General features: G+C 32.0%; 7 protein-coding genes and 3 non-coding genes across 12 annotated transcripts; 7 read left to right on the top strand and 3 right to left on the bottom strand.

The window, feature by feature from the left end:
• The first annotated feature begins 43575 nt into the window (after positions 1 to 43575).
• On the top strand, positions 43576 to 56388 carry LOC125825251 (phospholipase D delta-like). The gene is made up of 10 exons (XM_049504599.1): positions 43576 to 44535; positions 45436 to 45552; positions 46210 to 46404; positions 51545 to 51847; positions 51931 to 51999; positions 52137 to 52284; positions 52870 to 53018; positions 53527 to 53673; positions 55207 to 55407; positions 55806 to 56388. Exons 1-10 carry the CDS (start codon positions 43600 to 43602, stop codon positions 56100 to 56102), a joined length of 2562 nt encoding a protein of 853 aa, XP_049360556.1. The 5' UTR covers positions 43576 to 43599; the 3' UTR covers positions 56103 to 56388.
• Positions 56123 to 56223, top strand: LOC125825290 (U6 spliceosomal RNA). The gene has a single exon (XR_007442844.1). It is a non-coding gene; the product is annotated as a U6 spliceosomal RNA (small nuclear RNA).
• A 3029-nt stretch (positions 56389 to 59417) lies between the features above and the next one.
• Positions 59418 to 64369, top strand: LOC125825267 (serine/arginine-rich splicing factor SR45a-like). Its single transcript, XM_049504618.1, has 7 exons — positions 59418 to 59520; positions 59609 to 59628; positions 62200 to 62322; positions 62641 to 62740; positions 63011 to 63160; positions 63778 to 63847; positions 63934 to 64369. The coding sequence occupies exons 1-7, from the start codon at positions 59518 to 59520 to the stop codon at positions 64131 to 64133; spliced, it is 666 nt and encodes a 221-aa protein (XP_049360575.1). The 5' UTR covers positions 59418 to 59517; the 3' UTR covers positions 64134 to 64369.
• Positions 64370 to 65520: 1151 nt separating this feature from the next.
• LOC125825259 (ankyrin repeat domain-containing protein, chloroplastic) lies at positions 65521 to 70398 on the top strand. The gene is made up of 7 exons (XM_049504609.1): positions 65521 to 66351; positions 68387 to 68463; positions 68705 to 68803; positions 68980 to 69078; positions 69423 to 69521; positions 69627 to 69725; positions 69966 to 70398. Exons 1-7 carry the CDS (start codon positions 65583 to 65585, stop codon positions 70077 to 70079), a joined length of 1356 nt encoding a protein of 451 aa, XP_049360566.1. The 5' UTR covers positions 65521 to 65582; the 3' UTR covers positions 70080 to 70398.
• Positions 70399 to 82951: 12553 nt separating this feature from the next.
• LOC125825257 (serine/threonine-protein kinase STY17-like) lies at positions 82952 to 97452 on the top strand. Of its 3 annotated transcripts, none has more exons than XM_049504606.1 (15): positions 82952 to 83234; positions 84134 to 84248; positions 86668 to 86741; positions 86894 to 87013; positions 88187 to 88241; positions 89038 to 89148; positions 91293 to 91343; positions 92903 to 93069; positions 93138 to 93245; positions 94104 to 94177; positions 94838 to 95013; positions 95806 to 95901; positions 97016 to 97096; positions 97173 to 97226; positions 97312 to 97452. In XM_049504606.1, exons 1-15 carry the CDS (start codon positions 83038 to 83040, stop codon positions 97450 to 97452), a joined length of 1620 nt encoding a protein of 539 aa, XP_049360563.1. In that variant the 5' UTR covers positions 82952 to 83037. The 3 variants fall into 3 exon arrangements, 2 of the variants coding, with proteins under 2 accessions (XP_049360563.1, XP_049360564.1); XM_049504607.1 differs by having other exon boundaries at positions 83090 to 83234; positions 84102 to 84248; XR_007442840.1 differs by lacking the exon at positions 97312 to 97452 and having other exon boundaries at positions 82997 to 83234; positions 95806 to 95912; positions 97173 to 97199.
• Positions 97453 to 98844: 1392 nt separating this feature from the next.
• On the bottom strand, positions 98845 to 98998 carry LOC125825288 (U4 spliceosomal RNA). The gene has a single exon (XR_007442842.1). It is a non-coding gene; the product is annotated as a U4 spliceosomal RNA (small nuclear RNA).
• An 8521-nt stretch (positions 98999 to 107519) lies between these two features.
• On the top strand, positions 107520 to 118689 carry LOC125825262 (protein S-acyltransferase 10-like). The gene is made up of 11 exons (XM_049504611.1): positions 107520 to 107692; positions 107796 to 107910; positions 109185 to 109259; positions 109369 to 109440; positions 109581 to 109718; positions 110890 to 110923; positions 111839 to 111948; positions 113618 to 113704; positions 117411 to 117494; positions 118133 to 118198; positions 118375 to 118689. Exons 1-11 carry the CDS (start codon positions 107641 to 107643, stop codon positions 118547 to 118549), a joined length of 1008 nt encoding a protein of 335 aa, XP_049360568.1. The 5' UTR covers positions 107520 to 107640; the 3' UTR covers positions 118550 to 118689.
• On the bottom strand, positions 114218 to 114324 carry LOC125825292 (small nucleolar RNA Z103). Its single transcript, XR_007442846.1, has one exon. It is a non-coding gene; the product is annotated as a small nucleolar RNA Z103 (small nucleolar RNA).
• A 2310-nt stretch (positions 118690 to 120999) lies between the features above and the next one.
• On the bottom strand, positions 121000 to 124299 carry LOC125825269 (RNA polymerase II transcriptional coactivator KIWI-like). Its single transcript, XM_049504620.1, has 3 exons — positions 124150 to 124299; positions 123963 to 124068; positions 121000 to 121306 (listed from the first exon to the last, which is right to left on the bottom strand). Exons 1-3 carry the CDS (start codon positions 124270 to 124272, stop codon positions 121224 to 121226), a joined length of 312 nt encoding a protein of 103 aa, XP_049360577.1. The 5' UTR covers positions 124273 to 124299; the 3' UTR covers positions 121000 to 121223.
• A 12162-nt stretch (positions 124300 to 136461) lies between these two features.
• LOC125825265 (NAC domain-containing protein 6-like) lies at positions 136462 to 138267 on the top strand. Its single transcript, XM_049504615.1, has 3 exons — positions 136462 to 136628; positions 137027 to 137286; positions 137950 to 138267. The coding sequence occupies exons 1-3, from the start codon at positions 136469 to 136471 to the stop codon at positions 138265 to 138267; spliced, it is 738 nt and encodes a 245-aa protein (XP_049360572.1). The 5' UTR covers positions 136462 to 136468.
• Positions 138268 to 144179: the final 5912 nt, after the last annotated feature.

Raw genomic sequence — 144179 nt, 5'->3', positions numbered from 1 at the left:
TCTTCTCCTTTCTCCTCTTCTCCAAGACCTAGCATGAAATTCACTTTTCAAAAACTGACTAAAATCTGAATTTACACCAATTAAACTCCTAAAAATGAATTAGAATAATTAGGTAAGGAAAAGACTAAATTACCCTTCCAAAATCCGGATTAGACTTTCCTTAATCCAACAGCCTAACTTCCAAAGGGCATAACTTACTCATGCCAACTTGGAATCGCGCAAACTCGGCGGTGTTGGAAAGATCATTCCAAGAGCTTTCCAACCATATCTAGAAGTACACCTAACTCATCCTGAGAAAGGATTTATGGCAGTTTAAAGTTGACCAAAACTCATATTTTCCTAACTTAAATGAATTTCCAGATTTTCATTCTTTCCAAAAATGACTATTTCCAATTATTAGCTTCTTCCTAGTTATTTCAAATTGTGAGATGTTGCAATATCTTCCCCTTGGGAACATTCGTCCTCGAATGAGATTACTCTTACTAGGTTAAGGGTGGTAACATTAAGTTCAAACACCCAACAAGAAATGCAAACAAACAACATACTCACTCACAAGTTTAAGGAGTACTAAGAAGAGAATTTGTATCTTGGTCTGCATTTTCTCCGGACTTAAAGAGATGTGGATGTCTCTTCTTCATATCCTCTTCAGCTTCCCTCGTAGCTTCCTCAACAAACTGGTTCCTCCAAAGGACTTTGACTGATGTTACTTCTTTTGTCCTCAACTTGCGAACTTGGCCATCTAGAATCTGAACAGGAATCTCTTCATAAGATAAGTTATACTTGATCTTAATAACTTCAGTTAGTATAATCGATGAAGGATCGCCCATGCACTTTTTCAACATGGAGACATGAAATACCGGATGAACCGCTGCTAACTTTTGTGGTAGCTCCAATTCATAAACTACTTTGCCAATCCTCTTAGAAATTCTATAAGGGCCAACATACTGGGGACTAAGTTTCCCCTTCTTACGAAACTTCATAACAACCTTCATGGGTGAAACCTATTAAATACACTTAATCATCAACTTCAAACTCTAACTCTCTTCTCATAATATCAGTGTAGGATTTCTGACGACTCTGCGCCGTTTTCAACCTCTCTTGAATCACTTTCACCTTCTCTAAAGCTTGATGAACTAAATCTGGTCCTATCAACCCAGCTTCACCAACTTTAAACCATCCAATAGAAGATCTCCATCTTCTCCCATAAAGAGCTTCGTAAGGAGCCATCAGGATGCTAGAATTGTAACTATTGTTGTAAGCAAACTCAATGAGAGATAAGTGATCATCCCAATTACCTTTGAAATCAATCACACAATCTACCTTGATATCTCAAAACATCATCTCCCTCTTGTTCAAAAGCCATCACTTTTTGCTTTTGAACACTTGCCATTAATTCAAGCAATAAAGGATCTAGGTCTTGCTTTCCTTTTACTTCTGACACTAATGATGATTCAGTCTCATTCATCACCACCATTCGTCCTTCTGTGGAATCTATTAGTCAAACTCCTAGTCGTGCAAGTTTATGCACCTCTTGTGCTAACTCTTTCCTATCTTCCTCAAAATGGGCGGTACTACCCATAGACAACCTGCTCAAGGCATCACCAACAACATTAGCCTTACCTAGGTGATAAAGAATACTCATGTCATAATCCTTGAGTAATTCTAACCACCCCATATGTCTGAGATTAAGCTCTTTCTGAGTAAACACATACTGAAGACTCTTATGATCGGTGAACACACCCACATGCACACCATAAAGATAATGGCGCCTTATTTTCAAAGCAATTACTACGGCAGTCAATTCTAAATCATGGGTTAGGTGGTTCTTCTCATGAACTTTCAAATGTCTGGAGGCATAAGCCATTACTTTGCCATTCTGCATTAACACACAACCCAAGCCAGCTCTAGACGCATCACAATAGACAACAAAGCCTTGCGTACCTTCTGGTAAGGTCAATACTAGGGCAGTAGTTAACCTTTTTTTTTCAATTCCTGAAAGTTTTTCTTACAAACTTCAGACCATTGAAACTTCATTATTTTATGAGTTAACTTGGTCAAAGGAGACGAAATGGATGAGAACCCCTCTACAAATCTTCTATAATATCCAGTCAAACCCAAAAAACTCCTAATATCAGTTGGAGATGTGGGTCTAGGCCAATTCTGCACTGTCTCTATCTTCTGAGTATCAACTCTAATTCCATCACCGGAAACTATGTAGCCCAAGAACGCCACAGACTCAAGCTAAAACTCATATTTCGAGAACTTAGCATACAACTCCTTATCTTTCAAAGTCTGAAGAACTATTCTGAGATGGCTAGCATGATCTTCTTCATTCCTTGAATAGATCAGTATGTCATCAATGAAAACGATAACAAACATATATAAATAAGGTTTGAAAACTTTATTCATAAAGTCTATGAACGCTGCAGGTGCATTGGTTAAACCAAATGACATAACCAGAAACTCATAATGATCACAATGGGTCCTAAATGATGTCTTAGGAATATCACATTCCCTTACTTTCAACTGCTCTTTCAACTCTTTCAACTATGTTGGTGCCATGCTATATGGCGGAATAGATATAGAACGAGTATCTGGAAGAACATTTATACCAAAGTCTATCTCTCTCAGGAGGGACATCGGGTAGATCATCTGGAAAGACTTCTGGAAACTCTTTTACTATAGGAACTTACTGGATATGAGGTATCTCAACATTAGAGTCATTAACTCGGACTAAGTGATAGACACACCCCTTAGAAACTAACTTCCTTGCCTTAAGGTACGAAATGAAATGACCCTTAGGCACTGCTAAATTACTTTTCCACTCTAAGACTGACTCATTTAGAAACTGGAACTTGACAACTCGAGTTGTACAATCAACTGAGGCATAACAGGCATGAAGCCAGTCCATACCAAGAATGACATCAAAATCTACCATGTCTAACTCAATTAAATCAGCCATGGTACTCTTGTGATTGACGGAAACGGGACAATCACGATAGATTCTCTCTGCTAGAATAGACTCACCAACAGGTGTAGAAACACTAAATAGTTCACTAAGTTGCTCAGGAATAACACCAAAATTCATAACAACATATGGAGTTACAAAAAAATAAACTCGTTCCTGGGTCTAGCAAAGCATAAACAGTAAAGTCAAAGATTTGGATCATACTAGTGACAACATCTGGCGAATCCTCTTGCTCTTGATGACTAGTGATCGCATAGAGGTGGTTTGCTCCTCCGCCAGTACCAGAAGTAGCTCCTCTAGGTGCAGCTTTGTCAGGTGGAGCAACTGATGAAGATTGGGCTATATTGCCTCGATTTCCACTGCCTTGCCTTTTCTTACGGCACTCTTTCATAAAGTGACCCTCTTTCCCAAACTTGAAACAACATGTTTGGCCATCACGACACTTACCTGGGTAGATCCTACCACACTTAGCACAGGCATGAGGCTTACTACCCCCTTGCGCCACACTACCCTGAGAATAGGCTGGCTTGGCTCTGAAATCCTGACTATTGTACCCACTTTTGTTCTTGGGTACAGGTGCACTAGCAGATAATGAAGCAAGTCCTTTAAGCTTATAGCGGAAAGAAGACCGGTTCGCATTACCTTTTTGCTGCCCGAACTCATTTCCTGATGTCTTAGCTCTCTTATTCTTAAACTCTTCTCTATCCTTCAGTTTATCCTCCTTAACTTGTTGCACATGGATCATTAGCCTTGCTATGTCCATATCCCCTATCAGCATCGCTACCTTGCCTTCCTTGATTGACTGACGAAACAACCTAGCAACAAATAAACTAATCTTGATTCTCATGTCAGCAACCATCTCTGGAGCATAGCGTGAAAGTTGTGTGAACTTCAGACTGTACTCATGAACACTCATAGACTCTAGATTAAGGGTGAGAAACACTCATATCTTTGCCTCTCGCAACTCATGAGGGAAGAAACGCCCCATGAGAGCACTCTCAAACACAGCCCAACTCACTATTAGCGCATCATCAGCCCTATTATATTTCCATTGGTCGAACCAGATTCTAGCGACACCCTTTATTTGGTATGCAGCTAGTTCCACCCTCTCAGTATCAACAACATGCATAATCTCGAAAACTTTCTGAAGCTCTTCAACAAAGTACTCTGGATCTCCTGTGACACTTAAACATGTGAAGCTTGGTGGGATCATCCTTAAAAACTCACAGATCCCTGAAGTATCAGCCACTTCCTATCGATTATCTCTCTGTCCAACTTGATGGGTCACAACTTGACTTAACATCCGGATAGCTTCACGAGATCAGCCTTGGTGACCTCTCATTGGGGTTTCACTTCTGGTGCATTAGGTATCCCTTGTTCCTCGACCTTTCTCCTAGCAGGACGACCTCGGACAGCTCTTCGTGGAGGCATGATTATCTGAAAACACGCGCAAGCATGAATTAGAGGGAAACTTTTTAGAGATCAAACTCTAACGCACGAAATGAGTATGAAAGAAGTGAGAAATTTTCCTAAATGTTGAAGCCTCCTAATTATAGATGTCGCACGCTTCATATCGATAACTAGGACTCTACAGACACAGCTTCACAGACTCCCTAGGACTCTTGAACTCTAGGCTTTGATACCAAGTTTGTCACGCCCCGAGCCTACACCCTAGGCGGGACTGGCACTCGAGAACCATTGTTGTCCCCAAGCGAACCCTTGGTCAGGCTCATTTACTCAGTAGAAAACTTAGACATAAGAAAGAGAATCAAAATACAAGATAACTCAACATGTCTCAAACTAAACTCATAATGTTTTTAAAATAAACATTTAACTTAGGCAAAATGGCAACTCAAATATGAACATAAGCCAATAACAAAATGATGACGAATGAACTAACATCTGACTGACTATCTACAAAGCCTCTAAAACAACTGAGATAGATATCGGGACAGGCCCACGACATCCTAATGAACTAAAATGATAAAGTAATGGGAAAAAAAATCATCTGAAATACAAGGAGGCTCACCAAAAACTCTGAAGCTCAACTGGATCAACGATGCGCTGGATATTGATCCTGGTTACCTATGTCTGCATCATAACACAATGCAGGCCAACTGGCATCAGTACATTAAATGTACGAGTATGCGAGTTGGAATGCTAAACACAACTTAAGCTTGAAAAGAATCTGAAAGGAACTGAAGAACTTACCTGGCTCAACTCAACTCAATATAACTGAACTCACTTCAATATAAAGTAGTTTAAAAACAAGTACATTATAAGGAAAAGTTGTTTAAAACATGATGTCAACTCTCTGTATTTTGAAATACAATAATAACTCTGTATGTATGCAAAGATACAATATGAACTCTATTTGTATATAAAAATACCAAATGCTGTTGTGGAGTTTCTCTAACCGACAACCATCACTTAAGAGTTATAGTGATGATACAGCATTTTGCCCCACGCTGCCCAGGACCTTACTATACCTTTCCGAGGGTATAGAACCTAACTCACTAATTGGATCCACTAGTCTATGCTAAAAGTATCTTAAGAAATCATCCAAAAAGTATGATCCTTAACTACCCATAATGATTACATGGTTTATGGAGACGTAAGTTATCTGAACTCAAGCTCGTCCCCATATCGGTGCTCAATACTACTCCCAAAATATATTTTAGCTCATATGTTTGTAAAAACAAAACACTTTCTTTGGTTTGAGATAATTAGTCAAAACTTAGCTTAAAAGCTCTTTTGGAAATCTCAGTTTCATCTTTACTGAAAAACCAGCTCAAAGGCTCTTTTTGAAATTTCAGTTTCCTTTCTAGTTTAATTGTGAAAACATTTAATCTTTGAGAATACATAATCCCGATATACTCTTTTGAAGAATTGACTTCAATCTTTACTCTTTACTCAACTCAAAACTTAAGTCTTAAAACAAAGTTAAAACATTTGTAAAAGATTTTTGAAAACTTTACAAACTTTGTTTTGACTTGCTTCTTAACTTCTAGACTTGACTCTTAACTTCTCTTGACTTTGATCCTAACTTTCCTTGAATTAGATTATGGATTCAAGGTTCATGATCTCATGTTTATGAATGATTTCATGATGTTTAGATGTACCTTAGAGTGTTGGAATCAACTAGAAAATATAGGTACATTGTTAAAGAATAAGTACGAAAGATTGAGGAAGAAATGGGAAGAACTTGTAGCGCTCTGAGAAATGCGGGGATCCAGAGCACAAACTTCAGAGCTGAAGTTGTGGCGCTCTGGCTGGCGCGTCGCCCCAGAGCCCAAACTTCAAACTCTGAAGTGGGACTCTCTGAGAGGCGCGGCTCCCCAAGCCCTTGCCCAAAAAACTCTGACTTTTCTCCTTCGTTTTTCATCTCTAAACCCTCTAATTTCACTTAGTTCTTTCCCCAAACACTTAGAATCACTAATACCCTCAGTATACAATAGATTCAAACTGAAATTACACCCGGAAACAGGAATCAAATCACAAGAAAACTCCAACAACACAACCCACAAGAAATTCAACGAAACTTTCAACCATGTTCATCAAGAACTCAATTTCTAAACTTTCAAAGACTTAAATTCGCTATATTGAATCATGGTTGGCGCGTGGGTGAACTAACTCAATGCTATGTGATCTCACATACCTTTTTAGGGATCACCCCCGACGAAATCCACAAGCTATCTTTGACAAAATCGACGAATCTTGAACGTTCTTCTCTTTTCTCCTCTTTTCTCCTCTTCTCCAAGCCCTAGCATGAAATTCACTTTTCTAAATCTGACTTTACCCCAATTAAACTCCTAAAAACGAATTAGAATAATTAGGTAAGGAAAAGACTAAATTACCCTTCCAAAATCCGGATTAGACTTTCCTTAATCCAACAGCCCAACTACCAAAGAGCATAACTTACTCATACGAACTCGACATCACGCAAACTTGGAGGCATTGGAAAGATCATTCCAAAAGCTTTCCAGCCGTATCTGGAAGTACACCTAACTCATCCTGAGCTAGGATTTATGGCTGTTTGAAGTTGACCAAAGCTCATTTTTTCCTAACTTAAACAAATTTCCAGATTTTCATTCTTTCCAAAAATGACTATTTCCAATTATTAGCTTCTTCCTAGTTATTTCAAATTGCGAGATGTTACATAAGTCACCCGATTGCTACCAGATTTCCCTACACCTTACTGACTTCGATTTCGTCCAAATTTGGACTAGGTTGGTAAATTCCAAGTAACTAAGAAAAGGTTTTCTGGCCCAAAATTTTTCCCTGTTGGCTTTTCTATAATGACAGAACCCAGTCGTTACAATAGATACCAATTTACCCATCACTCGTCCCCGAGTGACAGACTTAGGAAAAAAAGGCTAAGGAAGGAATGAAGTAGTACCTGAATCGACGAACAATTGGGGATACTTATCTCGCATGTCCCTCTCGATTTCACAAGTAGCTTCCTCAACTGGATGATGCTTCCATTGAACTTTCACAGACTTAATCTCCTTGCTCCTCACATTGCACACATCACGATCAAGAATTGTAATCGGTTCCTCATCACATTGAAGGTATTTTTCTAACATAATTGAGTCCCACTTAATGATATAATTCCCGTCACCATGATACCTCTTCAACATGGACAGGTGAAATACCGAATGAACTCCCGATAAATTAGGAGGTAAAGTCAATCTATACGCTACCAGTCCTACACATTCAAGAACCTCAAAGGGATTAATGTATCGCGGACTTAGCTTACCTTTCTTGCCAAATCTCATCACCCTTTTCATGGGTGATACCTTAAGAAGAACATTCTCACTTGTTTGAAACACCATGTATCTTACCTTATGATCCGCATACTTCTTTTGTCTACTATGGGCTGCTAAAAGCTTAGCTTGAATACTCCTCATCTTATCTTGAGCATCCTTCACTAAATCAACCCCCAAAGGTTTCATATCTCCAGCCTCAAACCATCATATGAGTGATCTACATCCCCTCCCATATAATGCCTCAAATGGTGTCATATCTATGCTGGAGTGACAACTATTATTATAAGAGAATTCACACAAAGGTAAGAACTTATCCCAATGTCCTCCAAAATCAATCACACATGCCCTTTACATGTCTTCTAACACTTGAATAGTCCTCTCTGACTGCCCGTCTGTCTGTAGATGAAAAGTTATACTAAAAGTGAGTTGTGTGCCCAATTCATCATGCAATTTCCTCCAAAACTTGGATGTGAATTGGGTACCACGGTTTGAGATGATAGAGAGGGGCACCCCATGCAACCTCACTAACTTTTTCACATAAACTTTAGCCAATTATTCAGCATTATAATCTATTATTACCGGAATAAAATGGGCGGACTTAGTCAATCTATCAACCACTACCCAAATAGAATCAAACTTCCCTAAAGTCTTAGGAAGACCAACCACAAAATCCATGGCAATCTTTTCCCACTTCCATTCCAGAATTGGCATTCTTTGAAGCAAACATGCAGGCCTTTGGTGTTCACACATCACTTGTTGGCAATTTTGACACTTAGCCACAAACTCCGTTATATCCTTCTTCATGCCCGGCCACCAATAAATTCGCTTCACATCTCGATACATCTTTGTCACACCCGGATGAATAAAATATCACAAACCACGAGATTCCGCCAATAATTTCTGAATCAAGTCATCAACTCAAGGAATACAAATTCTTCCTTTAAAACTGAGCACACCATCCGCATCAAGAGTGGTCTCTTGTGCCTTACCAATCACAGTCTTCTTTCTAAGCTCCTCCAAATTCTCATCCTCAAATTGTTTGGCCTTGATCTCCTCAATGTATCTGGCATTTACTTCAATGTTAGCTAATACCCCACCTCTTTCTGAGATGCCCAACTGCATAAACTTAGACTCTAAGGTTTGAATTTCCTTAGCCAAGGGTTGCTTGGATACACTCAAGAAAGCTACCCATACTCGCCGCTTTCGACTCAAAGCGTCCGCCACAAAATTAGCTTTACCCGGATGGTATTGAATGGTCACATCATAATCTTTAAGTACCTCCATCCACCTTCGTTGTCTCAAATTCAGATCCTTTTGAGTGAACACATGCTGCAAACTACGATGATCAATAAATACTTTACACTTAACACCATAAAGGTAATGTCGCCAGATCTTAAGAGCAAATGCTACCGCTGCCAACTACAAATCATGGGTTGGGTGATTCCTCTCATGCACCTACAATTGACGTGATGCATATGTTATAACATTCTTATTCTGCATCAACACAGCACCCAAGCCAGAATGTGAAGCATTACAATAAACAATAAAATCTTTACCTTCTACCGGTAGTGCTAGAATAAGTGTGATGGTCAAAAGAGTCTTGAGCTTTTGAAAGCTCTCCTTACATTTTTCAGTCCATTCAAATGGTATCTCTTTTTTTGTCAAATTAGTCAACTGAGTGGCAATAGAAGCAAAGTTCTTCATAAATCGACGATAGTAGCTAGCGAGCCCCACAAAACTCCTAACTTCTGTCACAGAGCTTGGCCGAACCCAATTCTTAACCGCCTCAATCTTTTGAGGATCTACCATTACCCCTTCTTTTGAAGCTACATGTCCCAAAAATGCAACAAAAGTCAACCAGAATTCACACTTAGTAAATTTCGCATACAACCTTTGTTTCCCAAGAACACCCAGAACAATACGAAGATGGTCGGCATGCTCTTCCTCACTTTTTGAATAGACCAAAATGTCATCAATAAAGACTATAACAAACGAGTCAAGAACTGGCTTGAACACCCCATTCATCAAACTCATGAAAGTTGCAGACGCATTAGTCAAACTAAAAGACATAACTAGGAACTCATAGTCCTCATAGCGGGTTCTAAATGTTGTCTTGGGCACATCCTCAGGCCTAATTTTCAACTGATGGTAGCCAGACCTTAGATCAATCTTAGAGAAAACTGATGCAACTTGCAATTGGTCAAAAAGATAATCTATTCGAGGCAAAGGATACTTGTTTCGAATAGTGACCCTATTCAATTGCCGGTAATCTATACACATTCTCATGCTGCCATTCGTTTTCTTAACAAACAAAACTAGGGCACCACATGGGGAAGCACTAGGACGAATAAATCTCTTATCAAGAAGCTCTTGGATTTGAGCCTTAAGCTCTCTTAATTCTGCCGGAGCCATGTGATATGAAGGGATAGAAATGGGACGAGTACAAGGTTCAAAATCAATACAGAAGTCTATATCTCTATCCGGAGGCATACCAGGCAAGTCATTAGGAAACACTTCTCTAAATTCTGACACCACAGTCAATAGATGGAGTCAACTTCAATATCCATAATATGAGCCAAATAAGCCTAACAACCCTACCCTATCAATTTTCTTGCCCGAATGGAGGATATGATCTTAGCTTGCTTAGGCTTATATACCCCTTCTCACTCTAATCTTTCCCTTCCCGAAATTTCTAGAGTTAAAGACTTAGTATTATAATTAAGCACAGCATAATAGGGGGACAACCAAGTCATGCCTAAAATTATATCAAAATCAGTCATATCCAAAATCACCAAATCAGCTCGAGTCTGAAAACCCATAAACAAAATAGGGCAAGCACGATAGACATAGGTGACTATGACTGACTCTCCAACTGGGGAAGAAACATGGATGGGGCAATCAAGTATATCACAAATCATAGAAAATTCTGAGGCAAATCACACGAATACATATGAATAAGTAGAACCTGGATCAAATAACACATTAGCCATCCGGTCACCAACAAGAATAGTACATGTGATCACTGCGTCAGACGCCTCTGCCTCATTCTTGTCCGGAAAGGCGTAACACTGAGCCCTATCATCTAGACAAACCACTTCCCTTCCTGGTTGCACGTTACCGCTGCTTGCATTACATTTCCTCTACCTCTATGGCCTCGTTAATTACCTCATCACCCACCTTGTGGACGTCATATACCATTATTACAACTTTCCACAGGTACCACCGCTCTAGTCTGCTGTTGTGTGGAATCTAACAGTCGTGGGTGGGGACAATATCTCCTCATATGCCCAGGTTCACCACAGTTGTAACATGTACGATCAAAAGATGGCTTGTTGCCCACTGATGGTGCGACTCCCTGGCTATCCTGAATCAAATTATGAGATGGAGTTCCTGAGTAGTTACATGTAGAGGCGGGCATAACGGACTGAATTGGCTTGGTTGCAAGTGTTGGCCTTCCGGACCCTCTAGAGTAAGAACCTTGAAAGTTACCCGAGTTCTTATCCCTTTTTGCCAATGCCTTAGCCTGACCGTCTCGCCTCACCCCCTCCACTTTCTTACCATAGTTTGTCACCTCATTAAAGCTCCTCCCTACAGAGGTCATATGAACAGATAAAACCTGTAACTCAGAATTTAGTCCCATAATAAATAAACGGATCATCTCCTCCTCAGTATTCACCAATTGAGTAGCATATCTAGACAAAGCATAGATCTTGGCCTCATAAGCAGCCACGACATACCATTTTGCTCCAAAGCCATGAACTCATCCTTCTTGCGATCCTTCAAAGTCCTAGGCACATACTTCTCTAGAAACAGAGCATGAAATTGGGTCTAACTAAGTGGAGGTAAAGTTGAAGATCTACATTCCATATAAGATCTCCACAACTACTTAACTTACTTTGAAGTTGAAAGGACACAAACTTAACCCCATGCTGATGGACAATTCCCAATTTATGAAGCCTTTCATAGCAATCTAAGATAAACTCATAAGCATCCTCATTCTCAGAACTAAGAAACACACGAGGCTTTAGCTTCAAAAACTTAGTCAACATTTCATGCTCAGTTATAATAGAACCCAATAAAGGACAAAAGAAAGCATCATTACCTCCTATTCCACCCACCTTGGGCACAGTTCTAGCAACAGAGGGATTAGTATGAGCTTGATTTGCTTGAACGGAAGGAAGCACTCCAGGACCAACCAACCCTTTCAAGAATGACATGATCTGTCGAGCTAAGACTGGGTCTATGGGAGGAACATCGGTAGTCTCAACCTGCACCTTTTCCTCTTGTCCAACCTCCTCAACATTTTCAACCTTAATATCATCTTCTATCTCTTCATGATGCACAGGATAGGCCTCATTTCTGGAAGCATCTCCAACCGGTGCTCCATCCGGAATAGGTGTTGCCCTTCCTCGGCCTCTACCCCTTGTTCTTTTTCTACCCCTACCTCGACTGTGACCTCTCGCTACAGATTCCTCAGGTAGAGCATTAACAAGAGTTACGGGCCTAACGTCGTTGAATCTAGTTTTAACCATCTGCGGGCAAAAGAGTGAAGGAGGTTAGATATCAATTTGAATCGATAGATACCAATTGGAATCAAGTCATAGCACGAGAGGAGACAAGAGAAAACAAAGAGATTTCCTAAAGTCCTATAGCCTCTAGAAGAAAAGATAAGGCGTCCCCGTACCATTCCACAAGACTCTACTAGACTTGTTTTGGTACATCGAGATCAATGAACCTAGGCTCTGATACCAACTTTGTCACGACCCAGACCGTCATGATTAGCACCCACACTAACCCTCCGGTGGTAGAACCACTACTACAACTCAAACCAAGCAACTAAACCAAAAACTAAAGCATTTTAGGATATGAAAACAGGAATAATAGCTAAAACTGAAGTTCCCATAAACTTCAAACAAAAGATCTAACATCTAACAATGCGGAAAATACACCTAGAACCTGAAAGTCAATGTACCAAAATATCTAAAGTTCAACAAGTCTAAACAAGAAGGGATACAACCCTAAACTAATGATTAATAACTAACTAGAAAGTCTAAGTCTGAAATGGTGGACATAGACGAAAGAGAACCCATGGCAACCCGGAAGAATTGGCTCTCCCTTGAATTCGAACGATCACTGATCTTCTAAGCAATGTCTATCAATAGCCACTTGAAAATGTCATGTACTCAACAAAGAAAGTGCAGTATTAGTACACAACCTAAGTTTACTAGTAGGATCATGCAGCTATCCCACTAGGTGTAATATAAGCAAGTCAATACAACATTACAAATATGCAACATATCGAACATATACAATATAAATTATCACATGTTCAACAATATACATTTATAACAAGTCATTGGTCCTCTCATGGAACCCAAACCCAAACTGTTAGCATACCAAAACGTGGTACCCGATCCAATGTTTATGCCGAAACGTGGCAACCGATCCCAATTAGTATACCGGAATAAGGTATCTGATCCAATCAACACACCACAATCACAATCACAATCACAAGTACATTCTTAATAATCATACAATCAAGAAGTGATTCATGGCATATAGCTATTCATATATCTCATTTACAATAAATGTGATCAATAATGCAACATCAGCATACATGCATGTATCATAATGACGCAAGAACAAACATACATCACACAATCATAGAATCACAACCATCACCTACCTCAAAACAAGCTTGAAACCCTAAGAAACTTGATCCTTCCCTTTCCGGATTCTTTCCATTGGTTCTTGGTCTACAAACAATCATATAACACGGGAATCAATAAACAATCACTAATTACCAGAATCGCTAACAATTATATGAACCTTAGATCATACCCATGATCCCAAGTATCCAAAAATAGGGTTATTTCCACTATAGAATCTAGATCAAAAACCTCTTCCATCGATAATTACTCATTCTATTACTTTCTACGGATCGAAAAACAGATTCGGGGAGTGAAAAGCTTACATTTAGCCTCAAGAATGGTGGAAAACTGTCAAGAGTCGACTGGGGTTCATTCCTTAGCTCTAAAAATTGAAAAGTGCAGAATAAAGTCATTTTGGGGTTTATTTACGACTTTAAGTCGCGTCTGTCCCGCCACAACGGCCCTCACCCCGCTACAGCGGCCCAGCCAGAGCGACCAAAACCACTACCAAAGCGGCTTGCATGAAATAGTGAGCTATTTCAATAATTCTAAGACCCTCAATTAACAACAGACCTTTAACTTACGACGCTTAGAAAATACCGTTCATGCTAAGATCGATTCCGGGAGTTCTACTCACTCGAATTCAATTCTGTAAAATCGTACGGATTCCTTAACGACTTATCTAAATACTTATGTAATCAAATTCATAAATAAGTCACCCGATTGCTACCAGATTTCCATATATCTTAATGACTTCGATTTCGTCCAAATCTGAATTAGGTTGGGAATTCCAAGTTACTACGAAAAAGTTTTCCGGCCCAAATTTTTTCCCTGTTGACTTTTCTATAACGACGGAACCTAGTCGTTACAGCTCTACTTATGGGATATGAGTGGATACTCATTCTCATTTAAAAAGCATAATAGTTACACTCTTACTTTAGCTCACTTATTTCAACCAATACTTAAAATATTGTCATCAACCATTATATTCAAAAGCTTCATAAAATCATTATCTCCTTATCATATCATCCACATTAGATCATGACTAAAATACAAATCATATCTAAAACTCCTTCAAAATCTTACCAAAAGCACAATTGAAATCGATCAAATATGTACATGGAGAGCCAACCCTACAATTCACGTTTAAGGAGTTAGACGAGTTTGCTACTGAAGAGGGACTTCACCAAACTATTGTGATGACATTTTTCGTATGGTGCACTAGAAATCCAAGAGTTGCGAAGCATTACTCCAAAAAAAAATTGCTATCAAAGGTCAGTGTTTAATTGGGTTACTTATATTGATTCATTGTGACCAATATTAGGATTTCATATCAGTTTTATCGCATCAATCGGGTTATATTCACTTTGATGGTGAGCACTATGTTTATTGAACTTTTCCATGGTCTCTTTCTTTCAATGTGAAGTAAGAAACTTCAAGAGCATTAGCTTGGTTATCCCTGCCAAGTTTTCCTACCAGTTTGTGTGCTAGGAAATCTCTTTTATCAATTGCATCGACAGCTAGGGCGCCCAATTGCAATCGATAAAGCAACTCAAGTTCGATCAAGACCTAGCACAGCAAGAGTAAAAGTTGAACTTGATTTGTTGGACAAGCACCCTAAACGAATTAAACTCCAATATTTGGATGAGGAAACTATAAGGTTTTGGAATACTTTCAGGAGATTGTTTATGATAATCTTCCTCTATATTGTAAATTGCAATTGCAAGAATCAAGGTCATGCCGAAACAAATTGTCGCCTATCTTGAAAAAGAACATAATCCATGATCAAGAAGCGTGTGATATGAAAAATATAAGGGTGCTACAGGGAGAATTTTGAATGAGAAGAGGGGACTGGAAGAAGTTATTCAAATAGACGATGATAAAAATCTTAGTACGTTCACCAAAAACAATGTCTTGGCGATAAGCCGATAACTAAATCATCAAAATCTGATGATGTAATGCACAATAATTCCAGTCCTATGTTAGTTCTAAAAAATCCTCAAGCTCAAGCAGACTTGAATTATGATTTGTTGGTGGAAAAAATATCTGATAAAGATGGGTGTTGTTGAGGTCCAAAATAATCTAGTTACTATCAAAATAATTGTTGGTAAGTATTTACATCATATATAAAGTTAGACATAAACAAGGTAGTGTAACACCTCTTTATATTACATAAATAAATAGAGGTCTAATCCTGCCTATGTCCCTCCCTAATTAAATTATTGAGCCGTTTATTTGTGTTATGCTTTCAATAATTTGTCAGCACTCACTAATAACCATTTATTTTTCTTATAATCAATAGTAGAGTAGAAGAATTTTTTTGTTATATAATTTGGAAAGAAGAAGTGATCTTCCACTTTCAATTCCTTTACATATAATAAAGTAGTACTATATTATTCCTACATTTATATTTAATGGAGTAGGTATTTATTTTTTGATGGGATTGTTTCTGTTTCTATGTTAATGTTTTATCTGTGATATTGATTTGTTTTATTATTTTATTATGAGTTTTTGTGTTAAGTTTTTGTACTTCTGCGGGTTTTGGATTATTGTGTTCATTTTTTCTTTTTCTTTTTCTTTTTCTTTCCACCAAATATGAAAGACTTGTAAAAATTAATGGTATAAATATAAGAATTTAAAAGTTTGAGAGCTACGGCTCATTTAAATATATTTTGATTTTCTTTAATCTTTTCACAAAAAAAATGAGAATGAGAATGAGATGAGAAATAAATGCAGAAGAATATATCTCTAGCATTGTAATTCATACAGTCATACTATTAAGTTTTTTTTTAGTGCAAATTGTAAGTATATATGCATTCAGTTCAATATAGATGAATGAAATCTTAGCTTGATAACTTCTTCAATTATTCTTCATTTAAGTAATTTTTGTTCACTTAGAACCTGTTTGGCATTGCTCCTAAAAGTTACTTATTTTTAGAAACACTTTTGATAAGTAAATTGTGTTTGACTAACTTTTTTAAAAAAAAATGCTTTTGTGAGTCAAATTACGAAATGACAAGTAACAATGTATTTTTAATATCAAAATTATTTTATAGAGAGAAATTATTTTAAATATCTATTATAAAATTTTAATTAAACTAAAATATACATATTCAAATTTCAATCAAATATTATTTTTTTATTCTAATCCTGCAAAATAATATATAAATGTGAAATAAAATAAAATAAATTATTATATAAAGATAAAAAACAAATTCTTGAATCAAATTTAACCAAATTTATAAAATGTGTTGATTAATTAATAAGGGATAAGTATCACATAAGGTCATAACACATCTCTCCCACTTGAGTTATCTTAGCCCCAAGTCATGCTATTCAATAATATTGAAAAAATATTGATAAATATGTATATAAAGAAGATATATTTGGTCTTAAAAAAAAAAAAATCTGTTTTTGCTTCAGTTTTTGCTTCTACTTGTCTTAAGAAATAATTTTTTTTTAGATTCTTCCATTAGCAGAAGAACAGCGTCTGCTTTCATTTAAAGTTGTGTGTGCTTTCATTTACAAATTGTGTGCGCTTTCAATTAAAAGTAATTTTACTAATTTGTCAAACGCCTTAATCTTTTAAAATAAATTTTTTTTTTAAATAAGTATTTTTGTTCTGTCAACAATAATGTCAAACAGACTCTTAATCAGTCATACAAAGTTAAATATTTTTGTGTACGTAACATATGTAGAAAAAATTAAAATCATGAATAGGAGGTACAAGATGAGGTGATAGCATCTTACGTGTAAGCAAGATGAGATTGGCTAATTTTTTAAATTCGTGATCAATTTATTTCCTTTCGTATGTTAACCATGATTTTTCATCATTTAAGGTTAGAATTTAAAATATATGATATAGTTTAAATTAATACATAACAAGTAAAATTTTATGGAATAAAGGGTGTGTTTGGTACGAAGGAAAATGTTTTTCATGGAAAATGTTTTCCTAGAAAATGTTTTCCAGGAAAACAAGTTGATTTTTGACTTATTTTCTCATTTTGATTGGTGAGTAGAAAATATTTTCCGGAAAAGATTTTTAGTGTTTGATTTATGAATGAAAAATATTTTTGAGAAATATCTTTTATTTTTACTAAAGTAGAAAATAATTTTTGAAATTGAAAATATTTTATAAAAACAAACTTATTTTTTTTTTGCGGGGTGGGGGGTGGTAGGGGGTGGGTGAGGGGGGGTCGAGGGTAGGGGTGAAAAATTAAAATTTTGAAGTTGAAAATATTTTTTAAAAACAAACTTAAATTTTTGGGGGGTGGGGGGTGATTGGGGGTGGTTTGAGGGTAGGACAAAATAAATTGATTTTTTCAACAATAAAGTAATTGTAATTTGAAGTTGGAAGAGAGTTTTGGAAAATGTTTTCCTTAAGTTTTGAAGGGAAGTCATTTTCCTTAAATTTGAGGAAAATGAGTTGATTTGGAAAACATTTAACCCAACCAAACATGAGAAAATTGAAAAATGTTTTCCTTCATACCAAACACACCCAAAGTGTACTTCTAAAATTTCATTTGGCTTGATAGTTGCATTTGTTTTGGAAAGGGTATGGAAGAATTGTGTTTTTCCCTTCAAAATTAGTCTCTAATTATCGTTTCTCTTTTTTTCTATTTGTAATTGACAAGTTTTGAATAATTTAGCAAATCCAATAAAGTTTTATATATATAATCAATAAGTTTAATTTTCGTCTACACTAAAGTACCTTGTATTTTCGATAAACTTTTCATCTTCAAAGATGAACAATTAAAAAAAGTAAGTGATAGAAAATCATTGAAATCATATTAATAATTAATATATTTGGTTAAACTTTAAATTATTTAATAAGCAATTTAATATAAAAAATCTAATACGTGGAAAATGTGGATAGGTTCCCAAGTAACATAATATTGGTCGATTCATAAAGAAAGAAGGAAATCACTTTGGGAGAAATAGTCATAAATGGTACTTCGGACGGAGCTAAGTGGGGATTCGGACGAATTCAATAGCTTTTTCGTAGATTCTATATTTTTATTAGAAAATTAATAAATATGTATGTATATTAACTTGTCAACCCTCTAACAAAATTGATTAACGACTTAATGATAAAAAGACATTATGAAAATGCCTTCCATGCTAGAATGTGGGTGCAAATCCGACAATCAACAAAAGTTTCTCTCTCCTTTTTTATATGAAGAATGGTGTGCAATATTTGTATCTTCTATCCTCTATGTGCACCCCCCAATTGGATGTAAGTTTTTTAAGGAAAAACTACTCATCATTATTATTCCATGTTAATAAATCTAAGTGATTTTCTAAAAATACATTTTTTTAAATAGTTTATCAAAAAAGTGCTTTTGAAAAAAAAATTGTACGGTTAACTAATTCATTTAAAAAATGATTTTGATAAACAAATTGTGTTTGCTTAATTTTTTTTCAATATATTTTTTGAGAGTTAAATTACGAAAAATGACAAGTATCAATGTATTTAATATTATGATTATTTTATAGAGAGCAACTATGTTAAATATCTATTATAAAAATTTTAATTAAATTAAAATGTACATAATCAAATTTGTAATCAATATTATATATAGATAAATAAGAAAATAAATTAAATATTGATATAACATTAATATCATATTTTAAATATACTTAAAAATATCAAGCAAAATAAATTTAAAAATCATTGAACAAATCAAATCAGTATAAATGAAAAGTTCACCACAAAATAAATACTCATACATCATCAATTTTTCAATGATTTAAAATGTAATATAATAATATAAACACATAAAATCTATATCTATATATATATATATATATATAAAGCTGAATTTAAATAGGCTGATGTGGCACCCTCCAATGGCCAGCATTTACAATTATCTATTTTTACCTATTTATTTTTTATCTCCTTTTTTTGACATTTTTTATTTATTTTCTACTTTTAAATTTATACTTTAAAAAACTGAAAGTGTTTAAATGCATTACCCAATTAATCACATCCCTTTTAAACATTCCTCAAATTAATATACATTTAAGTAAATGGAAGATGAAGAGACCAAAAACTTTCATTTTCCACAACTGTTTATATTTAGCCTATAAAATAGAAACATTTGACCATTCATAAGCAACAACAATAGACTCCTTTGCCTCTTCTTCTTCACGTCAATCAATTTCTGAGTATCATGTTGTTTATAAAAGAAAGGTCATGCAACAAGTGTACCTCCTCAAAATAAAAGACTTTTTGAAATAATGTTGCACTATAATTTTTCCTACAAAAAGATATTTGTTGGAAAAACAATTCATTTGATTGAGAAATTCAAGCGTACCTCCTCAAAATACAAGACTTTTTGAAAGAATGTTTCACTGTAATTTTTCCTACAAAGAGATATTCGTTGGGGAAAAAATTCATTTGGTTGAGATTTTTATAATAGTGGAGAGTTTTCAAAGGGCAAGAAGCATATTCGGAAAAAGAATCAATCTATTTATGGAATTCATATCAAATTAAGAGGAGAATAAGGAAGAATTATTTGGAGAAATAATTAATATATTTATGGAATTCATATCAAATTAGGAGGAGGATAAGGAAAAATGTACGTTTGGAAAGAGCCAAAATTAGTGTTGACATTATTTCTTTCAACTTCTTTGTTCTACTAATTTCTTTCTTTTTTATTTTTTTTCTTAAAAGTATTTTCTATTTTATTTTTTCTTTTATGTATCTTTAGTTAAAATTAAAATATATGTACACGATTATATGGTGTCAATTCATGAACAAATATATATATATATATATATATATATATATATATATATATATATATGTGTGTGTGTGTGTGTGTGTGTGTGTGTTTTCTAATAGGTTATATTATGTATATATAGGTATTCTTTTCCTAATAGGATATATTATGATTACCCGCATGAAAAGGGTTTATTATGTAACATTAATTATTCAATATTTAGATTGATTATTAGGATGTTGTATAAACGTATTAGGGACAGGATATCATGCAAATATTAGTTACAAGAAAGAAATCTAAAATTTATATAATATATAATACCATGAAAAATGAACATGTGTGCATATATATATATATTTCTATTATATAGAAACGTGATAGGAGGACGACCACTGGCAATATCGTAATTATACTCATTTTTAAGGGTAAAATGTAATACAACTGTTTTTTAAGCAAATTAGAAGCACTCCTTTCTTTTCACTTTAGATATTTTGTCTTTTACTATGTAGAAAATATGTTGATTAGAACAACCAATATAAAAATGTAAATTTACACTAATAAATACACTCTCTGCATTACTCTAGAACCATCCCTCTTACTTGTAAACTTTCCAAAGAAACAATGCAGGAAGATAATTGAAAGAATTGAGTGAAAACTGTTTTTTGCCATCTATAGCTTCTTTCAATATTCTTCATCTTTATTTAATGAATATATTATTTGTAAACATTTGCAAGAGTCTCAATTTATGTGGCACCGTTTAAATTTTGAAAATAAAATAATTTAATTTTGATTGTAAATTTTCGGACATAAAATTTTTGGAATAAAAATTTCATATTTGAAAACTACGTAAAAGTATTATAAGTCACAATAATTGATACTTCAATATATTTAGAAAGTATATGAAAAAGTACGATAAAAAATAACTTATTTTAATCTCAAAATCCAAAAGGTATCACTTATTTTAGGAAGACCAAGGCCATTTTGATAACTTTCCACTTTATCCAATTTCTAGAATCATACGTGTTTGCTCGGCTAAGAAAATATAACACATACACGACAACATATGTCTAGAAACTTGCATACGTAAAAAAAGGTATGCAGGCTCAGTGAAACTTTTATCTATACTAAAGCAGATGGAAAAACGAATAAAGAATTTGGCAAAATATAGACTGAAGACTGAAATGTAACCAATGTGAAGATGAAGTGACTACTACAATAGAAGGTGAATATTTGTATTAAGAAGTTGGTATCTCTTTTCTCACATTGCCATTTATCTCTAAATTTTGTGGTAATGCTTCTCTTGAACCAAATGTTCCAACATATATTAGTTATATGCATAGTCACAGGTAAGAGTAGTGCCTATTGCTTTCATTCACTCCAATCTTATAGGTTCAATTGCAGTCGCTCATGTTCCAATAGGAAAATTATGTTTTTTCTTGAAGATGATTGTTTAGCCTGCCCTATTATAGTTTTCTTTGGATGGTTGAATTATTTTTGTGTATTACTCTAAATTATTCAAATTGTTAGTTTGAAGGTATTGATTATAAATTTACACACAAATTTAATACTCTCGTTTCTTTTTGTGGTACTCATGTAGAGATGGTATGTAAGTTTTAATTTTTATTGGTTCAATTTCTTTCCATTTTACTAATTCTTTCAGCTAAAAGTAAGTAGTTTCACGTTATTTACTCCAAATTTGTTCTCTTGTGAATTGAAAATTGGCACATTTTTCTTTGATGTCTGCAAAAAATTTCTTCGTCGCTCTTTTATTTATAATTTATTGGTTATTTTTGTGTGAAATTTCATTGGATATGTTATTGTTATTGTTGTTTATTGGTTTTTTTTGTGCCTTTGACTTCTCCAACAACAAATGAAATCTAGAGGACTTGTAAATATTGAGAGATAGTATAGACTACGTCTTTCCTTTCTTGTGTTAGTGAAAATTACAACTGTTTACCATCATAGAGCTAGATTGTTGAATATTCTAGCATAAGAATTTAGGAGAGACTATATAAAATTAAACCTTGTTTAATTATGTTTTTTATTTATTAAAAAGGAAAAAAAATTATCAATTAGAAAAAGATAGTACGATATGTGGACTTTTAATTTCTATCAATTCATTGCTTGGGTACAATATTTCATTCTATTGTAAAGCACTATAGTTGTTACATAGTTCTCATATATTTTTCTAAAGCACTTGGCTTACAATATACCACCGCTGGGATAATTGACGTACGATTTAGCATTTTGTGGTAGGTGTTTATTCCGATTTGATTATAGTTTGGAAATTGTGTTGATAAATGTTGTGGGCATACACGAATAGTCACCTGCAAATTATAAAATGGATACTCATGTTGAGGGTGTGAATAATTTCCTTTGTCCTAAAGATACAGTGGTTTTTTTTTTCTTTCAAAGGCATCTCAATGTTCATGTAATTCCATTATTGATATTTTCACTGTACTATTTCATTGGTTCACATATTAAATTATTGATGTTAGTGAAAGCGCAAGAGGGGGGTGAATTGCTATTTTTTTCGATTTTCTTCTTGTGAGTAGTTGACTTGAGAGGAACCTCGATCGACTACAAATTGCAGACAAGTATGAATGGAATCAAAAATGTGTAAAGTAAACTTGACACAATAATTTTTATACTGGTTGAGATCCAATGTGAATCTTACATCCAGTCCCCTTGGGTTACAAGGGTATTCTATTCTAGCCTTGGTAACTTTTGATGAGAGTACAAAGTTGAGTGTAACTTTACAGTTTACACTCTCTTTCTTTTCACTCTTCTATTTTTATACAATCCCTTACCAACAATTTTTATCTCTTCTCTCTTTTTTGTTTACACAGTAGAACTAATGCTTATCAAAAGTAGAGTAGGGAGCGGTGAGATGATTCAGACTCGTTGTACAATCTTTCCACTTGCAGTGTGATGTCTTTATATAGGGCCGAGACTTGAATCTGATCCTATGAAGAGATGGCAACCCAAGAGATTTAATCCTTGGAAAAAAGGCAAGATATCCTTATTTTCCAAGAATAAAAATTAAGGCGTATTCATTGATTTAGCCTTAATAGCTTGCAGACAACCGTTTGTGATCCATTCCTTATGTCTCTACTTCAGTAGCTTTCTTGATTGTATATAGCCGTTGGAGATCCCTTCCTTTCTTGTTTGATTCATTCTTGCAGCTTCCTTGAATTATATGTAGTCATTTGGAGATTCCTTCCTTTCTTGATTGATTCATTCTTGCAGCTTCCTTGATTTAATATGGCCATTGGAGATCTAATCAAGATCTTACACTTTTCTTATTTATTGACAGCTGGTTTGTGATCTTCCTTGATTTGCAATCTTCCATGATTTGTGCATTTCAGATTTCAGCCTCCTTGATTAATGATCTTCTAATTGATGATCTTCAATCTTGCTGTGAGAATCTTCTTCTTATTTGATTCTTTCCTTTTTGATTTGTCCTGAAATAGTTAAGTTGATTATCATCAAAACTTTTCACTAACAAGTTAGCTTATATGATTTAATTTTTGTTCTTTTTAAAGATATGTTCCTTCAAGTACTAAACCATTAAAAAGCCATGTTGCTGTCTTTTGCCTTATCAAATAGAAGTTCTCCCTATTTTAAGAGTTCTACTAATTACTGGAAAATAATATTAAATAGTTTTAGGAGAGTTGTAGTTGTTTTGTTCATGAGTCCGTTTTAGTAATGTTGGAATTTGAAGATATGTATTTGGTAGCTGCATCTGGTTCATTATTGTGTGTGATTTTTCTTTTTTTCTAACTATAGATGAATTCAATAATGTCGGTGATTTATTTTGCACTACGATTTTACCAAATATAAGCTTGTTGGTAGCTTTCCATGCTTGTGAAACTAATCAATTAAGACAACCAACCAGTTAAAAACAAATCAGTTTGTAAAAAGTTTAGCTAAGACAACATTTTCATTCTTTTTGATATATTAACTATTATAGAGTTTTTTTAATTATTTTTTCTTTTTTCTTATGTGTACTGATAAGCCTTGTCGACCTATGCTTTTATATCAGGATGATGTATGTGATTCATGTCAGCTGTTAATAAAAGGTGGTCTCAAGGATGAAAATATTATTGTCTTTCATATATGATGGCATTGCTTACAAGTTATCATTAATAATCCTGCTGGTGAGGATGTTTACAAAGGAGTTCCTAAGGCAGATGTTTTCCGTCATCGTTTAGTATATAACTAAACTGTATTCCTGTCTCTTGAGGCAGGATTACACTAGAGATGATGTTAATGTGGATAACTTTTTAGCTGTTCTATTTGGTAACCAAACTGCTCTTACTAGGTACCAGAAAGATGGGAATAGTGATCCAAATGATCATATTTACATGTTCTATAGTGATCATGGTGGCTCTGGGGTGCTTGGTAAGTAGCTTATTTTTGCCTCTTTTGATTGTTGCTTTGCTTTCTATATCTTGCGCTTTTATGCTAATTTCGTAATGAAAATTTTGAAGGCTTGAATCGATAATGTCACGTCTTTTGAATGTTAATGACTATTGTCTCAGTGCTTTCTACTATTTGATAAAAATATGATATCTATTCATTCTTTATCATATGTGAAAGATTTAGCAGAGGTAAATGTGAACTGAATATAATCCGAGGTTTAAATGGTATTATGTATTAATGAAGTTCAGATACGGAAGGTGGAGATGTGGTCCAGTTTGAATATTCAATGCGTACACAAGCATGTTAAGTCCACTTTCTTCCCTAACATATATACATTTTTCTTCTCATAAACTTGAACTAGGGATCACCTTTTATTGTGATGAATGTGTGTGTATGGTAAATATTAGGTAAGCATTAGTGTAAATAATAAAGGATTTACATAGCTGTATCAACTGACTAAACAAACATAAAAGCAATTCATGGTAAGTTCTTATTTATACCAGATGGATGGTGTCGTTGATTTTCCTAATTGCAATCCTATTCATGGTAAATTCTCATTTAACAAATTATATTAGCCCGTGCTCATCTTTCTCAATTGAGAAATTCAGAAATCTATATTTTTCATGAGAGTCACGTAAAAAAAATAGATGATTAGCATCAGTACTCACTTTTTGTTGGAAACAGTGCCACACGCCGCAAGCTAGAAGCTAGAAGAGTTTTCATTATTCAATATCTTCCTACACTTTAATCTAATATGTCCTCATGCATAATATATTCCTATGGAAATTCCACTAGAATATCACCAAATGAAGTAAAGACACTGGAAAAAAAGTTAGGCTTTATTTTCATAAGACCTCAAAGGCTATTGTGAGTACAGACAACTCATTGTACACGTTTTTTTTGAATTACATCAAAATTTAGGCTTCTGAAATACGTTAAACTATGGTGAGGGTGTGATTGTTGATTTGATAGACACTAGAATATACTCGAACATCCTTCATTTAAAGATAAACTAATGTATTCTCTACCTGCCGAATGGAAGGGAGGGTGGAAGTTTAATTTCATGACATGTAATAACAAGCTCATGGAGCATGAGACTTTTTTTGTGTTTGATTACTTCAAACATGACATTTTTTGTAGGCATTACAGTGTTGAGAAAATAATAAAATGTCAGCTTTTCTATGATACCTACAATTAGAAGAAAGAAGACGAATGAGGCTTCGAAATGAGTGTTTTACCTCCGTTAAGCTTTTAATGTTTACTTTGAATGATATAATGTGTTTTGAGTATATATTTGTACTACTAGGATAATAACTGTTGATATGAGAAGACTTAAGGTAAAGAAATATCTTGCAGTACATTGATACAGATTCATAGTTCTGACTATAAGCCAGAGAGAAAATAGTTGGAAGAAAGAGCTAAAAAAGCAAATGAGAAAACAAGTCATTCAGAAGCTCTTGCTTTGGGAATGGAGGTACTTCTATTTTTCTATTTTGAAGAGATTCTTGGATTTTTAGTTACTTCAAATTTTTCTATATATTTCTGTTATTTCTAAAAATATTATTATGCTTATACGAATAGGCCTCAAGTTGAGGTGTTAATTGTAGTACAAATGAAAAATTGAAATCATAATTTTATGAATATGTAAACTCCTCTATGAGTACATCCCTTTGAAGTTTGGGCTAAGCAAATACCAAATTGAACTACCACTGAAATCTCTGAGTCATTCTGAAAATGAATGTCATCTTATGACTGTTGAGTATGACTTCAATAATGTCTCTGGTTTGCAACAATAAAGTTCTATAATAAAGCTTATAACAATTTTAGATTTGCTGCTAGCTCTCTTGCAAGTGTTTGTCTATTAGGGAGCATCGTGAATTGAGCATGAGAGAAATTCTAATGATGTATTTATCGTAGTATTTGTACTTCTGGGACTTTTATGTATTTATAAAAATAGTTCAGCAATATTGTATCATGTTCTTTTATTTGTATAGCAACAATATTTGTTCATTATAATCAAACTATGATAGAGAAAAGTTGTAATTATTTTTTCAAAATCTTACCTGTTGGGCCCGTGCATAGCACGGGCATTTCAGATCTAGTATATATAATAAGCCATAATGCAAATATATATAAAGTATTTAGTTACATTGTAACTATCTTGTTAGCTTTCAACCAAAAGCTAACAAGATTTTTAGTTACATATTTATTATTTAGTTAAATAATAAATATGCCATTGTATGAGCTATTTATTACTCATTCCTTTTGAATTTGTTAATCTGATTTTGATATGACACATAATTTACGAAAGTAAATTAGATTTTGAGAAAAAACATTAAGTCATACTTGAAGTTGTCCCATATTTTAAAAAAGACACATTAACTTTGTGTGCATCCTATTACCCCACAAAACATTCAAAATCACAATAAATACACATTTTTTACACAATATTTCCACTTTGGACAAAAATATCATTCGAATGGGCAATTTCTTAAAAACAAAAAGTCGGACCCATTATTGATGTATTGAATGATGCTTTGGTCATTTCTTATGATGAATTCGTTTTGTTTGTTTCTTTTAAATTTATTTTACTATACTAAATAATTGTATAAAATATTATGAATCACGATAATTAATTACTTAAATATTTAAAGATGTACAAATATATAAAAGATCTGATTGACTCTTCAAATTTTACCGGTGACACATAAATTGGGACAAATGAAATAATATATATTATTTGAAAATTTCTTAGAAAGTACTATAAATTACAGTAATTAATAGCTAGAAATATTTCAAAGACAAAAAAAAATGATTGAATCTCAAAATATCTTTTAGTACTACATAAATTGAGAAAGAAGATACGACCTCTATTATTTGAAAATGGCGTAAAAATATTACAAATCATACAATAAGAATTAACGATTTAAAATGTTTAAAGATTTTAATGCTTTATACTTATTCTATTTCCACTTTGGACAAAAATATCCTCCCAATATGCATATTTTTTAAACAAAAAGTGGGACCCATTATTGATGTATTCAAGGATGCTTTGGTAATTTTCCTATGATGAATTCGTTTTGTTTGTTGTTTAATTATTTTTAAATAATTGTATAAAATATTATAAATCACAATAATTATTTACTTAAATATTCAAAAGATATAAAAATATGTAAAAGATCTTATTAACTCTTCAAATTTTATCGGCGACAAATAAATTGGACAAATGAAATAATATATATTATTTGAAAATTACTTAGAAAGTACAATAATTTACAGTAATTAACAATAGAATATTTTAAAGACAAAAAAATTGATTAAATCTCAAAATTTTATTAGTACCACATAAATTGAGAAAGAATAAATAACCTTTATTATTTCAAAATTGCGTAAAAGATATTACAAATCATACAACAATAATTAGCAATTTAGAATGTTAAAAGACATAAAAAAAAATTTACCATAGTTAACAATAATTAAACATTTAAACTATTTTAAATTAATATTAAAGTTTGATTAACTCTTTAATTTTGTCTTTGTCACATAAATTGAACCAAAAAATGATACATATTGGGCCCGTGCTAGCACGGGCTCCGATATCTAGTATATATATATATTGAGATCATGTTATTATACATGGCTACTAAAATAATTAAAAATCTTAAATAATTTAAATAAGTAATAAAACAAAGATAGAATTTAATATATAAAACGTTTTAAAAAGTAAACTCAAAAGTCAAATGTTAGAATTACATTCTATTTTTGTATTTATTTATTAACTAGTGAATTCATCCGTGCTTCGCGCGGTCATAAAAAAAACAAATAATTTATTAAATATTATTTACATAGAAGAGGTATTATATATATATATATATATATATATATATATATATATATATATATATATATATATAAATAAATAAATGTCTTCTTATGTATATTTAATATATTTGAATTTTAGTTGAAATTTTTAAATACTTTTTGAGAATTTCTTCTTACATAAAAATAATATAAAATAAAATAATTATATTATACCTTCCTATAAATGTATAGATGTATAATTTGGTTCCATAGGAAAAAATTATGAAAAAAAATTACATGTAATATCTTCTTTAGATGAAAGAACATTCTTATAATTTATAATGATTAAAAATAAACAACATAAATACACTATTTTTGTAAGTGAAAAAAAAACGATAGAAGAAGAAATAAATAATTATAGTTTTAAAGAATAGGTGATATGTATTGGATTTGGTAATTATAATTAATATACTTTTATTATAAATAAGTAACAGTTACAATTAAATAATGAGTAATGTTTTAATCGTGGAACTTCTACGTACCAATTAACTTTAATGTAGAATAATAATTTTTATAAAATGAAAAAAAATATAATTAGTGTTCTTGTTCTTAAAAAGTCAAGTCAATTAATTATTGTTATTATAATTTCAAAACATTATGAGCATGTAAGCCAAAATGAACTCAAACAATGATGACCCAAAATGCCCTCTTCTCATATTTATTCTATATTTAAGTTATTTATCCCGATACAATATATATTTGACTAAATATACATACATCATCTTCTTTTTGTAAATATTAGAGGTAAATCTAGCACTAATTTATAATACTAATTAGAACTAAAAGAAATTATAGATTTACAACAATAAGACGTTCGTACGAGAATTAAACATAAAAGTATCATAAAGATACACAAGAAAGAAAGAATGAAAGAAATAATACAATACATATATTATTGCGACTTTAATCATTAAAATAAAAAATAGAAGGGAAACCAAAATCAATACATATTGTCTAAGATCTTGTCATATCCACTTCACAAGCCTATCAATATTCAAGAGCTTTCTTCTTCTTTTTCAAGTCAAACAAAAGCAGAGAGACATTACTTTTGTTGATATCCACTTCACAAATCAATCACTATTCAAATGCTTTCTTCGTATAAAAATTAAATTTAAGAGTCATCATAGAGATATATATAAAAAAGAGAAAAAAAAAGTAAAAAGGAATAGTACAATACACATATCATTAAAAATAGAAGGAAAAAGAAATCAATACATAATTATCTAAGTTGTTGTCAATATCCACCTCACAAGCCTATCAATATTCAAGAGTTTTCTTCTTCTTCTTCGTTTTCAAGCCAAATAAAAGCATGAATATAATTCTATAGTAAAAATGAAGGATAACTTTGGATAAAATCTCATAAAACAAAAAATATGAATTTATATAGAAATAATAGAGGAATATCATAAGGTATCTTAACTTTCATATTTCATATTTAAGGGTTATGAATATGAAAAGTTGTAAATTATGAGAGTTATAACTATATGCATATTATGTCTAATAAAGAAGATATATTATGGTGGGAGAGAGTTATGAATATGAAAAGTTGAAAATTATGAGAGTTATAAATATATGCACATTATATCTAATAACGAAGATATATCATAGTGGGAGATGAAAAATTGAGTAATTGAATATAAAGACTTTATGAGTTATTAAAATAAAATAAATAATTAAATGAAGAAAAATGATTTAAAAAAAAAGGAGGAAAAAGATAAATATAAATGTAGGTCATAGAGAGGTGTCACATCACCTTGTCTATGTTCCTCTTTTATATAATTGAATATAAAGACTTTATGAGTTATTAAAATAAAATAGATAATTAAATGAAGAAAAATGGTAAAAAAAAAAGAGAAAAAAGATAAATATAAATGAAGGTCATAGAGAGGTGTCACATCACCTTGTATATGTTCCTCATTTATATAAATATATAGATTGATTGGATTTCACCTCAAAGGAATTGGTTTTTTGTGTGTTAGATATATGGGTAATTCCATTATTATTGAATTTATCAATGCTCTAATTATTCATATTAAAATTTTAAAAAGCAAGCAAAAAACTATTAACGATATTTTTAATTAGCTATTAAAAATATATATATATAGATACTATACTTACTGGTACAATATTTTAAACTATAAATAAAAAATAATAATTCTTTTCTGTAATTTTGTTCTTACCTCTTTCTTAATTTTAAAAATTGAAAATTTTACCTTACTATTTTATATTTAAGGTAATCATATTTTAATTCTTTTCACCATCAATGCTATTAAATCTCTTTTCCATTTCTCAATCTCATCATTAATACTTAAATCACTCATTTTTCTTTCTTTGTGGTGTTTTTAAAAGAATTTATTCAACTTGAGGAATTAGGTAGTATAACTTTATATGCATTGTATTTTACTTTTTTTTTACAGAATTTAATTTATCATTTTAATTTTATTTTAGATCATTTCTTTTGCTAAAAATCAATGTCTATATATAATACTAAAGTTAAATGATAAAAAAAAAAAAAAAAAGATAAGGTAGCATGTCTCATTGGACAGTATTATTATTTATCCTTTTCTCTCAGAATTTTGAACATTTTTTTAAAATTTTTTGATTAAGAAAAACTTGTAATTTTTTTATTTCTTTCCTCATTAATTATTGACACTTATTACATTTCTTCAAATCTATCCCTCTTCTTCTCTTTCTTTAATCTTCCTTAAACAAAAAATGAATATAATTTCCTCATTATTGTCATTTATTTTGTTTCCTTAAAATGCCTCTCTCTCTCTCTCTTTCTTCCATCTTCCTCCAAATAAAAAATGTAAATTTCCTCTTTTATTTCATTTCCTTAAATACCTCCCTTAAATTTATTACTATCATTTTCTCCTCTCTTTTTTTCGCTCTAAATAAATTTGTCTAACATACTCGACTATCAAAAAAATTTCTTATATAATTATGAGTCATAAATAAGGGAGAAAATCACGTAAAATATTCTCATATTTTTATTTAGAAATCAAATAAAATATCTTCACTTCATTTTCAACAATTAAAAGTTATTATATACAGTTATGACTGTTTTTCTATTAACATTATGACTGTTAAGTGCATTCAAATTATTATTTTATATTTTATCCTTTCAAATTCACTATCCGATGGTCAATTTATAATTATATATATTATTTATATTTTTTCCTTATTTAACACAAACATATATTTAACTAACAATTTATCTCTCTCTCTATATATATATATAAAGGAGAATGTTAGACTTGCTTATGTGGCATGCCTCTAAGGGCTAGATATCTATTTATCTTTTTTTGTCAATTTTTTGCATATTTTTCATAGTTTAAAATACAAAAAAATCACCTAAATATTAAAGATAACCACATTTAAATCTTCCTTTATCAATAGTCATATTTAATTTATTTTTATCATTAATATTGTCAGTTTCTTTTCCTTAATATTTCTCAATTTCTTCTTTTTAGCATTTTAATTTCCTCCCTAAATCCAATTATTACACTATTAACTCTTTTTTTTAATCCAAATATTTCTCAACTTTTACTCTTTTAATGCTATATTTTAATTTGTAAATATACGTTTACTCAAAACTCTTTTGCCTTTTCTTACATTTTATGTTCTGTTCTTTCTTATTTTAATTTCCTCCCTAAATCCAATTATTATTACACTATTAACTCTCTTTTTTAATCCAAATATTTCTCAATTTTTACTCTTCAAATGCTATATTTTATTTTTGGGATAAAGGTCTTAAAAATATCCCAACTTTGATCGGATTTGTTGTTGCGATACTAAACTTTCATGAGGACCTATTACCTCCCTAGACTATTTAATACCGTATTTTTTACCCTCTGAACTATTTAATAGTGTATTTTAAAGGTATATATGTGCCCACGTGGACACATTACTATTTATAATTTTGCATTATTTTTTATGTTCACGTGGGCAAATATTTATGTTTAAAATACGGTATTAAATAGTCTAGGGAGGTAATAGATCCTCATGAAAGTTTAGTATCACAACAGCAAATTCAACCAAAGTTAAGGTATTTTTCAGACCCTTATCCCTTTATTTTTAAATACACGTTTACTCAAACCTTTTCCCTTTTCTTACATGTTAAGTTCCAAACATTTTGCCTTTTCTTACATGTTATGTTCTGTTCTTTCCTGCAGGGAAAAGTGTAACAAATGGATTAAAAGAGATTTAATAGTACTAATGATTGCAATTAAAATAATTAAAAGTTGTGAAATGAAAACCACCTGTTACAAATAATGAAGAGGTGTGAGGCAAATGAAAAGTCACAAGGGTAACAAAGGATTACTATAAATTTATGAGAATTACAAAGATTCAACATGGTGTGACTACAAAGCTTTCTTCCCAGTTGAGGTATGTTGAGTGACCAGCAAATCTCTCTTTTTACTCTTTTCTTTCAACTTATTTTTGTGATATATCATAATTTTTATGTAGAAGCAAATAGTATTTTAATGATAAATATTTATATTGCGTTGAATAGTGATATGATTTGTTAACAATTTTTTTATTATTTTAATGATAAATATTTATATTGTGTTGAATAGTGATATGATTGTTAATGATTCTCTTACGTCTCTCCTCTATAGAATATTAAATTTAACTATATGAGATTTTATGACATGTTATAGAACAATTCTTTTACTATAATTGATTTGATGGAAACTTTTTTTTAAGTGTTCTACATATGCAGACGATTAATGGTACGGATGAGCATCTTATACTTGATCTTAGTGGCGGATCTAGGATTTTTAGTAAGGGGTTCAATATCTGAAGAATCAAACACACGAACTAATCGAAGGAGATTCGACATCTATTATATATACATTAAAAATAATTTTAACCATATATAAATAGTAAAATTTTCCGTCGAAGAGGGTTCGGATGAACCTCCTAACAGAAGGCTGGCTCCGCCCCTGCTTGACCTGCCATAATTCAGAAGGTATGATATTTCATATTAATTTATTATTTATGTAAAAGCTAAATTTTTATTTGTTTAAATTGAAATAGTTCATTGCCTTTCTGTTCTATTATTTTTGTCATTCTAAATACAAGAGGATTAACTCTCAAGAAACAATAATTGATTTTTAAATTATTGATGATTTATTCAAGAAATAATAATTGATGAACTTTGTAAAGTGGGATACGATAAGTTTTTCCCTCCTCCTTAAGTTTATGATGACAAGTGTTGTTTTATTGAGATGTTAATTTTTTCTTAGGGTAGTGGACAAAATACATATTTTATGCACGTCGAAAACTTATTTCTTTTTTCTTTTAAAGTTTCTAATCTTAATATTATCGAACTTTATTCATGACAAAAAATATGATGTACTTGACACTTTTCTTTTTATATTTCAGTGATTCAAGATTTCATATCACATTATTGTCTTCTTTTCTTAAGTTTTCCTATTTATTTGATTTTAAATTTGACTGTGGATTGCACATGTTTTTCACTTTTCAAGTAAATCCATATTATGTTGTTATCACAATTTCCTATATTTACTTCATATTATGGTACTCCATATAACTTGAAGCTTATAGTCGGAGTTTCAATGTGGGCTCCGGATATCGGGTGGGAAACCAAAAAAATAAAAAATTGTAATGTTTTTAAAAAAATTAAAGACATGCGAAAATTCAAGATTTACTCTTGGAACTGTAGAAAAGAATTGATAGTTTTTATGTTTGAATTCTATTTTTAAAAAGTTTTGATTTCATTTTAGGGAGGAAAAAAAAAGTGCAAGTGAATGCCGATATTTAAAACGAAGGTACTTCCTTTAACTCATTATTGTGCTATGCTTCAATTAATTGTATCAATTTATATATAATATATAAAGCTATGTAATTAAAAAAAAATGATGTGCCATCCATTTTTTACTAAGAATTTTTTTAATTTATTTTTTTATTATTGTACAAAGATAAATATGTCAATTATTAATGTTTTATTATTAATATTCCTTAATATAAAAATTAAATTATCTTTATTTTCATCAATCTCATGACTTTTAATAGTCATAACTCCAAAACTATATTAATACTAAATATACTAATGTTCATGATATCATTTGATATTCCCTATTATCAATCAATTATTTTATTTAATAATTAAAAAAATATTATATTTACTATATTAAATTGTATCTCCTCAGTTACAAAAAAAACTACATCTATTTGCATTCTTTACTAATCTTTTATCTCTGTTATAATTTTTTCCTTTATTCATTTATTTATTAACCAATCAATTATTTTATTTAATAATCATAAAAATAAATATATTTACTATATCAAATTATATCTCATGAGCTACAAACAATCTTTGCATCTCTCTACTTAAAATAACATGTATTCTCTATTTTCTTATATGTAATTTTCATAACCTAATCAATATAAATCAATCATCTAATAGAGTTATTGAATACTCATTTTCATTTTCTCTTCTTTTTTTTGGTTTTATCAATATATTTGTTCTCCTTTATTTATTCATATTTTTTTCCCCTCGACTTTTTATATCAATCATGTGGTTAATAGTCAAAAGAGATGTGACATAAAAAAATGATGTGATAATTTATGATCATCACTTTAATGAAGATTATAGATATATTATTTAGAACTTCTTGTGTCATAACAACCAAATACAAGTTTATCAAGATGAAGAATAAAGTTTAATGACAACGTAAAAATACATCAAAGTTAGATGGTCAAGTTCATCAAGATATGAAGAAGAAAGTTTAATGATGGTAACGAAGATTCATAAGAAGATATAGTTAAATTAGCTTGGTAAAGTTGAAGTTTAAATATTTACAAATATACATGTGCTCTTATTGTTTCTCTATGACCAATATTTCTATTTATCCTTTTTCTCAATTTTTTAAATTTTTTTCTTTATTTCTTGACATAATTATCTAAATACCTCTTATCCATTTATTTACCTACAATTAAAAAGGATAATAAAAAGTTTTACACAAAAGAAATTTGTATTATTGTACTAATAGAGAATGAAGAGTTGCAACAATTATCAAGAACTTATTGTAATTTGTAATCCATCAATTTAAGAAATATAAAAATAAATTTCCGATATACATAATTTTCTTTTTGCTCCTTTTCTGATGTTTTACTTTCTTAAAAATGTCTAAATATAATTCCCCCCCACCCCCACCCTCCACCCCCATGGATTTCAATTACAAATCATTTGTTATAACCTTTAAATAACATACTAATCTACATGATAATTTTTTTAAGTCCCTTGAATTGTCAATCATTATTATAATTTTAGCTTAGAGTTTAATTTACTTCTTTTTTTCAATTTTTCTTATTTCTCTATTTTTATTATAGAATAATAAATATGTCAATTAACCGTTTATCATATTCTTTAATAATGTAAAATTTGATGGTCCTTATTTTCATTACTCTCCATAATTCTTTATCATCATAACCCCTAAAATAATTAATAGTCGTGACATTATTTCAGTATTCATATTGTAGTAAACCTTTTAACTTATTATATTTTTGATACGCACTTCTTATATTTATGTTTTAGTTTGACTTGATTAATAAAATGAAGATTATTGAATGACGATCGACTTATGAAAATAAATGTTGACAAATGCTCAAAACATTGTGCATTAATTTATGTTTTTTTCTTTATTTTTTAATGATTAAGATTATTATAATTCTCTCTATAATTTTCTTTGTATTATATACAAATTTTTATTGTCACAAGTTTATAATTTATTTTGATTCAAAATGACAACTTATGAATTTGTTGGAAGTCATATAACTACTAACCAACCATTTTTCCTTAAAAATATCTTTTCTATCTATATTTTATTTTATTTAACCGCGCAAAGCGCAGATAAGTTCACTAGTATAATATAACAGATAATAACCATCTAAATAAGATGTAATATTTTAGAAAATACAACCAACCAACACATAAGTTCCAACAAATAAATACCAAAAAGAGACTTTAGAGAAGAAAAAAAGTGGGTTGCATCTCATATCTTTCAATTATCATATATTTTTTATTACTTATTTATTTATGTTATTTCTATAATCCGAAGTAAAATTGATTGTTTTTATTTAACATGGAATATTTTTTTCATATTCATTCTTTAAAAAAATAGGATGTTGAAAGAACTATAGAAAATTGCTTTGTTTTGTTAAGTTGCTTTCTTTTCTAAAAACTTGGTATGATAATAATTATCAATCTTATATTATCTTTTTCCTTTTCTTTTTTATTTGATTTTTTCTTCATTTTTGAAATTTTTTATTGCAATAAAAAAGGTGTAAAGAAAAATGAACTTTTACATTTGTTTAATTTGTTAATTAGTAGTCATAGCTCACAATATGAAAGACTTCATTTTATGCTTTCTATAATTAATTCTCAATTTTAAGAAATGATAGTAACTTATTGTGATATTAATTCTAATCTAATAAATTAGTCTAATATGTGGTTATGAGTTTGTCAATATTTGGCTAACTTTTTCATATTACACATTAATAAAATTAACACACCCTTTCATATTCCATTTTAATGGAGAATAACAGAATCCTTACCTTCTCCATTGTATTCGCCATTTTCTTTTATTCAAATACTAAAATATAATGAACTTGCATTATGTTCATGCATTACTACCCATTACAAGATAAACTTAGATGGGTCGGACATGAGTTTAATTTGTTTGAGTTAAGATAGTTAGATGTCAGACACAATTTAAGATTGGATGATCGATTATTTTCTTTTTAAAATGGGTAATTTCATTGGATTTAGAAATTTCTATCCAATTGAAGAATACGGATCGAAAGTTTGTAGATGATGGGTATGAATGACCAGATAGGATAACTGAGGATAAAATCAACTATTAAACAAAAATTTAGGGATATTTTTTACCCTTCTTCCTACAATTAAATCAAGAGATAATGATAAGGTCAAACAATATAATATAGTGAACATATGATTAATCGGAAAAAAATTTGATTCTAACAAATATATTTTAACACTCGCGCGAAGCGTGGCTACGTTCCCTAGTATCTATATAAAGCTGGATATCAAACATGCTGATGTGGCACTCTCTAAGACCAAGAATCTATTCATCTATTTTCTCTTCTTTTTTTAAAACATTTTTTTAATGTTTTTCCTATCAAATAAAGTAACTATTTTTACCATCTAATTGAAAGTAATTACCACATATTCATTGCTTAATTTAAAGCGGTACATCATAAGTTATAACAGCCTCTTGCCTTCTTCTTTGTAACAACCCAATAATAACATGTCTTTTGGCCTTTTCCCAAATCCAATTAAAATATTTACCTGCTTAATTGTCACCTTCTTCCGTTTTATTTTGTCTTGGACTAACACTGATTATTATATTAAATAGTAATATTTAATTGTCCATTTTTTTTAATTAAGAGTGAGTAGTATATATTTAATTGTGTATATATATATTTTGAAAATCAGAAATTTGCAAGGTCACTATTTAAAATTTAAATTCATAACAACATTCTACATGTTGCTAATTTTTTTAGATCTTTATTGTGCGAGCCAATCTCCAATCAAGGACGAATGATTTTTCTCGACAAAGAATGATTTTGATAAGTTTTTGACAAAAGAATGAATCGACTGATAGTTACGTTTAAAAGAGGAGAAGGGGCGAAGAAGCTCTTCAAAGATCAGAAATTCAACCAAAACTTCCACACATTTATTTTAGTTAAATAGGACTTGTGGATTATTTTCGTATTCTTTGAATTTTTTTCCAGAAACATGAAACAATGAATTTCACGTGGTTGAGATAATTTTGATTTTTTTTTTGTTTCAATTCAAGTACAAGTAATTTCAAGGTAGTTTTTGAAGTAGGTTATAGACAGAAATTTAATATGGATATTTACATGCCTAAATGTTTAGTCGTTATTCTCGTGATAGCTCTTTTCTCCTTTTCAATAAATTTATTGTATGTAGTTCTTATGCTCTTTTTTTTTCTTCCTAATTTTGGTACAAACGTAGTTCTTATGTTTAGTAGCATGTTAGTTAAACCTTTTGTTTAGATATATAAATTTCTGAAGCGAAGAAATCTATATACATTTTTTTTTTTAATCTTTACCTTTGTAATTAATGAATTGTTAGCTATGATTTGTTTTTCTCCTCCTTTTTTAGTTTTAATATGTTTCTTTGTACGTGTAAATTAGCTTTAATGTGTAAAGTTTTATGCTTGATTAGACTTTCTTATCGGTGCAAAGTTGGCAAATTTGGAGCTCACTCTCCTTTCTTATTTGACAATTGCTATAAATCATTTGTTACAAGAATAATGTAGATTATCTAAGATCAAAGTTGAAATTAGATTTATAGTTTGTTTATTTGAGATATAAATTTAGGTAGAATTATAATTTCGAAATAACTTTGTCCGCAAATCAAACAATTCTTCAAGGACTATGGTGGGAGAATGATATATTGATTCAATCTCCTTCTTTAAAGGGCATTTCGCAATACAAATTAGCTAATGTGTGGACATATATCTATAATTTCATGAACGAATATCTTTTGAATATCGAATAGTTTTTTTAAAAATGACTACAAGCACAAATTATTATTGTGATCACTAAATCTATATCTTATTTTCGTTAACACAACTTTGATTTAGTTGTTACATCAATTTTCGGACTTTTATTTTCTTTTTTATAGAATAGATCTCCATGTTATTAGTTTTTTATGAACAATTCTTCAAGGACTATGGTGGGAGCATTATATATTGATTCAATCTCCTTCTTTAAAAGGCATTTTGCAATACAAATTAGCTAATGCGTGGATAAATATCTATAATTTTATGAACGAATATCTTTTGAATATCGAATAGTTTTTTTTTAAAAATGACTACAAGCACAAATTATTATTGCGATCACTAAATCTATCTCTTATTTTCGTTAACACAACTTTGATTTAGCGTTATATCAATTTCCGGACTTTCATCTTCTCTTTTATAGTATAGATTTCTATGATATTAGTTTTTTATGATTTTATTTAAACATGACATGTAATTCTTTTCTTCCATTTCTAATATTCCCCTAATTGCTACTTTTGATTTTAAGATTGCCTTCTCTTGGACTAAAATAACTAAACTCTCTAAATTCTTTTGAGACCAAATGTGTCTCTTATTATGTAAAAATAAAAATTACGTCTAAATATATTAACTAAATAACGGTTATTAATTTTTAATAAGTAAATTATTTATGGATAAAACATACGTAACAAAGGACATACTACATGACTTGTATGTTACACATTCTTTTTTCCTATGAAAGAATTTTTCCTCGAGAACTATGTGACACTTTCATTTCTGTTTTTTATATGCATTTTTCTTATATGTTTATCAATTGATTTTTATATTTTACATATGCATATCTTAAATTTATATTTTATTTGCCATTTTTTATCAATTAAATAAATTTATAAATATACAGCTCTTTGATCGATAAATTCAATAAATGAATATCAATATAGTTAACAAACAAAAGAATATTAATATATTTATGAAGCTGAATAAAATCACGTTGATGTGGCATGCTTCCGTGATCATTATTACTATTTATCTATTTCTTAAAATTTTGAATTTTTTTCTCTCATTTTTTGTTCAATAACCTTTTAAAACAATTATTCACTTTCCTTATTATTAGCATTTACTACATTTAACTCTTCCTTCCAAAAGAAAATATGTAACAGCTAAATACATAATGGAGCAATTAATGGGCATTATCACGCATTTTTTCCTATTAAATCATTGCTTCAACCCACGTACTATCAGTTTTTTTGTACTAATCCTTAATCACCTATAATTAATTAGACAATTCATTCCCCTATTTATTCATACCTTCTTAGACCTTTTCCTTTGGGGTTTCATGTGAGTATTTTTTTCATATCTTCTTGTACCTTTTACGGGGGGTTTCATGTTGTGTTTTTTTTTCCTTCTCTTTCATCTTCTTTCTTTTATTTTATCCATCCTTGATTTTTATATTTAATGTATATATGTTAGCACCATTTTAAACAGGATAATTACTCTGAAGCTTTTTGTTATGAAGAGCAGAAGAGGAAAACCAAGAGTTGATTTTATCCATTTTTTATTTTATTTTTAACGTATGTATATATGTTACTATCCTTTGAAAAGGATATTACTATGAAGCTTTTGATCTAAGCCAATAGTTTTTTATTATTATTATTATTTTATCAATATCAATGTTATTTAAATTTTTTAAAGATTTTATTTTAGTTTTAGGAAGTTAAGTTCTAATTCTATACAATATGTCTCTCTCCCTAAATCTAAATATGTATAGTATAATATTAAAGTTTAAGTATACACAACTTAATATTAAAGTGATATGACATCTCTCTATGTTTATTAAATTTAATTATGTTTTTTATTTGAATTTTTTAAATATTTACTATTGTAATAAATTGTCAATGAAAAAGTGTACAGAAAACTGAACATTTACATCAATATATATATATCACTCCGGTGATGTGGCGCTCTCTAAGGCCACAATTCTTATTACAATAGTAAATATTTTGAAAAATTCAAATAAAGATAACGTGATGTTTAAATTTGTAAGTGGTAGTGTCTCATAAACAAATGATGGCTTGCGGTTGTCATGATTTTGATGTTTGATGTTTGATGAGGTTAAGTCTTAATTTGAACATGGTATAAAAATATGAATGATGAATTTATAGCTATGAAACTAGTCGTATCGTGTTTTTTTTTAAAAACTCAACACATATATACACACGTGTTTATTTTTTTTATTTTTTTTGTTTATGTTTTTCTCCTTTATTTGTTTTTAAAGTTTCACCTTCATGACTCATAAGTCATACCTATTAAACTTCTACTTTCAATAATATAATAAACTTCATGATATTTAATTATAAAATTTAAGATGCTTTATGATATTCCTCTATTTTGTCTTATATAAATTCACCATTTTTTGTTTCATAAGATATATTCCTACTCAAAGATAGTACTTTTATTTTATTGTTCCTGAAATAATAATTATTATTATTATTATATTATAGTATCAAAATTTTATGCATTGAATCTATAGTTTTATTTTCATCATCTTTTTTTTAAATATGATTAAGACCTTGAGAAAGATATGTATTCTCTTCATGTAACTGTTTTAGTTTGGATTTTTATGATTGTTTAATTATCGTAAGTCTGAATTTTTATTTAGATGCAATACAACAATGTCGGAAATATATCAACTACTAATGAAGGCTCAAACAATACTATTAATGATTTACAAGAAATATATACATTAAATGTTGAAATACATTCTTTTAATTGTATAACGAACTATTTATGTTTTCTTTAAAGATTCCTCTATTTTTGTCTACATAAATTCATAATTTATTGTTTCATGAGACCCCTACTCAAGATTATCCTTTTATTTCATATTTGAAGTTATATTTTTCTTATATTACTATTATATATAAATAATTTTGGTTATTAAACACATCATATAAGGAAAAATCTTCTAAAGAGCAAATACTCATAAATAATTCAAAATTGTAAAATTCATAATTTATTGTTTCATGAGACCCCTACTCAAGAATATACTTTTTATTTCATATTTGAAATTATATTTTTCTTATATTACTATTATATATAAATAATTTTGGTTATTAAACACATTATTTAAGGAAAAATCTTCCGAAGAACAAAGATCCATAAATAATTTAAAATTGTAAAAATCATAAAATTTGAGTAGGAATAATAAATTGAACTAAGCCGCTTAGTATAATTTTTTAGCACTCAATATTTCAAAATATATATTTTATAAATTAATGAGGTATTTCATAGGGAAAATTGTATATAATAGCAAACTATTAATTCAAATTAAATGCTATAAACATAGTTTGATTTAATTGTACCCCATAGCAAACTGTTGCTATTTCGCCTCTCTCCTGGTGAATCTCATTCTCGTTGGCAGTCTCTCTCGCCTCTCTCACTTTTATACAAACACAAATATATAAAATGCGTTTGTGTTTATATAAAGCGAGAGAAAATTGTATATATACATATATTTTCGTTCCTCTCTCTCCCCTCTCCCAGATCTCGCTCGCCACTCTCACTTGTCTCTCTCACTTTATACAAACACAAATGTATACATTGCGTTTGTGTTTGTATAAAGCGAGAGAAAATTGTATATACAAATATAAATGCATATATTTTCATCCTATACACTTATGATTATACAAATACGATCTTCCCCTGCCCAATTTTCTTTTGTCTTTCTCTCTTTCTCGCTTTATACAAACACAGATTATACAATTGATCTTTTGTATATGTATACCGAAACAGAAACAGATTATACAACTGTTTTCTTTTGTATATGTATAGTGAAATATACATAATTATGTTTGCTATGGAGCGTAATTATGCAAACTATAGTTATAACATACAAATATGATTTTTATGTTTGCTATACGTGAAAGTTATTCTTTCATATCGCGCAATTCACTAGTGATAAAATAAAATAAAATCTAAAATTCTCAAATGAAACTCCATCAAACTTAACATATATATATATATTGATATGAAAATTTTGTAACTTATAATATTTTTCGTATAATTTTTAAATATTTAAAATTTTATTTTAAAATATGAAGTAATTATTGAAAATTAGTGAAATTAATTTTATTACAACAACTAAAAAGAAGGGAAGAGTAGCAATAAGATGCACATCCTTTTAATGGGTCTGTTTATATATATATATTGATATGAAAATTTTGTAACTTATAATATTTTTCGTATAATTTTTAAATATTTAAAATTTTATTTTAAAATTTGAAGTAATTATTGAAAATTAGTGAAATTAATTTTATTACGACAACTAAAAAGAAGGGAAGAGTAGCAATAAGATGCACATCCTTTTAATGGGTCTGTTTCAACACTTGAAGAACATCGTCGTCCTCGATGCATCATGACCAACTCGTAAATTCTCAACAAACAAAACAGTCACTGTCACTATAACGTGCCATTATCCCATACGTTTCCATCAAACCAAATTCCCATCTACCAAAAGCAATAAGAATATCCCTTTCTTCTTTCTACTTCTATACTTAATAACATCGATAATATTCATGCTATAAATATTCTGTGATTTCCATATTCAATTCCATATTTAACACAATGTCTGAACCAACAACTATCATATTACATGGAGATTTACAACTCCATATTATTGAAGCCCGTCATTTACCAAACTTCGACATAACTTCCGACCGTCTTCGCCGTTGCTTCACTTTCGGTGGCATATGCGAGAAACCACATCATAACACCGCCGACCTCGCCGGAGACGATTACCGGAGTGATAAAAAAGATCACCACCGGAAAATCATTACCAGTGACCCATATGTTACCGTTTCAGCTCCACAAACCGCTTTAGCCCGTACTCGGGTCATTCCTAACTCGCAATACCCATTTTGGGATGAGCACTTTCGGATTCCCTTAGCTCATCCTATAGCCTATTTGGAGTTTCGGGTCAAGGATGATGACCTTTTCGGGGCGGAGATCATGGGTAAAGTGAAAATACCGGCGGAGAGAATCGCTACCGGTGAGGATATCTCCGGTTGGTTTCCGATTATTGGGTCTTCTGGGAAACCCTCGAAACCCGATACGGCTCTTCGTGTACACATGAAGTTTTACCCTTACGAGAAAAACCCATTGTACAAACAGGGGATTGCTTCAGATCCTCAGCATTTAGGTGTGAGAAATTCGTATTTTCCAGTGAGGAAAGGGAGTTCAGTGAAATTATACCAAGATGCTCATGTAAGTAATAATATAAAATTCCCAGAAATTGAACTGGAAAATGGTACAGACTTTGAACACAAAAAATGTTGGGAAGATATATGTTATGCAATTTCAGAGGCTCATCACTTGATTTACATTGTTGGGTGGTCTGTTTTTCATAAGATTAAGTTAATCAGAGAACCCACAAGGCCATTGCCAAGAGGAGGTGATTTGACACTTGGTGAATTACTTAAATACAAATCACAAGAGGGTGTAAGAGTTCTGTTGTTACTTTGGGATGATAAAACTTCGCATGATAAGTTCTTCATTACCACCGTATGTACTGTTGAAATACATTCTGATAAAGTATAGTATTATATTGTGGCTTTAATGCATACTTTATGCTTGTTTATTAAAGAAGGTGTTTAGATAGTAGTAGCACGTGACTATCTTTACTTGTTAATTGTTACGTCCTTCATGGCTAGTAGAATCTATAAGCTAGCAGCATTTAACTTTAGCAAGTTGCTGTTATTTTTTATTCTCTCTCACTCCTTTTTTATTTATTTGTTTTGTTTTGACTTGACATAAAGTTTAAAAAAGTAAAAAAGTTTTTTGAATCTTGTGGTCTTAAACTAAAGATACTTAGAATGTATCAAAATATCATTTAATTTGTGGTTTTATTGAAATCAAAGAGTCGTCAAGGAAGGAAAGATACGTTCTTTTTTGCAAGACTAACAAATTGAAACGGAGTGAGTTATAAGAAAGTAAGACTAACAAATTGAAACGGAGGGAGTTATATTTTTCATTCGTATTCAACTCTTGCTGGTTGCTGTTATTTAGTTTGAAATTCTTCATTTTTTTGCTTAAACTCCAATGACTATGTAGCCCTCCATAATTTCCTATACGGCTATGCGAATGTTCTGCATACCGCTCGTAGGCATTTTAAAGGCAACTAAGCCTTCCTAGCCTCAAGACCTGCATGGTCAATTCCTTTTAAAACATTTTCAGCTAATATAGGGACATAGTTATACCCATGATTATGAATGGAAATCTTTCTATGCAATTCAGATATGTGCTGGGTGACATCTATTATTTGGCCAAACTGAGCTCAGTGTAATCTGTATCGTCAAACAACAATTGCTTTTCTCTTTGTTTTCCAAGTTGATGCATGCCTTCAGCTGTAGTTCTGGTTGTATAGGCACCTTTTACAATAATTTGAGATGGCATTTGTTGCAGGAAGGATTAATGGGAACTCACGATGAGGAGACCAAAAAGTTCTTCAAGCATTCATCTGTGATTTGTGTTCTGTCACCACGTTATGCTAGCAGTAAGCTCAGCATTATGAAGCAACAGGTAACTTATCAAGCCGTTTGAAATAACTGCAAGATTAGCATTATGAAGCAACAGGTCAACTTTTTAACCATCCACCAGTTTGTCAGGTTTAAGATAGTCTAAGAACTTTGAGGTTTAGCTTCTATACGCGACTATGAAGTTACTGTCCCTGAAATAGCTGCAAGATTAGCATTATGAAGCAACAGGTCAACTTTTTAACCATTCACCAGTTTGTCAGATTTAAGATAGTCTAAGAACTTTGAGTTTTAGCTTCTATACGTGACTATGAAGTTACTGTCCCTGCAATAACCTTTCAATAGTCCTGTCCAGACCCAATTCTTATAAAATAGAAAGTGTTCACATAAGTTTGCTGGAGAAATGAAAAAAGAGGTCAAAAGGTTCAGCAAGAAAAGATTGCAATGATGCATTCTTTTTTGTTGTTGATGGTGAATATTGTCCTGAATAGTGGACTGGAGAAACATACTTCTTATAAACATAACACCTCAGGCTTTGCTGGGTTGAGTGAAGCTAAATTTTGTTATTGTGCATATCTAATGATAGCATGAATATTCTGTAGTAGAAATCTATTCTTGCTTTGACACAAAACTACTTCCTTACTCTTTGACCTTTATCTCCCCTTTGTTGATATTATTTTACATATTTAATTCTTTCTTCCAGGTTGTTGGAACCATGTTCACGCATCACCAGAAGTGCATTCTTGTTGATACACAGGCTCCTGGTAATAATAGAAAAATTACAGCATTCTTAGGAGGTCTTGATCTCTGTGATGGTCGCTATGATACACCTGAACATCGCTTATTCCGTGATCTTGACACTGTATTTAAAGATGATTTTCATCAGCCTAACTATCCTGTGAGTAGTTTGTTGTTCCAAATATTTCCTTGATAATTCTGATACCTGTATTTTTTAATTTGGTGTGGTTCCTACATTTATAATTGATAATTACAAGAAAGACCTTGTCAAAAAAAACTTTCAAGAATTTTGAAGTTGGTAGGTAGAGTCAGCCTCACAAATGCAGATGATCTATAGCCTTGTTCCATATTCTCTCTTGCATTATGTTGACAATTTCTAACAAAGAGTATTTTGCTAAGAATTTTCGAAATTACTATAGTTTCTATTGCTGAAACATGTATGCTAACTGCTATCCCGAATTCAACAATAAGAAATTATGAGAACAGTCAGCAGGCACCGATATGGCACTACAGAAATCTGCTAGTAGATGTTAGTTGGGAAAAGGTCAAGTATACTTTATTGTTTATTCTAGATGGACTACCTGGGCTGCTGCAGATTGATAATTATAACTAGTGGAGACCAAGTCATGTGAAAAGAATGATTCTGAGGGTTCCCTGTTAAGCTATATACCTTATAAAGTGAGTTAATCTCAAAAGGTCACTCAACTTTGTTAATTTATGTAGTAAAGTCATATAAAATCACTCGACCAATTAAAATAGACATGTTTTCAAATGATTTGTCAAATATGTTAAGAGAAACCAAAACCCAACACCACCACCCGCCGGCCAATAAATCAATGTTTGCTTCTACTGCTACCAATTTCCAACACCAATCTCTGTAGCCTGAATCACAATTCCACTGAACAGGCGAACCACATCCAAACACTTACGCTTTATCCAGTTTAAAATAACACCAATTAATCTATGTAGCCTGAATCACGATTATCTTAATTTATGAAGTCCATATAAAAAATAACTCAATATTTTTTTTAATAATAAATTTGATTGAGTGATTTCATTAATACAAATGATAAGTTGAGTGACTTTACTGATATAAATGTCTAAGTTAAGTGATTTTATTGATATAAAATAAAGCTTAATGATTTTACTAGATAAACTCTCAAAGTTGAGTGACCTTTTGAGATATTAACTCCTTATAAAGTGTCCAAAAGTCTGTTCCAGCATATGAAGTTTAATCCATCTGTTAATGCTTGTAGACATTTTAGAAGTTGCTATTGCTCATGTGACTAAAAATGTCAGCAAGCAATGGACAACCTGTAGTTCAAAGTATTCAATTTTTTATGCCTGTTTGATTAGTTTGGGCTGTAAAGCATGTCCTCAACTTCTGTAATTGCTGCAAAAGTTTTGCTCAGGATTTTTCTAAGCTGTCCATGTTGGTTGAATCAAGTGTGTTTCTGTTCCCTTTAGGAATAGTTTGGCTCATAGAAAAGTTATCCCGGGATAATAATGCAAGGGATGTAATACTGGGATTAATAATCCAGTGTATATACCTCTTTTTGACGAATGTTTGGTTCATTGCATTGAAAATGGGATATACGGTGTATAACGAAAATATGTATTTGGTTTAAAGCAAGATAACGTTTTCTCTTCAATTTTACCCTTATTTAAAAATTATTTTGGTCTTTCTGTTCTATCCAAGGATTGGTAATCTTGGTATTAGAATCCCAGGTTAAATCCGGTTTAAGATAATAGTATGGTTCTGGTATAGAAGAATTCTGGTATCGTCTATACTGGGAACAAATCCAACCAAACGGGATAAAATAATCCCTGATTTTATACTGGGATTATTTTTCTAATCCCAATAACCAATTGATCCAGAGTTCCATTCCTTGCTGGAGTTGATGCATGAAGAGGCTCCTCTCTTGTGAATTTCACCAGCCTTAACTCTGTTTCTGAACGGAATTTAGCAATCTAAAAGGGTTTATTTTTTATTTCAAATGCCAAGTGGGGAAATGAGAGCGGAAAGAAGTTCTAGTAAAGTATTCAGAGCTACTTTTTATACTTGAAGGCCCGAAGCAACTACACTTTAGGGCATCCTGTTAATTACTTATCCTTTTTTATTTATTTTTTTGAGAATTGGTAAACATTGTATTCTTCAGCATTAATGATATGCTGGGGACCTTTAAAAAATTCAGAAAAGAACAAAAAGCATAATACTTACAAGGATCCTAAGAGTTCTAAAAGTTGATCTGAATCCTCTAATCCTATCTCTTTACACCAAAAATATAGAGATACAATGCAATTCCATTTAACCTTGTGAATGGAATTGGATATATCTTCAAAATTCCTACTATTCCTCTCCTTCCACACTGTCCACCAAATGCAATGTGGAATCAAATTCCACCAGGTCTTCTGTCTCTTGCTACCTCCTCTCCGGATCCAACAACTAAGTAAATCAGTTGTATGTTCGGGCATAGTCCATTTCACTTCTAAATAGTTGAGAAACATGGACCATATTTCTGCTGTGAAAGTACAATGTAAGAATAGGTGACTGTTAGTTTCCCCCGTCTTTCCACATAAAGAACACCACGGAAGTATGATCTTTCTTTTCTTCCTCAAGACTTCATGAGTCAAGCATGCCTTTCTAATGACCAGCCAAGTAAAGCATTTAACTTTTGTTGGTGCTGCAGTCCTCCAGATATTTTTCCATGAACTCTGGTATCTGCTACTTTGCGAGTTGCACTCCTTTTTATATGCCCTGCCAATTGTGAATATCCCATCCTTACTGTGTGACCATCTAACAACATCATTGTCAGTATTGGTGCCTGCAAAATCCCCCACTTCCTCCAACAATTTGGCTACTCTCTCTATTTCCCAATCATTTAGAAGTCTTCTGAAATAGAGATTCCAACCTTGTACTGTCCAGCAATCACTGATCATTGCCTCAGAATTGGTGCACAAAATAAATAGATCAGGAAACAGATCTTTTAGGGGGGTTTGTTTGATCCATACATCCCACCAGAATCTAGTTCTCCTTCCATCCCCCACCTTGATATGTAAATTTGCTTCTAACTTGGGCCATAAGTTTCTAATAGGTCTCCAAACCCCCGCTCCATAAGCATCCGTGCTTATGTTACTACACCAGAAATCCATCCTCCCCATATTTACATTTAATCAAATCTTTCCACAAAGCTTGCCTCTCCTCAGTGTATCTCCACAACCATTTCATCAAAAGACTATTGTTATGCTTCCTCAAATCTCTGATGCCCAAGCCACCTTTATCTTTTCTATGCAAAACTGTCGCCCACTTGACCAAATTGTATCCTTTGTTCTCTTTGCAACCATGCCAGAGGAAATCTCTCCTAAGTTTGTCCAATTTCTTAACCACTTTTGCCGGTATAGTAAAAAGAGACATAACATATGTTGGGAGAGAGTCTAGAACAGAGTTGATAAGAATGTGTCTGCCACCAAAAGAAATGTATTGAGCCTTCCATCTAGCTAGTCTCTTTTCAGTCTTCTCGACTATGTTGTCCCATATCTTCATGTCTTTGTGTGTATTACCTAAAGGCATACCCAAATAAGTTGTGGGCAATTTCCCCACTCCGCAGCCCAAAATGTCAGCTAGACTTTGGAAGTTTGTCACATCCTTTATAGGATATAAACTGCTCTTTCCCCAGTTAACTTTCAGACCTGTACAAGCTTCAAAAAACAACAAAATTAGTTTGATGAATCTAAACTGCTCCTCCCGTGGCTCACAGAAAATCACGGTGTCATCTGCATAAAGTAGATGGCAAATCTCTTTAATATCACCATTGTTTCCACTAATCTGGAAACCTCTGATCCACCTGTTTTGAGTAGCAATTCTTATCAAGCTGTCAAATCCCTCCATTACCAGGATAAATAAAAAGGGTGAAAGAGGATCACCTTGTCTAATTCCCCTTCCTGACGAGAAAAAAACCCACCGGTTCTCCATTTACAAGAATGGAGAATCTCACAGTGCTTATGCAAAATTTTATCCATGCCACCCATCTTTCTCCAAAACCCATTTGTCTCAAGGTGTTTAGTAGGAAGCCCCAATTTACATGATCGTATGCTTTTTCAATGTCCAGCTTACACATTACCCCTGGAGTGTTTCCTTTCAATCTGGAGTCCACACACTCACTTGCAATGAGAGCTGCATCCATTATTTGTCTTCCTTTATGAAGATTTCAGATATAATTTCTATATATGTATCATTCTGGTTTGATCAATGCTTCTCTATGTAGGAAACATGGACACTTTGAAAATAAATCTTTAATTTAACTTTATTCTGAAATACCACAAGAATAATGTTGTTATATCTACTTACTATTTGAAGTGTCTGAAACTACTGTTACCTACAAGCTACTGTTGTCCCAAACTATTTAGCCTAGTCTTTTGCATTTTTCATGCCATCTATCATGGGGAAGTGGTCACACTTTGATGAAAAGAAAAAAAAATACTAATGGTTATAGAAACTAGGTGTCTATGTGATAAAAAGGATTCAAATAACATAGAAAAAAACTAAAATCTGAACTGACATTCATGTCCCTGGAATTTGAGTATTCAGGTAAAAGTTTGTGTTTTCCTATATTGTTATTTTAATATCATTGTAATTTATTGCTTGGATGCTGATGTAAATTAGTTTGGGAGTTGTATTTTGTAGGCTGGTTATTGTATAATATTTGTCATCAGCCAATTTACACAAAACACTATACAAAGCATGCAGTTGTTACTATGTCAAATCTGGTACACTCTCAAGATGATATTTTTTATTGAAAATAAGTCTTAGTTTAAAAATAGGTTTTGGAGAATGGTAAACAAGAACTATAAAAAAAATTAGTTTACTACACAAACAATGACTTTAAGAATTTTCTAGTGTATTACTCGACATTCAGTAATTCATTGATATATTCCAATGTTATTTGACTTAAATTTCTCAAGCACTTTATGGAAGTTTAATGTGTTGAGTGATATTTATTTACCTTATTAGACATGTCCAAGGACTATGATTAAGTATATTAAACATTGAGTATTTGATTGTCAACCGTAAATAAGGTTAACTCCCCAAGTTACTTAGGATAAGGGTTGTAATGGTTGATTTGAACCAATGACTGTGAAAGTGAAACTAGGCAGTTTCATTATATGATTATTGCCAGCCACATGTTTATGTGATTTCCTATGTCTTTTCTACCATGAGATTTCATACTATTTCTTTTGATCGTGGTTTTCTAGTTGATTATATCTTTATAATTGTCTTTTATTTGTACCACATATACTAGCCAGGGACCAAGGCCCCGAGGGAGCCATGGCATGATTTGCACTGTAGAATTGATGGACCTGCTGCATATGACATGCTTATAAACTTTGCTCAGCGATGGAGGAGAGCAACAAAGTGGAGGGAATTCTCTTTTCTCAAGAAAACAATGGCCCGTTGGCATGATGATGCAATGCTAAAAATCGAGCGTATCTCATGGATACTCAGCCCAGCTTTTGCTGTTTCCAAAGAAAGGACTGAGATTCCAGAGGATGATCCCGAACTATATGTATCTAGGGAAGATCACCCTGAAAATTGGCATGTGCAGGTAGATATTTCTTTTTCATGCAAATGATTTTACAGAATTCGCTGGATCACTTTTAATGCTCATCGTCATTTCTCATATTGCAGATCTTTCGTTCCATTGATTCAGGTTCAGTGCAAGGTTTTCCCAGGAGTACTGATGTTGCTGAGGAACAGGTACAGAAACCATAGTTTATTATCATAATCTTTTCATAGTTCTACTAAACTAGCTATACTTTATATTTAGAATTAGCAGAAAATGTATCTGATTGCCCATCACTATTCACAATTTCTGTGCATTATGTCTTTTGCAGAACCTTATCAGCTCAAAAGATCTGGTAGTAGACAAAAGCATTGAAGCAGCATACATCCAGGCGATAAGATCCGCTCAGCATTTCATATATATTGAAAATCAGTATTTTCTTGGGTCATCATACGCTTGGCCATCATACAAAGATGCAGGTAAATTTATATTCTGTTGCTGTATTGTCGAATATAAATGTAAAATACATGACACTATGTACCCCCAAATAAATAAATAAAAGATATGATTCTCAACCAAAAGATATGGCTTGGTTTTATATTCACAAGTAAAATTATTGAGCCAATTTACATTTGCTACTTCAGTGCATTTGACTAATAGGTAAATCCAGATGGGAAAGTCAGATGTTACTTTAACTATCATATTTTACACGGTCATCATACAGATAAGATGTGTCCGTGTTAATAATTGCATCAGAAAGTTGCTGTTATACTCTAACAGGTTTCAATGTTTTGTACTTCCTATTCCTAGAACAAAGTTTAAAAATTTTGTAAGTTCCAATTCGTCTCCACTTTATTTTCTTCAAGTGTTTCATTAACAGCAAGTCTTGAAAGTTTTCCATTTCTTCCTGAAAGCAGTACTTTTTATAGCTCTTACAAGTTTAATAGGATCGTCCAGTCATCAGTTGAGCTGATCAAAATTTCTTGTTCTACTTCGACTTAAATGCATTGGTTCTTCTTTCTTACCAGACTTGAATTTGTGTTCCTACTGTTATTTTTTATCAGGAGCTGATCATCTGGTACCAATGGAGTTGGCACTGAAAATTGCTAGTAAAATTAGATCCAAGGAACGGTTTTGTGTATATGTTGTTATGCCCATGTGGCCCGAGGGGGATCCCAAGTCAACTACTATGCAAGAAATTCTATACTGGCAGGTAATCTGTTTCCTGGAACATCATTACCTGTATATTGGATTTCATAAATGTAATTTCATCTAACATTGATTATGTGATACACTGCTCACGTTGGACAGCTAATAGAGATGCCAGCTGTTTGGGTATCCAAAAATCTTATGCATCTGTTATCATGTCGATTAGCATAAAAGGGAATGGAAATAGCTGCCCATTTTCTAATCATTCTCATCCTTATAAATTGGTATTTTATTTCTTAAATATGTAGGGACACAAAACCAAGGAAAAAAGATTTTGAGAAAGGATATCAATGGGAAAATCTTTTGTATTTGAGGAACCCGGCAGAATGAATGAGAGGATAATTTTGATAAAGAATGCTACCTTATACTAAAATATTTTATGTTGTCTCAAGCTTATGCCATTTTTCTATTTAATTTTGATGATTTAGTATGTTATGATATAAAAAAAAAAAAAAATCAGACACGAGAATTTTCTGGATGTGCTTTATTGAGATTTCGTGTGCTTTCAACAGAGCCAGACAATGCAAATGATGTATCAAGTTATTGCAAGGGAGCTCAAGTCAATGCAGCTTTTAGACTCACATCCACTAGATTATTTAAATTTTTACTGCCTTGGCAACCGTGAAGCGAATGCTCAATCTTCTTGTGATGCTGAAAAGGTAATAGCCAAGTGAATTTGTGTAGTTTGTGTTAACTGAGTATATAAACACAACATGCACTTGCAGTGAAGTGGAAGGTCATCATGAAATTGAAAAATTTGTGCTCTTTACTCATAGATCTAGCTTGTTGGCTTGCTGGTGTCTATGAACCGGTCACTTTTTAATCTAATCTAGTAGGTTTTATATTTAGCCCATAGTATGTCTGGATAAGGGAGTATATATGGATAAACTATCTTCTTCATAAAGGTGTTACATTTCTTTATCTATCTTCCTTTCATGTCACTTCCTTAAGTATTTCTCCTCACACTGTTATTTCGCCAATGCATGCATTTTGATTAGAATGCTTCATTTATACAATCCATCTTAGTCACTGTCCTCATAGTATAATTGTTTCAAACTCTTCAAGGTCGTCAATGGAATTGTCACAGAATCCTTGAAATGAATACAGAACTTCCTTGTCTTTGAGCAACCTCACATGAAAAAAGCGCTGAACCCTCTATGCACTCCTAAGTTTTCGCTTCTCCATTCTATGTTTTCCCTCTGTTCCTACGACAAAGCAACATACCCATCTGTCATATCCTAGTGAGTGTTGTGTTTTTGTCCCCTTATTTGTGGTAATGATGGGGTGTTTCAACTGTTTTGCACTGAGAGATTTCCCTACGTGCTATGATTTAAGTCCTTGTTATGAGCAGTGAATACTAGTACCAATGAAGATGTTGTGCCTGATGGGTCTTTTAGTGTTAAGCCCAAACTCTATGCAGTGACCTATTTTCTAAAAGATAAGTATACTGTCACTGGGAGTCACTATCATGGTGCTTCTAGATGTTTCTCAAGCAATAAGCAAATGAAGTAAAATTAATGTAAAAACAACTCTAAAATGGTGCTGAGAGCTGTCGAATACATGAGGTTGCATAAACTCAATTAATTGCTATTCATGTAAGGAACCAAGTAACTATAGCAGTATTTGCTTCATATGCATTGATAACCCTAAATCAAGAAGCTAGTAACATATATATATATATATATATGCATTTGACACTAAATAAGTAAATATTGGTTTGAGATGAGTTTAGATAGAGTGACATGGTCTTTGGGGATTCATATAGCCGACCTCAACTTGTTGGGATTGAGACATAGTTCTTATATGTGTATGTGACGCTAAGTACAGTTACAATTTTTTCTACAAAATATATTTTGTTCCTTTCCCTCCACAGTCCACATAGCCCAAGGAATACATGCAGGTACAGTTATAATTAGGTCTTCTTCTATACCAGCATTGAAGTAATTCCCAGCTGTCCTTCATAGTCCACTTTTGCTCAAAGATGGTAAAAAGCAGGTTCCATAGTTGTCTAGTAACTTTATAATTGAAAAACTGGTGATTTGAATCGTCAACCTCCATTTCACATAACAAGCATCTGTGAAATGCAACATATATTGGCAGATCATGTTTCATGAAATTACTATAATGTGTTTCGATTCAATTAAGCTTGGCAATTTTTTAAGTCATGTTTTCAATCTTTGCCATGCGACCAGGTCTCGGATTCGTTTAAATTTCAGCGTTTTATGATATATGTGCATGCTAAAGGGATGATAGTAGATGATGAATATGTCATAATGGGTTCAGCCAACATAAATCAACGATCTTTAGCTGGGTCGAAGGACACTGAGATAGCTATGGGTGCCTATCAGCCGCATCACTCCTGGGGAAAGAAGCAGCAGCATCCACGGGGACAGGTTCGAATGTTTGATAATTTTCCCTTGCAAAATTCTTTATTTTCTAAATTTATTATTTGAAGTTAGAGAGAAAAGATGAACTTTGGACAACATATTAAGACAGGGGAAGCAACCTAGGTTTAGTTGGAAAGTTACGTGCAAACTTAAAAGAAGACTATGTCTTCCATTTTAGAACCAGGAGCCAGGGCAATGAACTATTCATTGATCATAAACTATTAGTTCAAATAGCCCAAACTGTATTGATATGTCAAATTATTGAAAAGAAGAAGGAATCAATACTAGTCTACTGTTAGAAGTCAAATGTTCATTTACTAAAATCCACTGTTTTGAGATGAAGTTGAGCAAAACTCTGATGTTTAAGTGAATCATTTCTTTTTTCATATTGTCTTGATCTCCAGATCTATGGATATAGAATGTCTCTGTGGGCAGAGCACCTCGGAACGTTAGAAGATTGTTTCAAAGAACCAGAAGCATTAGAATGTGTAAGGAGAGTGAATGCAGTCGCTGAAGACAACTGGAAGAGATACACAGCTGATAATTTCACTGAATTGAATGGACATCTTCTCAAGTATCCTGTACTAGTGGATGCTGATGGCAAAGTAGGTTCCTTACCTGAATATGAATGTTTTCCAGATCTTGGAGGTAAAATAGTAGGAAACCCATCCCCTACCATCCCGGATGTTTTGACCACTTGATTTTCAAGAATAGTCATGATGTCCCTTTTGGGGCATCTGATAAAACTAGAACGATACAAAAAAGATTAACATGACCCTGTACAAGAATGACACGCGCAAATTCAACAATTCTCATGTTTCTGAGTCTGGCAATGTCAAGATGGAGCATGTAGCTATGAAATAGTATACTCTCATTCATATCTATTTATGTTGTACATCAAAAGGTAGAAAAGAACTTGAAAATATTGTAATGCCTGTAAACAATTCCTGGACCCTGTTAAAGAAATAGAAATTTGATTGTCAATTACTTCCTTTCTGTTAATTCCACATTGGTTTAATTATTCTTAAACAACTACATATTTTTATTTAACTTTGTCCTTAAAGTGGAAAACTTTAAATTAAAACAACCAGAATTGTACTTGTTGCCTGGTTTGTATTCTAACCATTTCCAGGAAATGCTAATTTCATATTTCTTCTAATTTATCTACTTCTTAAATTTTTAAATTCAACATTTTTTGTTGGCAAAGAAGGATAGCTAGTCTTCTGTCTCTGTGTTCTTGCTTTTGCATATTATTATTTGGATAGAAAAATAGACCCCACTGGCCTCTTTTTGGTTCTGCCAAAATAGTAATTGTAAATTTCACAAGTAAAAGTCTGGGATAATTTGAAATTTCAAAAACATGTTTATCAATAAGTGATTATCACTTTTATTTTATTTTTCTTTCCTTTGTTTAAATTTTAATCTATCAAATGAAATATGATTTGGAAGATTAACAAATCAGATTTTCTCGTTATTAACTTCTTCGTAATTTAGCAATAGGTTGTTCATTAGGTGAGGTACTAGTAGCATAGTATAGGAATTAAAAAAACAATCAATTGTTTAGTCCTTACTATGAAAAATGACACATTTAACTTGTGATTTGCTTAGTCTAGTCAAAGTTTGATAAAGGTGATTATAATCATTTGTCTCAACTAGTAGAAGGTGGTAAGTATTCTATACAATTAGTCGAGATGTAAAAACTTACCCAAACATCACCATCATTTTTAAAAAAAATTGTCTCTAACTTTAATTAAAGATTATCCAATCAAGATTGGTTTTATATTTATTGAAGCCTCTTGCTATTAAATTCTGACTTGCATTTTGGTGTTGCACATTAGGATCTTTTACATCTTAAGTTTACTTGTCTAACACTTTAATGGGGTAGATAAACTCTCTAAGGCTTTATTTATTTAATACTTAATAGATGTTTGGATGTAAATTGTTCAGATATTAGGTCATTATGTGTGTTTATTTTTTTTTTAAAAAAAATCAATTAATGGGTCTGAAAGGATCTGATTCAGTCAAATCTATGAGGGAGTCTTATCTCTATTCAGACTTTTTTTAAAACGCTAATTTACAGGGCAGTCTCAAAAAATTTGGGGGCCTAAAGTCAAACTTCATAGAGAGACCTTATTTTTTAGTTAACATATATAAATTAAATAATTATAACATACTCAATGTATTTCTACAAGTGTAGTGTGGAGAGGTAGAATATACGCTGATATGATGAAATAAGTGCAAATAATTTAAATTTTCAATGAAAAATATATACTCATACAAAGTTAGATAGTGTTACGCTTGAGGAAAAGTTTATATACATATATGATATAATATATGTATGGTTATTTTTTTTCTCTATATTTATGCTTGCCCTCTCCCCTCCCTCCCTCTCCATTATCAGCATCTTCCTACTCTCTTTCAAATGAGTGTTGAATTTTTTTCCTCTTGAACATGTTAGTTTTCAAAAAATTTTATAAGTAATAAACAAAGTACTTATAAAAAGTTTTGAAAACTAACTTGTTAAAGAGGGAAACAAAAGTCAAAACTCATTTAAAGAGAGTTGGCAAACACCCATAATGGAGAGAGAGGGATAAGCGTATATATAGAGAAAAATAACAATATTTGAGCTTTATGAGGAAATAAATTAGCGTTTTAAAAAGAATTTAAATAAAAATAAGATTCTCTCATAAATCTATTCGAAATAGATTCTTTCAGACTCATTAAGTGATTTATTTAAGAAAAATAAACACTCTAATGTCTGAACCATTTAGATTCAAACCTTTATTAATTGCAAAACAAATGAGGCCTAAGACTCTAATGGGGTAGATCTCTTTGTTTTATAAAAAGAGCAATAAAAAAATGAAAAAATGTTTGAAATATATCTGAACTTTGAACGAAATTGTTGTAACAATACCGAACTTTGAAAAAGACCTTTTACCCCTGCACTATTTAATAGTGCATTTTAAAGGTATATATGTGCCCACGTGGACATCATAAATATTGCATCATTATAAATAGTAACGTGTCCACGTGAGCACATATATACCTTTAAAATATACTATTAAATAGTGCAGGGGGTAAAAGGTCTTTTATTTCGGCCAAAATTAGAGTATTTTTCAGACCCTTTTTCCTTTAAAAAAAATGTAATAATTTATTTATTTTTTTGTCGTGCCTAAATAGCGAATAAAGTTAGGTCAGGAAGGTGGTAAGCAAATGTTATGGATGTTTTTCCTTCAATTTTTTGGGACAAGTTAACACTTTGTTGGATGGTTTTTATGTATTATTTTATAATGTATTGTACTATATTGTTATAATAATGAATACAAAATTTGAATAGATTGTATTGTTTTTTGACTTACAAAATGTAACACATCTATAATTTGAATGATAAACCTATTAAAAATAGGCTATAATAGAGCTACATTGAAAATATAAGATAAAAAAGATATATAATTACATTAAATAACAAATAAAGACAAACTAAGAAGAGAATATTAAGATAACGATGCAATCACACCAAATTGTGTTTTTTATACATAAAATGGGCTCTTTATCTAATGATAGATTTAAATAAGGGAAAAATGACAAATATACTCCTGAACTATCATAAATGATATGCAGATACCCTCCGTCATACTTTTGGGACATTTGTACCACTGTCGTCCAAAAACTAGAGCATATATGCCCTTCACTCTAACAGAAGACTAAATAGGGACACGTGACACAATCTTATCCATCGATTCAATATTTAATAAATGTCGAATCGGTGAATAAGATTATGACATGTGTAGGTCTGTTAGTATAAAGGGTATATATGGTCTAATTTTTGGACGGTAGGGACATCAATGTCCCAAAAGTATGACGAAGATATCTGCATACCATTTACAATAATTCAGGGATATATTTATCTTTTTCCCCTTAAAACAAATAGGATATAATAAAATTTAAATTTAAGTAACAATCAAAACAAACATTATAACAACCATCCATCCAAACAAGGCGTAAGAGGAAATCTGTGCCCTTTCCCATCACATCACAGCACTTCACTTTCCCCCAAAGAAGCGTCTTGCAGCAAAATCGTTTGCTTCGATTTAGGGTTTTCTCGTATTCTGGGAAATGGTGAGCTCCCTCTCTTCTTACCTGCAAATGCTTTGATCCTTTTTCCTCTGATTTTCGCCAATTGATCTTATTTTCGAATTCTTTGCAGGCTGATTCTCCTCGCCAAAGGTTCGTCTTTGTTTCTTTCGCCAATTCTATATTTGATTTTTGTATTTATTGAACCATCTTTCTCTTAAAAATTGCTACTTGCATCTCTTTGTTGTAGTTACAGTTTTTGGCAAGTCCTTCATGTTTGATTGTTTTAGGTTAACTTGTTTATGACTCCATAGATCTCGTTGGTTATGTGCTATAGAGTAGGATATATGCAGCTGGGACCATTTGAATAAGCTATTGCATGATTATGGTATCAATTTTGACTTAAATATTTACCTACTTTGAAGAAAAAAGTTGGACTAAGAAAACATGCATTCAGACAGCCAATTCACAATCTTTACTTCTTATACAATACAACCATAACAACAACATGTCCAGTGTAATTCCACAAGTGGGGTCTAGTTAGAGTGGGGTGTATGCGGGTTAGAGAAATTGCCAAAGATAGACCCTCGGCTCAAGAAAAGTGTCTTACTTCATATGCTTTACTTTATATATGTCACTTAATTGCACTTTCTCAATGTTTTGTTCATATGCTTACCATAGTGAAGGCAAGTTCTATAGAATGGTTGTAAGACCAACAATGTAGGAGTGGATGTTAGGCCTCTGAAATTCTAACATATCCTCAAGGTGAGTGTCGTAATGAATACTGAGATGGATATGCAGTGATACAAGATTGAAAATAATCATACTCTACAGAATGTGCTAGTTAGTAGTAACACGCGTAGAAGATAAGATGGGGGACTGGCACTTTAGATGATTGATCATATCCTTACTGACCTCCTGATGCACCAGTTGGCGGTTTATAGCTGTGGAACCCAGGGGACAAGGTAGAACCTAAAATCGTATATAAAAGAATTTTGCCATAAGACATTTCTCGGAGTCTAGGAAAAGTACGGTACAATGAAAGAAAAATGTCTGTAAAGGTGATAGCAGTTAGTTAGGATTATGTTTTAGGTCTAATGTTTGTTGGAGTTTATGTATTAGTAGAAAATGTGGAGAACTTCTGGTGCTAGTGAAACAAATTTTTTATAGTACTCCCTCTGTCCAATTTATGTGGCACTTTTCGTTTTTTGAGAGTCAAACAATTTATGTTTGACCAGAAATTTGCGCGTGGAGTCTTCAATTTTTTTGAAATGAAATTTATATATTTGTTAATTACGTAAAAAGTACTATAAGTCACAATAATTGGCAATTCAAAATAATTAAAAGATATGTGAAAAAGTTACGGTCAAAGATAGACTTGTTTGAATCTCAAAATTCGAAAAGTGCCACATAAATTGGGACGGAGGGAGTATTTGACAGAGAGGGACTTAAATGGAGTTACATAGACAACAGAATTCGTATAGTCGTCCCCTACTTGTTGGTTTTGTAGTGTATTTGTACAATTTTAAATTTTGGTGTAAGAAAATCAGCCATTAAGTTTGAGTAAGTTAGAAATGTTTCTTTCCAGCTCATTCAGAAAATGAATTATGATTTTGAACTTGGTTAACATACCTCTATTTTTTGATAACCAAGAATTCCCAAGAGCTATTTGGTACATGGTTCTAAACTTTATGTATGATCTCTAACTTTCTCCCTTAAGTATCAGGTTTTTCTCTGCGAAAGATTCGAACCATGACTTGTGCTTAACCCTTATGTCGCTCATCAATGATTTGTTGTTGTTGTTTAGTCCCATAAGTTGATTTTGACGCCTAATAGTGTAATAGGCTGAGTTAACTCAAAGATGTGATATAAGTCTCTACTGGTTATTATATTATGGATGACATAACTTAAAGATCAAACATTTAAAATCACAGTACCGGTGATGGGTTGACTCTTTTACCATGATTAAAAAATGGACCTTGGACCTAATTTAATTGCAAAAGCTAGCTCATTATGTGAGGGTTGTTCAAGGCCATATAAAAAAGGACAATCCCATTTCTTTCAATGAATGTGACATTCTAAGTATCAATATCATAGAATAACTATCCTACTCTTCCGGAAAGTTCAGATTTGTAATTGTCCACTCTCTTAGTTTATACTTTGATAGTCCACTTTTATGTTAACTATAAACATTGTAATTTTTTCTAGACTTATATTTTGAGCACAAATTATGTCTTTTCCACAATTATAATTTATAAGAATGGGGTCAAATCCTAAGTAACTCTTGTGTTATTTCATGGCGAGTAGCTGGTTTCATTGGATGGTGGAAGTGTAATGGAGATACACTTCAAGCTATATTTTTGAGGTTTCTGGCCAATCTGTAGGCTTAATTGCTGGAGCATGTTATTTTTTGAATAATTTACATTTATCCAACTATACTGCTGTTATTTGGAGTGTCATTTCCTTATCCAAGTATAATTCTATGATTCATTCTGAACACTTTCTAAATGTATTCCAAGCATTGCGTTAATATAAAAAAAAAATCGTGGATTTTAATATATAATTTTTTTTCCTGCTTTATGATATGTATGAAATTTTACCTGCAAAAAGATGATTTCATTCTTTGAGGGGTCCCTTTGATATATGTTTTATGTCAATATGCTTTGTGCCATTTATCTTGTTTATTGTTGAAACTGTTTGATCTTATATTTTTCGGATGTCCAGGTATTCACGCTCTCCTTCTCCTTGGGAAGAAAAGTCGAGATCTAGATCTAAATCAAGGTCTAGATCTCCACCTGGGTCATATTCAAGGCCAAAGGAAAGATCAAGGTCAAGAAGCCGTGGAAGGTTTGTTGGACCTTCAGCTTTACTCTACCTTAGCATTTTCTTTTTAACAGTGGTGTCCAAGCACCTTAACTATTCCACTAAGTACTTGCTAATGGGAACTCGTCCCACTAGGCAGATGGGAAGAAATCAGTTTAGTGTTTTCGTCTCTGGTGGTTTTTTTACCAATACCCACTTCATTGATCATTAGGACAGTGTCCTTGGGGCTTGGGTACAACCTTGCCTTAGTATTTATTATTGTAGTGATACGTGCATATTCCCCGGAATTATGTTCGGGTTTGTTTTGAAGCTGCTTTTCTCGTCCTATATGACTTATTTCAGGGAAGAAGTTTCTAATCCGGGAAACACACTTTATGTGACTGGTTTGTCTACAAGGGTCACGGAAAGGGACCTGGAGGAGCATTTCTCAAAGGAGGGGAAGGTTGGTTATTTTTAGTTAATGTATTAGTAGGTTACTTTCTCATTTCTTCTCAAGTTCCATCTCCTGCAGCTCTTCCTAGCTCACAGCAAGGTTTTTACCCTCCAAAATCACGTGTATTGTATTTTTCTTCAGGTTTATCCATAGTAGAGTCTGGTCAATGTGTAAACAAACAGATTGATTTATGGTGTTATCTTTACCAGAATAGCTTCCCATTATACCTGTATTGATTTTTTTGTTTCTTCTGAATTTTCTTTAAATTTTGTTTACTAGGTGAAATCAGTTTTTCTTGTCATGGAGCCGCGTTCTCGGATTTCTCGTGGTTTTGCTTTTATAACGATGGATAGTATGGAGGATGCTAATCGTTGCATTAAACACCTTAATCAGACGGTTCTTGAAGGCCGTTACATCACAGTGGAAAAGGTTAGCTTGTCTATGGACTGTAAACCCATTTGTTTCCTATTTGATTGCATATCTGTCTTCTTAACTTGGAGGTTTTCTGGCTACATTCAGAAAGACATTGCGTCAGCTTTGTTGGCAGCAATCAAAGATGATCAGTTCTTCCCTTGCAACATTATTACTCAGTTTGATCAATCGCTCGCTAAAACAGCTTTTTACATGCATCTGCTCAACTAAACGTAGCAACTATATTGCCAACAACTATACTACTTCAGCAAATTCTTTCAACTCTCAACTAATCAACGGTCATTATCAACAATCTAATCAGGCTTTTATGGTATTGGATACCTGGCATTGGTTTCTATCTTCCATCCTTCTTCCTGTGATAAAACATGTAAAGATAACTAAGCTGCTCTGTTTACACAAATTGAATGGTATTAGCATGTGCTTGTGCCAGTCATTCACTAAGCATGGAAGGGAAAAAAGATGAATCTGATTTCTTTGCCCATATGAGAGAATGGTGTGTTCATTCTTTATTACAACAGGGATTTCATTGTCTGATCTGGATACCCCATTTCTTTGGGATGTAAATGTACATTTTGTTGAGATCTCCCATTTTGAGACATATATGTATTTTTCAGTCTCGGAGGAAACGTGGAAGGACTCCTACGCCTGGTCACTATCTAGGGCTTAAGAACGCAAGGGATGACGGTGAGTGTTTCTAATATTATACAAGTTTGTATGGCATATTCAGTGTAATCATGGAAGTTCTTAACTACTGGTTGCTTTCTTCATAGGTTATCGTGGTGATCGTGGAGACCGTGGCAGGTATAGAGATCGTGAGGACTATGGGTACCGAAGATCTCCAAGGCATTCACCATATAGAGGTGGGCGAGATTATTCACCTAGGCATTCACCTTATGGGGGAAGGTCAAGAAGGGAGCGTTCTAGGTCATATTCTCCTTATGAAAGGAGCTATCCTCGTGGTCCCAGATAGGACTTTGTCAAGGCGTAATCCCCAATGGCAATGGAAAACTGCTACAAGAATCTTTATAGTGTGGTTTGTCTAGGCTGGTGTGTTTATGTATTGTGCTTATCTCTAGCTGACTTCCTTATTGTACCTTAGTTTGCAACAAGGTTTAAGTAGCGAACAGAATGAAATTACAAACCCTGGGAAATGTAGTTCTGCTGCTGATTTGATGGAACTTTAATTGAAAATTTGTGATTCTTGTATCATAGTTTGCATTGCTTTTAGAGGGAATCAGTATGTTAGAAGAAGAAATGATTTGCACGAATGACCAAAATTAGGGAATTTTTCACGAGCCAGGTTCTTGAAGTGTATGACACAACTTGTTGTAGAACTTTGGTTTTTTCTTGTTCCCCTTATTCCTTGGGAATGATATGTTCAAGATACCCTGTGTTGGAGTAATAAATAAAAATAGAGGGTAATTTTGACCCTTTCTCCCGGTTAGACAAATGGATCAAAACTTCAAGATCACCCTTATACTGTTATAATTTCGCAATTTCTTCCATTATTATTTGCACCATCTATATATTTATTATAAAGTAATGCATAAATAGGGCAATGTGACACTTCTCTCATTGTTATTTATCATTAATTTTTTTTGTAAGATTGACATTTTCTCTTTTAACTAATTTTCTGATTAAAGAATTAGCTATATTCTAACTTATTTAATCAAATGATCAATAAAGTTATTTAATTAATGTATGTTACATATGTTTTTTGCTTTATGTAATTTATTAGTTTTATTTAATTAGCTGACCAGTAAGGTTTGGTAAGAAGCCCTTGAAATTATTAAAAACTATATAGTTTGCTAATTTCAACATCTTAGCAACTTCCTCCTTCTGGCAGTGCAATTTTCATTTTGTAGGAAACAAAAGTTCACCCAAACAAATGAGAAGAGAATGAAGTTGGGAAAAGGAGTGAAGCCTTTTTTGGCATATGTGGTTTGCTAACCTTGTGTTATAATTCTGCTCTATAATTCCTATAAATAGAGATGAGATTTGAGAAGTCATATTTTAAATATACTTGAAAATATTTATTTGAAGAATAATAAAGCACTATTTTAAGACGAGAGGGAGTTGCTTGGATGGTAAACACCCCTCATTTCCAATCCGAAGGTTGCGAGTTCGAGTTACCAAGGGAGAAAAAGGGTGGGAGAATGGTAAGCACGCCTCACTTCCAACTCGAAGGTTGCGAGTTTGAGTCACCAAGGGAGCAAAAGGGTGGGAGCTCTTAGGTAGGGAGGGTAAAAAAGAAAAATGCACTCTTTTATTATTTATATAATATTTTTTTTTACTATACTTTCTTGCTTCATATTGTGTTAATCTTTTAGCTTAATTTTACTTAAAATCTATTCCGAATAAGTATGAGCTAGTTTAAAGAGCAAAATCCAGCTTCGTCTTCTTCGTTTCTATCTTCACCATGTCACCAACAGCTATCCTAAACCCTCGAATCCCAAACTTCACTCCATTTCCTCTATACAAACTTCAATTCCTCAACTTACCTCCTTCATTTCCCAAAAACACTTTTCGCTCCCAAATTCCTCCTCATTCTCTCAATTTCTCCCTTCAAAACAACTCGCAGCAACCCCACTTCCCCCTCGAAGACGAAGAACACGTAATCGGAGACTGCATAGTGTTTGAAGAAGGAATTTTCGACGACCCTTTTGTTCAAAAATCCGACAACAACCAAAATAAGCCACAAAACAACAATAAGAAGAAATCAGCAGAAATTCAATCCGAGAATTTAATTCCTGAAGAGTGGGTTGAAGTTCAGAGGGAAATTAACATTACTAAGAAGGAAAGGCGTAAGCTTTCACAGCAATTGGAGTTTGGGCAACGTGCAGAGAGGAGGAGGCTAGAGTTAATGCCAATTGGTAGTAACAGTAATGCTAGAGGCAGTAGTATTGAGGATTATTTGAAAGCGAGAGAAGAAAAGTTGAAGCAATTGAAGCCGCTTGTGCTTGAAAACCCAGATTTTTTAAAGGTTAAAAGGGATAAGAATGAGAAGAAGAAGAAGAGTGATGCTGAATTGAGTGAAAGTGAAGAGGAGAATTCTGTATTGAGGGTTTCAAGTGAAAGGGTGTTGCCAAGAGATCCTAGATCAGCGGTTTATGGTGGTGGATTAGAAGATATTAAGGAGTTTTTCAACAGTGGGATTTATGAGGCCAATGCGGCTAAAAGCCCTGAAGGTATGGTTTCTTTATGTTTGGGTTGGTTGAATTTGTGGAAGTGCTTGGAGGAATCTGTTATGCATAGTTTTAGTGGAGTGAAAGGGTCAAAACCACACCTGAAGTTCCTGTTTTTTTGAGTTCCATACCTGAATTTTAAGGTGTGCAAGTGAGTTTCCTACGTGAACTATCACCAACTATTTATCAAAAGACACCTCAACTATGAATTGTTCTCTTCTCCTACCGGAACGAAGGTGATAGTTCAGGTAGGAAACTGGCATGCCTAATAGTTTAGGTATGAAACTCGAAATAACGGAATACTTTAGGTGTTTTTTTTACCATAAACTCATTTTAGTACTAAAAACATGTACTTTCTGGTTCCAATTTGGACATGCATTTCACAATTTTTAGGAAATAATGTGTACATTTCTGCAACTACATAATATTTACTAAAAAAATCAGTTTTGATACTTAAAGTACATTTAGGTTGTCAAAGAATGTTTTGATTCTCCAAATAGTGTTATATAAAATGGGATAAAGCCTAAAGGAATACCAAACTCGGGCTCCTCTGTGTTGAACCAAAGAGTCGACTGGGAGTTGTTGAAAGAACAGTTTGACTCTCCAAATAATAGTATCATGTAAAACAAGATGGAGAAGTATTGAACTCAGGCTATTCCATTGGATTAAGAGAGGGCTGAGTTAAGATAGTTTACCTGTCAGCTTTTTAAGGCAATTAACCTTTTGGATGAAAATGTTATAGTATATACTTGTTTTAGATTGAGATAATGTTAGTAATAAACAATTCCAGCGTTACAGACTAGCCTAGTAAAGCATCTTTTTTTTTTTTTTTTGATGACAAGGGAAATCTGCAGCCGCTACCCTTTGGGTTCGCACAGGGTAAAGTTAAACTTTACCTTGCTCCTATGCAATAGCTTGCAAACCACATAGGAGAGGTAACCCGCACTAGGCAAGCCCGATGCGACGAGCTCGACCCAAAAGGCAAACCCCTTGCTTTTGCTGGCAAGGGGTTTCGAACTTGAGACCTCCAACATGGAAGTCCCAAGCCCAAACCACTAGGCCAACCCGAAGGGTAGCCTAGTAAAGCATCTGATAACTAATCTAAGTTGAGTTTTGATTTTTAAACTATTGAGTTTGTTCTTGGGTCACTGTTGACTAAGTTGTGTTGATTCTTTCCAATTTGGCATTGTTGACTTAGACTTTTAAAGTATGTCAGAAGTGCAAAGATAAATGTCAATGCTGAATATTCATGAAGGCCCTAACGCTTGATTCGTGCGTTTTATCATAGCATATAGAATAAGGTTAAACCTCATTTCCTTTCTTCTGGTATGTTATTAGTACACGTATATATTGTTTGCCAGTGGTGATATAAGCATCAATTACCACATTCAGTTGGGAGTTTGAAACTGTTAAATCTTGAAACACTAGAAGCTATTTGCCTGCCAATATGTCGAAGTATATTGATGTTTCTAAAAGATAAAAACATATGGATGAATTGATCCAGAAGTACTAAAGTAGATGTCTATGGCTCGCTTGAAGCTGTTATCTCATACTTGTAGCATTTTTTCCATGCCCATTACTTGAATGGAATTTAGCAACTATCAGAAAAGAAAAAAGATTTTGGACAAGATGCAAATCTGCTTAATTAAGGTCCCTGTTATATCATAATCTCCTGACTTCTCAACGTTCAGCCTGGAGAAGTTTTGAGGAACGCTATTTTTGAAGAAGTTCCTCTATCTACATTGGTCTATTTTTGTTTCCAAATTTAAGATATAAATTCCTGTCAAGCTTATATTGCTTTAGGCTAGTATTTATTTACTGGTGTCCACTATTTGTCGTGCTAACTGGATTTGCGTGCATATTATATGTTTTTCCCCTGTCAATGAATTGGACAAATTCAGTAGTAGTGTACACCTTTTATTTCAAACTCTTTTCCACAGGCTAATATGACTTTTTGGTCATATAATTGAGATTTTATTTGTTCCCTCTTTAGGGCATCATTCAGAACTCAACGTTTTTGGTATACTAATCTGTGTAGGTCCTCGTAAGCTGTTCACTACAGAGGAAAAGTTCCTATTAAACAAACGGCATCCTGATCTGGTGCCTGCTACCTCTGTAAGTTCCTGCCTTACGTGTTTGCTTATATATTGGTGTTAGTGAAATGTATTTATATGTTTTCTCCTAAATTGGCTATTCTCACTTACGCATTGTGTTGAAGCTGATCATTTTATGCTGTTCTATTTCTACATTTTTGTTCCTGTGCAAGCTTGTTTCAATCTTCAATGCACTTTGTGCAAGTAATCCTCTTATTATAGATGGTTTAGATTGATTCCCGAATTCTACCAAAACCTTGCAGGAAAAATGGCAGCCTCTACATACTTTAGCTGCCTCAGGAGAGTTTTACCTTCTCACCTCTTTGTTGAAGCATGTTGTTGATATTAATGTTCCAGATAAGGTACAAAATGAGTGACATGTACCAGTAGAATGGTCCTTTCTGTTCTGTGCCATATTTGTTGTTTATTAATATATTTTTAATTATATACCAACTAATTTTATAGCTATGCAAGCAGTGTCTTCTTTTTCTAGCTCCTATTGAATTGTTGTTGTTTTTTTTTTTTTTTTTTTTTACAGGATGGATTGACAGCTATCCATAAAGCAATTCTTGGCAAGAAGCAGGCTATTTTTAACTTTCTTTTAAGAGAATCTGCAAATCCACTTATACGTGACAAAGTGAGCACAACCTTCTACAAATGCTTGACAATTTACATTCATGTTGGTTCTTTTTCATTAACATCCATGTAACCATTATTCCCGTGACAATTCAGATTGAGTTATCCTTTTGTTTTTCTTCTCTCCCCTTGACCGAGACTCTGTCTCATACTAAACCACATAGCAAGTGTCCTTTTATTCTCTTCTCCCAGCATTGTCCGATCTGTCCTTACTGAACTACATTTCAGTCTTAGCTTTGTTGTCAACCATAAGAATCAGCTATATGATTTTCATTCTATATGAACTTTTGGATAACCAGTGTTGCGGCTTGTTATTAGTTTAATAATCTTCTTGATTTATTACAGGATGGAGCCACATTGATGCACTATGCTGTTCGAACGGCATCCACTCACATGATAAAAATCCTTCTCTTGTATAATGTTGATATAAACCTCCAAGATCATGTATGGCTAATTAATTCTTTAATGTCATCTTGAAATACATTTTTTTGGTGTACTCATATGTGCTCCAGTATAGATTTATGAACATTGAATGACTTTCTCTTTCAGGATGGATGGACACCTTTGCATCTAGCTGTTCAATCCCGTAGAACCGATATAGTGAAGCTTTTGTTAATCAAGGGAGCTGACAAGACTCTAAAGAACAGGGTAAATTCTATTTCTGCTTAATCAATTTGAACTCTTATGTTTTAATGCTTTTGGTTCTTCAGATCTCATAGCTTTGGTTCATATCTAGAATGTATACGTCCTATTTGCTGTTTTAGAATGTAGGCAAATCGAGATGATATATATTCTTGTATGTATGGTTTTAGATCTAGTTTCTTTCTTTTCTTTTAATATCTCATGGCCTTTGTTTCAATTTGAGAAAAGAACATTGTTATGTTGCAGGATGGTCTAACCCCACTTGACATTTGCCTCCATTCTGGTCGAGATATAAGGACGTATGAGCTTATCAAATTGTTGAAACAACTTCCCAAGGTTCCAATAGTTGGTCTGACCTAAAAATGCAGCTGCTAAGTACGAAATTGGCAGATGGCTAGCAGTTTGGAAGTGCGAGCTTTGAGTTTGGCTCTTTTATGTCGCACCCCGAGTTATTTGTACAACACTTGGCCCCCTTGGGGGTTGACCCTGACCCGAGAAGCAGATTCAGATTTATGCTTACACTGGTAGGAGAGGAAATTTCACTTTTTAGTTCTCACATTGTACTACACTGCACCATAGTATGTGTAAATAGAACTGTATATTGTTACTTAGACATTGGATTACAGAACATTTTTGGATTTCAACTCTCAGTGATAAAAAAAGGTTGTGATACTTGAAATGTTAGGATGATATTTATTTCTTTCATCTTTCCAATAGTTGTGGTGTCTAAACTAGCATGCTCACACCACTATGACTTTATTAGGTACCTACATTTTCTCATCAGTACATTCATTGAGTAACTTTGCCCTCCAAAACTAAGATAAATATAAACAACCTAGCTTCCTTGTATTCGCTGCGATTTCATCCACACACTCTTGAGTGCATGACATGATTTCCATCTCATCCAAGCAATTTCTAACTAGTATATTTGACACCAATTCTGTTGATTAACATATTTAACCAAGGAGATGTCTAGCTTAAAACTTTAGCAGTGGTATTTGTTTCACAAATACCAAAAGTCTACCAATTAACCCAACACCTCCCTCCTTCCTACCATTAATACTATCCTACCATTGATACTAAATATTTGTTTCACATAAAACTTCACATATTTCTCCAATGAGAAAACACAAGTTGTAACTTTTTAGTCTCTTATGAGTTGGAAAGAAGTAAAAAAACAATGTTCTTTCACATGTAACCGACAATGTTATTATGACTACGCAATGTAATATTCAAGATATTTCCAACAAAAATAAGGTGTCAAAACATATTATTCTCAAGATTGAGTCATAATTCATCATCAAACACGTGACTTACACGTACATTACAAGGAATTTATTATAAATGTAACATCCAAAAAATCATAATATTTCACACTATATCTTTGCTCGAAGTTCGAAACCCCTTGCCAGCGAAAGCAAGGGGTTTGTCTTCTGGGTCAAGCTCGTCGCACCGGGCTTGCCTAGTGCGGGTTACCTCTCCTATGTGATTTGCGAGCTATTGCATATGCGCACCCAAAGGGTAGCGGCTGCGGGTTTCCCTTGTCATCAAAAAAGAAAACATGTATTGGACATATATAACACTGTGTGCCTATATTAAACACATTTCAGAACTTGTAAAATCACATAATGTTCACTTTATTTTAATTCATAAACGTCTAATTTAAATCTTGTCCTTATTAAAAGATTGAAGTTTCATGCAAAATAAATATTCAACTATTATTAATTGTTGTCCCATTTTAAAATATTATGTTTATCTGCTAGCCACCTCAGCGATCTGAGCGTCCTTCTCATTCTTTGGATCAATTTATCACTATCAATCACCGTTTCTTTTCTTGTTTGCTTGTTTTGATGATCTCGTATCATAGCCACTATCATCTATTCCATCATCTTTTCTGACTGAATCATCAAAGCACACAATTTTCACCTTTTTTTTAATTCGTAAAAGGTTAAATGCCTAATTTATGTCTTCATATTAGCAAAGAATGTAAAACTCTATGTAAAACAAAAATACAATATGACTATCTTTCTTAGGCATTTTAAAAATAATATTAAAAATACCTTAAAAAGATAGTCATTAAGGGTGTGTTTGGTAGGAAGGAAGCATTTTCCAATTTTCTCATGTTTAGTTGGGTTAAATGTTTTCCAAATCAACTCATTTCCTCAAATTTAAGGAAAATGACTTCCCTTCAAAACTTAAGGATAACATTTTCCAAAATTCTCTTCCAACTTCAAATTACAATTTTTTTTGTTGAAAAAATCAATTTATTTTGTCCCTACCCTCAAACCAGCCCCCAACCACCCCCCAAAAAATAAAATAAAATTTAAAGCTTGTTTTTAAAAAATGTTTTTAACTTCAATTTTTTTACCGCACCCTCACTCCTACCCCCAGCCCCCTACCACCACCCCCAAAAAATAATAATATTAAAGGTCGTTTTTAAAAGATATTTCTAATTTTAATTTTTTATTTTTTTACCCCCCCTCCCCCATCAGCCCCCCACCCCCTTCAAAAAAATAATAATTTAAGTTTGTTTTTTAAAAAATATTTTCTACTTCAAATTTTTATTTTTTCACCCCTACCTCGACCTCCCCCCCCTCACCCCCAAAAAATAATTTAAGTTTTTTTTTGAAAAAATATTTTTAACTTCAAAATTTTATTTTTTCACCCCGATCCTTGACCCCCCCCCCCCCCCCCAAAAAAAATTGAGTTTGTTTTTAAAAAATATTTTCAACTTCAAAATTTCATTTTTTTTCACCCCTACCCTCGACCCCCCCCCACCCTCCACCCCCTACCAGCGCCCCCCCACCTCCCAAAAAAATTTAAGTTTGTTTTAAAAAAAAAATTCAACTTCAAAATTTCATTTTTTCACCCCTACCCTCCCCCCCCCCTAAAAAAAATTTAAGTTTGTTTTCAAAAAATATTTTCAACTTCAATTTTTTATTTTTTCACCCCTACCCTCGACCCCCCCCCCCACCTACCAGTCCCCCAAAAAAAAAAATTAATTAAGTTTGTTTTTAAAAAATATTTTCAATTTCAAAAAATATTTTCTACTCTAGTAAAAATAAAAGATATTTCTCAAAAACATTTTTCATTCATAAATCAAACACTAAATTTTTTTTCCGGAAAATATTTTCTACTCACCAACCAAACATGAGAAAATAAGTCAAAAATCTACTTATTTTTCAAGAAAACATTTTCCTTCATACCAAACACACCCTAAGTATTTCTTTAACATATAATTTCACATTTTTCGCCGATAAAATATTAGTTAAGCTTTTTGCCGTTTTACGAGTTGGAAATAAGTAAAATCACGTTTTTTTCACACGTTACCAACAACGTTAATATGCGTATGCAATGTAATATTCAAGATGTTTCTACTAAAATGAGATGTCAAAAAATATTATTCTCAAGATTGAGAGTTCGTTTGGATTGATCTATTTTTAGTGTTTTTAAGCCAAAATAACTTTAGAACACTTTTGGAGTGTTTGAATAACTTAAAGAAGTGTTTATAAGCACTTAGTTTTAAGCTAACATGGTAAAAATAAGTCATAAGCCATAGGTTGAAAATTTTAATTTATGACTAGCTTTTGACTTGTAAATCAAGTCAAAAGTCTGATACGGAATTCACCAAGGCTTATACTTTAAATTATAGGAAATTCTTCAAGTTTGAGGTATGTCGAAAGATATTGTCCTTAAGGATATTTCACCCGATATAGATATATCCCTCAAGATTCAACAAATTCTTCCAATATAAAACTAAAAGTCAGAAAATAACAAATATTCAATCAAAGTATAAAATCCAACACTAGAATATATAATTAGGTAGTCAGAAAAACTTGTTTTGTTATGTTTTCTTGATCACTTCCATCTCCATCTCTCCTCAAGGGATTGAAGTTATTCTCTATGTCCACTTTTATTTGTCATGTTGTGCATTTCAAAAGTTAATTTGATTAATTTTTAAATTTAAATTAGATTACATTAATTTGATATTTTAAATAAAAAATTTAGATATTCAAAAATTATACGAAAAGTACTATATATAAGTTGCAATTTTTTGCATATCAATATGATGAAAAAATACTACATAAAATGTTAGTCAAAGTTTTTATAGTTTAACTCTTAAAAAAATGTATGACAATTAAAAGTGGATGAAGATAATATATATGTATATATATACTCAACCAAAAGTGACTGTTGAAAAAATTAACAACCCAAACAATAACGCTCCAACATTAATCATGGTCAAAACATTTATCATCATTATAGCTCTTCATTGTCATTAATGACAAAAAAAACGGTTTGGCCATTAAACAATATAATGAAAATACTAATAAAGTTTAATATAATAATAATTAATATTTATTAATAAAAACATTTCTTTTTGAGATATTATCTTATTTTTCCAACACAAACTAATTTTAAAAATTTAATCAAATAAATTTATTAAAATATGTCTCAATGCAATCCCTCTTGTGGCTCTGGAATGTTAGTTTGACATTAAATTTCTGGGGTAGTGGCCTATACCTATATGTGATCCCTCTCTGCTTCTCTGTTCCCCTATCATAAATGCATAAGAGATATTAGAAACAAAGAAAAAGTGAGTTTTCCTAACCTCTTTTCACAGTGACGGACTAAAAGTTAAACTTATTAAATTTAAATTCTGAATTCGCGAGTCTAAGATATATGGAAATGTGAAAACATGATGATAATGAACAGAGCAGAGTAAACATGCACCAAACCTGCAGAGTGAAAAGCTGTTACTATAGTTAAATGCAGTGGCCCCTTCTTTCTGCTTTGGTAGTGCAAGGTTTTAAATGCATTCCACATAGTATATCTCTTCTTAAACACATTTCTCAATTCTGCAACTTCATCAATTCTCTTCCAAAAACCCCCTTATGTTACTTTGCTTTTGCACTCAACAAGAGATCATTTCTTCTATGAAATAGTAACTCTGATATTGGCCTGGTTCACTCAGACACACACTATTTTGATTAATTTTGCTTTGATTGAGCCGTGTCAATATCTCAGTTCCTTTTCACTATATATACTCCATCAGGGAAAAGAGGTTGGTTTTCTACCTCCGGAATGAGAATATATATACTACTACTTCTTTCGTTTTAATTTGACTGGACACAAGGTTGAGAAACAAAGAGAGACTTTTGAATCTTGTGGTGTTAAATTAAAGATGTGCATAATCGTTTAAATCTTGTTGGCTTCAATTTGCCACGTAAAATGTTGAAATTGAAAAACTTACTAAAATATGTTTGGATGAAGGGAATAATAAACTTCTAGGGTTTCAATGTTTGTGTATTTGTTTTCCGAGTTCATATTGTGTTCCCACATCGATCTGTTAAGAATGGTATTATTAATTATATTATATAGTTTTGGAAAATCATTACTTTTCTTAAACTAGCTTTTGAGGTTGATGAGTTAAGCCTAATATATTTTTATGTTCAAAATCATGCACATCTCAATTTGTGGTTTATCTCGTGATGTTGAATTCCTATCTTATATTATCACGCTCCATATATATCCTGGGGATGCAGTGGGTATTGAGTTTCCACATCAGTTGGGAAGGGTATTATTTGTCTTGTTATATAATTTTGGACATTTAAGCTCTTGAGCTAATTTTTAGGGTAGAGTTAGATTCAACCTTTATTTTCTTGTAAGTTTATACTGTAATAACTAAGTAAATAAATATGTGAAATCTCAAAAAATGACCATTTTATTTAAAATTAAGTTATTAAAAATAATATTTTTTTATTTAAATTATATTTTTGACATACACGACCCTCATGTGTGTTTGATGAATTTAACCTTTTCAAAAAGGATGAAGGGGAGAGTCGGTAAAATGTCGGAGAAGTGTAGACTGCATTCATTTTTTATAGGTCAAACACAAAAAATAAATAAATTAATAATGAGTGGTGGTGAGATTTCATCCCACTATCTTTATTTGCTTTGATATCAGTATAAAATCATCTCATTTAAAAGCTCTATACTTCTTCTTAGAGCCTGTTTGGATGGGCTTTTAAGCTGGTCAAACTGGCTTAAAAGCCAGTTTTTGACTTATTAGAGTATTTGACAATTATCAAAGTGACTTATTTAAGTCAAAAATGACTTATTTTAAGCCAAAAGCTAAAAGCTAGGGGAGGGGAGCTTCTTTTTTTTTTAACTTAAAAGCTCTTTTATGTTGACCAAGTATATTACCTTTTTGCCCTTAATTCTTTTATACAATTTCCAAATTGCCAATATTGAATTATTATTATTATTATATTTTTTTTAATTATTATTATTTTTTTCTTTTATTATTATATTTTTTTTATTATTTTATTATTATCATTATTATTTTATTATTATTATTATTTTATTATTATCATTATTATTATTATTATTTTTTATTTTATTATTATTATTATTATTTTATTATTATTATTATTATTATTTTATTATTATTATTATTATTATTATTATTATTATTATTATTATTTTATTATATTATTATTATTCCTCTTATAAATAATTTGTGGTGGTAAAGAAATATGTGATATTTTATTATTATTTTATTATTATCATTATTATTATTATTATCATTATTATTTTATTATTATTATTATTATTATTTTATTATTATCATTATTATTTTATTTTTTTATTATTATTATTATAATATTATTATTATTATTTTATTATTATTATTATTATTTTATTATATTATTATTATTATATTATTATTATTATTATTATTATTATTATTATTATTATTATTATTATTATTATTATTCCTCTTATAAATAATTTGTGGTGGTAAAGAAATATGTGAATGATAGGAAAATATTATTACTTATGGATAAATATAAATTAATTTTGTTTTAATTTTTTTTAAAGTATAAAAACCTTAAATTAATCAACTTTTCATCATGTTAACAACTTAAAGGGTATTTCAGACATTTTGATAAAAAAAAAGTGTTTACCAGCACTTATTTGCCAAACACATCAACAACTTTTTTTCAACTGCAACACTTTTATCCAAACACATAACTACTTATTTTAAAAATAAGTTCCAGCACTTTGAAAAGTTACTTTTTAAAAGTTACTTTTTTTAAGTCAATCCAAACGAGCTCTTACTCCTCTTATGTGAAATTATTATAGAGTTTCCTATTTTGACAACATTGCTTGTTTAAAATTCATTTTGAATATTTTGCATATTGTTTTTATATCTATTGCTTTTCTTGTAAATTCTGAAAATGGTTTAGTTATGGGACTTCTATTTTGTTAACTCAATCAACTTCCTGCATTTCTAACATTAAAACTTCAATGAACTTCTAAAATTCTGAGTTCAGAATATAATATTATGATAAAAGAAAAATTAGTATCAACATGTTGGATTTTGAGGTAACTTTTCTTACATGATATAAGTATTTTGATTTGTATATTTGTAACCAAATTAAAACTATTTACTTGTTAATTTTTGTTCCAACAACAAACAACCCTCTCAATTCAAGATCAAAATTAGAAACATTAGCCAAACAGACTTTGTACTATATAAGTCTGAAGTATAAACTGTTGATTGTGTCAGGTTGTTTGGTACCTTAGTGTATAAAAACACATACTTTTTGTTTTTGTTATATTGGTGTAATATATCACAAATATAATAACTTATAATTAAAAATAAAAATGACATAAATGAATAAATAAATGTTTAGGTTGAGGCGCAAGAGATTCAAGCCCGTTGCACCATAATCTACACCGATCCAGTAGTATCACTCTTGATTTGTTCCCTCCAGGATACTCCGACAACGTCGTACAACTCAAGCAATTCCGGATTAGTTGAAGAGTTCAAAGCTCTACAAAAAGAATGTCTCCCTTCAATATATAATTATTCACTTTTGTACAGTGAATTAGTTGAAGACTTAAAATATTTTGCTTTGTCTCAACTCTCTCTTTCACTACACGAACTCAATATATACACAATATAATATTTCTCATATTTTCTTACACCCTTTTTCATAATTCACCTCAACAAAAAGAAAGACAATCACTATTTATAGGTGATGAATTCTTCTTTGCAGTGAATAGGAAGATAATGGTTAGTAAGTTGAGTAAATGAATAGTCCAAGGTGTTACCAGCATTTTTGTCAATTTATAGCCACTAATATATGTGCTTAATATTTTTATTTTAATATTATAACGCATAAATTACCTATATTATTTTCCATAATTTCCACCATTCCCTACCATTTCAAAATATTTTCAAAATCCCTTATTTTGTTTCAATTCTCAAGTCAAACGGATACATAAGTATTTCAGCCTTAACACATGATTTCCTTCCTTTTTTCACTCCTTTAGTCTCTCCCTAATTTCACTCTACAATCTTATCAGTTATAATTTTCATATCAATTTGATTTTCAAAAGGATTCTCTACAATCTTATTAGTTATAATTTTCAAAAGGATTCTCTACAATCTTATCAGTTACAATTTTCAAAAGGATTCTCTACAATCTTATCAGTTACAATTTTCATATGAATTTGATTTTCAAAAGGATTCTCTACAATCTTATTAGTTACAATTTTCATATCAATTTGATTTTTTTTTCCTGATTTTTTCTTGTTCATATTTTTCTAATATATATGTGTTCAGATTTTTAATGTATCTAGATGTGTTTGTTTCTTAAATTAATGAGTAATGTCTTCGTTTCAACATTATGATACATTACAATTTCATTATGTACAATGTAACGTGTTCAAATTACTAAATTATCTTACGGTTATAGTTTGGGATACATTAACTAGATTTTTAATGTATCTAGTTAATTTTGTTTCTTAAATTAATGTATAATATCTTTGCTTCAACACTATGATACATTACAATTTTATCATACACAGTGTATCGTGTTCAAATATTAATTTTGATACTTGATATAAAATTTCTACTAAATGTATCATTTATCATGTATCTAGGTGTTTCTATGTATCGGATACACAACATTCTATTCTTGCATGAACAAATACACAATTTTTTAGACATGATACATAAATTCGAATTTACACTAATTGTATCTGATACGTAGCAACTACCAGATACATAAATAGTAATGTATTGATAAATCTATCAATCTCGGAAATAAAATTCAGAAAACGATTACAAAAAATTATAAAAGATATGAATGATCCATCAAAGGTATGGATCTCTTTAGAGTTTATGTTTGTTGTATCAATCCATAACGGATACATTGAAAATCCAAACTCTTGATTCTTCACCTCAACGATGTATCAAATCTCCAATTTTTTCCTCAACTCATCAATCTTTAATTCAGCTGCAATGGTTGATTTGAGATTCACAAATCAATATTTTGACCAACAATCATTTCATCACTTTTGTATCATTCATACCTCACCTCACTTTCTCAGATTTCGAAAGGATTTGCTTCAGATTCCGGAAGAAAATCCTCACTTTCTTAGATTCCGGAAGGATTTCCTTCTACTATATATCGGATTTTCAAGTTTTCCTCATCTCATCGATCTACTGCAATGGTGGATTTGAGATTCATAAAAGAAATTATTTGTCCAACAATTATTCTGTAACATCCGACAATTTGAAATAGCTAAGAAGAGGCTTGGAAGTTGAAAATTTTCATTTTTGGAAAGGATTTGAAAATCTGGAATTTGGCTAAGTGTGGAAATCAGTGAGTTTTTGGCCAACTTTGAGCAGTTGTAACTCCTAGATCAGGATGAGTTAGGAGTAGTTCCAGTTATGGTTGTGAAGCTTGTGGAATGATCTTTCCAATGCCACTGAGTTTGCTCGATTCCGAGTTCGTATGAGTGAGTTATGGCCATTGAAAGTCGGACAGTTGGCAGGGAATCCGTCCGGAAAATTAAGGGCATTTTAGTCTTTTCCCTAGCCAAGTCTTTTGGGATTATATTGTTGTATAGGGCTGATCTTTGGATCATTTTGTCCCATTTTTTAAAAGAGTAAAAGCTAGGGCTTGAGAAGAAGAAGAGAAGAAGGAGAAGGAGAAGAGGAGAAAGAGGAGATCAACAAGTTTCCGTCAAAGATCAACGTGGATTTTCGTAGGGGGTGATCCCTTTCAAGGTATGTGAGTTCTTTGTGTGGGCTGATCCTTTCCCCCACACACCAAGCTCATTTTATGATTTGAGAAAAGATGGGAATTGTTGTTGAAGTTGTTAGTCGTTGTTGATGTTGTTAGTTGTGTTGTTGAAGTTATTGTTGGTTGTGGGAAATGATTGGGTTGTGTTTTGAGTTGTAATCCATGGTATGTTGAGGGATATGATGATCCTTAGTGTTTGGGGTTGAAGCCCTTGAAGTAAGGATGGTTTAGAGTTGAAGAAAAATGGGAGAAAAGTCGAGTTTCTGGGCAAGGGGGTTGGCGCGTCGCGCCTGCCAGCGCGCCCCAAAAGGGGCTCTGAGGTTTCCCCCTTGGGGCGCCGCGCCTCTCAGAGCGCCAACAGGTGACCTCTGACCTTCGAGGGCTGGCGCTCCGCGCCTTGCAGAGCGCCAAGGACGCCAAGTTTCCCCCATTCTTCCATGTATTCTCATGCATATTCCTAGGTGTTATACCTATGTTCCCTAGTTGTTTCCAACACCCCAAAGTGTTTCTAAACATCCCGAACTCATCCAAATATGTGTGATAGTATACCTTGAATCCATAGTTCAATTCAAGACAAGTTAGTATCAAGTTAAAGAGAAGTTAGAGTCAAGTCAAGCCATGTTAAGAAGTAAGTTCAAGCAAGTCCTCCAAGCTTTTCAAGAGTCTTTATTGAACGTTTTAACTTCATTTTTAGACTCAAGTTTCAAGTCAAGTAAAGAGCTTAGAGTTTCAATCTAAGTAAAGAGTCTCAAGACTCAAGTTAAGTCAAGAGTGTAAGTTGAGTTCATTTCTCAAAAGCTATTAGGGAACTATGTGTTCCCAAAGAAGTTTCTAAATGTTTTTACATTTGAGTAAGAAAAGAACTATGATTCCAAAAGAGCCTTAGGGCTAGTTTTCAAGAAAAAGGAACATTGTTTCCAAGTGAGCCTTTGGGCTAGATTTTGAGTAATTATCTCATTTAAAAGAAAGATGTGTTTAAAACACTTATGAGCTAAAAGCATTTTGGGAATAGTATCGAGCACCGATTTGGGGACGCGAGTTCATATTAAACTCAACTCTCCATAAGAACCATGTAGCCAACATGAGAGTTAACGGGTCATACTTTTTAGATAAACCCGTAAAGATAAGCTAGTGGATCCACTTAGTAAAGTTAGCTTCCTATATCAAGACCAGGTATAGGATGGTCCTCAGGCAACGTGAGGTAAAACGTTGTATCATTAGCTTCCTATATCACTGCAAAGTATAGGATGGTCCTCGGGCAATGTGAGGTAAAACGTTGTATCACCACTCATATTCATAGTGGTGGTTTGTCGGTTAGAGAATCTCCCACAGTAGAAAGAGCATAGTTCCTCGAGGGTTCTGCTTAGTATGGATGGGGGTATGGGACTTCATTCATACATTACACAAGTAGACCTTGAGAGGAAACATGGTATTTTCATGATATTATAAATATGATTTTTACGTCATGTTTTAAGAGTTTTACAAGCTTTATATATTGCATGTGTCTTATTGCTTTATATATTGAGTTCAGTTATTCATGAGTTGAACAGAGCCAAGGTAAGTGTTCTCTTGTACTCTTTTCAAGCTTAAGTCGTGGTTTACCTTTCCAGCTCGCATACTCGTACATTCAATGTACTGATGCCAGTTGGCCTGCATCTTATGACGATGCAGATACAGGTACCCCAGATCAGCATCCTGCTCGTCGTTGATCCAGCTGAGCACTCCAGAGTCAGTGGTGAGCCTCCTTGCTTTCCAGATGACTCAATTATTTTGTGTACTTAGTTTTGTTCTATTAGGATGTTGCGGGATCTGTCCCAACATCCATCTCAGTATTTTAGAGGCTTCATAGACAGTCAGTCAGTTAGTATTGAGTCTCTCATCTATGTATATATGTAAATATTCTATTTTGAGACTCGATCTACCTTTTTGGCATGTTATGCATCAGTTGGTTGTTTTATAACCTTTCATTGCATTGAGTAGTATTGTTGAGTTAAGTTTCCGCTGAGTTAAGAAAGCTAGGCCAAGGGTTCGCCTGGGGCCAGCAATGGTCTCCGGGTGCCGGTCCCGCCCAGGGTGTAGGCTCGAGGCGTGACATATTCATTATGTATCTTATCAAATTTTCGGTAAATTTGAATCTGATTTGAATGATTATTCGATGAACATGATACGATGAATAGAGAGAAAAAAAATGAATTTTGAATTTGTTGATTCTGGAAGGATTTGCTTCTGATTGAATTGTTTGAAGCTAGGAGGATTTGGAAGAGAATTGAGAGAATAAAATTTGAATTTTGAATTAATTGGAGCAGTTACCATTTGAGAAAGATTGACAACAAATTGATTAGCGTGATTTGGGGAACTCACATTCAAAATTGATTACCTTCCTTTAAAAGTGTAACTGAATTTGTTTTAATGTATTGGAATTAATTGTATCCGACTTGTTTGCTATGTATCCGGATAACACTGATTTTGAGGGATTTTTGTAAATTGAAAAAGAGTAGGGATACAATATAATTTAGGTCTTTACACTATGGAATTTAGGTAAGTTATACAAAACAATACTTAATCAAATCAAAGTAGTTAAGAAGTTGTGGAAAAAAAATCCTTAATACAGAAAGGTTCCCAACACTGTATTTGGATAAGTCCTTATGTATTATTTCATAAAAATACAAGGTTTGGATAGATTGTATCGTCCCCTGTCATTATATAATATCACACACCAATATTTTGAATTATAAACCTATAAAAAAAATAAGATATGAGGTAGACTTACTATAAAAAGATGGAGTAAAATATAAGATAAGATCATTATTTAATTGTAAGTAAAAACAAAATGAGAAGAAATATTAAAGTAACATAAGATCACACTAAATCAATTATTACACAAAATGAGATTTTATTATCTAATAATAAATTTTAACGATACAATATAGTAAAATTTAAATAACATGATATTTAAATTAATATTTCATTATAATACAATGAATAACAACCGTCCAAACTAGGTGTTAATGCAGAAACTTTTTTAAAAAAAAAGTCATGGAAAAACTTGTCACCTTTCTTGTACTTTCCCATGAAATAAAATTCCACTCAATTTTAAGTACTAACAAATGATGAAGCAAGCTTTTTGCTCCGCTATAGTGACACTAGAAATTCCTCCATTGTTGTAGCGAGTTTAAATTTAGTTGAACTGAAGGTTTGGTTCTGCTCTGTAAATGGCGATTGACGATAACGAGAGTTGCGGAAGCCGAGCTATGGAGCCGTCGTCTCCGAAGCACAGCAGGTTGCAGAGGCAGAAACTTCAAGCTTTTAACGAAGTGTTGAGTCGATTACAGGATTTGAATCTCGAAGAAGCTCACCTCCCTGGCTTTGAAGACCAGCTTTGGCTTCACTTTAATCGCCTCCCCGCTCGGTTAATTTCCAAAACCCTATCTTTAGCTTGTTTGGGTGGTTGTTACCTGTTGTATTGTGTTCTTAGTTTAAATGCAATGTTTGTTTTGATGTTATTACACAATGTTTGTTTTGATTCTTACTTAATTTTCCACTCTTAGTTATAGATGAAAAGTCCCATTTTGTGTAACCATATGGTGTGATGAAGTTATTATTTTTTTTTTCCTCCTCATTTTGTCCTTATTTATTATTTAATAATCCTATTTTATCATTTGGTCTACCTTTTTAAAAGTAGCTCTACCTTGTATCGGTTTAAACTTTAAATTGTTCAGGTGTGATGTTATGTAACAATGCAAAATGATTCTATATATACAAACATTATATTCATCAAAATTTATTGTTTTACTTCTACTTGGGTGGTTTGATGCACTTGAGCCAAGGTTCTTTCGGAAACTCTCTACCTTCAACAAGGTAGTGGTAAGGTCTGCATACACTCTACCCTCCCCAGACCACTTAGTGGGATTTCACTTGGTATGTGGTTGTTGTTGTATTCATCAACATTCAAAAGAATACAATACATTATGAAACAACATGTAACAACCATCCAAATAGAGTCAGCGCATTTTGTTTAGTACTTTTTGCCTAAATTAGATAACTTCTCGTTTTAGAGTAATTTGTATTAAAAGAGAAATTATTTAATACTATAACAAAATGAGCTGGAATGAAGTGTAATGATTACAAAGGAGTATAATCGACCTAGTTTATGAAAATGAGCTTGATGATTAATCAATTTATATATATTTGAATTTGTATGGTTGAGTCGGAATCGTAGATTTTCTTTCGTCTAAATATCTGATTTTTGTGATCAAATGAGATTGTCTACTTGTAGTGGTGTATGGGGATGAATATGGTTGCATGCAGATATGCATTAGATGTGAATGTGGAAAGAGCAGAAGATGTGCTCATGCATAGGAGATTACTGCAACTAGCGAAGGATCCTGAGAATAGACCTGCTTTCGATGTTCGCCTTGTGCAGGTATATTTCCCTTGTTATCTTTTTCCTAATGGTTTTTGGTGCATATAATATGCACAAACTGTGAGCAACTAGAGCCCGTAAATTACAACAACAACAAAAGCTTGCTATTTGGTCTTAGCTACTAAGTTGGGTTCTTAATTCCACACATTTGGTGCTTAGCAGCAAAGGATCTATGATATGGTTCAAATAGATTCCAAAACGGAGGAATCTTCCAACGAGCTCTTTAGCCTTTTCTAAGCCATTCTTATTTCCTCCATCCGAATCCTGTGTGGTATTCTACCAACATAGGAGATGAAGAACTTTTCTGCACGATTATACAATTTGCACATTTAAATCATTTCAGTAGGTTCTCTTATTAAGATGAGTTCTTACTGATTGCACCTAAAGGCTAGATATTTAATTCATCCTTCTTACTCGCTGTCTTCCAAATAGAAATTGGGGGAGTGTACTTTCATGGACCACTACATGCTATCAATAAATTGTTTTTTATTTTGAATCCATCTGTCAGTTTCCTGCTTCATCTATGAACAATGATTGGGAAAATAGATCGTTATTATCAAGACATAATTTTACTTCTGAAATCGGATCTCCAATGTCCAATCCTTTACACTTGATATGGATTGTGTCCAATCAGTTGTTACTGCTAACAGTGCTCTTTAAAACAATGTACTCTCTTAAAAACGATAGTAGCTGTAATTGAAATTTGAAACGCCTGTTGGTGCATAACCCCATGAATTTCTCCAAATAATGGAACTTTAGTAGCTGCATTTGTACATCTTTGTATCTCATGTGGTAAGGTATATTAAGCTTCCCTTTTTCACTCTGAAAGAAAGAAGAATGCCTTGCTTTGCCTCCTTCCTTCTTCGCTAATTGAAGGCTAGACTCACACGTCTGCCTATGAAGATTATGGCTTCCTCCCTTGTTTGATTTAAAGTGGCTTATGTCGGTACTTATCCCATATTTTAGCTATGAGTTTTTTTAACACCTGTCTGGATTGTTGTTTTCCATTGTTTCATAATGTATCGTCTTACACGCATTGTATTTTACTACGTTGTGTTGTCAAAGTAATGCTTGGATAGAATGTGTCGTTTGTTGTTACCTTTTTCCAAAAAAAGAATGTGTTTTTTGTTGACATTTAATAACATTTTTCTTGTTTGGTTTGGCTGTATTGCACTGTACCATAACGGATAAGCTTACTAAATACTGTTAATTACCATAAATATTGGATTTATCAACAATTAAAATATAAAACTAGCAGGAAAAAGGAAAAATAGGTGATTACGTACAAGATAGTAAAGTGGCTTGTAGGAGGAGTATCTGTATAAAGTTGGAGGAATTGTATTACTGATGAGAGCAGGTTGTTAAAACTTATAATTTGATAGTATATGAAACAATCAATTTTTATTTTTAATTTTTTTGAAAAAAGATAACAAGAAACTATAAAGTGGTGAGAATGAGAACATGTATAGTGGTGAGAAGGAGGAGTATGAGGGTCTTACAATACAATGAAGGCAGAATAGGTTAATGGGTGGTGTGAGAAATGAAAAGTAAGGTAAAGAGTAAATGATGAAGGCGGAATGGAAAAGAAAAATAAGAAAACAATCCCACTACACCATTTAGTTACCTTTATCTCAACAACAACAAAAAAAAATCCCACCACACCTAATTGGTTGTTTCGTAAAATGGGTCTTTTCATTGTTACATAACAATAAATTTCACAATGTAATCAATAATACTATATTTAAAGTAACAATACAAGTATAAACAGGCAGCCCAAATAACCTGATAAAAGACTCTTTAACAGTCTACTCGAAAAAAGCTACGGTTGGTATCTTTGATCTGGTGTAGATGTCCGTAAATTTTAAGTCGAAAACATCATAGTTTGGTTAGACTTTTGTTTACAACTTTCTTATAGGTCCAGAAAGATTTTTTGGTGGTCCTAAGTTTCTTTAGGCTGATACCGTTAAGTTAGTCAATGTGTTAGAAGTCTTATATGGTTCTAAGATGCTTCTTAAGACCCAAGGAATTGAAGCTAGAAGTTAGAGCTTGTGGTTTTTAGGCTTGCAATGGAAAGAGGCTCTATGTAGGGTAAGAACAAGAGGCTTGTGAATAAGCAAAATGCATCCCTTTACTAGCTCTATATTAAAGACTCTGCAACTTTATTACGATAAGACTCTGTGAATAGGGTGTACTGCCTCAAAGGTTGGGAATGACACTTCTGTCCAGATCTATGATTGCTCTAAAATACAATAGATGAGATAAAGGAAAAGACCTCTTGATATATTGTCCATGGGAAGAGGAAGGGAACCAAAAGAAAAATAAGTTATTGATTAAATTGAAGAACTATCCCTATCAAAGTTCGATCACAAGAATAATGACATGCTAGAATGCGATCTCACCTAAAGATGTCATAATGCAGGTGCATCCCACCTACAATGGAATCTCATCCAACTCTGATGATGTAAATTCTGCAGTTAAAGAAGAATACCCATGGTATGTTCTTATTTAAGTGTTAAGGTTTGTCCTTTTTATGTTTGTTTATCTTTTTCAATTAGTTTTAGACTTGTGATTTTGCTTGTCCTTTCATCCTTGAGTTTTAATTTATCTTTTTGCCATCGTGTTTCTTCTTTGCCTCCACCTTCCAGCATCCATCCTCCTCCAACATTTGGTTCATCATCAAATCTACAGCCCTTTGAAATTGATGATAATAATGCTCATGTAAATGATGGAGAAAGTGATGCCAATTCTACTTCAGGGACAACCAGGTAATGCTTTCCATAACCTTGCCGTTGGTATATGGGGTAGTAAGACTTGCGATGCTAGTTTGGCTTCTTAACCTTTATATTCTTGTTGGTACGTCACAATTTCAGGTTAGCTATTTTATTTATGACATGCTTTCGCAGCTGTCAATATCTCACATATACATGCACAATTAGCCCTTTCTGGAATGCTAGACTAGGAATAGGAAAAGGATTGCAATGTAGTGCGTATAAATAGGGCTCAGTGTAATAATGTAGTTAACTCGTTTGAAAAATATTTTCCAAGTCTTTTATTTCTCCCATGGTATCAGAGCCATTGTTGTGCACTATACTAACGAATACTGGGAGAAATTCCATCATTGTGCAATTTCTGGTGACTACACACAACTATCTCTCTTTCCGTGGTGTTGTGCAAAAACCAACACCACACAAGGTTCATCAACTTCTGGCGTTAAAACCCTAGCCAGACATGCCCTCCTGCAGGAACCCTTTCATGCACCACCACACACCGCTTAAAGCTATGGTTTTGGCGAGCACATCTGTGAAACGCGCCGGCGCATATGGAAATTTCTCAACAACTTTTCGACTATAGCGATCTTCTGTAGTGCTCAGCTCACAGTTCAGACCTGATTTATTTCATTTACGACTATGTTTGATCACTTTCCTCGCGACAATATGTTTTTGGTGACTTTCTCAAGTTTCCCGACGACTTCAGCTTCTCGTTCTTGGTTTTGGGGGTACACCAGGTGGTTTAGACCTAAATTATAATTTCAGTATAACTTGTTTGCATATCAAAAGACTTTGAAAAGTGTTATTTCAAGTAGGTTGATTTCTCAGCTTTGCATTACAGAGCAAGTGAAATTTACCTATGTCAATCGAAGTTGTAAACATACGAATTGATTGTGTGGTAGTGGTAGACTTGTTTGGCGACAATTATGGTTGGTAGAGATGGAGGTTGAGAGATGACACACATTTTTGCTTATGTCGTCATAATCGTGGTGAGGATAAATAGAGAGGAAAGTAGGATGCCCCTGATCCTACAGCAAGTGAAATATTCATTTGCGAGATTATCATTAAGTTCACTTCTTCTAAAACTTTGATTCTTTTTTACAATTTTTTCTGATTGATGATTTTTTCCTGTATTCAAGCAGTATTCTATGTGCCATTGAATTTATGTAGGTCCATGCACGAGATTACTTTTTCAACGATTAACAAGCCAAAGTTGCTGACTCAGGTAGCTCTCCCTTGTGGCAATCTTTCTTGCTCCTTACATGGTACTTGCGCCTATACATTGTAACTGTGAGTTTTCATAAAACTGTCCTTGAATATATAGTGTAGATATTAGCATAAAATGTTCTGAAAATGAGCTAGGCATCTCTGAAATCTACTGTTTGCACATATATTGACAGAATTTAATCTGTTATTACTATCTTGATTTATGTATACTGATACAATATGTGATAAAAGTTAATTGTCTTAATAGTAATATTCAAATCATTTATGACATAATATCACTGCCTATTAGTATGATGTTGACTCAATTTCTTTCATTCTGGAGTGCCTTCATTGTAACACAAAAATGGGCTCTCTGTGCAGAACAAAAGTTATCTTTAAACTCAAGAAACCAGGATAAAGGTATCTCACTAACTGGAAGGTTTTGATACTTAAGTCCTTCTCTACCGCAATCTGATGTTTGTGCTATTGTAACTTCTTAACCTTCCTAAATGGTTGAAAGATGTATGTATGATGCAAGGCTGGGATCCCTTTTAAAATAGAAGATATCTATTAGAAATATTGAGATGATTTATATGCACAAACACCCTTTAGTTATCTTATTTGCTTTTCTATCTCAGGCTGTTTTTTTTTAATCATTGATTAATTAGTCCACATTAGAGTGTATTCTTTGTTAGTTATAATAGGTTAATCTGCAGAAACTCCCAGATATGTTTCAGTATTTGGAAATGCTTGCATGTTGTCTTTGATGTCATCCTGTTTCCTCTTAAAAATTGAAGCTCATCTTGGTTTTCCAGTTGACTTCTATAGTTTCTGAGATTGGTCTGAACATTGAGGAAGCTCATGTTTTTTCGACTGCCGATGGTTTCTCCTTAGATGTCTTTGTGGTTGATGGATGGCCATATGAGGTACAGTGTTGATGTTTCTTTGTATAGAGAACCAATTCTTGCTATCCATTTGAAAGGTCTATGTTTTATTCTTCAGTTTATACTTAGTTGACTAGCATAGTTGTTTTACACACTGAAATAATATGGAAGAGGATTACTTTGTAATTTCTGAAAGTAAGATATTGATTCTTCCTTCTTCCTACAAAGACATTTACATTTTGGGCCATTTCCTCCTGGATTGTTGTCGGTTCAGTGTTTGATTTGTTTTTCAATTAAGATTAGCTTGCAATTCTTTTCCAATGAGCTTCTGCTTTTATCTTTCTCATTATAGATTCATAGAAGTTCACTAAATATGGTTACATTCAATGTGGGAGTATATTATATCAGTGTTTCTTTTATGGATTAGGTAAATAATTCTATTTTTAATGGGAAGATCTCCCTGATACAAGTACAAGGTAGATTATCTACAAGTAAAATGATTCTACATTGAAGACCCTCGGTTTTCTATACAAACTGGGACCTCATGGGTGCACCAAAATGAAACTAGAATAGAGAGGCTATTCCTGAAATTGGCATAATCGTGCTCTATCCTTTCAAGCACTCTCCTAGTTCTTTCCTTTTACAGGATCCACATGAGTGCTAGTGGGGCCACATTCCAAACTCTCTGGTTTTCTTTCCGTCTCCTAAATTTCTAACTGGAGAGTGCATCCTTCACTGTTCTATCATTGCCCATCGTGGCCCGAACCATCTCTATATATCATACCACAAGCGAGTAGCCAACTAAAATGTAGAGGGAGGTGGTCCACATCTTCACCCCAACATTTACACCTGAAGTACCATCTGACATATGTATTCCACTTCTTTCTCAAATTCTTTGCTGTGAATATTGCTCCCATCGCTGCATACCTGCCAGCCAAGCAACAGAATACCCCTTTGTTGGTGCCCGTGGAATTCAGACAGTTAAAGTATGAAGAAAACCAGATTCCTCCCTCTCCAAGATCATTGATAATATGATTTTACTGAAAATGATCCATCTCTCTCCACCCGACACCTTCATGAGTCCTGTAGATATACTTTTCTTGTAAAGCATTTCACAATCAGGCCTTGACAACTTTTCAATGTCGAGAACTCCTCTTGACCCTTACCTCCCGTGTACTCCCCCTTCTTGTAACATTCAGATTTATTGTATTGTCATTCCTTTTGGCTTGATATACTATAAATGCTTGGGAATGTGCCCCAAAGTTCTTTTTTCACACCACCTATTACTCCAAAAGCTGAATCTGCTTCCTCTTCCACCTTGAAGGTTATGCTGCCGATGATGTTATCCCGCCCTCTCATAATATTTCTAACTCGAAAGGAGGTGCGATATTTTTAGTCCTCCACTCCCTTTCAACAACTCCATACTTTTCCTCTATCCCTCTCGATAAATCATGTTCCCTAATCTTGAATCTCCATAGCCATTTCCGTAATAGGGCTTTGTTGACAATTCAAAGATCTTGCACCCAAGATCACTCCATCTTTTTGTGTGGAGAACAAACATCCTCTCAACTGACTTGGTGGAACTTCCTAATCCTGTTTGCTGAATCCCATAAAAAGTTGTTTGGAGTGTTTCCAATTTAGCTTTGTGATACTTGCCAGTGCGTGAAGCAATTACATTAAGTATGTATGGATGCTAGACAGAGTGTTTTTAATTAATAATACATCCTCCCCCCTTAACATATACAGTTTTTGCTATCTTGGTAACTTTTTCTCAACTCTCTCGATCACTGGGTTTCATGTTCCCTGATTTTTGTGGAAGCGCCCAAGGGTAAGCCGAGATAAGTAGTTTTCATAGCTCCAACCGTGCAATTAAGCACCGTCAATATAGTTTACTCCACTATTGGAATTATATCATACTTCTTGAGTTTGATCTTGATGCAGAACACAGCTTGGAACCGTATAAGAATTTGTCTAAGGACTAAGATACAAAATATTGAAGTGTCCTCTCCGAGCAATAGACGTGAAACCCTCACTGTACCTTTCTCACCTATCGCTGCAAAGAAACCCCTCAAATAACCAAGTCTTTGTTCTCTTCCTACAATCGCAACGTTTAATGATTATGTTTCCGCCTTTTGTTTTAGCGGTGCTATATAATTCATACTTTTGCTTTTAATATATAATTACAGGAAACAGGATTGCTGAAGGGTGAGCTGCAAAAGGGAATAATGAGGAGCAAGGTAGGTATTCTTATCACTGCTTGATATGCGAATGAGTGTCACTCAATTTTTTTTTCTATTTGCTTAGCTCATGCATTTTAGAAAAGGGAAGGGAACTTCTCACCCCAAGGTAGGTGGAAAACTACCGGTTTTTAGAGCATATCAGTAGTTTGAAACTAAAAAAAAGGTTTATGGATATTGGAATGACAAGTGGTTACGGTTGAGGAAGCCGGAAAGCGGAGAAATTCGGGAACCATCGGTAACCTTTTGAATCAATTATCTGCTTCGTGTCAATGTCTTTTCTTTTGCAATATCAAGGTGTTGGTCCCATGTTGTTTCTTACTTTATATATCTAGTGCATCCTCTAGAGAACTCCTGTAACAAGTTGATTTTCAATCTATGTTGTCATGAATGGACTAGTCATAATAGCAATAATTTGAATTTGGCATGTCTGTTGAGTGTCCACATTGGTGTAGGAAATTTGTTTAAGTCTCCTAATATGGCCTTGGACAATCAATTCTCATCTCATGAGCTATAGCTTTTAGGGTTGAGTTAGATCCAAGGTCTTAACAATGTCTGCTGGGAAGAGTTTCATGCTTGTTTATTTGATTTGTAGTCTGAAAACCATTGGAAGTTAATAATAATAAGAAGAAATGTATAATTGTCGAAAAAAATAAATAAGAAGAAGAAATGTATGACTTGTGAACATAAGGTCTCTGCTACTTTCTGTCATTCTTACTTTAGTAAAGTGAGGAGTCTTGCTTACTCCTTAGGAAGGTTTCCCTTGATTTAGGACAAAGGTATAGGGTGATCTCCAGTAGAGTAATCCTACAGTTACTTTGTTGCTAACTGTCCTCAAATCGATTTCAGGTTTCCAGTCCCGGGTAGAGCCACAAATTAATGTAAACTAAATCATGGCGTACCCAATTTTTTTTTAATGTAAACTGGACTTATTCTGCTTGTATGTATTAATGGGAGGACATAGAAGGACTATAATTTCTCACACATCATATTAGATAAGATATATCTTGACAGTAATTCTCTTAAAGAACATATAATCTTTGACGTATTTGTTACTTGAAAGCATGGGCCTACATCAATTAGGTTTCTCTGACCAGCATGGCTTTTTCATTTTTCCATTTTATGGTTGTCTATTGAACATCCTATCGAAAAAGTCTGTCTATAGAACTCTCTTTAGGTAGTTATGTGCAATATGCATTTGGTTTTGGTTATGAGAATGATAAAAAAGATATAACACATCTTTATAAATGCAAAAACATGTTTGGTAGCCTGGGTCTACACACACTTGCCATATTCGGTCTATAGTGATAGTCCTCTGTGATGTTTTTCATAATTTTCCACTCCCTGTTTCTCTCCTTTTTCTTGTAAGATGGCGTCAAAACAATTTCCTAGAACTAAAGGGTGATGAATTACCAATTAATAAGATAACAAAAGGTGATGAAATTCTCTATTACTTTTCTCAGCACGCTTTTTCTCTGTAATTGTGTACTCACCGTGGGGTTTTATAATGGACATTCTATTGGTGTCAAACTTGTGATCTTCCGGTGATGTTATTTCAGGAGCAACCACGACATTCCTTGGTTGCTAAGAACGGGCAAGGTCAAACAATATCTGAATCAGTTTCTAACTGTGTTAAAATACCTACTGATGGAACTGACGACTGGGAAATCGATCTTCGTTTGTTGAAGTTGGAAAACAGAGTTGCTTCTGGATCATCTGAAGATCTGTATGATCTAATAATCTATTTCTGATTTCTAGTTGGGTTGTAGTCGGTGGATTTACACTCTCTTTCAGGTATAAAGGCACGTATTGTTGCCAGGAAGTAGCTATAAAAGTTCTGAAGCCAGAACAGTTGAATATGGATATATTAAAAGAGTTCTCACAAGAGGTCTTCATAATGAGGTATGTCAGTCATGTTCATGTTCATTAATTTAGCAGCTCTTTAGGATTTACAACTAAATTGTGTTTCATTCAATGAGCAGCTCTTTAGGATTTACAACTTTGTGTTCATTCATGTGGAATGTGACTCTGTCCATGATTTACAGACCAATCGAGACCAGATTGTTTTAATGCTTCTTGGGATTTTGGCTTCTCTATATGAAAAAATTATTATGTACCAGTAGAGAATGTTCTTATATTTCTCACTTATTGGTCCCAATTGATGTTCTGTTTATAAGTGTCAACTTATCTGATACCTGGAGTAGAATTAAAAGATGGTTGAATATTTCTTCAGAAAATAAGATTTTAATTTTAAACCTTTTTCATAAAAAGTAGAACAAAATAGTACATTCAACTAACGACTATGAAAAGTGAAATAGAACATCCAATTTGGGATGTAGGGGGTAACATTTTTTAGCTTTAGTACTTGAATTGGTGATCTCTTTACATGCATGAACATGGGAACTAGGTGTGCCATGACTCTTTCTGTAATTGGCATTTGTCTGTTCACAGTAACAAACATCATACACAAAGTGAACGATAAAGCTTTCATGAAATTCTAGCATTTTCCAAAACTTGATCTCATCTGAAAAAAGGTCTGGTTAGATAAAAGATTCTCTGGCAATTGACAACTCATCTTTCTAGATTAAGTCACCAATCGCAAACCTTCTTTGCATATGACAGTCAATTCGTCATGGACATAATTAAACCTCCCTTTGGCCCGAGGAATAATGACAAACTGTACTCGTGGATTTGAATTTCCAGTATCTAAGTTATAATTTTTTCGTTACATTTTCTTTTCTTTGTTAACTCCTATTGTAGGAAAATTCGGCACAAAAATGTTGTTCAATTTATAGGAGCATGCAGGCAACCTCCAAACCTATGCATCGTGACTGGTAATTCTGAGATTTCAATCTGCTAAGCTTGAAGTATATGCTATTTAGTATTGGAGAAATGCTGGGTCTGTGTTGATTTTTGTTAATTGTTCATCAATAGATCTAGATTTTCATTATGTTACTGACTGGTGTGGTGCATCTGTTGAATTTGCCGAAATTTTGAACCATATCTCTTAGCTACTGATACCATATTCCACTGTAGTCAAAGGCGCGCTTAAGCCCTGAAGCGAGGCTCAAAACGTGTTGAGCGCTTCGCCTCGCTTTATGTGCGCTTCAGTGTCATCATCAAGGTTCTAAGGCAAACTTTTCCTTGCCAATGAGCCTCTTCTGAAGAAGTGACACTAAATAATTGATATTTCACTTTATCACAATTTTTTTTTTCAATTTATTTGGTCATATATTTGTCATTCATGTTTATAATTATTAGTCTTGGACTAAACATATATGTTCGTATTTTTTCTCCCTTTACGCCTTTTTTCATTAAAGCACACGCTTTATTTGTGCTGTGCACTTAAATCCCCCACGGACCTTAGAGCTTTTTTGCGCTTTTCGCCTTTGATAACACTGCCACATTCCATCACATATTATTTCGAGACCTATGGGTATCTGTCCGTCTCCATCATATTAATTAAAAGCTTCATTTTGATTACTCTTGATCAGAGTTCATGTCGAGAGGAAGTATTTACAACTTTCTGCACAAACAAAAAGGTGCCTTTAAGCTCCCTACTCTCCTCAAGGTTGCAGCTGATGTCTCTAAGGGAATGAATTATCTGCACCAGAATAACATAATTCATCGGGATCTGAAGACTGCCAATCTTCTAATGGATGAACATGGAGTAAGTCAGAGATGTATCTATAGAATATGAGAAAGGGTGGTCATGTAGTTTTAATGTGTTCATTTTGAAGTTTGGATATCATTTCACTGCTTACTAAGTTATTCAGATTATTCTATCCCATTGTTGGGAACTATTAAAAAAGGAAAGATGGTGGGCTTATCAAGGTTAGAACTTCAATGGCATTAGAGAATATGGAGAAAAACTTTCTTGTATAATTAGGCTATCCTGGAGTATTGAAGCAAAAATGGGAAATGCTATCTTATGATAATTACATCAACTTTTTGAAGTGCATAGATACCTCAATATGGGATTCATATCCTCAAATGCCTTACTGACGAAGATGATGAATTAATTCAGAAACTGAGTCTAACTTGGTCGGTAGTTATTGTTGTTGGTGAAACAAGAGTTGTTAATAGACTACAAGACAAACTCTTAAGGACAAAGAATAATCAAGCAAGATCTAAATGTCAAATCACATGCATTTTACTATTAACAGAATGTGAGCTTGATCAATAGATAACTCAAATTACGTCATGATTAAAAAAAAGGTGCAAATGTTGCACTCCCAAAACTACCAAATTGTACTGATATTCTTGTTAAATGTCTTTTTTACTCGTCCCTGCATTTGAAGGAAAGAAAACAATAAATTTTCCTTAAATCATCCCTATGCTCTTTCAACTTGGTGCTGGCCCGAGTTGTCTGGCAATGATCCTCTTCCATTCAAAGGATATTCCCCCTTTTCTTAAACTGTGTATTCTCCTTGATTCTTAGATGCATTTCTCTCCTGTATAGGCTGTTAAGGTTGGCGATTTTGGGGTTGCCAGAGTGCAAGCTCAAACTGGGGTGATGACTGCAGAAACTGGAACATATAGATGGATGGCTCCTGAGGTATGCAAGATGTAAAATTCATATTTTTCCCAGCACTTGTTGCAATATTTAGAATTCTGTTTGAAGTCATGATTCTGATATTTGTAATTTTCTTGTTCACATTATGCGTGATTTCTCTACCAAAATTTCTTTTTTATCACATGCTTACATTTTGTTGTCCCCCCAAAAGAATGAAGTTCATGTGAGATTAGAATTTAGACAGGTTTGTGATGCCTAAATGCAAACAATTTTTAGTCTTACAAAAGAATGACATTGACGTAATAGATGATGATGTGACACATAAAATTAAGTAGGATAGCTGTAGGAAGTGGTAATTGTAAGGAAATTAACCGTGTCTTGTTTTTGTACAACTTTATTATTTATTAAATGGTAAATTTTTGGTACAAAATATTATAAAGATAGCGTTTAAGTAGGGGAAATATAGATAGATAGTATTGATGTACTATACTATGATGATTAAAAATGTTAAACAGAACGAGGTAGATCCAAAGTTACATAGAGAAAGATAGTCTCAAAAGAGTTCAAATCTATCAAGATTCATGGGGATTTAGCTAATGACATACCAGAATCAGAATGAAAGCTGAAGATACAGATATGAGAGGTCAATTAGATAGGATTTATGCCTCTAATTGATTTCTTAGACTTACATTAGGTCTTGTGTTAATCGGGAACATTTTCATTATGGTTAGAGATGATATGTACATCAATATTTCAATGAGTATGAGTTTTAGAAATATCACCAGTTTTAGAAACATCTAAAACTAGAGTTGTTGGTGGTTGAATATTAGAATAAAATGTATCCAAATAGGGTAGAAAGGATAGATTATTAATAAAACTGACCCCAACTAGTTGGGGACTGGAGTTGATTGATTGATTGATTGATCGACTTAATGAAACGTTTCTCCTTCATGCTGTCACTTTCAACAACGTTTTACTGAGTTCTTAGGTCACTTTCAATTACGTTTTATATCTTCCCACTCCACCATTATATTTCAGCAATGTTGAAGCCTATTTTGTGCTTAACCATTTGTTAGCAACGTAGTTTACTTCCTCCTTATTTATCAAAAAATAAAAAGGCTTACTTCAACCTAAAATGGTTTCTCTTTGTTGAAAGGTAATCGAACACAGACCATATGATCACAAGGCCGATGTTTTCAGCTTTGGTATAGTGCTGTGGGAACTTCTGAGTGGAGAAGTAAGTTTTACTGCTACTCAATGTCACCTAGTATTTCTTTATTACCCAGTCTTATGTCATGTCTACAACAAGCCAGATACCATATGCACACTTAACACCTTTACAAGCAGCAATAGGCGTTGTGCAACAGGTAATATGCCTGTTATTGTCATTGTGAATTTAGTGAAATCTTCTCTTGTTGAGCTACCGTTCCTCATTAGAATGATATTTATCAGGATCTACGGCCAAGAATTCCGGAACATGCTCATCCAAAGCTTGTGGAACTTGTTGAGAAATGTTGGCAGCAAGATCCCACTCAAAGACCTGATTTTTCAGAGATTTTGGATATTCTCAAGCGTCTAACCAAAGAGGTATGATATTTACATCAGTAATCTTGGTTCTGTTGAAGTTAATTTTTTCAGCTTAGTTTTACATGCTACAAAAACAGGTTGGGCATGACGGAGAGGGCAAGTCAATTGGTGGCTTTTTGCCGGCTCGTAAAAAGGCCCATTACTGACATCTGGATGCAGGGGTTTCAGGATCTGTCACAATGTATAGAGTTTGAGATGTCCAAGGTTGATCTAATTTAACTTTTGAAAATCATGAGCTCTATTGAATTTCTGCTTAGCATGTTTTCTTTCTTTCCTTCATATTCTAAGTGCACAACAGTAAGGAAATTTTTGGAAAGTTTGTAAGGATACTTTTGAATGCGCCGAAGTTCTAATTGCTAACCTTTTTCTCTATTTTGCTTATTCAGAGTTAGAAACTCGTCTCAAGGTGTCGTGAGACTATTGCCATGGCCCATGGAAGTACAATTTCTCTTCTATTTAGTTAAATCAACCAGGCTTTAACGTAAATGCTGTTATTCTATTTAGTATGTCAAAAATGTCTTCTTAGATTAAGAAGGGCAGACAAATTTAGTTAACTATATGGTTAGTGTAAAACTGACTACCATTTTCTTTATGAGCTGTCTATCTGGTTAACACAGCTAAGGGAATTAACCACTTTGAAATGATTGATGTTATACAAAAGATCACCAGTAAAAGGGAATTTGTGCTTGATTGTAACTATAACGACAAGTTACAGATTGATAGAAGCATCTCTATGTACGTATATGGTTTGAGAGTGGGGTTTTATAATTTATGTCGTGTTCATTACCTAAGAGAAAGCTCATGATAGAGTGCTATCGAAAGCATTTAAGATAAGTAGAAGTGAGCTAGAACATAGTTTTGAAATTATTTTTAGTTTCTTAGTAACTTTCTTCATTTAACCTATCTATTGCTTTAGCCTAACATATCCACAAGATGAATATTGCAAAGATAGATAGATATATGGTAGTAAAAAATTAAATAAAACTAAAGTGAAGATATAAGTAGAACGTATTAAGGATAAAATGAGAAAAGGTAATTTGAAATTGTTTGGTCATCCTTGCATCAATCTACTAAAATGAGAAAAGGTAATTTGAAATTGTTTGATCATCCTTACATCAATCTACTACTAAATCAGTCCGTGGATGTAAAACTATAATGTAAGTGTTATATGGGATGAGGTTGAAACAAACTCGATTTCCAATACAAACACTAATATATATTATTCATTTATTTACCACATCTAGCCTTATAGGCCCTTATGAAGTCATCATGGTTCACAACAAAGATAAACTTACCTAAATTAGATGAGAAAAAATTATCTCGAAAGACCTAAAAAGCTTGTTGAATCAACATTAGATTCAGCTTAAGATAACAAAAATATTAGACTAGGTATTGTAAGGCTCTACCCAGAAGGGAAGCCCTTTCAAAAATTCTCAATGGCCAAGGCAGAAGCCATAGGCCAAAGAGGGGGTTTGGAAATAGTTTTCAACCAGCAATAGACGCGCCTCGGTTAGAACCTCACTAGCTGCGTCATTGCCCCAAGCGCAAAGATAAATTTACTAAGCTATTGCGATTGAATTTTGTAGTCTACATTTAAGGACTCCGTGCGTCCACATTATCGATGTGGGATAATAATAATAATAATAATAATGGCCTAGTCTCATTCGAGGTAATGGTTTAGTTGGATTATAGTACTTTATTATTAATAATCAAACCTAAATTCTGAAAAAGTGAAACTGAAACGATATTGGTTTATCACATGAAGGCTCTTGAGGAACTAAACATACATATTCTTCAAAAAATATTACTCTACTTATTGATTTTTACTTTGTAAAATGGATAGATAGTTCCTTCTTTTGGCACAATGTTTTAACATTCTGGATTTAGGGGTGTAAAATATGAAATTGTGCATGTTAAAATAAGTTGAGTTAATAAATTAAACAAAAATTATGTAATCACCCAACTTGAGATAACATAATCCCTACCATTTGAATTAATTGTAAAAAAAATCCCCTTTTTTCTTCTCTTTGTCTTAACATTCGTTATCTCACTCCACCTCTATCAGATACATTACAATTTTCTTTGTGTACAATGTATCTAGTACAAATGTTGTATGAATCTAGGTTAAAGTTATGTATTTGATACAAATCTCATGTATCGTTTGCTCTGTATCAAACGAATGAGTAATGTATTTGCGAGTTTTGGAAAATTTAGGATATTGTAATTTGGAAAACTTTCAGGATAGAATACAATCAGTGCCCAAACTGTTGGAATTTCTGTACTTTATACATAAATAAATGGATTATTGATCCATCCAAAAATTACTTGATTGAAATGAATTAGATTAAATTGAACAAAATATGGAAACTTATACCTATACTTTTATTTCATTTATCATAAATTCTATTTATTTATTTATTTATTTTTACTTTTCATTTTTTCATTAAGTCAATTAGAGTTGTCAGTATGGGTTGGTCCACCCAATTCAGGCTAATCCATACAGGCTTTGCAATTTGACGGGTCAGGCCGGGCTAGCCCATTTTTTATGTGGGCCAGAAAATGATCAGCCCAGCCCACAAGTGTGTGGGCTACGGGCTTTGCCAGGCCAACCCTCTTTTCTTAAAAGTATATTTTTTATAATTTTTTAAATTAAAGTATAATTTAAAAATATTATCATAAATATCGACTAGTGTTACTACTTGTTAATCAAATACACAAATAAAAATCTATATAATATTTAGGGATAAGGGTCTGAAAAATACTCCAACTTTGGTCGAATTTGTTGTTGCGATACTAAACTTTCATGAAGACCTATTACCTCCCTAGACCATTTAATACCGTATTTTAAACATATATATTTGCCCACATGGACATAAAAAATAATGCAAAATTATAAATAGTAATGTGTCCACGTGGGCACATATATACCTTTAAAATACACTATTAAATAGTTCAAGGGGTAAAAAATACGATATTAAATAGTCTAGGGAGGTAATAGGTCATCATGAAAGTTTAGTATCGCAACAACAAATTCGACCAAAGTTGGGGTTTTTTTCAGACCCTTATCCCTAATATTTATTAAGTTTGATTTCAAGTAAAACATAAATAGCTAAATAGAAATATTAACCTAATTGTTTTCCAATGATCATAATAAAACACAAAAACTATGATAATATTCCATGGGTTATGGCCTATGTAGTGATTCGCTAGAAATTTTAGGAATTTTATTTTATGTAGTACATATTTTATAAACATAATTTGGAAACTTACATACATATACTAATATTGAAAAAGTATTTACCATTTATAGCAATAATATTTTTTTCACTTGATCACTTTTAATACATTTATATTACAGACAACAATTTATAGAACACATATAATACAAGTTTTATTCATTGATAATATATTTATCACACATCTTAATACACTTATAATACAATGTGTCAAATTCTTACCAAACAAGCATAATATATTTTAAAAAAACAGTTATAATACATATATATTGCATACATAATTCATTTTTAATACATATTACATATTTAACATAGTATTGCTATGCATTGCTATAAATGGTAATAAATAAAATGCATCGCTAAAATCAATAATTATTTATTAAAAAGTATCGATCCATGTAATTTTTCCAACATAATTTGTATTTAAAATTGTAATATTTCAAACTTTAAACAAATTCTGAGTGTAGACTCCTGTTATTTTTAATACTCTATTTTATTTTTATTTTTTAATTAATTTTTATTTGACCCACGGGCCTACCCTATCCATATTTCTCAAGCTCCACAAATCGACAGACTTATTCAGGTCGGGCTAAACAACCCTTTTCTTAAATGAGCTCCAAAATCATAGCTCAACCTTATCAAATCACGGCTTAGACCAGATTGACCCAACGGATCTAGCCCATATTGACAGCTCTAAAGTCAATAGAGGTTTAGTAATACAGAGGTCAATAGAATCAATCAAATTATGTAGCAATTTTCTTATGTACCAATAACAACACATTGTACCACATTTCATAAATGACGGATTATATATTACTACTCTTAACACGATTTTCTAGTTTTCAATAAATAGCATTAGATTTTTATTAATACCTAAAAAATTAATAAATGAATTAAAATGAAAAATGAAAAACATTTTTTAAAAAAAATTCTAACGTATTTAATTACTAATATAATTTCCATAAATACAATATTTTATAACTTACATTCTCTAATTTTTTCATAGTCAGTTGGTCAAAAAGATCTCTCTACCTAAAATATCTCTCTAGAATATCTTCTCTTCCTAATTTTCTTCCATAATTCAAGCAAAAATAATTGTTCCTAATCTTCTTCTTAAAAAGTCTCTCTTCTTCCTAAAATATCTCCCCTCGATATTCTCAAACAATTTTCTCCCTTAAATATATTCACAAGTTTTTTTTCTTAGTTTTTTTTACTTTTTCATACACGATTTTTTCTTCATTTTATTGGTAGACAATTTTTTCTTCTTCTTCTCTATTTGTTGTCTATATAATTTTTATGTTTTCATTCATGATTTTTCTTAGTTTTTCTTTTTAGATAAATCTTGAAAAATAACAAAATTATTTATTTATTCAGTATGAAAAGTGATAGCATTCATTCAATCTCGATAATAATGTCAAATGACAATATTTTAGTTTGTTAAGGAATGAATTATGTATTTATTTTATTTTAATTAATTTGAAAGAATACAAATAATTAATAACATAATAGAGAAAAACATGGAACAAAAATTTCAAAAAGGAAAAAAAGATTTTAAATATAAATCAGTTACGTTTTTGAAAGAGCATATGTTGCAAAAAATAGTTTTGTCTTCTAAATCATTCAATTGATAATTTTCAAAGCTTCTTCGAGTTGATTTCGGCATATTCTTGAAACGGAAACGGAAGTTTTCAAAATTCACGACTATAATTTCGCCAGTTCCATTGAATTCAAGAAATTTCGACATCATGTATTTTTGTTTTTGTCGATTATTGTATTTGTTTGGATGATATATTCGTATATCTCGACTATAATAGTGGGTTGATTTTTTTCTGATTAAATTGGTGAAATCTTTGTATGATTTGATATTTTTAGCTTTTTTTTGGATGTTTTGTATCCAAACTATGATGTAGAACGATTGAAAGTGCTTGATTTTTTTTAGTTTCGTAGTTGTTTTCTTTTTATTTGAATGCATACAATATTTTTGTATCCCATTTTGTAAACAGTAACAATATGAGATTTTCGTATCCCATTTTTTTGGATGTTTTGTATCCAAATTATGATGTAGAACGAATGAAATTGTTTGTTTTTTTATAGTTTGAAAGTTGCTTTTTTTTTAATGCAGACAGTATTTTGAATCCCATTAAGTTAATGTAAATAGTAACTATATAGGGATATAGTCACAAAAATTCTGTGATATACTGAACGGAGTACAATTAGGGATTAAAAATCATAAAGTAATTAAGAATTGTATACCAATATTTGTTGCCTTGTAGTAAGTTGTGGATACAATTAAATATTGGATTCAATTTGTTATAGTTGAGCTAAAATGTGAAATCTTTGTATGTAAATACAGATCATATGTATTGAGTGCATGTTCTATATTTTTCTTTTTGAATCTAGTGATGTTTGAGCACACATTACATTTATGTAATTAGTTTATTTTATTTTTGTGTATTTAACGTGTAATTACTTGTTGGATACATACATCATTCCAATTACTCCCTTACCTGATCAAAACAAGTGGAATATACCTGGGTATAGTAAGGATGACATAGTGCGGCCTCCAAACCACAAAAAGCTACCTGGAAGGCCATCTCAGAAGTATCGTGACAAGGCGTACGAGTTATATGGGAAGAAGTGCAAGAATTCTTGCAGTACTTGTGGGTTTAAGGGGTACAATAGGCGTTCGTGTAGTAATTGGATCGCGTATTGTTTAGTTAATGATGCTTGAATTTCATATCTTATTAGAGTGGAATTGTTTCCCAATTTCTAATGCCCTTTGTTTTATATATTTACTTGTTTGAAATTCTTTGAATATGTATTCAACCGAAATGTATTCATATTCATGTTATGAATTTGTTTATTTTATTTTTGTATTTAACGTATAATTACTTTTAAAGTGTAATTGAAAAATTATATGAGTTACAAATTTAAATTATATAAAAAATGGAATACAATCTATATACCTAAAGATATGTATAACTTAAAATACAAAAAAAAATGTTGGTATAGAATTATAATGAATACAACTCTTTTGGCATTCTAGTTTAAGAAAAAAAAAATATAAATACAAATTAGTAGTAAAATAAAATGATATTGAAAATACATTTTTGGTGAAAACATAAAACATAGAATAAGTTGTATTCAAACTAAATTGTATTTATATTTCAATGTCGAGTCTTGTTATATTATTATTATTTCACTTTAAAATTGTAGTTACTATTTCTCTGGATCAGTTTATATTCCAAAAATCAGGATGTATTTCAATATCAGTTTGTATTCCAAACGCCAAATGAATACCAAATAAGTTTGTATTTCTCTTCATATAGTGTAGTCATCACAATTTTATATATTATGTTTTCATCAAATTTATATTGCTTTAACAAAATAAAATACAAAAATATGTCTTCCTAATACAGTTAGCAGAGAGTATACACATGAATACAAAAAATGTCTTACAAAAAATAAAATATAAAAAATGTCTTACTAATACAATTATGATTAAAATACAAAAAATGTCTTACTAGTACAGTCATGATTAAGACTTGTATAATATACACATGAATATACTGTAATTTTGTAATTTGTAACATAAATATTTGATGAATATCTAAACAAAATCACATAAAAATCGAAAAAATTGACTGAAAATCCATAATATATACAATCCGAAATATACACCATAATAGGTGATTTTAAAAAGCAAATCAAAATACTCAGTAAATAATGGAAATTACCTTTGCCAATCGAGAAATTTCTTGAATTAATATAGAGATTTCGTTTAACAATCGAGAAATTTCTTGAATTAAAATAGAGATTTTGTTGAACAATTTGTGAGAACCTTGAAGAAAGAGAAGCTGGTAAACGTGAAAGGTGGGGGAAAGAAAACGTGAAAGGTGGGGAAATAAGGGTAATGGGTAGTGGTGTAATTATTTTTTTCTTTTTAAACGGTTATTGGTTTAGAATTTGGTCCAATATAGGACTGTTTTGATAAATAAAAGGAAATTTAAATAATAAAATCTGAATACAAATTATTTTCTAAAATATTGTCATTCTGACATTTTAAATAAATTTTTTAAAGTGTTGTTATTTTAACTAATTATGTTAGGTATTACAATACTTGATTGCTAATTTTTCCTAAAATAAATATCACAATTCATAACTCATTTCATACACTAATAGGGGTCGTTTGGTACAAATATTAATAATGCATGGATTAGTAGTGTTGGGATTAGTAATGCTGAGATTAATAGTGCAGGGATTAGTAATGCAAGGTTTATTTTTATCAAGTGTTTGGTTCATTATTAATCACCTCATCTTCTGTTTGGATTAAAATTTTATAAAAAAACTTCTTTCCAATTATACCCTTGAATTATTATGTAATGGGATTAAGGTAAATAATTGCCGGACAAATATTATTTTTTATGGCCTTCTAACTAGCTATGAGAAGAACAATTTTGTTGTCATGTTTGCCTTTTTTCACTTAAATTATTTGAGGATAAATAATTGTCATCATAGTAAATTGATCACTTACAAAATGTCAATTTTCAAATTATAAAAGATAAACTATCAACTTTTAAAATTGAAAAGACGGTAAACAATTACAAAATTGAATAAACCATCTAAATTTACACATAAAAATTGCAAGTTATAGTTTTAATATGTATGCAATTTTATAAATTGTTCAAATAAAAAATAATTAAAACAAACAATTAGTTAATGTTAAACATCTCACATTTCAAATATTGTATTAATTTGTGTTGGATTTGTTTAGTAACAAACAACTCTCTGTAAATAATTTATAAGCTAATTTATTTAAATAAATTTATTAGTACAAATATAAAACATAAAATCAAGAAAATAAACAAAATAATTAAAATGATTTGAGGATATTTTGGTCTTTACATAGACTTATCCCATGATATTATATCCTATGTATTACTAATATCTCCAAATGGAAGGTATTAGTAATACACCATATAATACCATGTAGGAGGTATAACTAATCCATGGATTAGTTATACATAGGCCCAAATTCCTACTAAACATAGTATTAAATAATACCATATATAATATATGGACTATTTTTCTTAATGCGGCCTACCAAACGACCCCTTATATTTCTTGTTTGGTTTTAAGAGGTCAAGATAACAACATTCCCTTTAACCTAGAAGTTAGGGTCGTTCATGGTTATGATAAAAAAAAAATCAAATTGAACTGCAATTCGATTAAAAAAAACTGATGTTTGGTTTGATTTTAAATTTCGAAAAATCAACCCTATTTGGTTTAGTTTTGATTTTACTAAAAGAAACCCGCAAAAATAACTAAACCAAACCGAGGAAAATGTATATATAAATTCTATAATTATTTGTATATTATTCATAAATAAAATAAAAATATTTTGTTAAATTTTAATTAACTATAAGTCTTTTAACTTTACCATTTTCTCTAGCCTAACACTTAAATTTTAGCCTAACTATTACAATCTTAAGTCCAAGTCCATCAAAATTCATTAATTTACTTTACCTACCGTACATAAGATAGTCACACATTCTCTTAATTGAACCATTTTGTTCGTGTAATAATAATTATAATATAGCTTAATTGGTTAATTGAATCTATATTAGCTTTCTTGTGGATTATACATATACTAGGTGTCTGTGTCTATCAAGATACGTATGTCCTAAAAAAGAAATTACTTTCAAACTGAAAAACCAAAAAAAAAAAAAGAACCAAATCGACGGTTAACTTTTTCATTTGATTTGGTTTTAGAAATTTAAAAATCAACTAAATTTATTGGATTTTGATTTTAACCAATAATCGATTCAAACAGAACCACACACACTCCTATAGCTAGAAGCATCAGTAAGCCTCGAACAATATCCTTCATCGCTTCTTATTTGAGTTGATCAAAGGTGACAAATGAACAAACATCTTGCAATAGCGAATATTTTCCTACTTATAAGTATCGATTCTTGTTGAAGCGATCAACCATTGTAGTGCTTCAACAATGTGTACACATATTATTAGTAGCTACTGAAGAAAACAAGTTTTTTTTTTAAGATTAAACTAATTTGAATACACGCAAATGAATCTCTTTACAAAATGAATTACTCCATGTAAAAGTCAAAAAGTTATCTTCTAATGAATTATTTTTTTTAACCTCTTTTATACTTCTAACTTTTCATGAAAAAAGAAAAGAAGAAAGAAGCAATGCTCACTGTCCAGACCCAGATTTTTGTTTAGTTCCAAACGATTCCAAAAATGGACGTTACACTTCACTTAAATTAAAAAATATTGCACTGTGTTATACATATATAATTAACATTTACTCCGTGTATAACATATACATATTATGACTAATTACACAATATATATATACTTTATAATCATTTTCATACAAAATAGATACACATGAGTTGGCGAAATATATAGCATAAAGTTGGTCATTTAAACTTTTTTTATGATCATATTTTGTCATTTTCTCAAATTTTATACTTGAAATATTACATTATGAGGTAAATCAATGGGATTTATTTAAGAAAAATAGAAATAGAAACAATTCCATGACTAATTGTAAATTGAACAATTCTCGCTAAAAGAAACATAAAATTAAAAATTATTATACACATATTTATATTATAGTAAATGTCTTCTATATGGAATCTTTTTGAGAAATGTATGGAGTTCTAGTTGGAGACCAAATCAAATTTCCTATATTTCATAGATCAATTAACTATCGTTCGAGAGGAATAATCGAATAAGTCTATCTTTGTTTTGTTTTATATAGTTTTATAACAAAAATAATTTTGTAAAATACTTGTACAAAAACCAAATGCATTAATAATCACAGTTATCCTTCTCTCTCTCCTTCAATTTTAGCACCAAACGAACTCTCATCACTGCAACTTCTTAAATCTGGAGATGGATTCCCATTGACGAACTTTAAGTGAAGAGGATGGTAGCATTTTGTGGCGCTCTCTCCTTCTTCCCCTGCCTCTCCAACCCTGGTAACCCTCCCGTTTTGTATATCTATCTTTAGTATAAACTGTTTCTTCGGTTTTTTTTTTTTGAATTACGTATATATTTTTGTTTCTTGTTGATTGATTTTAGATCGGAGATCGAGTTTTTGCTTGAAATTAGTGTTGGTGATGCTGCACCTGACCTATGTCGGTATTCTATTTGGTTTTGACAAAGAATTGATTCAAAAAACCAAACAAGGCCCCTGGTAACTAATATACTCAGCTCTACTATCATTTGCTTCAATCAAAACATTATCCTTTGTACATTTATAATATTGGTAGGATTTTCAATATCTTTTTTCCGAAGCTCATTGTTTTATTTTATACATTGGGGTAAAACAGTGAGTTGATTTTTTCCTGATATATGAAGGAATCAATTGATATGGAATTGGTTGGAAGATGCAACATTGAGATAATCAGCATTTGTTTTCCAATACTTGCTAAAATTTCTAGCTAAGAGTAGTGATGTAGTTTCAGAGTAGATATAGACCAAATTGACCATCAAATGGGGGAACTTAGTATAATTTAAATGCCAAGTGGTTCTGTATCAATCTTTCAATTAAACTGCTTTATTGGTACTTCTGAGAGAAAAATAGTGTTGGCGGATACACATGTTAGAAGCTGAACTTATTTCTCCATCTCAAGCAAGTAAAATTGGGCTCTGAGGAAATAGTAGACTTCCAGGTTGGTTAGGGGCTGAGTGCAATGAAAGAGAAGGAGACAGGATCTTTAACTCTTAAAGGGAGTCCATTCTCTTTTGAAATTTAGGCTTAAATTTTTAGTCGAGTGACAATCAGGTTGTGAGTGGTTAATAAGACTTTTGAAGAGATTCATAGGACTTAATTTACGCCATCTGGCATTGGACATTATAGATCGTGTGTGATTAATAAGACATCCGAGTCAGCAACTTTTTTGAAATTTAGGATTAAACTTTCAGGTGAGTTACAATCAGGTTACTAGTGAGGCCTAATTTTTTTTATGGTTGGTACTGAGGTAGGAACAACTATAAAAATTGTAAGAGCTAGACTTGCATATGGTAAAATTGCTTTTCCTCCTCCAGATTAAAAATCTGAAAAACCATATTTTATTGATGTGGTAGAATGCAATGAGTTCTAGACACAATTCATTGTGAAAGTGCAGGTAGGAATGAAGGTTCTTTTAACTCACAGTCCTGTGTTTCATTAGAACCTTCTCTCTCTTTTTTTCCTTTTCAGAATCTAAAAACTCCATAATGGTGCTGAAACGGAAAGATATTTTTATTTTGGGTGGGGGTAGAGATCTAGGTTTACTGCCCATCAATATAAACTTTTAGAACTATGTAAATATAGGATACCAAGGAGATCATACTTGAGTTATTTTCCAATGCAATTTTACAGTTTTCATATCTTTGATTGTTTCGCTGTATTATTATTCCAAATGTTTCACTTTGTTTTTGGCACTTTTATGAAATTGCTGACCACCCTCCTTTTTTGCCTTCAAGGTACACGGCAGTGTATTTGCTGCTGCTTGTTGCTACACTGGCTAAATACTTCGTCGTATGTAGTTCTTCTCCTGGGTAATTAGGCTGGAATTTTGTTCTTAAGCTAAGCTATACGGAATCTTTACTAGCTTCACCTACTACATTGTTGAAGGGCCTTAAAAAGTTATTTTTCATGAACATGTAGCTATGTTCTTGATGCAATGAGGGCTATGAATGAGACAGATGCATCGCGTAATAGGGAAACAATTACCTCTATGTAAGATATTTTCCTCTCTGGTTCTTTACCTGCAAAATAAGTAATTGGAGTACAATGATTATTCCCTGAAAGTCAAGTGTAATAGGGGTTTATCTAATTTCTGTTGTTTTCTGCCTTTTGTGATATATGATCAAGCAAAGACAGCCTGCTTCGAGCAAAAATGGCAGTGTAGTTATCACAATCAACAGAAACCAGTTAGAAAAGAATCTTCTAGGGAGTGGTACAACTTCCTGGGAAAAGCTAGTGATGGATATGTATCCTCCAGGAACATCTGCTAGGTAGGCTGACTTGAAAATCAGCATGTTTATTCTTTTCTTGTTATATTTAAAGCAGCTTGAGTGTTTTGTAACTATTATACAGCCTGATTTGAGTCTGTGAAATGTGCTTGATGAACTATATATTTCATAGTGCTAGTTGGACCAGGAGAATTCTGTGTTCTTAAACTAAAAAGCTTATCGTGGTAAATATATTTATCTCCACTATCCATTTTAAACAACATGGTGCTTACCTGCTTGGCTACGTGATCAGCTGTTGGTGAACATATTGATGCTTTCAGATATAAATGTTATAGCAAGGTACTCTATTTGTAAACTGCATAATCCTATGAAGAAGCAAAACTGCAGTATAGCATGCAAGTGAAGCCCTTTATGTGAAGCAGGAGAAGCTTAAGCTTGCATTTTAATTAAGAAATCAAGATATGGTAAAGAAATGTCCATATAAGCAAATCATGAGATTTGTTATGAGTGGGTTGTTTAAAGGTGTAACTGATGGGAATTAGCTACAGCTGCTTGCAGTGTCAAGGATGGTGATTTTCCTCTCAAGGTTCTTTACATCGACAGATCTTGACACATTATTAGATGAGTTTGTTCAGGAAACTGATGTAACCACTAATATCTCATCTGTTATGTGCACAATTTGTGTGATTACCTGTTCTTTCTTGTTCATCGCTTTTAGAAGCAGTTAGCGATGGACCATATAATATTGAATGCCTAGACATTGTTAAATGGTGATATATTTGCATCAATAAAAGGGGGAAATGTTGCCATAAGCTTTGCCACTGTAAACTCTTCTTGTCTCTCTTCGATGATGAAGTTTGTATTATCTTGGAGCTTCATGACATTTTAAATTCTAATAATGATTTGGTGCCGGTTGCTGGTGGGAGGTGGTAAGTATCCCGTCGAATTAGTCGAGGTGCGTGTAAACTAGCTCGGACACCACAATTATCAAAAAATTATTAATACATATATATTCTAATAATGATTCTCAAAGTTGGTGGACAAATGTTTATCTTGTAACTTCAATCTGCCAAAATTATTTCCTTTCTATGTTCTTTCTGTTCCACAGTTTTAGGTAGAAATATTACTGCACAGTTGTGCGGTTATGGATTCATAATTTGCCTAGTGTTCTCATCAAGTTCCCTTGCTAACTAATTCTATTTCTCTTTTCCAGAAGTGTGACTTGCACTTACTGTAATATAGTGCAGGTAAAAACTCCTATCTCTGTCTTCCATTCGTATACAAAGCAAATTTCTCAAATACTTGCTGGTGATTCTTAATGATCGGGAGTATCTTTGCATTAGCCAAATTATTTACATGATATGGGAGCCATATGCTATGAACCTCTGTGATAGGTTTTGGCATGAAATGAGTTGAATTTTGGACCTTAAATGTGTTGCCCATATTTTTCTCTCCCGTGACATTACTTGTTTTACCAACATATTCCATCCATACATGCTATACTTTCATTGAGGTATGCATAGCTGGTTGTATGAGATAAACGAAACATTGATAATCTCTCTTGCATTTGGAATTGGTGAAGTCAAACATCGTCCTATCTTGTGTGCATATCTTTGTGAAAGGATCTTGGCTACTTCTCCTTAGTTGGACACCATTTCTATACCTTTTTCTCTTTTTTTCTTTTCATCTCTTTGTCAGAGTTTGGCATGCAAACATGTACTTTCCAACATTCTTCGTCTTTGTGCTGCATTTTGGATTGGACTGTGTTTGTGGATTTTGTGATCTTGTGTCTGGTGCTAGCTTGAAACTTCAAACTGCTTTTGTTTTCTTTCAATTTAAGTAACTTTATACACAAAATTGAGCATATGCTTTTGAAACCTAATACTCCTGCCAAATTACACTTCATGGTCCTTAATCCTATATCTGCACATTCTCCTGCCTAAACAGATTGTCTCTTTTGACAAGCACAAAAACTTTTCCCACCGGGAAAGATCAAAGAGGTCAAGTTAATAGGTAAAGATTAAAAGAGAAAGTGGGTTAAACAATGAGACTTCCCATTGGTTATTTGTCTTGTTAAGTACATGTAATTTCTCCTGTTATGTTGTTACAGTTTTGCTAACAATTTTTCAGACTTATAAATCGTTTTTCTACTTGAATTACAGCCTCCACGAGCTAAACACTGTCATGATTGTGACAAATGCATTCTCCAGTTTGATCATCACTGTGTTTGGCTTGGCTCATGCGTAGGACAGGGTAACCATTGCTGGTTTTGGTGAGCAAGTTTTCCCCAATTTGATACACTTATGTTATTTGTTGCTTTCTGTTTAAGAAAAAACATTCCAATTCAGTTGAAGACCTTTAAGTGCACTGGTCAATCCCCTTTAATCCCCCCCTCTCCCATTCACACACACAACCAATAGAGATGTTTTCCTGTGTATCCTATATGGGGCGAAATCTGAAATGGATTTCAAGAGATAATAGGTTTTTCGAGACAACTTCCTTCCATGTGATTATAGGTCTACCTCATCCTTTTTAATACTTTCAATACCATTGTTTCGCACATATGGACTGGTGTTCAGAGGTTGACATAAGACATAACTAAACTGTCTCAAGTGAACTCTTGTTTTTATCATCTACATGTACAACTTGCACCTCCTACCAATGTGATTATTTTTAATATTATACAGTTTTTATTCTGGTCGCACATTCATCTTAACATCCGCATTTTCGCGACACTTGTGGATATGCCAGACCTCAGAGGCTCAATATTCACTCCAAATAAACATTGTTGGTCTTACAATCACTTTATAGAAGTTATGTTTCACTTTGATAGATATCCTCCTATGGCATACCTCTGGTAGCACTTGTCTAATTTAAATATTTTATTTTTATCTTTCATCAAAAATTAGGTAGGTCCTCCTCCTTCATTTGGGCGTGTGACCAACGGATTTAACATAAGTACATTTAAGTTTAAGATTTATGTTTTAGATGCAATCCTTGTTTCTGGAAAACGATACATACATATGTACATATATTTGTCAGCATCCCTCTCTTTTAGCTTTATTCCTTTTTCCCAGTTGTTGTCATTAAATGGGAACACAAGGTTATCCTGTGTCCTTATGATTTAGTTGACAATTTAAAATTTATTTTAAGATTATTTTTTCCTTTAAAAAAATGGTATTGTCCATGGCAAGTTGGTCAAGTTGGATAGGTCAAAAATTGGCCAGAGTTCGGTAAGTTTGGAACACCTGTAAGAATATATTGGGGCATTTTATAGAGTGCACAAGACTTGGAGACATTGATGGTTGGACTTGTCAGTTTCTTGGAAGACGTTCTTTAGAATGTCTAATTCATTGTTATCTAATTTGCCAAAGCAATAGGCTTATGTGTCTATAACATGCAAGTACACTTGATTTCTGAGCTTTCAACTGGCTATGACCGTTAGTTGACATGACAAAACTCATATTTTTTTCTTACTCTCTCCATTCCTATTTATAAGTCACCGTTTTAGATTTTACATCCCTTAAGAAACTATGTAAGTTTACCATTGTATCCTTATTTAGTATTCTCTTGAAGTCAAGTTTTTAATAAATGAACATAAATTAATTTATTTTGATTAATTACATTGACCAATGAACATGAATTAATCATTTAGTTTTCCTATGTTGGTCAAATTCGTACTTTCTAGGCTAATAACTCTCAAGGGTAAAATAGGAAGAATAATGTCATTTATGCATTGATTTTGTGAAATGACAAATATTAAGGACCATCTATTTTAAGTAAGGACGACATATGAATAGGGACGGAGGGAATATAACTTATGTTTATATTGCATGTACACATTGTGCTTTTATTCTATAGGAAATTCCTGTTTATCTTTGTTTCTTAAGGTTTAAGTTATTGGTCTTTGCTATAGTTATTTACCTTTCCTAATATAACAGGTGGTATCTTTGCTCGGAAACAGCCTTTTCTCTTTGGACTGGCACTTTATATATTCAATACTTGATATCTCACGTATCAAAGCCATGGTATGTATCTGTCTGTCAGTGATTTATCTTATGAGGGTTTCTTTTTTCAATAGCGTCCTGGCATAAAAGAAGATGGGAGTTTCGCATCTCGTCACTGCAATATGTCTTCCTTTTATATTCTACTATATACTCCTTCCATTCAAAAAGAAAATATGGATGGAGCTTTAGGTGGAGCATACTAGAGAAGGATAATCTGCATTGCTGTCCAACTTAAATTGAACCTGTGAAAATTTTATGGTTTATGCTTCTTGAACTTCCAATGGAAGTTTGTTAGTTTTCAGTTCAACTTCACCTATGTGCCCTTTGCATAGTCAGTCTAATCCTGATAAAGGAAGGAGGTTGCAGTAGGTTAACGGTCAGCATAAAAGTAGTCAATAGTATCATGAATCCTATAGACATTAGCAGACCCAAGTGTTTTTGAGATTGGGGTATAGTTGATTGGTTTTGATAGTTGGTTTCATTTGCATTAGGATAAGCTATAAGTTTTTTTATTTATATATTCTTTTTTTTAATACGGATCAGAATATCTGGCTTGGATTTTCCTCTGAACAGAGAAAATACATAAAAAGCGCTCAGTAATTTCAGCTTCGATCATCTAGGGAAATATTCATCACCTCCAGGATAAGCTATAAGTTGACAAGTGTATTCAATAGTCTTTTCATCTTTTTCTGCATTTAAGATTCAACTTAGTGAAAAGCGGATTCTTGCACTTGTTGTTACTTTAAAGGAAGTTCCAAATTTTGTTGGATGGAACACAGATGAGTGGATTTGAATCTGTCGTTGCTTGAAATGTCTGTCCCTCTTTATAGATGTAAGAAGCTTGGAAAAAAGGTGATGCCCTTACCCTTTAATTACTGTTGGCATTGTCTTCTTCACATGTCACAGAAGGTTAACTCTGACCGAACAATTTGAAGAGAAAACATAGAAGTCTTCTTCAAAGATTTCAAGATGATTAGGAAGTATCATATAGTTTTTTTTATCCGATTTCAATTAAGTTCTTTCAAATTTCGGGAAATTCATTGATTCTTTTAAAATTTATCAATTCTAATTTTGAAGTTATATGAAAATGAGTAATTGATGATACCTTCAAAATTTTAAATTTTCTTAGAAAATAATTAGTTTTGTTATCAATAATTTCATAAAGTCTAGAAAATAGCATGAATTCTTTTTTATAAAAATATCATTGAAATAAAGAATTTGACTGGATAAGAAGCAGTGTTCAGGGAAGCGTGAAGCGGAAAAAAGCGATAAGGCCCCACTTCATGCTTTAAGCGATGAAGCGCTCACATACTCATTCTAGTCTGTGAAGTGTAGAAGGCTCGCATCGCTTCGCGTGTTCACTTTCCTGAACACTGATAAGAAGAAGAAAAATAAAAATGGGAGGGGTTCAACTTGACGTGGGGTGGGGTGAGGGTGGGAGGTGAAGAAAAAGAAAGAAAATGAGGGATGGATCACTTGAAAGTGGGGGTAGAAGATGAAGTGGAATTTAGAAAACTAAGGAAGTGACTTCTACCTATGGTATTAGCCTATGGAGATCAATTAGAAATTTGTGGCATTGTTTCTTTCAAATGCTCTAGGTGTTTCCTATGTGGGGAAACCTTAGAAACTGTAAACCATCTAATTCTACACTGCAAATACACTCGGTAGCTTTGGAGGATTTTCTTGAGTCTTGAAGGCATATCCTGGACTATGCCTAGGAGAGTTACTGAGGCATTGTACAGCTGGGAGGAGGCAGGTGCCCTTGCAAAAGACAGAACTAGATGGAGAATTATCCCTGCTTCAATATGGTGGGCAATCTGGAAAGAAAGGAATTCCAGATGTTTTGAAGGCATAGAAAATAGTGTGCAGGATGTTAAACTAAACTGCATTTTGTTGTTATGTTTTTGGTGTAATCAATTATACTCAAATGACACTGCCTCTATAGTTGATGTTTTAGACTCAATATAGAAATAGAGTAGGAGTGTCTAGAGTGCATCTGTATAAAAGGTTTGAGTACAACCCATGTACTCTTGTGATATAATACATCGTTACCATTTTCAAAAAAGAACTAGATTCAATGTAAACAATGGAAGAAAGATTTTGTTTTGGGACGATAATTGGTTAGGAAATGGCAACCTCAAACAGCTCTTTCCAGACATCTATCTGTTGAATCAGCAACATGAGGCCACTGTGCAAGAAGTTTGGTCCATCCATGGATGGAACTTAACATACAGAAGGAGGATACAAGACTGGGAGGTGGATAGACTAGCTGAATTTTATGGCACCCTGGACCATTTTGGAGGATTGAAAGAGGGAGAAGACACTCTTAGGTGGATTCATCACAACAAAGGTATCTTCACAGTTAGCTCTGCCTACAAGAACCCGAATCAAATGGGGACTCAACTCAGATTTTTGCCTTGGAAGCTTATCTGGAAAGTCAAAATTCTATATAAGGTGACAGTCTTTACTTGGTTGGTAGTTAAAGAGGCGGTACTAACACAGGAGAATCTAATGAAGAGGGGAATACATATGTGTCCTAGATGTTTTTTTTGTGAGCAACAGGCAGAGACAATCAACCATCTGTTTCTTCATTGCAAGGTGGTTAGACAACTGTGGCACTTATTTACCAGCTTCAGGGGCACAAACTGGACCATGCCACAAAGGGCAAGTCAGGCTATAGAAAGCTAGAACAATGAAGGCAGTGGCAGTACAGACCAAAGCAGATGGAGGATTGTCCCAACAGTGATTTGGTGGACCATATGGAAGGAGAGAAATATGAGATGCTTTGAGAGTAGTAGTAGTCCTTTACACAGGATTAAAATGAACTGCATAATCACTTTTTGCTATTGGTGTAGTTCGGAGTATGTAGATGATCCTATAGCGGTTAGAGATATCCTAGGTCCTTTGTAAGATGAAGTAGGATCTAGTTTAGTTTTGTTTTAAGTACACGCAATTGTATGTAGCTCCATGATGTAAATTTGGGATCCTAGCCTTTAGTGCCAAATATTAATACACAAAACTGTTACCTTTGTCAAAAAAAAAGATGAAATCAAAATTAAAATAAGTCAAAAAGTAAGAGAGAGAAATAAAAAAAAACTTTAAATGAATTTTTTTTTACATTTTTAATTAAATTAACACGTGTCATGTAATGATTGGTGTGTGAACACACTTGCTTCTTAAAATCTGGGGCTGATCGAAAAATGATATAATAATATCTGTTCAAAATTGTTTAGTGGGGTAATAGGACGGTTGTAAAGTTAAGGTGTCTTTTTAAAAATCCGTGACAACTTCAGTGGTGACTTTATGTCTTTTCTCGAGATAAATTTGTTTTGCGTATGTGCACTGCATTTGTTTACTCTAAGTTGGGAGATTGGAAAAAGAATGATAATATAGCTAGATTAAATTAATCTACAAGTACCGGTTCTTATTTAGGTTCCTTGAGTCTAAGATGAATATGGAATTACTTTGATTGCGTAAGGTTGCTAGAACCAATTTTTAAGCAATTAACTGTGGTGACTGTAGTAAAAGAAGAGGCTACATCATGAGGACAACACTTAAGCTGATGTGACAAGGCAGTGCTGACATGATGATTGGTTTAACTTCTGTGTATATATGTGTGTGTGTGTGTGTGTGTGTGATGCAATTACATAAAAGCTCAGGCTTCTCTTGACAGTCCTGCAATCCAGAAAAACTAAAGATGTCAAATGTGACTTTGGCTTTGTTGCAGGTGGTCATATGCAATTGTTTTCTTGCTGTTAGCTGTTTTGTCTATTTGCCTCTTCTTTCTTATTCTCCTCTTCATATTCCACAGGTAAGATTTCTCATTTCTGGTTTGTTAACTCTTGTTACTTAGTGGCATTTGGTAGTTTTGGTTTTCCTTGAAATCTGTTAAAAGTTTAAGTTCTTAAATGTCATGTTTGTCGGCTCCTGAATTTGTTGCCTGGGTTATGTGGGTTCTAGAAACCATCTATTTCTGTGGGTGATTAGGAATTCATGGACAAGGGATGTAATGATTGTCACAATGTAATAAATCTGTCGTGTAAAGATGAGAGAAATAGACTCAATATCACATCAATTTGATCTTGTGGGATAGGTCACAACACATTCTAACTAAGCTAGGACAAACTTTGGGCTAATCTTTGACATGTTGGCTGGATTCACGAGTGAAGAGGCTGCTCTATCCATTCTAGCTTGGTTTGCGGTGGACTAAGTTGCTGGTCCAGCAAGATGAGAAAACATCAGAAGTTCTTCATTAGTTTTTTCAATTAACTTTTAGTCTATCTTGCACTGTAGGAACATAAAATTTCAACAGCCACTGTGAAAATTGAAAAGGAGTGTCCTTTGCTCTTCTCAATATCATTCACCGGACATGTGAAGTTTGCTCTTCAATACATTTCTAAAATGCCACTTCAGGAATAATAACTGAGATTTTACATGTTTCTTGGACAGCTATCTTATTTTGACAAATCAGATCACTTTTGAGGTTCTTAGAAAACGGCGCATCCCCTATATGAGGTTGGTTGGTCGTTTCTCCATATTTCTAGTATCATGTTATATTGTTGTAATGTAGCATGTTGTATCTCATGATTGCTTTGAGGTGGTGCTTTCATAATATGATAGCAGCATATATTGGCTTAACATCAGGATTTTCTTGTATTAAAGCGTGAGCTGACACTTGCGCTGATTTGCAGGAACATTCCTGAAGGAGTTTTTCCCTTTAGTAAAGGAGCATGCAGAAATTCGTACGAGTTCTGCTGTGCCCGGAGCAGCAAGTACAGGATGGAACCACTGCCAACAGCACTAGAACTTGAAGAGAAGTTGAGACCCTATACATACTCCGATGTTTTATCTTGTCGGTGTTGCTAATGATCACTTGTGCAATAGACATCAAAATTTTCCATCGATTGTACCAGTATGGAAAATCTTGGTCAAGTATTTGTTTGTGGTATTGGTATCAACATCATTGAATGGTAATCATAGGTACAATATTTCACATTTCTTTCAAGATATCTTCTCATGCCAAAATGCTGAGGAATGTAAAAATTTAGACATGGATGCATGGCTGTTCAAAATCTAACCTGAAGTAAAAAAAAATGCTATTGGTATAGGGTTATTGGTTTAACGGCTTAGGATTATTATTTTATTTTCGGGTTATTCTAATTAATTTCTATTGGAGACATAGAATCATCTGGATTGATGTATACTTTCCAATTTTCTGTCAAAATTGAAGATATTTAAAGTTGGGAATTGGGTGACCCAAAATCTATCTAGGCTAAAAATGGGTCTAATTTTTGGAGTAAAATTTGCTATTAGGAAATGGCTATATGGGTGGATGGTAATTATAGCCCATTGAACTTAAAGAATTTAGCCGTTTAATTAGCAAATTTGGCTAAAACTTAAATAAGAGAATTATTAACTAATAGCTCAAAAATATAAACTATACTAGATGAATGAAGCTAAGACAAATGATAGAACGACAACCAAGCTTGACAAAGATGAATTTGGTTCTTCGGTGAATAACACTAAATACAGAGGGAGGAATGATGGGATCCCTCTTATACTAACTGGCAGCAGGCCTGACATTGTGTTCAGCGTTGCACATTTGCAATCTTGTCCAAAGAAATGTCATGTGAAAAGGAACTGTGAAGCTAGTACTATGGTATCCAATAGGAGGAGACTCGTTTGATCTGGTAGGATTCGACTAGGCCGGTGGATAGAAAAAGCACGTCAGGAATGACTCCATGCCTAGTGTCTTGGGCTACAAAGAAACAGAACTCGGTTTCCCTGTCTACTGTTGAAGTTGAATACTGCCTCCTATTGTGCTCAACTCCCATGGAGCTTGAAGATTTTGGAATTAAAGTAGGTTGTATGGTTACCTATCAGATGGGATGGGACAAGTCAACACATGTGCTATGAATATGGCAAAGAACCCGGTACGAACAAAGCATATAGAAGATGTATCTCACCACTTTCTCAGGGACAACGTGGAGAAATGACTCACTCAAGACCAGATATCTTTACCAAACCACTTGGAAGAGAACGATATCGACTAGCCTTGGGGCTGGTGTGGTGTATCAATAATGATTCTTCTCTCAAAAGGCATAATTTTAACTAACTCATCTTCCTACCTACCTTGTCAGAGGCATACATACACCTACACTAGGTCAGGACAACACTTCTAATGATATTAACCTTAGTTTCCTCTAACTATGTTGCAAATGTGCTCTCATGTCAAGGAATAACAGGTATATATATATGCACCAATCCTCATTGTATTTAATTAACTATGCATCACATTCCAGCATATGGTTTTGTATTAAAAGAAGCTTTTTCAATTTGTTCATCAAGCAGACAACAACCTCCCTCTTTCTCTCACTTTTTTTTTCTTCATATAAGATGACTAAAATATAAAACCACATTAAGCCTAACGGGATGGCAATGGAACAGGCCATTCTCCTTCCCTAGCATCGCCTCGCCCCACGTGGTTACTTTTTTAGCTCATTTATTGCGAACAAGAATGGAGATGTTACCCTTTATTTGAAATGAAGATTGATGAACAAAACATAAAATGTTTGTGTGGAACTCATTTTATATGGAGTTCTTGATGTTAAAATTACCAATCTCAAACATGAACTTACTATCAATTAGTTCGATTACTTATGGAAACCTCTTCTGATAAATGAAAAATCTTAAGAAATATATAAAATAAATAGACTTCTTATAACATAGTTATTTTGCTCCTTAAGAGAAGGCATATGTTTCTTGAATTGATTAAAGAGTCAGATTTAAGAAGCAATGCCTAATGTGTTGAGATCTTGACATAATCCACCAGACATTTGCCATGACAAAAATAATAAGGGAGAAATACTTTAATAATTCTAGCTCTAAACTATAAGGGCAAAAAATGTTCTTTGCCTAGCTAAAAGAATCTAGAAATATGTACCCTACTACTAAAGGGTACCAACATTATTGTAATTTATAAATTCCTATATATGTACTTGTACTGCGTCATGAAGTGGAATACATATCAACAGAAATGCCTCTTCAAGTATTTTAGCAACAATTACTTCTTAAGGTAAAGTAAGTAATTGTTGGTCTCACTTTCAATGTTGGAACCTTCACCTTAAAGTTGACTGAACGTCTTGAACATTTTCCTTTGCAAAATAAGTTTCTAGTTTTGACACAAGTGTCGAGAAATCCAAAACGAAATGACCAGAAATTTGTCTCTTACGTTACTTACTACCTTTCGAGGGATTATTTGCATGATGAATAATCTTCCGAGAGCAATGACAATAAGTTGAGGAAGGAATTCAAGTTGAATGAATATTCCTTCTCTATCAGAGGGGTAAGATAAGTTACACCGCCGCCCACATGCATATAGAAGAAAGTAAGTCGGGAAAAGAGTACATGGACACCAAACTGTACTACAACATGTTTGCTTTTATCCATAATCTAATCTACAACAGTACCAAGGAAAAACATCTCCTAGTTCCAATTCCATTATACACCCAACTACATGATAGCCAGCCACTTCCAACATTTAGCTGTTCTCAGCAACAGCCTCGTCAATTTCATCTGCATGCTCTCTCAGTACATTCCACTGATCCATGCTCAATGAGATGCCTGAAAAAGGAAAACACTACAGTTAGTTTCAGTTTCCAACTCCTGCAAATACATGACCGAAAAATACAACATACCCAGTATATATTATTCCTATACGTGGGTGGGGTCTGGGGAGGGTGGTTGGTGTACACAGGCCCTACCCCTACCTTTATGGGGTAGAGAGGTTGTTTCCAATAGACCCTTGGCTCAAGAAAGGTCTTTTCAGGAAAAAATGGTTTGAACTAAAAGTTTTGGAAAAAGATTTCAAGAAAGAAAGATATAAGATGAATAAAAATATAAATAAATTTGTGTTGAGAATAGAAGATATAATTAAAGCAGTCAACAATTGGTGCAGGAGTTGTTTGACGTTTTATTTCAAGTATGAAGCACCAAGGAGATGCAGCGGTACATACATAGAGTACAAGAGCAAATTCCAGGACATGCTGAGGAATCTAAACAGATCAGCGAAAGAGGCAACAAAATCAAGCATAACATCTGAATTCAGCTATAGCTTATAAGCTGGGCTCAATCTAGCTTTGGATAAACCAGCTCATTCTCTCTTTCTATAAGGTTCCTTATGACCCAATTCAGCTCAATTAACAATGCCCATTTCTAACATCAATGGAAGGAGCAATGCTAGAGAGACAGCGTGCAGTATATACCCATGCTGGTCTTGCATATCAATCTTTAAGAACACTATTAATGCATCTCAAAGTATATCAGCTTGAGAAGCTCAGTACTGCAGTAAGCATAGTCAATGTGACTAAACAGCACAAAGGTAATAACTCCTCCCTTTTTCACATTGAAGATACAACCACTAACCTTGTGAAAATAAGTCCACATCCTCCAGTATCAACAACAACAACAACAACAACCCAATGAAATCCCACTAGGTGGACATCCTCCAGTATCACAGATTATAATTTATTGTACATTGTACAAGATGTATATATAGATCTTATAGGAAAAGGAAATAGCTCTGGGGAAGAAAGCTAACATTTGGAAGGACAGAGTCACCAAGGCATAGAGAAAAATGTTAACAGTTCCCTAGCCAGCGGAAAGGAGCTCCCTATTGTTTAACCAAGAACTAGCATTGGCACAACCTCTTCTTCTGACCATAAAAGCCACATCCAATGCATACGTCGATTTCTACACAACGGAGTAAACTTCAAAATATCTCTAGAGCAATATGATGTTGCTGTAGATTCTTCATTTCCCTAGAATTGCCAATGTCAACCCAGTATGATATGATTTGAGTTGATCTGTCTGATTACAATAATAATTAATAACCATGCCAGTTCATACAACACAAACTATATGACATGTGAACAAAGCATCAGTCCTGGGCAACTAGAAACAAAAAGATTGTTCAGTGAGCAATTATCCTTTCTGCGGATTACCTACAGTTCATATACCATTACCTAAGCTAATGATGACACCTCCCCGGAGAGTATAATTCTGAATTGGCTCGTGTATATAGAAAGATGTTCCTTCCATCAACCAATTTGATATAGGAACAATGAGAATTGCCTAGTTCTTTTTAATGGGCGTGGTATCTGAGCTAGCTCGTAGGCACCTCGACTATTCCACCAAGTATCTATTGCTATTCCCACCAGGACAGGTACAGGGTACCCCTCCCACTTCATTGACCAACAGGCCACACCTCAAGTGTTGCTAATTGACAATTCTTAGAACCGACTTAAATTGCAAAAAAAAAAAAAAAAAAAAAATATCCTCCCTTAGTAAACATCATATTAATCCTGAACCTGTTCCATAAAGATGACCAAAATTTATCCTCAAGTCTCCAAATTTTATAGCAGTCTCTTAGTCTTAATATTCTTTGTCCTCAAGTCTCCAAATTTTATTGCAGTCTCTTAGTCTTAATATTCTTTCTTCTCCAAAGGTAAGAAACAATTTGCCGCCTATGGATATTAGGATTTAATTGTATATAGGTAGCCTTGTGCAAACATAAATACTGTTTCACATGAATAAGTACACAAAGCAATTTGTGACCTATCTGCTTTGTTTCAAGGATGTTGAAACTGCTTGCATATCTAAGATGTGTTAGGGAAAATACTATAATATTGATACCAGACAGGAATTCAAAATAGTAAGCGAACCATCACAAACATTGTGTCATGGAAAACCACTACCTTGAAAGCGATTTCGGCTTGATTCCGGAGAAAATCGTTACGGCCAGTCACTCTGCAAGGTTCCACAACTCTTTAAACACTTACACTCGTGGCTAGAAGTTTGGAGTGGCACAAGTACAATAACTCAGAAACTATTCGAGATAATGGAAGAATTGGTGAAGGAGAGAGTAAATAAAAGAGAGGCTTCTTTGTTCTCTTCTGTATACACAATTCCTAAAACGAAACATGAGGAGACCAGAGAGAAAATAAAAAAAGATACTGAGAAACCTAAGAAACTTTTACGACTCCCGTGTCTCAGTTAACAACTGAAAAACCCCTTCTTACTTGTCACGGCCAACCAAGAATTATAATTTACTCTCACTCTAGAGTCTAGAGTAATAAAAACCCTAAATGCAACATAGATAAAATCATCTATGTAACTAGCCTCGCCCAAATCGTAAACACAAACGGAATGAAACAACGAAAACGAAAACTACTAAAAACACAGATAAAGGATTGACAACAAAATGAAAATGAATAACTACCTTTTCTGCCGGGCATTTGCTTGCCATCTTTCACATAAAACTCTCGAATATCCACCATTATCCTTCCTCCAAAGCTCCTAACTGTTACTCTTCGATTCTTAGAAATCTGAAACAAAGCCACACCACAAAAATCAGAGAAGAGTAGAAAAAGTGATACAAAAATGCTTGTGTGAAACGAAAAAGGTACCTCACAAACGACGATGCCATCTTCATCGTCAGAATCATCGGTTCTGGAAGCTTTCTTAGGAGGATTGTCGCCTTCAGAAGCATATTCATTCTCTTCCTTTCTCTTTCCGAACATTCTAGACATTTCTTCTGCCCGTACAGAAATGGTTTGAATGGGGAATGGAGTAAGAGGTAAATACCCTTTAGGCCGTTTGAGATGGGCCCTTGCATTATTGGGCCTCAGATGGTTCTCAACCTATTTTAAGCCCAATCAATTAAAAAAGTGTCCAAATTTATCCATCTATTGATATTATTGGAACTATTAATTCAAATTAAATGTTATAATCATAGTTTTATTTAATTCTAATCCATAGTAAATACTTTGGCATTCACCTCTCTCCCCAGAAATCTCGCTCACCACTCTCCCTCGCCTCTCTCACTTTATACAAACACAAATGTATAAATTGTGTTTGTGTTGGTATAAAGCAAGAGAAAACTGTATATACAAATACAAATACATATAATTTCGTCTTATACACTTATAATTATACAAATACAGATTTTTCCCTACCAGTTCTCTTTTGTCTTTCTCTCTTTCTCTCTTTCTCGCTTTATACAAATTACAATGTATAATTTGTGTTTGTATAAAGCTACAACTTACAGATGTATACAAAAATACAGTTACATATACATATACAAATTTATATTTAAATACATATATATATACACACACGACTGAAAATCACAACAAAAAAACATATACTTATATAACTTACAATCAAGTCAGATTCTTATTTGTATACAGATTTCAAATATATACTTATACAATTGATTTTTGTGTATAAGTCTACCGAATATACAGATTAAAAGCCTTAGCAAACATTAAATTTGCTATGGAGCGCAATTATGCAAACTATAGCTATAACATATAAATATGATTTTTATGTTTGTTAAACGGTTTAGCAAACATAAAAATCATATTTGTATGTTATAGCTATAGTTTGTATAATTGCGCTCCATAGCAAACTTTATGTTTGCTATGACTATTAATATGTATATTTCGGTATACATATACAAAAGAATCAATTGTATAATTTGTTTCGGTATACATATACAAAAGAAACAATTATATAATATGTGTTTATATAAAGCGAGAAAGAGAGAAAGACAAAAGAAAATTGGGCAGGGGAAGATTTGTATTTGAATAATTATAAGTGTACAGGACGAAAATATATGTATTTGTATTTGTATATACAACTTTCTCTCGCTTTATACAAACACAAACACAATTTATATATTTGTGTTTGTATAAAGTGAGAGAGATGAGTGAGAGTGGCGAGCGAGATTCTCTGGGGAGAGAGGCGAATGAAAAAATATGTATATATACAGTTTTCTCTCACTCAGTTTGCAATTAATATTTCTTTTCTGGATATGATCTGTGAAATTAGGACTTGTGCATTGGACTCGGCATGGGCATGGGAAGCAATATGACGATTAAGTGTATGTTAGTGCACAACAATGACCAAGGATGCTAGAGTGTTGGTTCAGTATTGACACGAATTAAGTAGCAGGAATCATGAAATAAAACTAACTGTGAAAGCGGGCAAAAATATTCTTCTAAGTGTGAGCAAGGACAATTTTGGCTAATGCAAACGATTGGCATGTATCAATTGTTTTAGTTTGTTTGTTTGATTTTGATTTAAACAACTAGTTTATTAAAAGAAATATAAAAGACTTTTGAATTTTGTGATTTTAAATAAAAGATTTGTTGAATTTACCAAAATATCTTTTAATTTATAGTTTTAACTATATAAAAGTTACGCCCGACTGTACGCCCTAAGCACGCCCAACGCCCAATGCTCGGGGCTTGCTTAATAAATCTTACACAAATTATGTGTTAAATTTTTTAATTAACATTATTGACCCTCATAATTCTTAAATAAGTGAATGATACTTAATAATTTTTTAATCTATAGAGATAAAGAAGATTGTGAGTAACTCAAATAACAAGTCGTAGTGTCACATCTTTACTAGTTAGTAGCACATTGAAGGTGATTATTTAATACGTAACATTTCTTTTGAAAATATCCAACAAAAATTTACTTTTTCACTTATCATTGGTCTTCATGGTATGTCTCAAAATTATCATATTTTATTTAGATATTTGAAATTAATTTTATATTTAAGTGATGTTTTTATTATAATAGTAGTAAGTTTTATTGATTATTTTCTTTTAGGGGGTAAATTGTATAGTATGATAAAAAAAGTATTTTTAGAAATAGTGGTTCTTTTATTATTAGGAAGTTAAGATATTAGATTATTTATACTTGTATAATCATATTAGAAATTTTATTTTCTATTAGTTTCCTTAATAATATTTTTAATTATTTCAAACTACTAATATAGTTTTATAATTTTGTATTATTATATTATTATACTATATTATAAATTAAAATTTTAAAAATTTATGAGGCTTACCCCCCACATCTCGAGGCTTGCGTCTCATCCTATACTAAGTAAAACTCCCCTGCCTTTTAAAACACTGATAAGATAGTTTAAAATATTAATTAAAATTGATATAAAATGTATCTTGTTTTATTTAAAAATAATTATTATACTGATTTTTAGAGTCGCCACTTAATTTTTAAGTAAAATTAAGAAAATTGTTGTTTTTCCAAAAGATTAAAAACAGAAAATCTAATGAAAAATAATTAAGGGGGTTCGGGGTTCATATTAGCATTTTGGAAAGGGTTTGAAAGCACCTGAAATGCCCGATAACACGCAGTTATTCGGCAATTAATTATTTGGCCAAAATAATTTTAACTTAGCTTGAATTGCAAAATTGAACTATTTTGTAGTTAGGACCATTTTAAGGGAGAAAAATAAAAAAGTTGAAATATTATCTAAGTAAACTTATTTATTTATTATTATTTTAAGCCAAGTAAAGGATGAATAACTTAGCTAAGTAATTAATTCAGAACGAGTGTTTTTTGGGGATTTGAATTTTTTTTAAAACCTTAAGATTAATAGCAGATAATAACTAGTAAAAAAAAACACAACAAAGAAAGGAGGGAAAGAGATTTGGGCTCAAATCTGGTTTTCCTGTCCGCATGGACCAGTATTTGGGCTCATTTTCGTTTTGGGTCTTTAGCCCATTTGAGTCACCTGCACCTGTTCTAAACTAACATAAAAGAAATATATATTTTTATCTTTGGCTCTTAGGCCCAATTCTTTCACATGCCCTAAACTTCTAACAGAAATAATAATAATGGGCTTAGGCCCAATAAATAACAAAATACAATTTCTTTTTGTGCAAAAAGTGGGCCTTTGACCCAATCTTTTCAATTCTCCTCTGCCTCGAATTCTTTCAATTCCGAGACCTATACGTCGATTTTTTTTACGGCTAGATGACTCGGGAGGAAAGGATTTTAGCCTTTATGGCTCTCTCGAAAATGTGGGGGAAAAAAATAGAAGTTCATGGTGAACTCAGGCGTATTTCACATGCAACGAAAAGAAATAAAATTAACCTCAACATATTCAAACCATAGCTTGACAATGATTTATCAATCACAAAATAATATGCACATCAAAGGAAATTAGCACTTGACATCTTAGGCCCAAGAGGATAAAAATGATGGATTGGATAATTGTGGGGAACCACTGGCAAGTTCGAAGCAGAAGAGGAAGCAATACTAATTGTTTTTTATATATATTAGATAATGTTATCAGTGCTATGCACGGGCCCAATAATATAAATGATATGTTTTGGGGCTAATAATAGAGTTTTTGAAGCGATTGTTTGCGTGGATAAAAGAATAAGTTTTTTTTATCACAAACCTGTACTTTCTTTGACGCTATTTAAGGCATAATAAGACTACCCACATACAACATTTTTGAAATATTTTATGTTGTCAATTATCATGATTTATAGTATTTTTACGATAGATTCACTTCAAGAATCAGTGGAATTTTTTGTATTTTTTTCAAAACATATTTTATGTTGTCAATTATCATGATTTATAGTATTTTACGCAATTTTTAAATATAAAAAACACTAAAAAAATAAGACAAATAAATTAAAATGGACCCAATATATGTTATTTTTGTTGTCTCAATTTATGTCACACAAATAAAATTTGGAGAGTTATCCAAATTTTCATATTTTTTTTAAAAATGTTTTAAGTTATTAATTATTGTGATTTATAATATTTTTATGTAACTTTCAAATAACCTACATTATTGGTCACTTTGTCATAATTTATGTGATATGGATAAAATTACAAAATTAACCCTTTTAAAATGTCTTTAAGATATTTTAAGTTGTTAATTATTATTATTTATAATACTTTTTTGGTAATTTTAAAATGATATGTGTTATTTTTTTTGTCCCAATATATGTGAGCCTGATAGAATTCTGAGAGTGAACCTATTTTATTATATAGCTTTTAAATATTTTAAATTGGTAATTATTGTAATTTTTAATGCCTTTTAAGTTATTTGTAAATGATATATGTTGCTTCCTTTGTCCCATTTTATATAGTATAAATAAAATTCCCGAAACCAACTCAATTTTTAATATTATTTTTTAAATATTTTTAATTATTAATTATTGCGATTTATAATATTTTTAAAAAATTAAATAGAAAATGTACAAAACTTTTATCAGCCTAAAAAATGACCACGATAATTCGAAGCCTATAGAAAGCAATAAGGTTGTACATAATTTTTAAATACTTAATATATATTACTCCGCTTGTCTCAATGTATGTAGCATAGATAAAATTTCAAGAGTCAATCAAATGTTGTTAATTGCTAAGATTTACAATACATTTTACGTAGTTTTCAATAATATCACATTAAATAATACATATTACTACTTTTGTCTCATTTTATGTGACATTGATAGATTAATTTTAAGAACCAGTCAATTTCTTCTTCTTTTTTTTGTGTTTTTTAATAGATATTTTAAGTTGTCAATTATCACGATTTATTGTATTTTATACATAATTTTTAACGATAGATTAATTTCAAGAATCAATCGAATTTTTTTATATGTATTTATTTTTGAAATATTTTATGTTGTCACTTATCATGATTTATAGTATTTTTACGATAGATTAACTTCAAGAATCAGTGGAATTTTTTGTATCTTTTTCAAAACATATTTTATGTTGTCAATTATCATGATTTATAGTATTTTTATGCAATTTTTAAATATAAAAAAAACTTAAAAAATAAGACAAATAAATTAAAATGGACCCAATATATGTTATTTTTGTTGTCTCAATTTATGTGATACAAATGAAATTTGGAGAGTCATTGAATATTATATATTATACTTGGGCATAAACTCCCTTTTAAAATAATATATATATTAAAATGATTTAACCTACACATATGCCTTATGTAGCCTCATTTTCATGTTATTTAAACAACGGAAAAGGGTCAAAATTGCCCCTGAACTATGCGAAATAGACCACTTATACCCTCCATTACATTTTGGGATAAAAAATACCCCCGCAGTTATCCCAGGAGACCACAAATACCCTCAAGAGTTAACACCCCAATTTTTTAGTGACGTGGCAAGCCACATGGGACTAATCCCTCCACCTAACCATTGCCAACTAAGATTCACTACAAAAGAACTTGACTTTTAGTGGCGACAAAGTCGCCACAAAATCCCAAAATATTGCCACTAAAGGTTATGAGTGATTTTTAGTGGCGACTAAGGCTCCAACAACCATTCGCTAGTAAAACCTATTTTTTCAACAAAATAATATGATAATTAATTTTCGATGGCGACCTAATTTTCTAAAATAAATAACTTGCAATATCCATATTAAAAACATCCAATATTATTACGAAAAATAATCAAAATTACTTCTCGATTCAAATCTCCTACTATATATATATATATAATGCGTCATTGTACATTTTATACATTTACATATGACATAAAAATAAAACATATAGTGTCTTCAAACTCCTACTTAATCGATATCATATTTGATTTTTTTAAAACAATGAAGAAAAAAACATAAAATTAAATTTAATGTTAAAAACTTTTAGTGACGATTTTCTGGGCTTTTGTGGCGATTGTTGTTGCCGCTAAAGGTCTAGTTCTTTTGTAGTGAATCCTAGTTGGCAACGCTTAGGTGGAAGGATTTGTCCCACGTGGCTTGCCACATCAACAAAAATTTGGGGTGTTAACTCTTGAGGGTATTTGTGGTCTCTTAGGATAACAATAGGGGCATTTTTTATCCCAAAATGTAATGAAGGGTATAAATGGTCTATTTCATATAGTTCGGAGGCAATTTTGACCCTTTTCCGTTTAAACAATTCAAAATACAAAAAGCAAAGGAACTAATGTAGATCAAAATTTGAAACAATTAATTCAACTACAAGGAGTTATTTGAAACCGAGGGTCGATTAATCAAATCACTGCCAACAACTTGATGCACTGAAATTTTAAAACAAGGTCATAGCATATAAATTTAAAGATAACCCATTCGGCTAATCATGGTGACAAATTTATGTTAAAGCAAGATTGTTATGCAGGTTGACAGAGACAAATGATACTAATGTGTTTCAACTAAAATAAAAGAAACATTTGCCGGAAGATTGGTCTCTTTGTCACAATTTATCAAGCAATGAGAGGGACGGGAGGAAGGAGACAAAAAATCGTATTGGGCCCTGATTCGTTTGACGCCGTGTACTGCTCCGTCTGGAGGCCATGTCGAATTGCGCTTTGTTGTTGACAGTCGTTTGCTTTCCGTCTCATCGTCGTGAATCTCTTTGTTCCGTTGTGAAAGTTGGAGCCGCTGTCCTTTCTGGGTTTCTCTTCTTGAACAGGAAATTGGGCCGGGTCCAAGTAATTTGGTGGGCTGGAGGGGTTAGTTCGCCGGCATAGCTGTGTGAAAAGGAAGAAGAAAGGAGTGGGGTCGCTGGTACTGCTGTACGTATATGCATTTGCTGTTGTTTTATTTTGGAATGGGTCGGTGTATGTATGGTTGATGTACAACAGGTGGGTTTCTTTTGGAATTGCTGTTAGGAATGGGTTGTATTGTTGTTTGGAATGTGGTGTTGGGCTGAAAGTTTTGGGCTGCTGGAAATTTAGAAGAAGGACTCAAAATTTGGTCTTTTAAGTGGGTTTAAAGGTGAGGGTAAATAAAAGGGAAAATTAGCAATTAAGTCATAATATCTAACATAATTAGTTAAAATAACAATACTTTAAAATATTTATTTAAAATGACAGAATGACAATATTTTTATAAAATAATATGTATTCAGATTTTAGTATTTAAAATTAATTTTATTTATGGAAAGAGTCCTATATTGGATCAAATTATATATTAATAACCCTTTAAAGAAAAAAATTAAACCAATACACATTAACCTTTTTTCAACTCCATTCACGTTTCTTTCCCATTTTTCACGTTTCTTCCCCACCTTTCACGTTTCAAGTTTATCTTTCTTCAAGGTGCTAAATTGTTGTTCATCAAGAAATCTTCTTTATTGTTAAATGAAATCTATTTATTAATTCAAGCAGATTTCTCGATTGGCAAGGTGATTTCCATTATCCATTTTGATTTACTTTGATTTGATGTTTAAATCACCGATTTTATATATTACGAATTTCCAGTCGAATTTTTCAATTTTTATGTGATTTTGTTTAGTTATTCATCAAATAGTTATGATTTTCAATTTTTTTGTGATTTTCTTTTAATTTTTCAGATTTTGGAGAATCTAGAACTTCATATGTATGTTTATTTTGTTTGATATTTAATACATTCTAATTTTTGATAATTTTGAAATTCAAATTATGAAAAATTTTGTTTTTATATTTGAGATTTAGTAGATTGTAGTAACTACATTAGCACACATACATCATACATTGTTTTATTGTAGTAACGACGAATACTTCATATGTATGTTTATTTTGTTTGATATTTAATACATTCTAATTTTTGATAATTTTGAAATTCAAATTATCAAAAAATTTGTTTTTATATTTGAGATTTAGTAGATTGTAGTAACTACATTAGCACACATACATCATACATTGTTTGATTTTTTTATACATTCATATTTAATAATTTCGAATTTTGCTTATAGGGTTACTAATGCACAAGTGAATACAGATTCAGATTCGGTTTTGATGGAAAATAATCGGAAAAAGAACATAGTAGATGAAGAAGAAGAAGAAAGACAAAGTCAAATAAGAAGGTTACAAAATTGTATTCATACCACAATTGTATTCATATTAATATTTGTTTGTCAATTGTTTTTCTTTTACTCATCATTTGTATTTTTATTTTAAAATATTGTATTTCTATTTTAGTTTGTAGTAATTTAAATAGGTATATAATGTATTCGTCACAATTCTATATATTATGATTGAATACATAATTTATAGAATTGTGACAAATACATTATAAGAAGGGAAATGGAAACTTATTGGTATTCATTTTTTCGTTTGAAATACAAAATCATATTGAAATACAACCTGATATTTGAAATACAACTTAGTAAGACATATTTTGTATTTTATTTGGCTAAAGCAATATCATTTTATGAATACATAATATATAAAATTGTGCGACGAATACATCACAAGAAGGGGAATACAAAATTATTGGTATTCATTCTGCGTTTGATATACAAAATGATATTGAAATACAACCTGATATTTCAAATAAAAACTATGCTAGAAAATACTTTTTGCAAATTTAAAGTGAAATAATAATATAACAAAATTGGATATTGAAATATAAATACAATTTATTTTGAATAAACTTATTCTATGTATATATATGTATTCATCGCAACTGTATTTTTCAATATCATTTCGATCTACAACTAATTTGTACTTATATTTTGGTATATACTACACAACTGCCTTTATTTTTGTACTTGAACTAGAATGCCAAAGAGTTGTATTCATCATAAATCAATACCAACATTTTTTGTATTTTAAATTAGTTATACATATCATTAGGTATTCGAATACATTTCGGATGAACAACATATTCAAAGAAGTTCAAACATTTAAATATCCAAAACAGAGGGCATTAGAAACTTTCCAACACTTCCACTCATATAAGATATAAAATACAAACTACTGTTTTCAAAAAAAAATTTGAAATTCTTAAGAACAAAGAAAAAAACGCTTGAAAGAAAAATGGCAACATATGCTCTTTCAAAAACGTAACTGATGTTAAATTTTTTTAAAAAATTACCTTTTTTGAATTTTTTTGTTCCATGATTTTCGCTATTCAGTTATTAATTATTTGTATTCTTTCAAATTAATCAAAATAAAATAAATATATAACTCAATCCTTGACAAATTAAAATATTGACATTTTAAATAAATAGTGAAACTATTGCTAAGGAGTCTCATTAAAAGCTAAAATATTGCTATTTTGAAAATTTTCCCTAAATAAAATACTAGATTTGGAATTAAGACTTGGCCAAATGAATTACAAAATTAGTCAATTTACTAACCAAATTGAGTTTAACTTGTGAATTTGGCTAAAATTTAAATAAGACGAATTAATATAATCAACTAACGAGCTTCTTTATTTTAACGAAATAAAATAATAAACTCAATTAAACTTAAATGACTCAAAATAAAAATCATAATTTAAATCAAACTAATTCAAGTAAAATATTCAACTAAAAAATAAAATCTTTTGAGATGATTCTCGAATATTCGCAAAATGAAATAATTATACACATAATTGTAAGAATATATACATTAGTTTAAAAGATCATAAAAATGACGAAATTACTTTAAAATGATTTGAAAAATATTTTGAATTTGATAAAGTCAATAATTTTAAATCGTTGAAAATTTAAGAAGCTCGAAAATTAATTATTATCGAGAAGGGTCAAAATTGAGTGTCAACATATCTCAAGAAGACAAAAAGTTGGGCATGAATTGAAATAGATTTCTGGGGCTACTTAGAAATATGGTACCCTTTTTTTTCCATGACCAGACAGTAACACAATTGTCTTTGTTAGGACAAATAATTGACATGACATGTGCCCTAGCATATAAAACAAATTGGAAAGTTTAAACAAAATCACAACTTTTCCAATTAATTTCTTTCTAGTCTTCCTGGTTGACCTCAAGTCAAGATCATATATAATTTCACTTAAACAAACTAAACCACAATAAAAACGCGTTTATTTTCTTTCATTTTTATTCTTTATCTATGGATGGAAATGTTTGTTCTTAAATAGTTAAGTATACACCACTTTTTCCATTACTGGTTTTTATTTTTATAAACTATGTATAGTAGTTGAACAATTCAAATGACCCAAACTAGGAAGGGGTCAATAATATTATAAAGAAAGAAATATCCTATAAATCAATAGATTCTTATGCTTTCACTTTCATTACTTTTTAAAAAAAAATTGTTCGGACTATTTTTTTCCTGAGTCGAGGGTCTATGAAAACAACTTCGAGACAATATCTCAGATCGTCACTCAACTTTGAATGGTGCACTTAGAAAGTTACTCAACTTAGGATGGTTCAATTTGAATATCTTATTATTTTTTGAAAAATAATTTAAAATAAAAATTAGATTTCAACAAAATTTAATGAAAATTTTATTTAAATTGGTTGAGTAACTTTTTAAGTGAAATATCAACAGTTTAGTGATTTCTAAGTGAAATATCAATAATTGAATGACTTTGAGTTATAAAACAAAGTCGAGTGACTTTCTAATTGAACTACTCTAAATTGAGTGACTTTCTAAGTGAGTTATTCTAAGATGAGTGATCATCTGATAAATTATCTCAAACAATCTCTCTATCTCTGAATTAGAAGTAAAGTCTGCGTATACTCTATCTTTTCAAATTCACTTTGTGGGATTCACATGTATATTATTATTGTATTTAGAGCCCAACATGTCTATGCCACTAGCTAGGATCCACCCATACCTATGAAAGGAATTTTAGCTCATTCCTCCCTAGTGCCACTCGCTCTCAATGTCATCCTCCGCGGTGTGCGCAGAATTTTACACACATAATGTCATTTCCATCACACTCAATATTATTTATATATTTTTATTTCTTCTTAATATATATTTTTATCACATTGATAAGATAAATACTATAAAGTGTTTTTCCTATACTTTTTGAACATTTGAATTTAAATTTTAAATTATTGAATTGACCTAATCCACTTTAATAATGAATATTAGTTAAATTAACTCTCCATAAACAAAAAATATCACATAAAGTCATAAATTAAAACAAAAGGAGTGTTACTTTTATATTTCAGCAAGTGTGTTTGAATATGAAATTGCAGTAATTTTAAGATATTGCCTCTTATCTCAAATCATTACATTTATTTTCTATTATGTTTAAGCAGTGTCATCTACGATATATTATATATAGATATAATATGTTTATTATTGTTAATAAAAGTATTATTAACACTAAAAATGTATGAACGAGTATTGCAACATATATAGACATAAAAGGTCCCATGGGAGTATCGATCAATCCACAATATTTTACATTGATATATATAAATATCAATTTCATATATGGATGAATTAGCATTACTGCAACGATCATGATAAGGAAGTTGGTTTTGGGAGGACGATGAGTTACACTGAGACTAAAATACAGAGGCAGATTCATGATTTGAAAGATAAGCGTGTCATCCTTCAAATGCCGCGTGATGTCCATGAATTATCAATTATTATTTTTACAAAATAGAAATAATGATGATATCTAAGTAATCCTTTTGTTACAATGAATAAGCTACAATAATCGAATTCTAGTTGATGATGGACTCTAATACATATAGATATAATATGTTTATTATCATTGATAAAAGTATTATTAACATACAAAAAAAATGTATGAACGAGTATTGCAACATATAGACATAAAAGGTCCCATGGAAGTATCGATCAATCCACAATATTTTACATTGATATATATAAATATCAATTTCATATATGGATGAATTAACATTCCTGCAATGATCATGATAAGGAAGTTGGTTTTGGGAGGACGATGAGTTACACTGAGACTAAGATACAGAGGCAGATTCATGATTTGAAAAATAAGCGTGTCATCTTTCAAATGCCGCGTGATGTCCATGAATTATCAATTATTTTTTTAATGATGATGATATCTAAGAAATAAGCGTTATTCAGAATGATTAGGCGTTAAACGTTAACTTACACCTCCTAAGTATAGGGTGTCATTCTCAATTGCGTGATGGGCGCAAAACAGGACAATGTTTCTTGCCTATATAAGAGGCTTCTTAATTTATGTAGTCACAAAATACATCCTCTAAGAAACAAAAAATAAAAAAAATGTCATTAACAGAGCTTGAACTTCCTGGGTTCCGTTTTCATCCCACTGAAGAAGAACTTATCAATTTTTACCTCAAAAGAATTATCAATGATGATAAAATCGATTCTAATACCATTGGTTTTCTCAACATATATCTCTATGATCCTTGGGAGTTACCTGGTTAGTAAACTCCTTAATACCATCGTAGTGTTTAAATTATATACATTGATAGTATAACTTTTATTTTTTTGTATCATAATGTAAGTTTAAATTTATGATAGCGGGTTATTTAGTTTCTTATTTTGGACCATACATTTTGTTTCTTTAAGTGGTTAAAATCAAAATCAATTTAATTATTTTTAAAATTATTAAAATCAAACTAAATATAATATACGATTTTGATTCGGTTATGAATTTAATGTGAAGGTGAAATGACATTCCTAATCTCACCAAGAAGTGTCATACATACCATTTTTGGCCTTGACAAGGAAGAGGCAATATTTAAAAATGTTCATAAAGAATATTATATTATGTATATTACTTACCTTTTTGTTGGTGTGTGTGTGTGTGTTAAATAGGGATGGCAAGAATAGGGGAAAGAGAGTGGTATTTTTTTGTACCAATAAACAGGAAACATGGTCCTAAAGGGAGGCCCAATAGAACAACAAGAAATGGTTTTTGGAAGGCAACTGGTTCTGATCGTCAAATTCGTTCTTCATTAGAACCAAAAAAAGCCATTGGTCTTAAGAAAACTTTGGTTTTCTATGGTGGAAGGGCACCTAAAGGCACCAGAACAGATTGGGTCATGAATGAGTACAGACTTCCTCATGGACATAAGGTACTTCAATTTATTATGCAAACACATTATATCGTTATTTCGTTTCTTCGTGTATTTACTTATTCATATTTTAAACTCTTGAATAAAAAAATTAATTGAATAAAGAATTTTTACGCTATTGGTGTAATTTAGTTATCTAGTTTAGTTTTCAAGTAGCTGGTTCTACTTGATTATTATGGACAATTTACTTGTAATTATTTATTATCATACGATATAATAGTGCTAAAATTATATCAGTGTATATTATTGTAGTATGTTTGACCAAGTTTATTGGCATTAGTTAATTGCTATTGAATTCAATGTTGCTAAAGGCTTTAGGGACATATACAAAGAGTGTTAATTACTGCTAAAAATACGTATTTAGTGGCAATTAAGCTATTGCCATTAATTAATTGCCACTGAAAATCATTTTTGATTTTGTGAGCTAGAAATATTTATGTTAGAAAGTTGAGATGTTTGACGAGCATTTAGTGGTAAAAATGTGTTTTCGAGTAGTAACACAAACTGTTTTCTAGAAGGTGCAAAAAGTAGTGACTTTTTCTTAGGGAAATATAAATTTTTGCTCTAATATTACAAACATGTATTTTTTAAATTGATTGATCAAACACAAAATGCTACACAGTTAAAACTTCATGTTTCAAGTAACAGAGATGTTGGATGCAGGATCATGACATAGTACTCTGCAAAGTGTATAGAAAGGCAACCTCCTTTAAAGTATTGGAGGAAAGGGCAATGATTGAAGAAGATGCAGCAAAAACATATTTGGCATCAGCTCCTCATGATGAATCACAGGACATGCTTGCTTCTTTGGAATCATCATCATCAAAAAATGACATGTATTTCAAAAGTTGTGAAGAAGAAAATCACGAATTGTTAGGATCAAATGCATTTGTGGAACCACCCAAATTTAGCATTGACTCATTGTCAAGTCCTCTTTGGAGTACAGGGCAAGACTCGTGGACTCTATTTTCTTTGTCCTGAAAATAAAATCACCTAGTAATTGCATCCTCTAATGTTGGAATTATTGACTTTGTGGAAAAATAATTGTAATCTGATAGTTTGATGTTCCCTAATTCTTTGGGTTATGATGGCTTCTTTATGAAATCAATTGTGATACAGTCCATCCGTTAAAAAAGGATCCATTTGACCCCAAAAATACTTGGGAAGTGGTGTTTGTCCCAAGTTTCAAATACTAGAAAAAATTAGTATTTGGACCAACTTCTAATATTTGTGAATTTTGAAAAATCTAAAAATTATCTCTAACTTTTATATTTTATAAAAAAATATCCATTATTTATTAATTTCAACTAATATTTATTACTATCTCCTTCGGAAAAGTTTGAGTTTTAATTTGAGAAAAAAGGAAAACTTGTGTTTAATGAGTTATAATTATAATTGAATCAGTGACAAGTTTGAATATATTAATGTGTTGTCTTGCCTATATTGTTATTTTGTTATTGTTGATTGTTATCAATTATATTATAAGGTTATTTTTTTAACGAAACATATTCATCATAAAATGATAATATAAATTTATGGATATTTAAATAATTTTTAGAACTTCTGGTATAAATCATATTTCTTGGAAAATTTGGGGCCAAATACATGGTGAAACTTCACCCAAATATGATTTCCCAAGAATATTTGAGAACTTGGGGCCAAACGCTAACTTAGGGCCCGTTTGGCCATGCGATATGGTATCATGATATAGAATCATAATATGATATCATGATATGAAATCATGAGATGAAATTGAAGTTTTGTTTGGACATGCGATATGAAATTTTTGTGTTGTGTATTTTCTCATAAACATAAAAATCTTATAAGTTGTAAAACTATTAAAATAGCCCCAATTGTTTATTCAAACTTATCAAATAAACAAAAGGGATAATTTCAGAGACCTCCCTCCAAGTTTTGCTCTATTACGCTAACTTTCCTTGTGGTTTATGTTATTACGTATACCTCCCTTATTTTGATTTTCTTGTAACCATTCTTTAAATCTATTTAAAATAAACATAAATAAAATAGAATATGACTAATTTATCCTTTTTCTAATGTTAAATTTATTTTATTATTTAATTTATGAATATCTTTTTTAATAAAGGAAAAACTATTATAAATTTTAAACACTTTCTAGTATGGGATACATACATAATTGAACCCTCGTTAATTTTTTATAACATTATTTTTTGTACCCACTAAAGAAAATGCCTGCAATTACTTTTCTTTTCATCTTTTTCCATATTGATGACTTCTTCATTCTATTTGTTCTCATAATAAATTATTACAAAACTATTTGTTCTCCACTTAAGTAATTGTTTCATCTAACTTTAATTTAATAAAAAAAATTAAACATAAATTATAGTGTACTAGTCTTTAATATAATCCTCTCACATAGTACGGACAATTTCCTCACGTTAAACTTGCATTTCTCGATCATGTGACCGAGAAGACGAACCAACATTGTTACTTTGAGCCATTTGTTAGTCAATATCATCCGCAACTATATTTTCATGCTCATAGACCATAAAAATTTCATCACTTTAACAATCGGTTGGTGTGAGTTAAAGTGACTATATGTTGGTGAGAATAATAAATTTTAAAAAGTAATGATGTGATTATAAATTTTATTTACATATGAAATAAATGGTTAATTAGTAGATATAAATGTGGGGTTGTTTTAACAAAATATAAACTTGTGGATCAATTTTTGTATTAAAATATCTCAAATCATGATATGGAATTACCATATAATTCCATATCATGGTTTTTGAAGAAGATGGAATCACATCTCATTATATGGAATCATGAGATGGAATCAACGTAAAATCGCATGTCCAAACGCTGATTCCATCTCACGATACCATATCATGATATGGTATCGCATGGCCAAACGCCTACTTAGATTGTGTTTCGATATGTTTTTGTTATATGAAGTCATGATTTTAACTCGGTGTTTGGATATGCGATTTAGAATCATAATGTCATATCTCAAATTCTCCAAAAAAAAAAGTATGACTTGGAATTTCAAATCATGATTTCATCTTTTAGAAATGTAAAACTTGACTCATAAGTTTATAATTAAAAAAAAAAAGGCTCATCATTTTGAATTTTGCAACAAAGATTCACGCTCAACGTGAATTATTCGCACATGTGAAAAGATTATATTAAAGAATAACTAATTATTACTATTATTGACTACGTTGATCTTTATAAAATTATATGTACCTATAAATTTGTAATCGCAAACATCTATCTATATATAGTAGGAGAAGAAAAAGTGCCATGTGTCAGCACCACAAAAAAAGATTTTTAAAATAATTAAAAACTATTAATTACATATAATAGGGTTAAATAATAAATTGACATTTTATTTTAAAAATAGTTTCTGAATTTGTTATGTTTTCCTTTAATTGATTCTTTTACCCTTTTTTAAAAAATAAATTGTGATTTTTATAATCATAGATAGTTATCTATTTAATTGAATTTTTAAATACATATTCTATATTATATTATTAAAAGAATTCAGCCATCAGCAAAAAAACATATGGTATATATAATAATAATATAATAATAATAATAGTAATAATAATCTATATATATATATACTTTAAATAATTAAAATTAATTACATGTAATAGGATTACGTATAAATTTCTATTTTATTTTTTAAAATAATTTTAAATTTTGAATATGTAACGTGTGTGTGATTCCCTGGAAAAATATCTTTAGCCATCTTTCCACAACCTTCTTATTTAATAACAAGATAAGTATATATAGCCCGTGCTTAGCACAGGCCCAACAAATTTGCATTCTAAGTGATTTGTCCTCGTTTGGTGCTTGTACGTTACAATTTAGAATGTGATTTCTCGTTGTTTTTGCATAAACTCAATATTATAAAATTGTGATTTCTCGTTGTTTAGTGCTCGGTTGTAACACAAATCTTGTATTGTAAAAGTTGAAATTATTATATTTGATTAATTTGAAAGCCCATTTGACTTAACTTTAAAAAAAGTAGCTCTTCAAAAATATAGTTTTTAGAAAGTTAAACTTTAGTAGCTTTTGAGTTGAAAAATGAAAAGTGGGTGTAATTTCAGTTCAAAGTTATTTTTAACTTTATCAAACACTCTAAAAAATAAAAAATGATTTAAAAGTAAATTTGAGCAACTTTTTAGTTGGTCCAAGGTCTTAAGCAAATGTTTGGTCTTTAAATGCTTTTTATTTACTATATTATTCCACATTTATTGAACCTGTAGATGCAAATGTTTACTTTCTTAGTCAGATATGGTTACAATAGCGTACACCATCCGTCGCATTGTTTAGGTCAGTAACCAAAACTTTATTATTAACTTTCATTGTCTCGCCAACAATCATAATTATGCTTCCCCTGCTTTGAATGTATCAAACCTACAAAGATTCGCAACACACAAACATTAAAATATGCCATTCAAATGAAAAATTGCTAATATTAGTGGAGAACTTGATTACCAAATCAGATATCAGATACTAATTGTTGCATATTATATTACGCTCCAAAATGTAGCGTGGCTGGCTACCAGATGTACTTTTAACTTTTGGATGTGAGGTGCAACATTCACATGCATGAGAGTGTAAACAAACACTACATATAAGCCAAATCTGATGTATTCTTCCTCGTGGATCTTCGACAAAAAAAATAAAAATAGAATTAAGGTCATTTAGACCTACCTACCTAACTTCTTAAGAGCAATGTGAATCAAGCGTGAAGCTGTAATACATATATTCCAGTAGGAATTGCACAAATCATTCCACCTTTCTTTACCCAGATGCAAATCCAGCTCTCATTCACATTACACCCAGAAGGGCAGCAACAATAGTTGGAAGGCAGAATAGCAAAATCCAATCAATAAACAACACTTCCTGCAACACAGTAACAAATCTCCTAATTGGTATGGAAGTGTTCTTCAAAAAAGCTCTTGATCTTCTCCTCGTAATTTGGTACTTTCTCAGGGCAAACCTCAAAGAAATCCTGAAGCAAATTATGAATCCTTAAAGCTTCAGTACTCATAAAAAATAAAAAGGGGCTGACTTGTATCCATATACCAAGGAAAGGTCTCCCCTCCGTTTCCACTCTTCCTGAATATGATGAATATGAACTACGACAAGGTTTTGTAACTTTAACATTATACAATGTATGAATATTCATGATCTTTCAGAATTTTATTCAACTCCTCAAATGTAGGCATCAAGTCTCTAACGGAGCATTCCAACATACTAATTGTACAAAGGCAGGACAAAACCAGTAATCAACTTGTAACCACTCTTGGGGTTGGTTCATTATTTTATTCCTTGTTCAATGATAATACATCCTTATCAATGTAGGATTCTCATCTACCAATGACAACATAAAAAAGATATAATACCAAGAGAGTTGGCAACAAATTAGATTAGTAGTGTTAACTGAAAGGTAATTTATCCACTTAGCCAGAATTCACAAATGTGAGATCCTTGTTCAGAGAACTCAAAAACTTATCCAAAGGTATTGGAGGGATCACGGAAGTGATTAACTGCCCTGAAACCTAGCAGTTTTTTTTTGAATGGGTGGTAAAGGTGGATTTTCTGTTTCTCATACATAATTTATACAGATATAATTCTTAGCCTGATCTTTGCCGGCAAGCTTGTCAAGAGACAAATTCTTTTGGCTCATGGTGATGAGGAAGCCTCTGGTCCTCATCGATGTCATCCATGTACTATGCATGTATGACGTCCTTTGCTAATAATTCTCCATTTTCTTCTCTAACCATTAAATTGAAGCATTTCACTTGTGTGAGTGAAACTCGCAATGATAATGGACAAAAAGTTGAGAGTATTAAGTGATTGATAGCCTTTTGTATAGACATACACCAAATAGTTTGAACCATATTTTGTTACATTACAAGTATCGCATAGTTACAAATTTTTCTTCTAAGTGAAACAAAGAAAAATTGTGAAATAGATCTTTACAACTCTTATAGTCCCATAGCATGAATTGCCTTTAGATTTGGAAAAACAAAAATAATATAGTGTTTGTTAGATTATAATCAGATTTATGCTTCAGTTTCATTCTCATGTATCAAAAATAAAATGTACTCAAACATTAAGCAAGGAAAACTCCCATGTCCTATGCATTGTCAACTCAAAGTTGTTGAATACCACTTGTAATAACTGAGTGTTCTTATACTTGAAGGAATTTCCTTAAATATTCTTTTTAGTTATACAACCGAAATTGGATAAAATTATACTTTCGGGGAACAAATTTGAAGGGAGGAGAAACTATATCTCTAATAGGTAACTTATAGTTTTCCATGTTGTCTATCCAATGAACTAAAGTTGTTTTTATCGGTCACATTGTTATTAACATATCAGTTTTCTACAAGGAGAACCACACCCGATAAAGTGCAAAGGAGAACTATTCATATGAGATCAAAGAAAAGACTGTGAGAAACAATTTATAACAAGTTTGATTACCACTCTCAATATCTTCAATTATAAAAGAGAGGAACACCATAATTCACAAAGACAATATTAATAATAAAAGCCATAAAAATCAAATAACCAGCAAGCGGTTGAGATATAAGAGATTTATTTCAACAGCCAGTTGCAAAAATGAAGAACCTTAAACAAATATTAAGAAATCTACTGCTATTTAGGATAAAAAAAATATCAAAAAGAGTTCAAGAGCTTACGGTTTTTAAAAATGTTGCAGAGTCAATTCTTGCGCCTTCTCATTCTTTGAGATCCCTTTCCAACTTTGCCAGCTTATTTACAAGCTCCCCTCTTCGTAAAGCAATAGTTTCTAGTTTCTCCACAATGTATAATGACAACTCCATTTGGGAACTTCAAAATCCAAAGCCTTTCTTGATCTATCATTTCAA

The sequence above is a fragment of the Solanum verrucosum genome, unplaced genomic scaffold, assembly GCF_900185275.1.
Source record: "Solanum verrucosum unplaced genomic scaffold, falcon-dt-bn FXZP01000113.1, whole genome shotgun sequence".
Lineage (NCBI taxonomy): Eukaryota > Viridiplantae > Streptophyta > Magnoliopsida > Solanales > Solanaceae > Solanum > Solanum verrucosum.
This window is presented reverse-complemented; position numbering and strand designations above follow the sequence as displayed.

Excerpts from the sequence above, each read along its gene's own strand:
- LOC125825251 (XM_049504599.1), top strand. The coding sequence starts at position 43,600 with ATGTCTGAACCAACAACTATCATATTACATGGAGATTTACAACTCCAT. Across the intron at positions 53,674-55,206 it reads CTTCTTGTGATGCTGAAAAG|GTCTCGGATTCGTTTAAATT; the intron begins GTAATAGCCAAG and ends CCATGCGACCAG. Across the intron at positions 55,408-55,805 it reads AGCAGCATCCACGGGGACAG|ATCTATGGATATAGAATGTC; the intron begins GTTCGAATGTTT and ends CTTGATCTCCAG.
- LOC125825267 (XM_049504618.1), top strand. Across the intron at positions 62,323-62,640 it reads AGGTCAAGAAGCCGTGGAAG|GGAAGAAGTTTCTAATCCGG; the intron begins GTTTGTTGGACC and ends GACTTATTTCAG. Across the intron at positions 63,848-63,933 it reads TAAGAACGCAAGGGATGACG|GTTATCGTGGTGATCGTGGA; the intron begins GTGAGTGTTTCT and ends CTTTCTTCATAG.
- LOC125825259 (XM_049504609.1), top strand. The coding sequence starts at position 65,583 with ATGTCACCAACAGCTATCCTAAACCCTCGAATCCCAAACTTCACTCCA. Across the intron at positions 69,522-69,626 it reads ATATAAACCTCCAAGATCAT|GATGGATGGACACCTTTGCA; the intron begins GTATGGCTAATT and ends TTTCTCTTTCAG. Across the intron at positions 69,726-69,965 it reads ACAAGACTCTAAAGAACAGG|GATGGTCTAACCCCACTTGA; the intron begins GTAAATTCTATT and ends GTTATGTTGCAG.
- LOC125825257 (XM_049504606.1), top strand. The coding sequence starts at position 83,038 with ATGGCGATTGACGATAACGAGAGTTGCGGAAGCCGAGCTATGGAGCCG. Across the intron at positions 88,242-89,037 it reads AGCCAAAGTTGCTGACTCAG|TTGACTTCTATAGTTTCTGA; the intron begins GTAGCTCTCCCT and ends TTGGTTTTCCAG. Across the intron at positions 89,149-91,292 it reads TTGATGGATGGCCATATGAG|GAAACAGGATTGCTGAAGGG; the intron begins GTACAGTGTTGA and ends ATATAATTACAG.
- LOC125825262 (XM_049504611.1), top strand. The coding sequence starts at position 107,641 with ATGGTAGCATTTTGTGGCGCTCTCTCCTTCTTCCCCTGCCTCTCCAAC. Across the intron at positions 109,441-109,580 it reads AGGGAAACAATTACCTCTAT|ACAGCCTGCTTCGAGCAAAA; the intron begins GTAAGATATTTT and ends GATCAAGCAAAG. Across the intron at positions 118,199-118,374 it reads CGGCGCATCCCCTATATGAG|GAACATTCCTGAAGGAGTTT; the intron begins GTTGGTTGGTCG and ends GCTGATTTGCAG.
- LOC125825269 (XM_049504620.1), bottom strand. The coding sequence starts at position 124,272 with ATGTCTAGAATGTTCGGAAAGAGAAAGGAAGAGAATGAATATGCTTCT. Across the intron at positions 124,069-124,149 it reads ATGGCATCGTCGTTTGTGAG|ATTTCTAAGAATCGAAGAGT; the intron begins GTACCTTTTTCG and ends GCTTTGTTTCAG. Across the intron at positions 121,307-123,962 it reads GCAAATGCCCGGCAGAAAAG|GCATCTCATTGAGCATGGAT; the intron begins GTAGTTATTCAT and ends TTCCTTTTTCAG.
- LOC125825265 (XM_049504615.1), top strand. The coding sequence starts at position 136,469 with ATGTCATTAACAGAGCTTGAACTTCCTGGGTTCCGTTTTCATCCCACT. Across the intron at positions 136,629-137,026 it reads TGATCCTTGGGAGTTACCTG|GGATGGCAAGAATAGGGGAA; the intron begins GTTAGTAAACTC and ends TGTGTTAAATAG. Across the intron at positions 137,287-137,949 it reads GACTTCCTCATGGACATAAG|GATCATGACATAGTACTCTG; the intron begins GTACTTCAATTT and ends TGTTGGATGCAG.